The following is a 121,656-nucleotide window of genomic DNA, read 5'->3' on the forward strand; positions in this document are numbered from 1 at the left end:
GCAGACAGGATCTTGGTATGGCTGTCCTCTAAGAGGCTCTACCAGCACCTGACTGAAACAGATGCAGCTACTTAGAGCCACCCATTGGACAAGCATGGGGACACCTATGGAAGAGTTAGGGTAAGACTGAAGGAGCTGAAGGCGATTCCAACCCTATAGGAAGAACAACAGTTTCAATGAATTGGACCCCTCAGAGCTCCCAGGGACAGAACTACCAATAAAGGAGCATACATGGGCTAGACCATGGCTGCCACTATATGTGTAGCAGAGGACTTTCATGTCTGGCCTCAGTAGGAGGGGATGTGCTTGATCTTGTTGAAGCTTGATGCCCCAGAGAGGGGACACTATAGAGAAGTGAGATGAGAATCGGTAGATGGGTGGGTGAGTACCCTCTTAGAGGCAGGTGAATGAAAGCAGGGAGGGTGCCAGGTTAGTGGAGGGAGATCTGGAAGGTAAACAACAATTGAAATGTAAATAATTAAAATAATTAATAAAAGGAAAAAATTTTAAAGAGAAAAGAAAAAAACAGAACTTAAAATGTTGGGTGGGATCTCTGCTCCTCACTGATCTTCTTGTACAGTGCCAGCTTTGTCCCTTAGACAAGATGGTGAAGGTCGGTGTGAACAGATTTGGCTATATTGCGTGCCTGGATACCATGGCTGTCTCCTGCTCTGCATCTGGCAAAGTAGAAATTGTTGCCATCAATGACCCCTTCATTGACCTCAACTACAAGGTCTACAGGTTCCAGTATGACTCTACTCATGGCAAATTCAATGGCATAGTCAAGTCTGAGAATGGGAAGCTTGTCATCAATGGGAAGCCCATCATCATCATCTAGGAGCAAGATTCCACTAACATCAGATGGGGTGATGCTGGTGCTAAGTAGATCATGGAATTTACTGCTGTCTTCACCACCATGAAGAAGGCCGGGGCCCACTTGAAGGGTGGGGCCAAGAGGGTCATCATTTTCACCTCTTCAGCTGATGTTCCCATGTTTGTGATGGGTGTGAACCACAAGAAATATGACAACTCAAGATTGTCATCAATGCATCCTGCACCACCAATTGCTTAGTCTTCTTAACCAAGGTCATCCATGACAACTTTGGCATCATGGAAGAGCTGATGACCACAGTCCATGCTATCATTGCCACTCTGAAAACTGTGGATGGCCCCTCTGCAAAGATGTGGTGTGATAGTCCTGGGGCAGCCTAGAACAACATGCTTGTATCCACCAGTGCTTACAAGGCTGTGTGTAAGGTCCTTTTAGAGCTGAATTGGAAGCTCACTAGTATGGCCTTCTGTATTCCTAGCCCTAATGTATCCATTGTGGAACTTACATGCTACCTGGAGAAGCCTGCCAAGTATGATAACATCAAGAAGTTGATGAAGCAGGCATCGCATCCTGAGTTACAGTGAGTACCTCCTGTGACTTCAAAAGCAACTCCCATTCTTCCATCTTTGATTCTGGGACTGAAATTGCTCTCAGTGACAACTTTGTAAAGCTCATTTTCTAGTATGACAATGAATATGGCTACAGCAACAGGGTGGTGGACCTCATGGCCTACATAGCAGAAAAGGAGTATGAAACCCTGGACCAGCCACCCCAACAAGGACACTGAGCGCAAGAGAGGCTCTCAGTAGCTGAGTATTCCCTGTCCCAACCCAGACCCCAACAATAAACATTTGTATCGATCGCCTATCTCGCCGGCAAGAAAGACTCACCACAACAGGATCCTTCTACAGGTGTTTATTGCGGGTTTGATTGCAGTGGCGAAAGACCCCGAGCCCAGAAACCAGCCCTCCTTATATATGCTTAGGAGGACTGTGCCACCACCTGATTGGTGCATTCTGTGCACCCTAATTAGCATACTCAGAGTCACCATGATTCAGCAAAAACAGGAAGGCGTGCATGCACGCTTGAGATAAACTTAGGTTGTTTATCTCAAAAACTGGCCACCCTCCCTTCAAGCTGGGCACCATCTTGTAATGGCGAATGCAGTGGCTTCCCACAAACATTTCCCTCACAATTTCAATTCCAGACCCCCATAATAACAGAAGGGGTCTGGGGAGCCCTCCCTACTCTCTTGAATACTATCAGTAAAGTTCAGTGCACCTAAAAATAAAATAAAATGTTGGGTGGTGAGGGAGTTGGAGAGGAACAGAGAAAATATTGGGAGATAGGGGAAAACTTCAAAATATATTGTATGAAATTTTTTAATTAAAATATCTTATTAGAAGATTTAGATAATAAATTATTCATTTAATTATTAAATTGTAAAAATATGCTTTTAAAATTATTTTAATAAATTATTATAAACTTTTTTAGACAAATACAAAAATAAGGTTACCCAACTGCTAGGCTCTGGACCACATGAAGTATGAATATTTTTTATTCGTGTTGAGGTAAAATATCTTATTTATTGGAATAATTGGCAAGAGATAGCACATTTTGTTGTAGATAATGTTATAACATGTGATTGTAGAAATATATATATATATAGTAAAATTATTAAATTTCATTCTTTTCACAGAAAGGACATGTTAGATTCAGAGTTCGAGATTCATGTTAGAGTTTTAACTCTGCCCTGACAAATGATAAGATATAGTCCAACAGGGAAAAAAAAAAACAGAATGGGTTCCAGGCCACCATCTCAAGCCTACATAGTTACCTTGTCTTCCCCCTGCCTAAAAACTCTTTGCTGCTCTTCATCTCATACTGAGATGCTTATCTATCCGCTAATATTTTTATTTTCAATTTTTGAGAGAGGTATGTAGCACAGGCTGGCCTGAAAACTACCATCTTTATGCCTCAACCAACAGGGTGCTGGGATTGTAGGCATGTGCCGTCATATCTAGCTCATGGTTTCTTTAACTCTATGCTTATAAGTTATACTTTTTTGATACCATAAAAGTCATCAATTTTAAGTGGAAGACCTATTTTATTGACAAGACACAACTACACTAAGTACCCATTTGTTGGACTTTGAACTCATTTTTCCCACAAGTATATAGAGACAAAATAAATTTTCCAGGATGTCCCAATACGTATTCTACAGAACAGGTGTCCTAGTTATGGCATGAAGTGGAAATTACTGATTTCTTTAGTGACTCCGTTGTGTCATGTGATGTCTGGAGACTGTCTCACAAGAGGATGTTTTGCTGAGAACAGACACATGGTGTTTTCCTAGAATCTGCCTGGAAAGGGTGCATGTGGTGTTTTGCTGAATAAATACCAGGTAAAATCTAAAAGCCTGAGATATTGGTGTTCTGTTCAGGAAATTTTCCCCTATGTTTATATGTTCGAGGGTTTTATGCATTTTCACTTCTATTAGATCCAGGGTATCTGGTTTTATGTGGAGGTTAATGAGCCACTTAAACTTGAGCTTTGTACAGGAAGATAAAAATGGACCATATGCATTCTTTACATGCAGACCTTCAGTTAGACCAGCATCATTTGGAGAAATGGCTTTCCTTTTTCCACTGTATGATTTTGACTTCCTTGTCAAAAATCAACTGACCATAGATGTGGGAGTTTATTTCTGGGTCTTCAATTTGATTCCATTGATATACCTGGCTATTTCTGTACCAATACCATATGGTTTTATCACTATTGCTCTGTAGTAGAGCTTGGAGTCAGAAATGATGATTCCCCAGAAGTTCTCTTATTGTAGAGAATTTTTTTCACTACCCTGCTTTTTTGTTATTCCACATGAAGTTCAGAGTTACTCTTTCTTCCCCCTGCAAAAAAAATTATTGGAAATTTTCTGCATTTACATTTCAGATGTTATCCCTTTTCCACAATCCCATCCACTCCTCCTCCCATTGCCTCCATGTGCTCCCTCTCCCAACCACCCTCTCCCACCTAAGCACCTTGGTGTTCCCCTACTCTGAAAAAATGAGCCTTTGCTGGACCAAAGACCTCTCCTCCCACTGATGTCAGAAAATGCTATTCCTCTTCTGCATATGTACCTTGGGCCATGGGCCTTTACTTGCAAACTCATTGGTTGGTGTTTTAGTCCCTGGGAGTTGTGGTGGTTTTGGATAGTAATTACTCTTTCTATATCTCTGAAGAATTGAGCCATCTCTCCAGCCCCACAGTCTTCTTTTAAACATAGAAAAACTTTATTAATTTTGAGAGTCTTATATGATATGCTTTGCTGATTGATATTCATCCAACTCTTTCTTGATTTACTCTACCTTCTTTCTCCATACAACTCAGTGTCCTTATTTTTTTTATTTATAAATACTGCAAGGGAAACTGATGACACATAAACATTCCTTTTGGATTAATCAGTTTAGAAAGAAATATATATATATATATATATATATATATATATATATATAATATATATATATTTTATATATTTATATATATTATATATATAGATATATATAATAAATATATTATTATAATAATATATAAAATATATATATATAATATTACATGATATGATAAATACTGTTGACATTGAGGGCATTTCAGGGTAATAGAAAATAAGTGAACAGTGATGATGGTTAGCAGAGGAATAAATATAGTCATATCTACTAATGTCCCATATATAAATATATGAGTTATAAAACATACAATGTATACATGAATTACACATATACATGTATTACCTCAGGTTCCCACCTCCATGTGTAGTGTGACCTGCACTTCTAGATTCAGGAAAATTTATCAGAAACAAACAGCAGATTCCTGCTTTGATTGTTCCCAGTGCCCAGAAAATGAGGTTTCCAATGAGACAGGTGCATTATTGCATGTAGGAAAAAATTGCTGAATTAAAATATCTTCCCTTTCCAAACTAAAAATGTAAAATGGACTAGACAGAAACTGAAGACCTAAATTCTGTGTGTTTCAAAATGTAATCACTTGAATATCAACTTCTTTTTTTTTCTTACAACTTTATTTTAAAAAGAGAGATACATGTACAGATTTTTTAAAGCATTTTGGCATAAAACTATATGAATATATTTTGTCAGCACTTAATTCTTTTAGAGGTTTGATAGCATGCATTGAAATCTTACTAATTACCAAAGTATAAAGTACATGTAGAATGTAACATGGAAACAGTAAAAGCTGAATATCAACTTCTTTGGCATCCTGTAAATAACTCATACTATCTTCTACAAATGACTCATTCTCTCACAATATAGTGGTTACTGATTTTACATTATGCAAAACATTTTAGGGAGACATACATCTGTAACCATTTAAAACAAACTTTAGGCATAATCTACATAAGTTTAATCTTCCTTGATTCTTTGTACAAAGTAACTTGACTACATGATCATTCACACTTTTACCCTCCTATCATCCAGCTTGGTTTCTGACAAAGACGATATTCTCAGCGTACCAGCCGTTGTTAAATAAAATACACTTTCAGAGTGTATGGGAGTTAAAGGATTAAGTATTTCCTGTCAAAGAATTAGAACAAGAGTGAAAATTTCAACAGTGCACACACCCAGAGATGTAATACTGTATATCAATGTTTTGCAAGAGGAATTTTATGTTTTTGTTCCTATGTGAAAATACAAAGAGAACAATGTTCAAGCCCAACCAAGTTCATAATTCAGTTCATCAGCTGGCACTGAGAACTATGTCTGTGCACTGCACATGTCTATGAGCAGTGAGCTTATGCTTTGAAGAATTAAATAAACTGAAAAAAATGCTTGTTACTATTCATAACACACTAAACATATATTTTTCTTCCTTTTTGTTTAATAAATATTTTCCTACTCCATTTTCCATGACAGTGTTCTGTTCCATCACAAAGCATAGATTAATACAGAGCAACCTTAGGTCAATGCTTCTTATGGTAAAAAGGAACAAAATACATGCTCAACACCAAAATATATTTGATGTATCCTCTGAGTGATATAAATAATCAATTTTGAAGAATATAACTATGGCATCTTATTAGGGTTTATCTTTTATTGCTAGCAGATATGGAGCAGTTTGTAAGGTGTCCAGATGATAAATATGCCAACTTGGAGGGAACCCACTGCCTCCAAGTGCTGTGTCATTTCTGGCTTTAAAAGATCTAGTGGGGATGACTCTAGGCTGCTTAGCCTGTGCTCTCTGCCCTCACAGTTCTAGTACTCTTCACCTTTGTCAAGAACAAGCATACGTCCACTGTGGGGTCCAATAACTGCATCCTTAGCTACATCCTCCTCATTTTTCTCATCTTGTGCTTTCTCTGCTCCTTGTTCTTTATTCTTTATTTCTTCTTTGACCAAGTTGTCATTGAGTAGGGCATTGTTCAGCTTTCATGTGTATGTAGGATTTCCATTGTTTTTGTTGTTACTAAAGACCAGCTTTAGTCTATGATGATCCAATAGGATGCATGTGATTATTTCAATCTTCTTATATCTGTTGAAGCCTGTTTTGCGGCTGATTATATGGTCAATTTTAGATAAGGTACCATGAGGTGCTGAGAAGAAGGTATATTTTTTTGGTTTAGGATGGAATGCTCTACAGATATTTGCTAAATACGTTTGGTTCATAACTTTTGTTAGTTTCACTGTGTCTCTGTTTAGGTTCTGTTTCCATTATATGTCCCTTGATGAGAGTGGGATGTTGAAGTCTCCCACTATTGTTGTGAGTGGTTCAATGTATGCTTTGAGCTTTAATAAAGTTTCTTTTATGAATGTGTGTGCCCTTGTATTTGGAGCATGGATGTTCAGCATTGAGAGTTCATCTTGACAGATTTTTCCTTTGATGAATATGAAGTCTCCTTCCCTTTTTTTTTTTTTTTTTTTTTTTGATAACTTTTGGTTGAAAGTCAATTTTACTCGATATTACAATGGCTACTCCACCTTGTTTCTTGGGACCATTTGCTTGAAAAACTTTTCCCATCCTTTTACTCTCAGGTAGTGTCTGTCTTGGTTACTGAGATTCGTTTCCCATATGCAGCAGAAATACTGGTTTCTGTTTATATATCCAGTTAGTCTATATCTTTTTATTGGGAAATTGACTCCACTGATGCTAAGAGATATTAAGGAATAGTGACTGTTGTTTCCTGTTATTTTTTTTTCTTTGTCATTGTTTCTTTATTTAGCCATATACAATCTTACCAAAAAAGTTTGTAATAATATGAATACCCACATCTACTGCAAGGACAGAAGACAAACCTAACAGTAGAACAAGCAAAGATCTGTTAGGCTTAAGACCAAATCACAGTGGCATTTACTTAGAAGACAGCTGTTCAGCAAGTGTTTTGAGGGTGTTCTCCATAGGTAGAGTATCTCTTCAGTGCATGCACATCAGCAAGAGCAGCCCACAGAAACCAATATTCTAGATAGAGCTCTTTGGGTACAAGGCCCACAGAAGCAAATGTCAAACCCACCCTCCATCACCACTGCACATCCTTCACGTGAAGCCCTCACAGTGTTAGGTGAATTCTAGAAACTAAGATCAGGTTGATGAATCCTGCTTAGCTTAGGCAGGACAAACAAGTTCTCTCAAAGGTTACATTAATGGCTGCCTTTACCTTGTCTACACAGTACCACTGACATAACCCGTGAAGAGAAAAACTCCATTACTTCTTTTCCTTCTTGTGTGCTGTTCCTTTCCCTCCTTTGGAAGGTTTGCAGTATTTTGCTTCCATTTGAGCCAGAAAACTGTCCATTTCTTTTTGCCGATCCTTTTGTCTGCTCTGGATGAGTGCTTTCAGGCTATCCGCTCCTTCTTCCAGTCCCAGCTCCTTTCTGCTCAACTCTGCTTCTTTAGCCTCTTCCTGAGCCCTTGTTTTCCTTGCATTCATCTTTTGCTTAGACTCTTTGACGAAGGCATTGTAGGATGGAACCTCTTTGGCATCAATAGCTTTTTGAATGATGTTTCTTATCCTGGGTTCATCTGTGTAGTGTACACAAAGCACAGACTCCATGATCTGATCCATGTCGCCCTTGAAGTCCAGATAGGCCTGCTTAATATCTTTTAGCTCTTCTTCGGAGCCTTTGTATGTCTTTTCAAAAGCTTGAATATCTTCTAGCGATATCTTTTTAAAGAGTAATCTCCAATACGCATCCCAGTCCCGGTCTTCGCTGAGGCCATCAGAGTCTTTGGCCACTGTCCCCTGTTCATCGTACACAGCTTTCTGCTCCTTGTCACTCAGAACCGCGTATTCTCTCCCCAAGATCTGGAAGTGACGGGTGGCGTCCTCTTTCTGGTCCTCCTCTGTCCCGCGCAACCGTCTCGCCTGCAAGAACGACGCGGCACACAAAATAGAATCCTTCTGCGGTAAACTTTATTAATCTGGAAAAACCGGTACTTGCTTCACGTAACGAAAAAGACGGAGAAAACCAAGAGATCCAAGGAGACGAACAGGACGAACAAGCTCCACGAGACGGCCGAAAAACCAACGGGAGAAAGAGAGGAAGAAGAGAGGAAGAGAGGAAAAGAGGAAGAGAGAAGAGGCAGAAGAGAAAGGAAGAGAGAGAGGAGCTATCCAGCCCGTCCCCTATAAAAGGATCAGTCCTTGCCTTGGACGCGGAGCCCCCTGATTGGTTGAGACTCAGCAGGCCCTATGACGCCACGGAAGAGGCGGAACTCATGAGGCGGAAAAGTTACCCAGCCTGTGCGCACATGGCTTGTTTACTGCTAACTCCAGCCAGATATCAGCGCCATCTTGTAATGGCGAATGCGTGGGAATGTGTGGGCGGCGCCCCACATCTCCCCCTATCTTTTATACTTTGAGCAAAGTAGGACACCCATATTAGGAGGGCGGAGATAGAGGTCAAATCCTCATTAAGGTGTATAAAGACCATGTACAGGAGTAACCGCTAGGCCTTTTGTAGCCCGCAGTACACCTGACCTGTCACTCTGCCGTTTTTCTGAGGGAGGGACACTGGGGCAGGAAACCCTCATACAAATGGCTTATCTCCCGGAGAATACCCCGCGACCAGGGGTTTCTCAGTGCGATGCTAAGCTCGGCATCCCTCATGGGCTGCTCAAACCAGACACTCTAATCCTGTGCAATGAACCGAAGTTCTAGGAGTGCAAGAGCTGTCTGGCCGGCGACCTACTGCTTAAGCAAAGACAAACAGATATCGGCTGATGCTGCATGTTCTAGAGCGACAGGCGCTTGGGCAGTAACCACCTTGTCTCTTTTTTGTTTGGGCCTCGAGCTTACAAACCAGCCAGAGAAGCAACGCAAGTCTGCAGCAAAGGATTGCTCCCAAGAGTCCCACCCCCACCCAAGTTAGTATCGGGGGTGAAAAGGTTAGGGGAGACTGTAGCATCAAGTTCCACTGGAATTGGTTTCAGGAATGCCGACAGAATCGCCCATCTCGTCTCTTCTCTGGCTCTCTGGTTCCACCGCGTCAGGAGCAGGGCTGTCATCAGGAGTCTCTGCCGTTTTTCGCGTGAGCCTCTCGGGAACCCAGAAAGGATTATTTTCATCCTGAGGAAAAACACAAACAGCTCCCCTGGATCTTATCAACACAAGATCCGGTCCTTTCCATTCATTAGTTATGACATCTTTCCATTTTACCATCTCTTTTGGTTTATCCATGGGTAGGCAATGCCTTTCAGCTGCCGTATGGCCATGGTCATCAAGATTTAAAAAGTTTAAGGTGAACAGTGCCATGGATACTGCGGTCCTAGGCACGGGGGGCAAGGCCTGCATAATCCCCCCTTTCTGTTTTATTAGATATGATTTAAGAGTGCGGTGAGCACGTTCCACAATACCTTGTCCTTGTGGATTATACGGCAAACCTGTAAGATGAGTCACAGCCATCTGGCTACAAAATTGTTGAAATTTTTGTGAGGTAAAAGCCGGTCCGTTGTCTGTCTTTAAGAACTTTGGCTTACCCCAGGCACTCCAAGCCTCCAAGCAATGTTGGATGGCATGTGAGGCCTTTTCTCCAGATAAGGGAGTGGCTACAATTATTCCTGAACAGGTATCAATGGATACATGTACATATTGCAGCTTACCAAAGGCGGGGACATGGGTAACGTCCATTTGCCATATTTGAAGAGGCTGGATGCCCCGAGGATTAACCCCCGAGTGGGGCGCAGGCAGAAACTGACTGCAATTTTGGCAATTGACAACAATATCGCGAGCCTGTTTTCTGGAAATGGAAAAGCGGTGCCGCAAAGTTTCGGAAGTTACATGAAAGTTTTTGTGAAAACTTTTAGCAGCCTCTAGCGGCGAAGACATGGCTATAGCAATTATTTTTGTAGCCCTGTCTGCCAAATCATTGCCTTTAGCCATAGGTCCTGGCAATCCAGAATGAGCTCTAATGTGAGTAATATAAAAGGGCGATCTTCTGGCTAGAAGGCAATTTTGAATTTGCGCAAAAATTGAGGCAACTCTGCTAGACGGTTTAATAATGCCAGCCGCCTCAAGCAAATTGACAGCATTAACAACATAAGATGAATCAGACACTATATTTATAGGCTCTGAAAAACGTTGTAAAACCTCAAGAACCACTAAACATTCTACCACCTGTGGGGAGGTTTCTGTGTACTGCCTCGAGTAGACCTGACCGTTAACCACAAAAGCCCCCAGCCCCGTTTTGGAACCGTCAGTATAAATAACTAACCCTTCTTTTAGGGGACTACAGGACGTTACTTTGGGAAAAACTACAAGTTGAGTTAAAGCAAACTGTAAAATTGGATGTTTTGGGTAATGATTGTCTATTTTTCCTGAAAAGGAAGTGACTAAGATAGCCCAATCATTTGAAGTGGCAGCAAGAGTGGAAACCTGCATGGCATTATAGGGAACAATTAACAGCTGTGGCTCACTGCCAAAATGCGTGATGGCAGATTTTAGCCCCCTCAGCGCTAATTGCGCCACAGCATCTGGATACCAGTCAATTATTTTAGCTGGCGAGGCATTAGGATGCACCCACAGCAAGGGTCCTTGCTGCCAGAGCACCGCAGTAGGGAGCCGGTTTGTTTTAAAAACACATAATGAGAAAGGTTTATCATAATCCATGCGAACCAATTGTGCATCCTGTATAGCTTTTTTTACCAACTGTAACGCTCTTTCTGCTTGCGGGGTCAAACTTCTAGGTGAGGAAACATGCGGATCTCCTTCTAAAACATCGAATAAGGGTTTAAGTTCAGCAGAAGGAATCTTAAGAAAAGGTCTAAGCCAATTAATGTCTCCCAGTAATTTTTGAAAATCATTAAGAGTGTGGAGGTGATCTCTTCTTATCTCGAGCTTTTGAGGGACAATCTTATCAGTGAATAAATACCACAGACCCTAGGAATTGACCAGTATCAAAAATCTGGAGCTTTTCTGTGGCAATATATAGGCCCTTACTTTTTAGGGCCTGTAACAATATAGGAAATGCCTCTTTTAAAATCATCAAATTTTTGTGGCATAATGTAAGACGCACCTGTTTCTTTACTCTCTCTGGGAGGAATGAGAAGGCCTTTAAAGGTGCACGTGTCTCATAAGGAGGGGCTACTGGTAAAGGAGGCGCTGTCGGGACAACTGGGGACAAGCGCGTGGGCCTATACTGCTCGTCAGGATAATATCCTTTTTCCTCATAACTAGCTGCTCCTTCATCTACCCCTGCCTCCTCTTCTGGGTCTAAGCCTTCTCGCTCATAATCATCATCTGAAGTCTCGGGGCTATCAATGTCTAGAGCCTCGAAGTCTTCTACAGGGTACAAACTGACTCCCCTTCTCCTAACATTAGAGGGCATAAGGGAATAATAATCTGAAGGTTCGTGGGTAGCTACTCTCCCGCTATACCGCGTTTCTGGAGGTCCTTTTTCCTTAGGGGGATAATACCTTTTCCTGCGCGCGCCCATTCTCTCACTCTGTTCGGCTTCTGATAGCCTATCCTGCGCTTCACTCAATACCTCTTGCCCCGCAGCGACGGCGGGCCTACAACTCTCATCTCTTAAACAATTTTGTACCATCGTCCAAATGGCCATGGTTCCGGGCCCGAGGTTTCCAGCATTCTGTGCACAGTTTAATTCTCTACCCAATCTGTTCCATGAGGCTGGTGAGAGAGACCCAGAAACTGCAAACCAAGGGGCAGTACGCTCAACCTCTCTTACAAAACGCTGCAAGATGTGGGTGGGCAATTCTAAATCTCTCTGCTTAAGAATTGACTGCAGGGCTGTAATGGTCGAGTGTGAAGAGCCCATCACAGCAATGTAATGCCCGCGGCTTATTCGCGTGGCGGCCCAAGGCGAAACTGAAAGGCAAGTCTCAGCGCGTTCCGCTTTTTTTTTATCTACAAAGACTTATGGAACGCAGGGGTGCCTCTGCTTATCTACGTCCGACTTAAGCACAAAATTAACACCAGCCCCGTTGGACACAGAGGAAATTAAGAGGAAGAGAATAAAAACTGCACTGACGAAGACCGGAGCCTCTACAGACCCTTCACACGGCCGTGGAAGATTTAAACCAACTTAAAGAAAGATCCAGGATCAGACATACCTTGCCGAACTAATCTCCCCGCAGTTCTGAATTCTGTGGTGCAGACGATGGAGTGGTCGAATTTCCCGGGTTTGAGGCACCAGATGTCCCGCGCAACCGTCTCGCCTGCAAGAACGACGCGGCACACAAAATAGAATCCTTCTGCGGTAAACTTTATTAATCTGGAAAAACCGGTACTTGCTTCACGTAACGAAAAAGACGGAGAAAACCAAGAGATCCAAGGAGACGAACAGGACGAACAAGCTCCACGAGACGGCCGAAAAACCAACGGGAGAAAGAGAGGAAGAAGAGAGGAAGAGAGGAAAAGAGGAAGAGAGAAGAGGCAGAAGAGAAAGGAAGAGAGAGAGGAGCTATCCAGCCTGTCCCCTATAAAAGGATCAGTCCTTGCCTTGGACGCGGAGCCCCCTGATTGGTTGAGACTCAGCAGGCCCTATGACGCCACGGAAGAGGCGGAACTCATGAGGCGGAAAAGTTACCCAGCCTGTGCGCACATGGCTTGTTTACTGCTAACTCCAGCCAGATATCAGCGCCATCTTGTAATGGCGAATGCGTGGGAATGTGTGGGCGGCGCCCCACAGCCGGATATCCGCGCCATCTTGTAATGACGGAAGCGTGGGAATGTGTGGGCGGCGCCCCACACTCCTCTACTCTGTCGGGGTCCACTTGCAGGGACACCTTGTGGTAGCCGCGTCGGACCTCGCTGTCGGAAGCCTCGCGCCCTACGCCCAGCACCTGGTAGGGGTCGGCGGTGCCAAAAACCTGCTCGCACAGCTCCAGCAGCCCCATGCCAGGGAAGAGTCTGCTCCTCGAACTCTGCGAAGCTGTGAACACAGCCGCTCCCCCCCCCCCCCCGCCCGCCGCCTTTTCCCACCCCTCCTGTTATTTTTATTGTTAGAGGTAGAATTATGTTTGTGTTGCTATCTTCTTTTGGGTTTGTTGCAAGAAGATTATTACTTTCTTGCTTTTCCTACAGTGTAGTTTTCCTCCTTGTTTTGGAGTTTTCCATCTATTGTCCTTTGTAGGGCTGAATTTGTGGACAGATATTGTGTAAATTTGCTTTTGTCCTAGAATATCTTGGTTTCTCCATCTATGGTAATTGAGAGTTTTGCTAGATATGGTAGCCTGGGCTGGCATTTGTGTTCTCTTAGGGTCTGTATGACATCTGTCCAGGATCTTCTAGCTTTCATAATCTCTGTTGAAAAGTCTAGTATAATTCTGATTTGTCTGCCTTTATATGTTACTTGATCTTTTTCCCTTACTGCTTTTAATATTCTTTCTTTGTTGTGTGCATTTGGTGTTTTTACTATTATGTGATGGGGGGAATTTCTTTTCTTATCTAATCTATTTGAAGTTCTGTAGGCTTCTTACTTGTTCATGGGTATCTCTTTCTTTAGGTTAGGTAAGTTTTCTTCTGTAATGTTGGTTAAGATATTTACTGGTTCTTTAAGTTGAGAATCCTTAAATCCTTGTTGTCTTCTATACCTGTTATCCTTGGGTTTAGTCTTCTCATTGTGTCCTGGATTTTCTTGATGTTTTGGGTTAGGACTTTTTGCTTTATACTTTTTGCCTTTTCTTTGACTATTGTGTCAATGTTTTCTATGGTATCTTCTGCCCCTGAGATTCTCTCTTTAATCTCTTGTATTCTGTTATCTATAACTCCTGATCTCATTCCTAGGTTTTCTATCTCCAGGGTTGTCTCTCTTTGTGATTTTTTGTTTGTTTGTTTCTATTATCAGAACATTTATTTTTAAATCCTGGAAGGTTTTGTTCAATTCCTTCACCTCTTTGGTTGTGTCCTGTAACTCTTTAAGGGATTTTTGTGTTTCTTCCTTAAGGGCTTCTACTTCTTTACCTGTGTTCTCCTGCATTTCATTAAGAGAGTTATTCATATCCTTTTTAAAATCCTCTATCATTATCATGAGTTATGATTTTAAATCTAAATCTTGCTTTTCCAGTGTGTTTGGATATCCAGTACTTGCTGTGGTGGGAGAACTGGGTTCTGGTGATGTCAAGTAGTCTTGGTTTCTGTTGCTTAGGTTCTTGTGCTTCCCTCTTGACATCTTGTTATGTCTGATGTTAGCTGGTCTTGTCTCTGACTGGAGCTTGTCCCTCCTGTGGGCCTGTGAACCTTAAGAGTGAGAGCAATCCTGTGAGGCCAGCTCTCTCCTGGCAGATTGTGGGCCTGGAAGGCTATGGGACAGTCTTAGCTTTGGGCACAGATTGAGACTAGAAGGGTCCTGTCCCAGGCCACTCTGCGGCTTCCATGGCCCATACGCTCTCGGCAGGTCTCTTTTTGGACTGTCAGTGGAGTAAAATTGGGGTCTCAACTGTGCTTAGGAGTGAGAATGCTCCTGGGAGACCAGCTCTCTTCAGGCTGGTTTTGTGTCCAGGGGGCTGTGGGACTGCCCCAGCTCTGGGTGCAGATGGAGACCTTGGTAGTTTGTTTATTTTTGAAGGTATAATTTAATTTTTTTCTTTATATTCTGTGTTTCCAAAACACCATTTGTGCCCCTCTCTCCACTCCTAAGATGTGCACGGCCTCTTATTTTATTAATGCTAACTGAATGCGCATATGTATGTGTATATACATATGCATTTTGAAATATAAATTATAATGGTAGTGTAAAATTGCATGTATTTATGTTCTGATGGGTCATTATTTGGTAGTACATAGCCAATATTTGTTCCCTTTTTGGACTATGACAACGTCCTCCATTCCCAGAGTTAGAGTTTCCTGTAAATGGTTAATGGTTGTGTAGGCTAGAAGCTTTGCAAGCCTTCTTCAGTCTTCCATGCTGGCACGCACAGTCCAATGATTCTTCCTCAGATCAGTTGTGGGGGTTACACTGGTAAGATTTCATGGTCTACCTAGGCTCCTTCATGGAGATTTATGTTCACAGCCAACTTCCTCATTTTTTGACTCTCAAGATCTTTCCCGCCATCTTCTTTACCTTTCCCTGAGCCTTGGATGAGGAAAAGCTTTGTAAGAGGACACATTGCATTGTTTCTTTTTTCCAAATGCCTGCCCTGGCAATAACTATCACTCCATCACAACATTTTTAAAAGCCAGAAGATTGAAAGGAACTCTGACATCATTACCTCAGGAAATACCCCAAGATCTAAATGTTTTTTTTTTTTTTTTTTTAATCTGGTTCATTGGAGTTCACAGCACTTATCTGCCTGGGTGTAGACACCAAATGTCACTTCTCACAAAAATCAATTTTATAACATTACAGTGAAGTGCAAACACCTAACAAATGGTCACTTGTCACTGCTCCACGTCAAAGGACGGACCTCGGAGTAGCTAATGCTGTAGAGATGCAAATTCAGACAATTCTTTTATGTTTTAGCTTTTCTTATTCAGCTGCTTTTTATTTCCATGCTGGGGAGCGAGAGAAGAAATGTATAATTGAAGACATTCCAAGTGACACATTGATAACAGGTGGGTAAGACATATTTTCCTAATGACATTATTGAGAGACAATGTCGCTTTATGCTTTAATGCTAATCTCCAGAGATCTATATTATTCAGCAGTGATTATAATGCTAAATAGTTTTTGCTTTGATATTTTTTTAAGTTAAGTAAAACTGACATGAAAGTTTCCTTGAGGGTGAAATTTTTAATTCATAGAACAGGAAGCCTAGTTCTGAGACCTCAGAATCTAACCTTGATTTGTTTCATGGCTATAATATTTCCTCAAGTAGAAAATCTCTGAGGTCACTTAGCAAATTAATTATGATTAAATATTCATAACATATGTGAAGATTTCTGATCATTTTAGTAATCAGGACACACAGCCTGAATCTAAGTGCATCAAAATTCCTAAACTCGATGAAACTATGGGGAGTACCATGAGAGAATCCTACCTTACAGAGCTTGACTATATTAATTAGACACACTGTCACCACAGCGATTTCCTTATGCTCCCAGATACAAACACATTGCTACATAGGTAAGCGGCACCCATCTTCTGAGAAAGATATAAGCACTCAGGAGTTTCACCATTCAAAGTCCTACAATTTTTCTAACACATAAGTCAAAATCAATATCAAATTTTCTAATTTGTAATGCAAGGACAAAGTAGAAGCTAAATGTGACATGATTCTTCACTAATACTGATTATGTCTTTCATTGATTAATATTGAATCATTTCACTTCATCTTGACCAGGATTCAGTGTTCTAATTTCAAGAATAATAATCTGTCTTGAAATTTTTAAATAAATTCAACAAGTATATGATATGAGGCAGAGCTTGCAGCAAGAAAAATATAAAGGTACACTATAGAATCGATATGGAATCTATATAGAACCTATATTGGGAATCTGCATAGGACTGCAGCCCTCCACACTGTCAGGCACTGAGGGAAAACTTTGGTTTTAAGGCTGTTACCTTCCACTGAGCTTTCTAGCTTTACCTCCATTTCTGTGCTAGTGAAAATAATGGCAGTGATATGACAGAAATACTTCTTTGGGATATGAAGACATGGGCCTGGCACACAGGAGACCCCAGTGTCTGCTCAGTGTGACCTCAGTGAGCACCTAGATACCTGGGTAAATCCTAGTGCAGATGATGGTTTACCTGGTAACTCTTGAATTTTCAAACTTACAATGTCAAGGAACAATGAGAAATAAGAAAGACAGATGATCTGTATACTGGTGGCATAGAACTGAAAAGCCCCTGGAGTTGTTGAAGAAGGAAGACCGGTGTGACAGCACAGTGCTCTGGCAGCAACATGAGGAAAGGTCCCAAGCCCCTCTTGCCACAGTGGCTGGCTCTTCTCAAGCTCTAACTGAACTTAACCTCCATTGCCTTCAGACCTCCCATTTCCCAACTATGGTCCCTGCAGGCACGACTCCATGAAGCATGCAGACTAACTTCAGTTTCTACATTTTAACAGTATTTACATTAAGGTTTATTTACTTTATATAGGTGAGCACACTGTTGCTATCTTCAGATACACCAGAAAAGAGCATCCAATCCCATCGGTTGTGAGCCACCGTGTGGTTGCTGGGAACTGAACTCAGGACCTCTGGAAGAGCAGTCAGTGCTTTTAACCACCGAGCCATCTCTCCAGCCCCATAAGTTCAGTTTCTTAAACTCAACTTTAACCATAGGAAATTTTGAAGTGTGTCAGGTGGTATGTTTTGAAAAACACCAAATTACTAAAACCCCAAAGACAAACAGGCAGTGGAAAGACATCCACAGACAATTTTAAAAAGGGGTTTAAATAATTTTCATATTTGAAGTAAAATAGGGAAACACATGAAAATAATGGGGATTTTTAACTACTGGAATCTTTAATACAACACACACACACACACAAATGTATACACAAGAATCGGAAACTACAAGATCTGAAACTAGGGACTCGTGATATAGATTCAATAGATTCAATAGAACGTGAAGAAATAAATAAGTGAAGGAAACTAGGTTACCAAAGAGAAAGTAATGAGAGACCAGAAAAGACTGTGAGAGACATGGAGGAGCCGTGCAGGTGAACATTCTCATACCTAAAGCCCACACGTAAAGACAAAAGTGATCGATGTACTATGAAAAAGAGTTGTGGGGACTGATGACAGAAAGATCTCAATGTGCCCACAGAGGGGTGATGTGGGAAGCCACACCCAGGGCACCACAATCCAAGTACTAAAGGCCCAGCATCAGAGCTGCCTCATTAGTCATTACTGCATTTCTGGATAATCCAGATATATATACTAATATAATTCTTAACATATATATTTTTTAAATCCTATAAATGAAAATATTTTATTATATACTTATTTTTCGTAATAAAATGTTATGAGCTCCTTTATATTCTGTAAATTCTGTTCAAAGCCAATCTGGCTTTAGTTCCATTTGCTGTGTGAACACACCAAGGACAGTTCACTGGTCTAAGTCAAGCATGCCTATGTTGGTTGCCTGTTGTCAAGAAAGACTCTGTGTTCTCACATCCTTGTTCCACTGAATCGAAAATCCTACAGAGCCAGTGAGAATTCTCATCTTTCCATAGTGTATGCATGATTACAAAGGCATCAGACACACCATGGAAAGAAGTGATAATCAAAAAGATACTCCCATCTTAATGTTGAAGTTAATAGTAAAATGCAGATACATGTCTAAAATGACCTGGAATCTATGAAACCTTGGACTATGTCCCAAAGCCCCACAGGTACAGCAAGAGCACATATGAGCAGTGTGCTGTCACCATCCACATCTTAACACTAGTAGTCTCATGGAAACACTCCCATCCAGAAAGTTCAGGAAATGACCTCAGAGTCATTTATAAAAGGATATTTTCTAATTAAAGCTAAACACAGACCACAAAGGAACTGCAAAATCTACCACTTTTACAGACACAGAAAATACTCTGAAGTCACTTTGACTGTCTAGTAACTGGTGACTCTGAGTCATTTCAGTTATCAGGGGACAAAGTGTCCCTGGGCAGAAAAGCACCTGGAATGTCCCTGACTTGCTGCAGGTGTTTTGTCAAGGTTGGCTCCCACTTCCTGAACTTTGTCTCTAATGGTACAAATGTGGCCTCTGAGTGCCTTCTCCAAGCATGGTGGAAAAGTAGGCATGCCTTCAGCTCTAATTCCTTAAGGAATGGAAAGATGCTATCTGATGAGCACAAGCCTATCCTGGAAGTGGAGAGAGGGACAATACAGGACTTGACAACTAAAGGAACTACAGCAAGCCCATAAGAAAGCCTTGTCTGGAAACTCCTGTGATACATTGTGTATTCAGTCGTTTCCCTTAGTTTTACTTACCGGTCTCCATTAACAACAAATTACAGTTAGTTCTGTGTGGAAAGAAAGGGAAGACATCTTTAATGTCACATACGGAGGCCAGGGTATTCCTCTGGCATTGTGAGCTACTTGGAGATCTTTTCTTATTTCTTTTTCCTTTTTAAAATAAAAAGGGTTTGTTGTTGTTATTGTTGTTGTTGTTGTTGTTGATGATGATGATCTTCTATGTATATTGGAGGGAACAGTATATGCACATGAGTGTGGCTTCCATCTGTGGCCAGAACATATCAGAACATGAGGAACTGCAACTACAGGCAGTTTGTTAGCCACCTGATGTAGGTGCTGGGAAGTAAACTCCACTACTCTGGAAAAGCAAGCAAGAGCTCTTAACCACTGAGCCCTCTCTCTAGCCTCTCTTTTCTTCCCATCCTTTATTTTCTAAAAATGAGGCACCTAGTCTCTTGTAACAAGGGAAGACTGGGAGACAAGAAGACTTGTTGGGAAGACTAGTGATCATTCGTGAAGACCGACTACTAAAGAAAAGGTACTGCTGGGCATGGAGAACATCTGGATATTCCTATCCTTTGAAAAGGGTTCTGATAGTATCCTATCCCTCTGCATAAGTAAAACATGGCTTTTAAGTACAAGTCTTATTACAGACCATGAAACAAGAGAAGAGGAGCATATTAAACAAATATTGCTCAATCTCCAGTAGGACAGATCTCATTCCTGAAACATTTGGAGATTTCACAGTAGTGCCCTGGATCTGGAGCTCTCTGAGCAGAGCCTGATTCAAGGGTTCAAACATCAGTGGTTTGCTGGGGAAAGGCTCCCAGAGGGAATGGGAGATACTGCAAAGCAAATTCAGATCCTCTAACAACCTTCCTGAATTTCTGGGGGGAACAAAGGAACATGGGATAACTACCGATGTATGACCCAGAAATTCCACACCTAAGTTTATAGCCAAGAAAGAGGAGAGGGTCCTACACAGAACCTTAGGTGCCATTGTTCACAGCAACATTTAATAATCTCAAAGAGAAGATAGGTACATGCATGGACAAAAGTAAGAATTTTAACTATTGGAAACTTTAAAAAAAAAAGTATACATACAAGAACTGGGAAATACAATGTCTGAAACTAGTAACTCATGTTACTATGGGGTGCATCCCATAGAAACAAGCGAGAAGAAATTAGTAAAGAAAGAAACTGTATTGCCAAAGTAGAATAGCCCTCAAACACAAAAGGAATGTGAGATCAGAAAAAAAGTGTAAGCGCTATGGGAAAATGTTTCTTTTACTCCATGTGCTTTGAAGCTCTAGCCATGCTGGGAGCATAATGACAAAACACTTGTCCCACAGGTGAAAGTGTGTGGCAACTTCTGTCCCAGATGTTATTCGCTCAGTCTTCACTGACCCCTCTCCCAAGCTTACCCCTCCCATAACCAATGCTTCCCTTCTGACATCTGCTGGCCACACAGGGCATGACACCCCCTTCGTTTTCTCCGATTGCCTCAGGCATGTACTTAGGGCTAGAGAAATGTAGATAAAGGCAAGAAATTACCCTCCACTTCTGCTAATGTAATGTTGCTAGGATGCTGGGATTTTAAAATGAGAATCACCCTGGTGTTCGTCAACTCAAGATTTAGCCTGCACTTTACTGAACCTCAACCACATAGATAAGCACTATTCTAGGCTTATTACATTATCTCTAGGCCTAGAAATTAATTTTCAAAAGAGGAATAAAATGTATTTTGCTCTCTAGCACCTCCAAGGACGTAAATGAATGCAAATTTTGTTACCAAAAGGCATTCACAAAAACAAGCATACTGACAAGAACAGCTCCATGTGAACTTTTGGGATGAAAATTTCAAAGTTATACAAAAATAAGTTGTGGCCACTGAACAGTGGCACTCTAACATCCCACCAAGCCTCAAGGGGGGGGGTCAGGATTTGGTGACAGAAAAATGGAAACGCTGATTTCTTACACAGCAAGGCACTGGGAGAACCTCAGCAGGAAAAACGCAGCAAGAACCAGATGTTTCTGAGAATAGCAAACACACAACAGATTTCTAGTTGGTCATATATTTGGAAAATTATTGTCCTCATTCAATAAGTGAGGTTTTTTTTCCCTAGGAGCCTTCAACTACCTCAGCAGAAGTGCACTGTCCCCTTTTGGGCTCTACTGCCTAAATTGTCTAATGTTCCAATGTACTTGAAAAATAGTGTGTTCTGCTGTTGTATCACACAGTGGTCCACATGTCAGGGTCTGTTGGTGCTGCAGTTCTGTGTCCTTGTTCGTTTTATGTCGTGTTATATGAGATACTAAGAGATCTGTGGAAGCATCAGTAACACAGATTTGCTTAGTTCATATTTGGGTTCTATTTTCTTCATCCCGTGTGTCTGGAAGCACTCTCATTTGGGGAACTCATGAAGGTGATGTCCCTAATGGCTCTTATCCCTAGTAAGATTTTTGCTCTAACATCCACTTTATCTGAACTATTCAAGCCTTTATTAGGTCCTTCCAGAATGGTCTGTCTTTTACTTCTTAACATACCAAGAACACTATGCTCAAAATTATTTTCTCAAGGACTGCATTATAATTGGGCTTTTAAATTCTATTCCTACAATCTTTGTCTAATCCTTGCTTAGACTATACCACGTAATTATTAATAGCAGAAGTTATACCCAACACTTCATTACTTTCACATTCTTTTTTTGTCTTTTGGTTTCCATTTCCTATCCACTTGTGGGTTGCTTGAATGTTTTATATTTTATTCCACTTTATAGTGTTTTCACTATATCTTTCTATAGTTTTACTTATTAGTATCTCCTAGTAGTATCTTCAACATTTTAAGAGAAACATAAACCTTAGCTCTACCATTTGTAATTGTCTCAAATATTATCTCCACATACACTGAAAGGCACAGATTTGTTAAATTTTTTTCATTCAAATGTGGGCCACTTTAAACTGTCACTTTAAAAGTGGAGAACTGCAGGTGTGGTGGTGTGGGCCCAGCACTCAAGAGGCAAAGGCAGACACATCTCTGTGAGGCTGGCCTAGTCTACGTAATGGATTCAATTTTGCCAGGGAGCCTGCCCCAACAAGGTCAGGTACTGAGGTGGGACACAGTATCCGACCAAGACTGAAGACTGATGACCCCCTGGCCTTTAACTCTTTCTTACTGTTCTGGAGGTGAGAAGCTGGTGGCTTCTGGAATTTAACTATCACTCTTCTGGGGGCTTCTGGCAATTTAATTCTCTCTTGCTATTCTGGGGCCAAACATTGATGACTCTTGGCAATTTCACAGAGAAAGGAAAAGAAAGAAAAAAAGAAGAAAGACACACATTGCCCAGGCCAAACCACCTGCACGCATATATACACACATATAGCTACATACATATGTATGCATATATATATATATATATAAATACATGCATGCATAAATTTAGTGGATGGAGCAGAGCCCCAACAACCACACTTCATTTTTTTCTCTTAGAATTTTTATGCATTCTTAGACAAAAGTTCTTTATAAAATTGCCTCATAGATAAAATATTACACAAACGAGGAGTTACACAAGAATATTGATAGTAAGTTCAGTGTTTCATTCTATAGGTTCATTATAAGTTCAAAGCAACTGTTTCATGTGCCCTTGCTTTATTACAGTGCACACCTGTGAGCTCATCCTCAGACATGACCTAGAATGAATATTTTTCCTTGATCACTAATTTGCTCCAAGCCTATTTCTCTTCGTGGTTCAATTTATGAAAGTTCATTGTATTCCTTATTATGCAGTCTTTACTTACTATTCTATGAGAAGGGGGTACATTCTATTCTTGATTCTAATTTTATTACATCTTTCTGGCAAAACAACTAAAACCACCTCCTTAAACTTTCCTCCTAAAATTATTTGAATCAAATTAGGAATTCTGTAAAGTCATCAACTCATCTAAACAGCATTAACTCATGAAAGTTTATCTTCATGTTGATCTGTAGGAAATTTGCCCAATATCAGGGAGCTAATTAATGCCCAGGAATCATTTAGCTATGTGATAGTAGCAGGGAAGGTATCATCAGTGAGAAGCAATTCTGGGACAAAGTCTCTGGGGCTGTGCCTCTCCAAAGTGTACCCATTACAGTAATGCAAACTGGTGGGTCATCTCTAGGAAACTCACTTGCTTGCCATAGCCTTTCCTAGATGGCTTCTGTTATTCTTTGAACTCTATTCTTGAGCTTCCTAATCTCGAATTTCCATGGATCTAAGAATATCCTCAAGGTCGTTTGGTTGTACAAAGGATTATGCTTGTGTTTCTGCTCCCGATGTCATTCTTCATTACAAATTGTAAGTCATGAACTACTTCTCTCCTAATATTTCTCAGAATTTTTTTCCAGACTTTAATTTTGGAAGCCAATTGTGATATAAATATAGATAAACTCTTTTACATCTTTATCCTATTGGTGTGCTGAGCTTGAATGTGTTAAGTTTATGTCCTTTACAAAATTTAAGAAGTTTTTAGTCATTTTTTTCTAGCTTTACATTATTTTTCCTTTCTCCTGGAACTCCACAAATGTTAGACTTTTAATGTTCTGTAGTCCTTGATGTCTGTTAAAGCACCAATCTCCCCAGTTGTCTAGGCTTAATCATTTTCACTGATTAAATTGCTTCACACCCTTTCCAATCATCTTTGCTCTTTTGTTGAGTCTATTCAGCAAGGTGGGATTTTTTTCTAGATTTAAGACTGTTTTCCTGTTCTAATGGTTCATTTTGTTCTCATAACTTCTATTTTATTTCATGAGTGTTTATACTGCTGTTTGAAAACTTATGGCACATGCTTTAAAATTTTTGTCATATTATTGAAACAACTGTGTCATCTTGGTACTGGTGTTAGGAAATTATGTTCTCAATAAAGTTGACATTTTCCTTGTTCTTCAGAGAGTTGAAGAACCCTGAGTTATATTTTGAACAGTTTAAGTATTATACTATGACTCTGATTCCTACTTAACAACCTAGAATAGAAATGTGAATCTTAGCTTGATGTGTGGACTATTCTAATGCATAGACTGGTCTAACACCCAGGTTGGATCTTTTCCTTCAACTCTCTCCTCTTCCAAATCTTCTTAGTTCTTTATATAGAGAAAAGTTTCTCTGTGTAGTTCATTCAGTGTGGAGTAGGTATCTTTTTAGGGATCCACCCCAACATCTTCACAGCTGAAGCATCCAGTGTACAGAATGCAATTTCTTTCAGATAATTCTTCCGAACCAGATCATGTAGCATCAAAGGAATTTTATTATCCAGAGATACACCTCCTTCCCTCCTTCCTTCCCTGAACATTTTTATGTAAAGACTAGAGTATGTAAAAGTGAGAAAATAAAACAGCTAATCACCGCCTTTCTTTAGTTTTCAGTCTTTGGTTGTTTTGTGCCTTTTCCTGGGGTTTTAGTTGGAACTAACAAGAAGAGAAGAGTAGGAGCTATTTATTCTGCTTTATCCAGATTCATCAATACTTTTTAAATAACACATTGAACTAAACCATTCGAACGAGTATGAGCATATATTACACATACAGTAAACAAACTTAAGGAAAGGAGGAAAAGAGAATGGTACTATGAAAAACCTTCCTAAGCCTGAAGACCATGAAGTACAAGCAGGAACCAAGAAGTGTGGGCTGCATGTTTCTCATCTTGGGAAACTTTCCCTCTGCTGTCCCCCAGGGGGATTTATCTTAGTTAAGGTTTTCCTCACTGTGATAAAACACCATAACCAAAAAGTAAGTTGGGGAGAAAAGGGTTTATTTACCTTGAGCTGCCATAGTGATACTTGTTGATTATTGAAGGAAGACAGGACAAGAATACAAACAGGACAGGATCCTTGAGCCAGGGCTGATGTAGAGCCATGGTGAGGTGCTGCTTGCTGGCTTGCTTCATCTGGCTTGCTCAGCTTGCCTTCTGATAGAACCCAGGTCTACCAGCCCAGAGATAGAACCACCCATAATGGTGAGCCCTCCCACCCTGATCACTAATTGAGCAAAAGCCTTACAGCTGGATCTCATGGAGGCAGTTCCTCAACTGAGGCTCCATCTCTGTGATAACTACAGCTGTGTCCTGTTAATGCAAAAATCCAGCAAGTACAGGCTTTCCATCACTTTCCAGAAGGGAGAGATCTAGGGACAATTTTCTTTCTTCAGCCCTGGCCCCATTTGCCTCCCTTATTACTGCCAGGCAGGCACTATAGTTCTATTATCAGACTGTCTCCATTCTAATTTCACTTGAAACTGTAAGACTTAGGGCTGAAACTTTACCCTAGAACCAAATGCTGACTAGTAGAATAGAATAAGAAAGACAAAATCTAGTATTTCTACAACCGTTACCAGAATATAAACCACTTGGATTACAATACCCTTGGTACTAGGTGATGATGCTGGTGAAGTCAAGGATGGAGGGAATAGTCAGGGTTTCTGCAAGTAAGGTTCAAAGAGTTTCAGATACCCTCCCTAGGAAGTGGCCAGGACAACAGGTCATGAGGCAGATGACATTCCTTAAGAGACCCTGGGCACCAAGTTCACAGCCAGCTGAAGATACTGGGGATTGGCTACAGCACACTGATACTGTACACAACCCTGTGCCATCCAACTCTCCTCTCTGCTGTGCTGGGCTAGAGTCACTGCTGTGATACAGCAGCTAGTGCAGAAGTTTGTGCCTTTTTGAACCGATAATTGCAAACATTCCCCAATGCCCAATTATTGCAAGATTCTTTATATTCTTTTTTAAGTTATTTATTTTATAAAATATTAAAGCTCACAAAATTAGTTACATAATAATATATGAAGAATACATGGTTTTTTTTCTTTTTTTCTTTAACTTTTTTTAATAAGGACTGAGGTTTCCACATTTTAGCCTTCCTTCTCTTTGAGCTTCATAAGGTTTGTGAGTTGTTTTTTGGGTATTCAGAGCTTTCTGGGGTTAATACACAATTATCAGTGAGTGCATACCACGTGTGTTCTTTTGTGACAGGGTTACCTCACTCAGGATGATATTCTCTAGTTCCATCGATTTGCCTAGGAATTTTGTGAAGTCATTGTTTCTAGTAGCTGAGCAGTATTCCATTGTGTAAATGTACCACACTTTCTGTATCCATTTCTCTACTAAAGGACATCTGGGTTCTTTCCAGCTTCTGGCTATTATAAATAAGGCTGCTATAAACATGGTGGAGCATGTGTCCTTATAGTATGTTGGAGCATCTTTGGGGTATATGCCCAGGAGTGGAATAACTGGGTCTTCAGGTATTACTATGTCCGATTTTCTGAGGAACCGCCAGACTGATTTCCAGAATGTTGTACCAGCTTACAACTCCACCAACTGTGAAGGAGTGTTTCTCTTTCTCTGTATCCTCACCAGCATCTGCTGTCATCTGAGTTTTTGATCTTAGACATTCTGACTGGTGTGAGGTGGAATCTCAGGGTTGTTTCGATTTGCATTTCCCTGATGACTAGGGATGTTGAGCATTTTCTTAGTTGCTTCTCAGTCATTTGATATTCCTCAATTGAGAATACTTTGTTTAGCTCTGTACCCCATTTTTAATAGGATTGTTTGACTCTCTGAAGTCTAACTTCTTGAGTTCTTTGTTTGTATTGGATATTAGACCTCTATCAGATGTGGGATTGGTAAAGATCCTTTTCCAGACTGTTGGCTGCTCTTTTGTTTTCTTGACAGTGTTCTTAGCCTTACAGAAACTTTGCGATCTCATGAGGTCCCATTTATTGATTCTTGATCTTAGAGCATAGGCCATTGGTGTTCTGTTCAGGAAATTTCCCCCTGTGCCTATGTGTTCTAAAGTTTTCCCCACTTTCTCTTCTAATAGTTTCAGTGTGCCTGGTTTTATGTGGAGATCTTTGATCCACTTGCACTTGAGCTTTGTACAAGGAGATAAGAAAGGATTGATTTGCATTCTTCTGCATATTGACTGCCAGTTGAAAAAACACCATTTGTTGAAGAGGCTGTCCTTTTTCAATTGAATGCTTTTAGCTCCTTTGTTAAAGATCACGTGGCCATATGTGTGAGGATTCACTTCTGGGCTCTTTGTGGGCAGGCAGTGAGTTCTGATGGCAGTGACTCAGCTCTGTCTTCCTGGGCTCAGGTGTGAGAGCTCTTGTGAGGCTGCTCTGGGAGCTCAGCTCTCTGCCCACAGGTCCTGAGTTCTAATGGCAGAGACCCAACTCTTTTTCTAGGCCAAATAGGACTCTTTTCCAGAGAGCACAGCTCCCTGCGCTCCAAGAACTCCTGGCATTCCCTCGAAGGACAGCCAGCGGACATGTGCCCCAGGCTCATCCCTGGTCCAAGTGGAAAAGCGCCTGTGCAGCAAATCTGGGAGCTCAGTCTCCTGAGGGCAGATCCTGAGTCCCAGTGGTGGGGACCTGGCCCTCACTGTGAGCTGGAAGGGACTCTTTTCCAGAGAGCACCTCACTCCCTGTGCTCTGAGAACTCCCAGTGTGACCTCCCCCGGTCTGTGCCTGGGGCTTACCCTTGGTCCAAAAAGTGCTTGTGCAGCTGGGAGCTCAGCCTTCCGAGCGCAGAGTCCCGATGATACTTTATTTTCAAATGGGTCACAACATAAGCTTTTGGCCCATTCTGCCAATGTACAAGCTGCAAATGCTTGCTCAGCAGCTGAGGGACACTTGTTAGAATCATGTCTGAAAAGTGAATAAAAGTTTATATAAAATATTCAAAGTTTTCATAGGAAACACAATAAGTGTGACCCCCCCCCCCCATCTGCTAGCCTTCCATTACTGCATTGGTGCTAAACCTACTCTTACAAAGACATTCCAGACTAGCAGTAATTAAGTTAAATGCTCCCCCCCAAATGCCCTAATTCAAGCTAAACTTGCAGGTAAGAACTACAAGGATGGCATCTACATATTGATACTAGCAGGCTGAAGCGTGACGGTCCATCCCACTCTCCTGGACACAAGACATGGACAGAGTGCCAGCATCCTGCTCCTCCACGTCCAGTGGGATTCCTTGGCTCTGGATCTGCTCCATGAGTTGCCACATTGGCCATGACGTTACCTAGTAGATGTTTGGCCTCTGCAACCCATTGAAAGTAGAAGCAGCAGCAACAGCGGTGTACACACCGTGTTCTCAAACAGCATCCAATCGCCCACATGCATCACAGGCAAGTTACCGCACTCAACGATCTGATCAAGGCCAACGCATGTTGGTCCTCAGATACTGAATGAGTAATGCTTCTCCTCTGGCTTGGGTCTCTTCTGCAGCAGGCCTTCACATGTGCATGATCATAAAGAATGCAGTTAAATGATCCATACACTCCATCATTCCCATAATACAGGAAGGTTTGCTTGTTTGACTCATCTGCATTGTCAGAGACAGGCTGCTCCTTCCACACATTTGGTTTTTTGGTTTGTTTGTTTGGTTGGTTGGTTGGTTGGTTGGTTGGTTGGTTGGTAGGTTGGTTTGGTTTGGTTTGGGTTGGGTTTTTTGGCAATAATATTGACTGCAAGTGTGAAAGCTGACAAGACACAGTATTCACCTGGCTCAGCTATGATTCTCACTCCAGAGTCTGATGGGAAATATTTGTCCAGAGCTGGGTTGATCACACTGGTGATCTCTTCAAATTTAAGCTTTGTATCTTCAGATCCAGGAAAGCCACCACCAATATCAAGCAGATACCTGCTGAAACCAACTGCTGTTCCCATGTCAAAGACACAGCGGGCATCTGACACTGCCTGCACGAAGGTCTCAGGGTCAGTACATCCACTGACCACATGGAAGCTGACATCAATATTTAGCTCTATTGCCGGTTCCAAGAGAAGCCTGCTGGTTTCGAGTGTGGCACCAAACTTATCACGGAGGTGACAGTCTGCTTTGGAATCATCAGTGGCAATCCGCAAAACCAACTTTGGATGTGCTCTGGCGACTTTCATCAATTCAATGTCACTGTCAAAAGTTGTCATCTGGACTCCATTGCTGGCAGTATAGTTGATCTGAGACACTTGTTTACAAGGATTTGCAAAGATAACCCTCTCTGAAGGCACACTGAGCCCCTGCACCAGCTGTATTTCAGTCTTGCTTGCACAGGCAAGTCCTGTCGCAAGGGCACCATGGCTCTGCTGTCATTACACTTGACTGTGTAAAAGGGAGTAACTCGAGGAAGAGCTTGTAGCCACATCAGATGCTTCTTTAGAATGTCTCTGAGGTCGGCAACATAGAGAGCATCCTTATCATCAGAGGAAGAAACTTCATTGATTTTTTTTTTTTTTGTCCAGAATGTCCTTAGCAGTAAAGCCTTCATCAAGGATATGGCAGTCAAACTCTTAGTAAAGCTGCTCATGGTTCTCGATGTGCCTACAGAAAACCTAGAGATGGAATTAAATTACCTCCAGCTCTCACAAGGCCAACTTATCCAAGAGCTCTGAAAGTTGCCTCCTCGGAGTGATGGAAACACAGCACAGGGAACGTGGCCCGCCGGATCCATGGAGAAGCCGCAGGCGAACCCCGAGGAGCGCCTGGCCATCTGCCTGCAGCGGCCTCCCCATCAGCCACCCCGGCCGCCTCATGGAGCCCGCTGCAGATGCCAACCCGAGGTGGCGCCTAGCTGCTGGCTGAGGGTGGCCGGGGGCAGTGACTGCAGGGACTGACCCAGAATTATTTTTTAAAAATTAAAAGTTACCCCAACTCAGCTATATCATTTGCAATGGACTTGCAACCCTTCTATGACGGACCCCAACCCCTGCTGCCCTCAAACTCCTCCCTTGCCATTTCCCATGATGATCTTACTGGTCTCTACAGTATTCCAGCTTCTTCACCTCCCCTCGGGAGATAGAGGTGCATTAGAAATATATTTAAATTTTACACACATTAAAAAATTTAAACATGACAGACATTCAGTCCTTCTATGTGCCAACCAAATCTAAGGGAGTCTTTTGCACATTATTGAATCCTCAATCTTGATCAATCCTGATCATCTTGATATCAAGCCTATGTGTGTAGGAACAATTTTTATTACGTTATGTTTGATGAAACTCTGTGTGTGTGTGTATATGTGTTTTGAGACATTGTGTGTGTGTGTGTGTGTTGAGACATTGTGTGTGTGTGTGTGTGTGTGTGTTGAGACATTGTGTGTGTGTGTTGAGACATTGTGTGTGTATGTGTGTGTGTGTTTTGAGACATTGTGTGTGTGTGTTGAGACATTGTGTGTGTATGTGTGTGTGTGTTAAGACATTGTGTGTGTATGTTGAGACATTGTGTGTGTGTGAGTTTTGAGACATTGTGTGTGTGTGTTGAGACATTGTGTGTGTGTTTTGAGACATTGTGTGTGTATGTGTGTGTGTGTGTGTGTTTTGAGACATTGTGTGTGTGTGTGTTTTGAGACATTGTGTGTGTGTGTTTTGAGATTTTGTGTGTGTGTGTGTGTGTGTGTGTGTGTGTGTGTGTGTGTGTGTGTTGAGACATTGTCTGGTCAGTGAGCTTCCTGTCTTTGCTACCCAAGCACTGGGATTATAAGTAGACACTGCCACACCTGCTCTGTTAACAGGAGTACTGGTGAGCAGCTCAGGTCTTCATGATCATGGCAGCAAGGCCTTTCCTGAATGAGCTGCCTCCATAGCCCTGTTTCTTGCTTGTTTGTTGTTTTAGCAGAAGGTTTCACTTTGATATAGAAAAATTCAGAAATAAATTAATTTAAATTAGTGGTAATAGTGTGCTTTCTGTACCTTCTAATAAGTGTTTTGTATTTTGTTACAGGGACATTCAAGATGCAGCAGTGGGACATAGGTGAACATGACTTCCTTGAATCTGCTCCTGGCTTAGGGATGTTTGTGACTGTCACAACTTACAATGATGAGGTAAAACGCCCCTCTACATTGTCCCTATTTCTTGTTGTAAAGGCTCTGCATGAGCATCAATCAGGACTTACAGCCTTTTCTATAGAATTGAACAAAATGCAGGAAATGGGCCTATGAGATAGCTCAGTGGGTGAGGGGCACTTGCTGCTGCCAAGCCAATTGTCCTCTGACATTCACACGTATGCCACAAAATAGGTAGATGTTATAGATAGAATGACACATAGATAGATAGTTAGATAGATAGATAGATAGATAGATAGATAGATAGATAGATAGATAGATAGACAGACAGATAGGTAGATGGATGGATGGCTATCATCTTTGCTAACTTTACTTGATAAACATTCCCTTTTAGTGGTATATTAATAGAAATATAGCACATGGCAAGATTCCTTAATTTTTCAACCAAATCAAAATTTGAAGACATTTAAAGAGAGAATTATATACATGTGTGTGTGGTAATGGGTGTGTATAGTAAGCTGAGCACTCCTACATTAACTAGCGTTCAAGAAAACCCTCATAAACATATCCACAGACCAACCCAAAAAAGACAACTGCTCAATTCTTTTTAAGGTGATTCTGGGCTGTGTCAAATTGACAATGCTAACTAGAACACAAGGTTAACTCCATTTTAGCTTGTCTCTTATTAGTTTTAAAGTTTCACGTTTTACATTTAGATCTAGGATCCATTAAGTTAATTCTTGTAAAATGGATAAAGCTCATGTCTAGAAAACTTTCAGTCCTTCTTCTCAGTTTAGTTCAGACCTCATTCGTCCTACCCCTGTGTCTCCTTCTACCATAACCTCTCCAGTTCCCAGCCCCTCCCCCACTCTAGGAAGTTGTTCTTGGATTCACAAGGTGAGGTGGCTCCTCAGGCTGCCACTATGTATCTAGCCAGCATGTGTCAGGCCAGCATAAACCTCCCTCAGTTTGGGCCTCCCTGGCCTGACTAAGGAAACTTTGGGAAATGTTTGTCTATAGGGTTCTGCTGGTTAGAGAACCAGTTTTTATACTCAGTAGGGACTTCTTCAAGGTATTTGTCTCCTCACAGTTTCTGGGGTGAATCTCCCCCCCCCCCCCCCCCCCCCCCGTGCTATCCTGAGTTCAGCTACATGCTAGTTTGCATATGTTTCCTAATCTCCCCTTTATTCTAGCCTCCTCTCCTTCACTCTCTGGTGCTTCTTCCTAGGCGTTTTCCTCCATGTCTTCCTCAGCATCTCCCTTGAATCTCTCTCAAGCCTCTATTTCCCAGAAATCTCTCCAACCCTGCTGAATTTCCTAACTCCTATTTCCTGCCTCAACTCATTGGCCATAAGCTTGGTATAGACAAGTGAAAAGAAGTTCTCTCTCTCTCCCTCTTCTCCTCTCTCCTGCTCTCTCTCTTCCCTTCCCCTTCCTCTCTCCCTCTCCTTTTTCTTTCTTTTATCACCCAATGAATGCACTTTCTGCTACCTACATACTCATGGGTTTAGGATTATCTACTGGAGCATGGCCACATCAATAAAGAAAACTGACTCTCCCCAAAAAACCATTAATAGCACCACTCCATACTAGAATGTCAATTGGCTTGATATTGTGCTGATCTTTTATGTTTGCATTCATAGCTGCTGTGAATTCATGAATAAACAAGACAACGCTGATATGTTGCCATATCAATACAACACTGTTTTCTTATTTTCATCTCTGACTTCTGCCTCCTCTTCCATGATGGTCCCTGAAATGGCGGGTAGGAGGAGTGATGGTGTTTGCTTTTGTTTGGAAAATTTTGAGGGTGGTAGGGTTTTTTTTTTTTATTATTTATTCTTCTCTAATACAATACATCTCAACTTCAGCCTTCCCTCCCTCCACCTCCCCTAGTCCTCACCACTACCTTCCCTCTCCCCAAGATACACTGCAACTCCATTTCCCTTCAGAAAAAAAACGCATGCCTGTCAGGATATCAACCAAGCATGGCATAACAAGATGGAATAAGACTAAGCCCTAACCCCCTTATCAAGCTGGAGAGATGACAATTCAGTTAAGAGGAAAGGGTCCTGAGAACAGGCAAAAGAGTCAGTGATACCCCTATTACCATGTTAGGAGTCCCACAAAATCCCAAGCTGAACAACCACAGCATATGTACAGAGGACCTAATGTAGATCCATGCAGGTTCTGTGATTGCCAGTACAGTCTCTGAAAGACCCTATGAACTCTGCTTACCTGATTCTGTGGGCCATGTTCTCCTGATGCCCTCAACCCCTCTGGCTCCTAATTCTTCCTCACCTTTTTCTGCGGGGTTTCCCAAGCTCCACCTAATGTTTGAGTATGGGTCTCTGCATCTGTTCCGATCAAGATCTAAGCTACCATTGCCCAAGCACATTTTGCAGGCAGGATATGTGTGGGTCAGAGGTTTTGTGGCTGTGTTGGTATTGTAAGGAAAAGATGACAGGGCACCAATGAAAGGAAAAGTCACAGGGCACTAATGTTGTGAAAGGTTAATGATCCGAGTCACGGCACCAATGTTAGGGGAAGGATGAAGAGAGTGGGGGGCATATGGCCCATGGAGGTGCGGCGAGGCCTGAGGGCAAGGGAGATGCCTCTGAGGGGTCCATGTTGGGAATCCCTTCCCTGAGGGACCAGCCACACAACAGTATAGTACGGAATAGAGTTTATTCAGGTCATGGGAGAGTTAAGAGGGTGGTAGAGGCAGAGAGAGAGAAGTAGAGAAGTAGAGGCCGGCCATGAGCACGTGGGAGAGAGGGGGGAAGGGAAATGGGAGAGCAAGGCTGCAAGAGCACAAGGGCAGGAGAGGCCAAGAGAGAGAGAGGAGGGGTCAAGCAGCTCCTTTTATAGTGTCAGGTCACTGGGGCTGAGCATACCTGGCCACTGCTGGGTAATTGAGGGGTGGGGTATACCTGGCTGTTGCTAGGTAACTGAGAGGTGGGGTTTACAGAATCCCAACAGGTATCCCAGTCCCACCACTGGGAGCTTTACATGGTTACAGAAGATGGCCAGTTCAGGTTCCATTACTATGAGTTCTTGCCAGGGTCACCCTCATAGGTTCCAGGAAACTCTCACTGCTCTAGGTTTCCATATTGCCCACTAAATGCCCACCTATTACAGCCAGCCTCCCCCCCCCACACCTGATCTCTCCTATCCCACCAGCCCTAAGCCCACCTGCAAAATCTATTCTATTTTCCCTTCTCAAGGGGATCCATGTGTCTCCTGCTTGAGCCCTCCTTGTATGATTATTCTCTACTTACAGCTAATCTCCACTTATAAGTGAGCACATATCATGTTTGTCTTTTGGGGTCTGAGTCAGGATGATTTTCTCACTCAGGATGATTTTCTAGCACCACCATTTGCCTGCAAATTCCATAATGTCATTTTTTTTCCTAACAGCTGACTAATAGTCCACTGTGTAACTGTACCATGTTTTCTTTATCCATTCTTTGGTTGAGGGTCGCTGTGTCTTGAGGGGGAGGGATGTCCTATTTGTGGCTGAGCATTCCACACACATTTATTCTCTGCTCTTTAACCAGTTGTCAGCCCCTCTCTTTTTTTAATTTTAGCTTATTAATGTGCATGGGTATTTTATCTGCTTGTATGCCTCATGCCTTTGCAGGCAAGAAGAAGGTATAGAATCCCTTGAAAGTAGAGTTATAGATGGTTGTGAGCTGCTATGTGGGAATGGAATCTGCACCCTCTGAAACAGCCATTAGTGCTTTTAACAACTAAGTCATCTCTTTAGTCCTTCCTGTCGTTTTTGAAGACTATCAATAACAAAACATTTTTTACTTCTCCAAAGTTGTGCTAGAATTGGCAGTAAGAAAAACATAAGTCTACTTCAAATATTGATTTGTTACTTTACAGATCACATGGAAATGCTTATAAGCTAAGAATTTCTAATTACTCTGGTTTTATATAATCTCACTTATATATAAAGTATCATCGGGTAAATTGTTGCTAATATTTCGACAAACTATTATGTTAAATAAACTAAGAAAAATAAATTTTAATTTTGCTTCCACTGGTCCATTTTCTAATCACCTTTTCTTTATGCAGATTTTATCTTCTGGTCTGTGTCATCATCATTCTCATTTGTGGGACTTTGGGTCAGGCAAGGTGCCTGAGGTGCCACACAGAGATTTAGGGACCGGAGTGGCTTCTGCCACCTCCACTGCTGGGTCCAGCTAGGTGAATGGGTTCAGGCAAAGGGGAGAAGCAGCAGCAGAGAAGGAGAAACCAGTTTTTATGCTCCCACTGCTGGTTCTGCCCCATTCCACCAGACACCGGGCCTGGCAGGAGACTCCTGCAGTGGTGTGCAGGAGAACTTTGGGAGAGGAAATCTCTTCCCAAACGTTGGTGTTAACAGCTCTTATAACAGAAGCTCTCAGACAACGGAATGATTCTTGCACACCTTTACTTTTGGACAGTCCCCACATATAGTTTTTGTGATGGTTCAGAGTCTGACAACAGGTGCTTCCTATTGGCCTGGCCTGAGGACTTGGGAATACCTCATCAACATATTTGGAGGTGAACCTGCTTCTGTCCTGAGTGTGGTCAGATCCTCACCTGCAGAGGAGGTTCTTAGGCTGTGACACGCCACTTACTTGGGGGTGGGGGACACCATGTGGTGCTTATGGCTTCATCATCTTAAGTTTCTGGGGCTTCACTTATCTCGACCAAGAACCAGAGTACTCTTCACCATCCGCCAATTGCCCCACACTTATTGGAGAACTTCCTTTAACATTTCAGAGAAAGCAGTTCTGCTTAGTCATTTTCCCAGTTCTCCATTTTCTGATACAGTGTCTCTGATCTACTCTCAAGGACAATTTTGCAAAGACCTAAGTTGGTGCAAAGACTGCCTTCTTGTATGGTTTCCAAAACATCAGGCATCTTTATTCTTCTATAGGTAAATGTCCCCTTTTATGTAATATGATATACATAGGCGTAGTTTTGTTATGGCTGTTTGTTTTGCATTGGCATTAACCCTGCATGGTGTTTCCTGAATTCTTTATAACCACGTCTAGTATCTCTCTGACATTAATTTGAAGTTTCTATTTTTATTTCAAATACTCTCCAAAGCTTGCTTCCAGTTTGTCCATGCTACTTTAAATATTTCTTTTGATTTCTCTCTCTTTCCAGTATAACCAGTATGAATGTGAATTTTCTGTAGTTTCCCCCACAGTTCTTGGATATTCTGATTCTGTCCCACTTATTTTTCTTTTCTTTTTTTTTTTTTTTTTTTTTTTTTTTTGAAGTCAAGCTACTCTAAGATTCAAACACTCATTTTTCAGCAATAGCCAACCACTAATAAATACCCTAAAAATAGTCTTTATTTCTCTTTACAGTGTATTCTGTCTCATTATTTATTTTCTCAAAGTTTTTCTATTCATATGACCCACATTTTCTTTCATGTTGTGTACTTTTCCCATTAGATTTTTTGGCACAGATTTTACAAAAATTCCTGGCCTGGTATCCTTTAGCATAAAAATTCTTGACCTGGTAATTCTGATATCTTTAATTCTAATGTCCTTGCATATATGCTGTACTCTCTTCATGAATGATTTTCATCTTTCATTATGGCATATGTAGATATAGAATTATAGATATAGATATAGATGTAAATATAGATATAGATGATAGAGATTGAGATAGATATGATGTACATGGTACAATGAATCTAATACAAGCTTCCATAGATTTTTTTTATTTGTGCATTTTTGCTCTAGTAAGTTGTGATTCTTTGTATCCATCTGTCTATCTCTCTAATTTTATGGAAAAGTTTATCATGTGAATTAAATTCTCTAATCCATCTAAGAACTGGGGTTTTCAGTTTGTTAAGATTTTGCTTGTTACAATAGATATCAAAAACGCACCTACGGGGGGGAGGGAGAGAGAGAGATTTTTACAGACAATGCTTTTTATAAAAATAGTATACAATAAAGATTTCTACCATAAATTGGCATAAAGAGTCAGATGTGGTGGTGTATCTATAATCCCAACACTCCAGAGATAAAGGAAGGTATATTAAGAGTTTGAAGATATCCTAGGATAGTAAGGTATACACATATATACCCTGTATCAGTGCGTGGACCTCTTTAGTATCCCTGTTTTTTAGTCTCCTTTACTGTTACATACTTTTCTTTAGTTGACTTTTCCTTATTTCAAAGTGACAATCTTGCTAGCACAAGTAGCACAGTAAATATTATCTTCTGTGTAGCTTTGTAACATCTACATGTTGATAAAATACTCTTCTATAGGTAGGGTTGCTGAGTCAATGATTATATATTTTGTAAGTTTTAACACATATTGCTTAACTGTTCCCAAAACAGTTTAGTTGCTCAATTCTTCCAACAATGTTTGGAGACTATTTATATCTTCATATCACCCAAGAATTTTTAAATCCTCAGGATAAGCAAGGAATGTCTTGCTATAATTTGAATTTTTGTTATTTGTAAGTCTGAGTGTTTTTCATGTTTATTAACCATTTGTTTTTCCTTAGGATGGTATAATTTTAATGCACCTATTAAAAATAAAGATGAAAATAGAAAATAATAAACTATTGACATTCTCAACCCTAGATATTATTATCCAAGTTGTATGGTGCACAAGGGACATTCTACTTTACTTCACACTCATCTGGTGAACACATCATTTGCTTAGCATCTAATTCTACACAGTTTTTCTTATTTGGAGGGAATAAGCTGGTAAGTATATGCCTGTGTATCCTGTTGTTGAACACAACACTATTCAAGCATGGCATTGAATTACAGGATCAATCACACTCAGACTGACTGGGAAGTTATTGAAATTATGTGTACAGACCTTGGTACAACAACCAAAGAGGGAGCTGGAGAGATTGGAAGGTGTTCAAAGGGAACCATGAAGTTGATTAAAGGGTTTGAAAAATAATTGTTGTGAGGGAATGTTAAAAGAGCTGTGATTACTCAGGCTTGAAAACAAGTGAGGGCTGAAGGGTGAATTAATAATGGAATTCTAGTAACAAAAACTCTTACACAGTGGTGACTCACTATTTTCTAAATGTGTTAAGGACAGCTGAAAAGCATTTGTACTTCATTATATAAGATTCAGATATGTAAAGAGAAACTTTCCTGGAGCAATAATAAATTTCTCAACACCAGAGGCATTACATGACAATAAAGTTTATGTTCATGAAGGAATAAATATATGATAAGGTCAATGAGTTATAACAAAATTAATTGTTATTATAAGAAAGACTATTGAGTAAAGGAGAGGATAGTGAGAAATAGGGTGATAGTGTGGGCAAAACAAAAGCAAATCAAGATGGTGCAGCACCTCACTCATGAAAGGGGGTGAGAGAGACCAAGAAAACACTATCATAAGGAGAAAGCAAAGGAAAAGACTACAGCTAATTTATTTCAAACATGCAAGGAGTTGTTTCCCTCTTTTTACTGTTTGTACAGCGCATCCACTTAGATATTCGGGTTGGAGAACATGACCTTAATGCGGCTATTGTTCAAGCAAAGGACAAAGTTAATGAATTAACCTTCAAGCTTCAACATCTAATTGAACAAGTTGAGCAAATACTCAAAGAACAAGACTATCAAAGGGTCAGTCTGTCTTTTCAGCTTAGTTTATCTATTCTTGTCAAAAATCCATTTCTCAACACCAAACCTTTGAACCAAAGAAAGAACACACTGCCTGTCCCCTCGGTCTTTTCTAAACTAGAACTGTGTGGGTGTGAAGGGAGTGAGGAGAGAGTAACCTTTCTTCACTCTGCTGGCCCATGCGTTTCTTGAGAAAAGGGGTCTGAGGCTCATTTACCTCTTCATCCTCCAAAGCTACCAGCCAAGTATTCACCCAATAACAAAGGATGTGAACTTATAAAACAAAGGAACACTTCCAGACATGTTCCATATACTTGCAGAGACCCAATTATGTGCACATTCAGGATTAGAGTTTTAGTCTCATGACATCAAGAGTTTTCTGAATCACTGTGCTCACTGGATGCTGGCTAGACACGGACACAAATCTACTCACTTACTTTGCCAAAACCAAGTCTCGATTTCTTTATCCAAAAAATAAGAATGATGTGTGGTAATTCAATAAAGCAAGTATGTGGGATAGAGCCCAACATAAAAATTTAATGATGAAAATCTATCACTATTAAGTAATGTTCATTTTCCTTGATGGTAAGAACTGTATAAAGTAGTAGATTTAATTCCTGCAATAGACAACAAAGTAAAAGAATATATTTTGTTAAATTGCTGTCTTACAGTTGGCTAAATAATAAATTACATCTTAGAAAATGATATTCTACTTTTTATATCAAATAGATAAAATTAAATACCAAGAACTCATTCAGAAACCTTTACCTCAAAAATCACACACGAAGTGCTTTAACAAACTAAAATGTTTTATTTCTTTTCTGAATAGGACCGTGAGGAAAATTTCCGTATAACCAGTGAAGATACCAATAGAAATGTTTTATGGTGGGCTTTTGCACAAATATTAATCTTTATCTCAGTTGGAATTTTTCAAATGAAGCACCTTAAAGATTTCTTCATAGCTAAGAAGCTTGTTTAAAATACTATAAGTGAAAGCAAATAATTTGTACAATGTTTGCGTTAATAAACCAAAATACATGCATAAATGTGCTATTTTCTGATTTCAAAGATATTAGATATTGAAGTTAATACTATAGAAGTTAATATTATAGAATGGCATTTCTGGTTTTTAAAAAATATTACTTTAATCATGTAGCTTCTGAATATGGTAAAAAATAAACACGTTATTTTCATTTAAACTTGATATAAATCAGCAATAACAAAGGGGATAAGGATGCAATTTTAAGTTATTTGGACACACATTAAAAAAGGATTTTATGTTCTATCTCTATCTCCCTGTCTCTCCCCTTCTCTCTCTGCAAGTGGACCTTTCTCTTTTGTTCTTCCCCCTGACCCCCTTATCACCATGACAACTTCCTCAGTCCTTGGGGTCAGTGAACAGCTTCCAAAGGGGAAAAAAACTGCCTTTAATTTTTTTTAAAGGCATTTACAAAAAGGGTACAATTTTAATCATTGTGGAACCAGGTGGTGGAAATGCTAGCAACACCCTTAATACCATCACTTGGGAGGCAGAGACAGGTGGATCTCCGAATTCATGGCCAGCTGAGACTACAGAGTTAAGTTTCAGACTACACCAAGAAGCCCTTTCTCAGAAGGGGGAAGGGGGAAGGGAACCTTGTGGCGTATATTTATCATAACATACCAAAATACCACCAGGCAGAGCATGTGGCTTGGGCCTCTCCTGCTACTCTTAAGGAGGCTAAAGCAGGAGGATCCCTAGAGCCCCCAAGTAGAGACCAGACTGACAGCAGCCTGTCTTACTGTTCTACTGATGTGAAGAGACACCATGACTAAGGCAACTCTTGTAAAAGAACTCATTTCGTTGGGAGCCTGTGCACAGTTGCACAGGTTTAATCTATTACCATCATGTTGGGAAGCATGGTTTATGCAGGCAGGCCCTGGAGCAGTAGCTGAGAGCTATATCCTGATCTACAGGTCGGGGAGGGGGGACTGGGTCTGATGTGGGCTTTTGAAACCTCAAAGCCCATCCCTAGTGTCATGCTTCCTCCAACAAGACCACACCTCCTAGTCCTGATAATCCTAATAGTGCCACTTCCCACTGACTAAGCACTCAAATATATGAGCCTATGGAAGCCACTCTTAATCAAACCACTTCAGAGACCTTTTCTCATAAACATGACAGTACAACACAAGAAACAAAGCTACTTTATTTTTAATGCACACTCAATACAAAGTAGGTAAGATGTTTTATATCTTTTTATTCATACTAAGTTTGTAAACCTGGGTTATGTAAACCAATTATTATCACAGCATAATTTGGACCAGAAATTTTTTAAAGACCTGATGAAACTCACAACTTCAGTACTTCACAGATCAAATACATCCTTTCCCCAAATTTATTTCACTAAGAAGCAGTCTCCTGAATCTTTACTTTTGCCCTAATTCCTTGGAAAACACTAAACTTTTCTCCATACTAGTAAATAGCTCAGGCATTTTCTCTACCAATTCATGCACACTTATGAAGTGGGGAGGAAAGATATACAGAATTATGTAAAAGGTTCAATTATTAAAATTAATTTGAAATTTTACTTTTGAAAGAAGTTTAATATCACCAGAAATTAGCCCCTTCCACTATCTGTTGTTTCAAATGGGGAATGATCTTCCCTAAATTAAACCCTTTCTTGTGAACATAGGGGCCAGAAGGGATCTCTATCCTGCTGCCCTGATACACTTCCGTCCGCTGTCCTAATGTCATCCCTCCCAACCATTCATTTTTCACCGGGTACTGCCAGTCCCTCTAGCCTGGTCCATAACCCCAGCCCACAACCATCCTTCCCGTAGTCCTTTCCTCCAACCCTGCTAGGAGGAACCTATGGTTCTTCCTGGTTTCGGTGGTTCCCCGTTTTTCTCTCTACATTATGGTGTGTACAATTGTCCCCCGGCCTATCTCTACCCCGAGGCCTGATCCACTCACACTCCTTCAATGTCTACTACCCCTGCCCAGCTTCACCCAGCTTCCTTTAGCAACAAACTTCCTCATGGTGAGAAAGAAGCCACTGTCCCTGCCCCACATCGACTAGCTCTTCTCCGCCACCAAGAAGGCGGCCTTTCTTCTCCCCAGTACTCTAGGCCCTGGCACCCCCTAGGTGTTGGTTCCTTGTCCGTTTGGGCGGGAAGCCACGGCCTTGTACGCATGCGCCCCACTGAGCGCATGCGCAGAGCTGCCTTTCTAGGCTGCGCCGGGTACTGAGTGCGTCCATTCCTCAGAGTCCTCGCTGGCCTCGCGCGGGTCGCAAGTGGGCCCTCGGTCATGGCCAGCTGGGTGTTCTGTAATCGCTGTTTCCAGCCGCCGCACAGGAAGTCGTCCTTCAGCCTGACCAGCTGCGGGCACGTGTACTGCGATTCCTGCCTCCTCAAAGGTCCGCGCGAGCCAGGCGGGTGAAATGGGCCAAGGAGGCTCGCCCAGGGCTCACAGTGTGGGTTTCCTCTTGTGGGTAGGACAGGGGCGAGGAACCCCGATGGGTCTGTGCATCTCCCAAGGACTCCAGAAAGCCTGCCTGCGTCCCTTGGCATCTGGTGGGAAGCTAGTTTGTAGTAGCAAGTTGATAGGATGTGAATATTTTTGTTGAAGTAAAGCTTCCAGGGACCGAGGGTGTGGGGGTTGGGGGGTGTACAGAAGCAGTGAGAAGTGACCTACATGTTTAACTTGGCGACTGAAGGGACAGGCACACCTCCAGGGCTCGGAAAATTCTTCTACACTTCGGTTTTGGTTTGTTGCCCGGCCTTATCATAATTCTCTAGGACTTTACACACTGTAGTATGAGCATTGTACACGTAGGTGCCATATTTATATGGAGCTCTGCTGTGTGATCACACTCCAACTTATTCGTCCATTAGTTAAACTATCATAAGTGGTTTCAAGATTTGTAAGTGACAAATGCTACTTCTGTGAAAACTCGGCTATGTATTTGTTGAGCATAGGTACACGTGTGCAACCAGGGGTAGAATGTCTGGGTTTCTAGTGGATACTCTAAGAGGAAGCCTGGTTTAAAAAGTAATCTGGAGTGAGAGAAACTCAGAAGCTGTGTAGTGGGGCTTGTGAGAAGCAGTGGGAACAAGATGTAGCCATGGGATCAGAAATGATGGGTTTGGGGAAAACCATCATTAAAAGGGCAGAAAGCAAGAAGCTGAACCCTTGCTGGTGGGTGCAGGACAGAATAAGCTGGTAAGCTCATTTTAGGTCAGTGGTTCTCAATCTTCTCAGCGCTGCAGCCCTTTAATACAGTTCCTCAGATTGTGATCCCCATCCATAAAATTATTTTTGTTGCTACTTCAGGGTTAGGATCCTGTTATGAATTATAATGTAAATATCTGTGTTTTCATATGGTCTTAAGTAACACTCAGGGGGTCACTACCCACAGGTTGAAAATTGATACCTTAGACCCTATCTTGTGGGAGCTGTCAAGGGAGGAAAGAGGAGGTAGCTCTGAGTGGAGATCTGGAATTTAAAGGAGTCAGGAATGTAAATGGTGAGTCAGTAATATGAAAGTAAATGCCAAACGATTAGGCAATTGGAAAATACCACCACCTTGGGAAATGTATTTTATAGGTGATAAGTAGACAGAAGAAAGATGTTGAATAAAGAAGGAAGTAGAAGTCTTGATGACCTAGATTTTCCCCAAGGCCAAAGAATCAGTGTTTAAAAATATCTACTGGGTCAGTGGTAGAAGTCACCAATGACTTAAAATAACCTTAAGTTAAGAAGAGTGAAGATATGTACCTTCATGATGTTGTGTGTGTGACTAGTTTAAGGCCTAAGGTTTCTTTGTCATAGCCCTGGCTGTCCTGGAACTTGTTTTGGAAACCAGGCTGGCCTCAAACTCACTGGAGATCCATCTGCCTCTGCCTCAGGAGTGCTGGGATTTACGGGTATGCCCCTCCACACTCCACACCCCCCCACGCTCCAGCTAATACTTGTGTTTTAATGAAACTGTTCTGTAATCTTTTACTGTGCACCTCCTATTTAAGATAGTGCAATAGAACAACATGGAGTTAGAAAGGTAGCATAGGAACATGCAGTGTGGGGTGGATGCTGCAGGAGTGGATGGGTACTTAAATGCCTTTATAAGAAGAAATGAGAGGCTGTCAAAGATGTATCAGCCGTTCACAGTACTTGTTGCTGAGCCCAGTGATCTGAGTTCAGTCCCCAGAACCTACTATAGGGGCTAACTCTTGGAGGTTACCCTCTGACCTTCACATGCTTGCATTTGCTCTTCCTCAACACCCCCTGCTCTGTGTGTCCATGCATGCCTGTTAGGAAGTTTAACTGTAAGAAATCCTGTGACAATTGTGCATTTTGACATAGAGTACTAAGGAGTTCGGGGGCTTGGTAGCAACAGAAATGCTGATAAGGAACCCAAGTTGTGCTCCACACAAGTGATGGGATAACAAGGCTGGTGCTGAGAGCCAGCCAAAAAGTTCAAAGATTCAAGCCAGGATGGTGGTCAGTTTTCATGGGGGGAAAGATAGTGAAATATAGACAGATTCCTTCTAGATCTTAAAAAGAAAAAAAGAAAAAAAAACTAAAGTGTGAGCAGGTAAAGTAGTTCTATGCTAGCAGGTAGACAGGTTTATAAAACTTTCATGCTTAAGTTGAGGCTGGCTCTAGGTAACAGGAAACCAGTGGTGCTGTAAACGTGACTGTGAGTGGTATTGTAGAGGCTTGAAAGAGTTATTTCTATTTTAAATTGTTAAAATTTTTATATTAAAATGTCACAAAACCAGATGATGGTGTGTACTTTGTACTAGCTGAGAGTCAGAAACAAGAGGAGTACAAGTTCAAAGCCTCCCTGGGCAACTAAGCAAGCCTCTGTCTCAGGAAGGGTTTTTGCTCCTGTTGGGTTTGTTTGTTTGTCTGTTTGTTTGTTTTGAGACAAAGTATCTGTGTAGTCTTAGCTGTTCTGGAGCTCTCTCCTTAGACCAGATCTCAAAGAGCTCCTTCTGCCTCTGCCTCTGCCTCTGCCTCTGCCTCTGCCTCTGCCTCTGCCTCTGCCTCTGCCTCTGCCTCTGCCTCTGCCTCCGCCTCTGCCTCCGCCTCTGCCTCCGCCTCTGCCTCCGCCTCTGCCTCTGCCTCTGCCTCTCCGCCTCTGCCTCTGCCTCTGCCTCTGCCTCTCCGCCTCTGCCTCTCCGCCTCTGCCTCTGCCTCTGCCTCTCCGCCTCTGCCTCTGCCTCTCCGCCTCTGCCTCTCCGCCTCTGCCTCTCCGCCTCTGCCTCTGCCTCTGCCTCTCCGCCTCTGCCTCTCCGCCTCTGCCTCTCCGCCTCTGCCTCTCCGCCTCTGCCTCTGCCTCTGCCTCTCCGCCTCTGCCTCTCCGCCTCTGCCTCTCCGCCTCTGCCTCTCCGCCTCTGCCTCTCCGCCTCTGCCTCTGCCTCTGCCTCTCAAATGCTGAGATTAAAGGTATATCTACCACCATGCTCAGACTCAAAAAAGAAAAAAAATTAAGGGTTGGTGCTAACATTTAATAGTAGAACACAGTATATGTGAGTCCCTGCATGAAGAAAGCACATGCATGCTCATATGTGAATGCACTGGGCGTGGTGAAGAGAAGAAAGGATTCCATTGTAAAATCTAAGTATTAGTGACACTTGTGGACCGATGTTTGGGTTGCACATTTACAAAGCAAGAAAATAAATTACTGTATAAATTGTTTCATGAATCCACAGCTTCATCACTTAAGAACACTCAGACACTGTGTAAACCTGCATTATAACACAAGGTCTATGGTCATACATAATTCACAACACTGGTCAGTATACCGTAATTAAACATTTGCTTCTCTCTGATAGGTAAAAAGAATGAATGTGTGATCTGTGAAGTTCCTTGTCATACAGTTTTACTCTCAAAACATGTAAGTTGAAATCTCTAGAATTTGAATGTTCATCATAATAGTATTCCCTTTTAATTTGGGTTTGAATTCTTAATAACTAATATCTAAATTTTTCATTCTTTTTTTCCTAGATTAACACTTGTAAGTAATAAAGCATAGTAGGATTTGGTTTTCCTGTTCTGTGGTTTGATTTGGTTTTATTGTTGATTGGTTTTGATTGATTACTGTTGGGTCATAATTTTTTGTCTTCAGTTTTGCTAAGAAAAATTTGTTTGTCATTGTGTTATCCAGGGTGTGTTTAAATACAGTATCCTCTGCCTTAGCCTACTGAGTGCTGACATTACAGGCCTGAGCCTCCACACCAGCTGGATTTGCTTTTAACCCCTCATTATACTTTCTTTCTTAGCCATAGGTTAGCCTTGTGCAGTTTATTGGATTGCACTATGTTTTTAGAAGTGAAAATAGAGTAAATTTACTTAGTACAACACTGACTTCCTAGTCAGGCAAATTTGGTTTTTATAAAACCAAATTTTCATATAGTGAATAATTAAGAGGGTTGTTCATAGTATGATTCAAAGTCAGTTCTTTGTTCTGTGAGCTTAAATCTATAGTTCTATCTATAAAATATGCCAGATTAGTTTATTCCTTGCTATAAACTTCTTACCAAGTGATTTGTCTCTTCTATGCCTGTTTTCCAGGTGTATATTTGAACTGCTGTTTTTAAACATCACAATTTTTTATAAAAAAATACAACAGAGTTACCCAACAAGTCAGACAATATAGAAAGTCATAACAGACAATATGGCAATTCCAAGATCCTGTTCCAAAGATGACAACATCTAGGGGTTGGCACCTAGTTTATGTTTATGTATTTATTTTCTTTTTACATAATTTTTCCAAATAATATCATGTTTGTGGTACATAGTTTTACATAACTACATAATATCTGTTTTTTGTTTTGTTTTTTATACACTTTATATACTGTTCACTGCTCCTCTTCCAGTCACCTCCTCCCAAAATCCTTCCCCCCATCCCCTTATCTCCTTCTCTGAAAGAGTGGAGGCTCTCCCCCTGGGTATCTCCCCCCACACACCCTGGCACATCAAGTCTCTTTGGGGCTAGGCACCTCTCCCCACTGAGGCCAGACGCGGCAGCCCCGCTAGAAGAGCATATCTCACAGACAGGCAATAGCTTTTGGGATAGCCTCTCTCTCTCCAGTTGTTTGGGACCCACATGACAACCAAGCTGCACATTTGCTACATATGTGTATTGTGGAGGAGGCCTAGGTCCACCCTGTATATGCTCTTTGGTTGGTAGTTCAGTCTCTGAGAGCCCCAAAGATCCAGGTTAGTTGACTGTCTTCCTGTGGATTTCCTATCTCCTTCAGGGCCTTCAACCCTTTCCCCAACTGAGACCCATCCCATGGATAAGCACCGAATCTCTTACACTATTAAAAATACTCTGTTATGCTTGCAGACAGGAGTCTAGCATGACTGTCCTCTGAGATCCACCCAGCAGCTGACTCAGTTGGATGCAGAGACCCACAGCCAAATAGTGGATACAGCTTGAGGACTCTTATTGTTTTCTTTTAAAGAGCCTGTGGAATTTTTTTTCTGGTGTGTGTGTGTGTGTGTGTGTGTGTGTGTGTGTGTGTGTGTCTGTGTGTTCATTTGTTTGTTTGGGGTTTTTTTGCCTTACACTCATTATTTTTACAAATTTCTGTCCACAATTGCAAGAGTTTTTATAGACTTTCCTAAAGGTAGAAAAGTAAGAGGAAATATTTAACTATTTAAAATTTTAATACTGAGTACTTATTTTTCTCCAAACACATCAGTTTCATATTTCACTATTTACATCCTGTTGACTAAATGTCATACCCACCGTTTACATACCTCTGCAGCATCCCTTCCCTGTCAGGTCAGGCTGGAAAGAGAACGTTTGACCCTTCTCCAGCTTTCTGGGTTGAAGGTTTAGGCCATTTGTATTTGTTTCTTAGCTGTGTCAGCTAGTTGTCTGTCAACTTGACACAAGTTAGAGTCTTCAGAGAGGAGGGAACCGAAGTCGAGAAAATGCCTTCATAAGATCAGGCTGTGGAAAGACCTGCCGTGTGTTTTCTTAATTAGCAATTGATGGTGAGGGCACAGCCCCTGGGTTTCTATAAGAAAGCAGGCTGAAAGGAATACTTCTCCAAACACAACTGAGATGGGTACACATTGGTGAGCCTGAATCTTGGATCTTACCTGTGCCCCTACCTGGATGTCCTGTGCTGGCCCAGAAAAGGTTAGATCTTCCTCCATACTCTGAGGGGTCTGGAGGCTAGGCCGAGGCTTTCTCATTACCCACCCGGAATCTGGTGAATAGTGACCCTGCCCTGACACACCCAGCTGGGCCCAGGTCTATAGCAGGCTGAGCAAGCCATAATGAGCTTTTCCAGTAAGCACCATCCCTCCCAGATTCCTGCCTGTTTAAGTTCCTGCCCTAACTTCCCTCCATGGTGGACTGTCACCTGGAAATGTAAGCAAAACAACTCCTTTCCCCCATAATTAAACTGCTTTGTGGCAGTAGTAATCCTGACTAGGACATTAGTAAATGTATTTAAGCTGTTTGTTCCTTCTGTGCACTATACTCTTTAATGTCTCGAGGACTGCTTTCTAGAATCATTGGAAAGTTTATAGCAAAGAATAAGTTAACCTGAGATATTTTACAAATAGAATTAAAGTGGATCCATTTGGATGTCACTCAGATCAAATATTCATGGTTCTTGAATGTGATGCGCCCTTTGTTACATTTGTATGTTTGAGGCAGAATTTTCCGTGTAGCTGGCCTTGAGTTCACAGATATCTGCCTGCTTCTGCCTCCAGAGCATTTAATCTTAAAAAAACAAACAAAAAAAAACTTTAAAAAGCAGTTAGTCCCACCTTTCCTGGCCTTTCTTTATTTCTGTTCTAACTCAAAATAATAGTTTTAGAGTTCAGTGTGGTATCAGTACTTAGGAAGCTGAGGTAGGAAGATAGCTGTGGGTTCAAAATCAGCTTGAGCTACACTGAAATAAAGGAAGAAACAAGGAGATGAAGTGAAGGAAGTAAGATAGGTATATATTTAATTTCTAAATGATTAGATTTTAGCTCCATCTTTATGTTTAAATTTTATGTTATAACACTGTGACCAGAGACTTTGGTGTTAGAATTTTTTTTAGTTAATTAGGGTTTTCATTGTGGTTCATTTTTCAGTGATTTTTTTAAAATTTTATGTGTATGGCTGTTAGGCTCACATATATGTCTGTACACCATGTATGTGCCTAGTTCCCACAGAAGCCAGAGATGGTGTTAGATCTTCAGGTATCTGTCTCTCTGTCTCTCTCTGTCTCTCTGTCTCTCTCTCTCTCTCTCAAACACACACACACACACACACACACACACACACACACACACAAGCCACAATGGAGGTACCAGGAATTGAACCTGGTCCTCTGGAAGATCACACAAGTACTCTTAACCACCAGGCCATCTCTTCAGCCCCTTTAATTATATTTTTACTACATGGTAATTATGAGTATTTTGTGGCTGTTTGTAAAAAGTGTATCTTCTTTGTTCTGTGGATGAGAGAACAATCAGATGAACCAGTGAAGCTGCTAAAAACCATTGAGGGATTCCTTCCGCTCTTTCTTCCACATCACATGCTAAGCCATAAATGTGAACTCCTCCTTCAGCAATCTTTTGTGGACCCATGATTTTGCCCATGGCTATATGCCACCAGGGTGCTAATCCTTCCCGCTTTCCATTCTGTAGCCAGTGGATCTACTTGTGTCTAGGAGATATCTCACCTTTATAAATCTTACTGTTCAGGGAAAAGTGCTTTTGTGGCAAAGGGCTCTTGTAGCTCTCAACAAATGCTCTGGGACCTCCTGGTCGCTGGGTCAGCTACTCTGCTTCTGTAGCAAGATAACTCCATCTCATGCCTGCTCTTCCTGCTACCTTTGACTAGAATATCTTTTCAGATGGCTGTAGTTTCTCACCCACAGCATTCAGGTTAGCTCTCTGTAACTGTCACCACTATTGTTCTCACTTCGGACTGCTTTTCACTCAACCACTAGAATTCCTCTTTGAGCATACACCAGAGATTCAGCAGTTCTACCCCTGATTGAACATGTGTACCTGTGCTCAACAAATACAAGAAGTGCAGTAGGAAGGCCTCTGTTATGCACTCAGTGTGTGTCATTTGTACCTATGCTTAAGTCTAGGAAGTAAGCTTCAGGGAAGTACCCTCCGATGGTCTCTAGCTTAGTCTGTTTCTTCAAGTCTGTTATATAAGCAGATTTTTTCAGACCAGGAATATTCCAGAGTATTCAAGAGGTGCCCCTGGATACTCTTACAGCAGATATATATTCACGTGTTGATTTGTTTGTCATTAAACACTAGTTCACACATGAAATACAGTACCAATATAGTATTAGATGCTTGCAAGATGCAGGGGGTGGAGGAGCAACTGGGCCTCTAGGAGGAAACCCTCTGGTGACCTCAGATCAAAGCAGAGGATGTGTTGCTTGAAAGTTGCTTCCCTGCAGGACCACAATAATAATGAGTTCAAGTGAAGTGTAACTGGCTTCCAAGCAGAGGTAGAAAGGAAAGACTAACTGTAAGGAGACAGATGCTTAATGATACTAGAAAAATGCTGGCTTTTAGACTCCAGGTAATATAGTCATGTCTGTAATGATAAAGACCAGAGTAAGGCAGACTCCTTGTGCTCCTTCACCTTGCAGAACAGACAAAACCATGGCTGAAAATAAAGAGGCAAAAGTACCTCAGATAGCAATGAGGATCTAGCAAAGATCTTCTGAGGAAGATGAGCCCCCAGGCTTGTGTTCTTCTGTGTCTGAGCTATTGAACATTTCTTCAGTGTCTTACCTAGGTTCCATTGTATATTAGGTCATGATGAGGACCCAAAAATGTTCCTTACACTCCTAGTTCATAGGTTCCAGATCATATCAAAGCCTCAAAGAAAGGGCCAAATGTTTCCTGGAACCTATGCAGTGACACAGGCAGTAACAGTGGCATTCAGGGTGTTCCACTGGGGGAATGCTTTGCTGTGAAAGCTGTGGTCCAAGGTAGTCTCCAACAATGGCTGTCTCACAATGGAAAGGCTTAGAATCTGACAGTTGTTCAGTGCACAAGGCTGAATTACTCAGCAGTCCAAATCTGGTTCTGGAGAATTCCTGAGGATGAACTTTCCAGGAAGCAAAAAGCAGTTTCCTCCTCCTTTGTTCTTTTATGTGGACTGCCATTAGAAGATATGGCCAAGATTTAGGGTACGTTTTCCTACTTCAAATAATCTGATTATGAAAATGCCTTTCCCTTCGCCTCCCTCATTAGAAGTTCTATTTGTACATATTACCAAAAACTAAAAATAAATAAAAACGAAGGGACAATTGACATCTACTCAGTATTGGCTCTTTTAACCCATGAACATAGGGTGTGTTTTGTTCGAGTGCTCTCTCACCTCTCAGTAAATTGCAAGTGCTTCTCCATGGAGGTCTGCAAACTGTGGTAGCCCAGTCTTTAGGTGCTGGCTGCTTTAGAGAAGTACTACATCAGCTTTGAAGCATCATCTAAACATTCATTGCTAAAGGTCCTATTCTTCTAGAATATTTTCTTATGCAGAAATATCTTATAAGTTTGGGTTTGATTGCTGTGAAGAGACACCATGACCAAGGCAACTCTTATAAAGACAAACATTTACTTGTGCTGGCTTACAGTCTTAGAGGTCTAATCTATTATCATCATGGCAGAAAGCATGGCAGCATTCAGGCAAACATGGTATTGAAGAAGGAGCTGACAATTCTACATCTTGATCTGAAGGTAGCCAGGAAGAGACTGGATTCCACACTGAGTAGAGCTTTAGTATAGAAGATATCAAAGCCTACCCAACAATGACATACTTCCTCCAACAAGGCCTCACCTATTCCAATAAGGCCACACTTCCTAATAGTGTCCCTCCCTATGGATTAAGCATTCAAACACATGAATCTATGGAGACCAAACCTATTCAAACCACCACAAGTAGTGCGACTTTCTGGGCTTTGATCTTCCACGGATAGAACTCCAGCTCCTTGCCTTCTAGCACATAGACATCTGCTCTGCCACACTGGCCTGGTCTTGAGACAATGCAGGCAAGAAGCTTGCCCTGCTGGAACTGCTCCACTAAATTTTCTTTGATCATTTTTTGTTTAAAATCTCTTCCTTCTCAGGGTTCAACTTGGCCCCCTTCTTGCAGCCCAGGGCAGTACATAGTGGGACTCGGGCCACTGTTGGTACAGTGTGCTATCAATAAGCACAATGCAGTTAGTTCTTCACCAGGGTCTTGGTGTGGACAAGCTTATTATTAGATGCATTGTAGACAACATCACTGATCCTTGTTTTGCAAGAACAACACTCAGAGCCCCAGGAAAAGTTAGAATATCCAATCTCAGGGTATGGTACTTCTTATTGCCTCCTCTAACTCGGACTGTGTGTATTTGATGAGGACCAATCTTAGTGTTGCTCACGCTTCCAGTTCTGTGGTGGGGCTTTCTCTTACCAGATTTTGCAGTGCTGGTGCCGGTTGTCCCAAGAGATGCCCATCACTCAGAACTTGCTGAAAATATAATTGATTATATTTTAATTGATTACTTTTTTAACTCTTGATAATACTCAGTTTTACCATACATTTGCTTTTTTAAAAATTATGTTTCTGTTCAGAGGTCAGAGATAATTGGATTCCCTGGAGTAGGAGTTATAGGTAGTTGTGAACTGCCCAACATGGGTTCCCAACTAACTGACCCCTTCATTTACTTTTAAAACTAAAAAACCCACATGAAATTCGAGGAACAGGGTCAAGTTGTGATGACAAACTACAGCTTTTTCAGATAGACTCAATTTTCTATTGTTTCTTTTGGGACTTTTTTACACCCATGATCATATACAAGCTAAAGTTGGAAGTTTCTATTCATAGTTAATTTATAATAATAAATGATAGTAAATAGCTTCATAAAAGGTCTTAGAGTAGAGAGTGGTAGCCCATGCCTTTAATCTCAGCACTTGGGAGGTAGAGACTGGAATTCTAGACCAGTCTGGTCTATATAGCAAGGTCCAGACCAGCCTCCCTCCCCCCACATTGCTCTCTCTCTCTCTCTCTCTCTCCCTTTGTGTGTATGTTTGTGTGTGTATGTGTGTGTGTGGGTGTGTGTGTAAGTTTGTTGTAAGGAACTTACAAATATAAGCACCCTACATAGATTAACATAGTCATTCAAACATTTGCCCAGTTCCAAACTCTGGGACTTTTGAGGCAGTCCTCTACTACCAGTTCAGGTCACCTTCTCCATTGTCTTCCATGTTTCTACGAGTATGACCCATGAACAACCATCTCAATGACTTTTAGATACAGTTAAAATTCTGAAACTTGGAGTTTCACTTAGCGTTTTACATTTTCAGTATCAGTTACATTGATTTTGGTTTGTTTGTTTGGGGATTTTGAGATAGTGTTTCTATGCAGTCCTGACTGTTCTGGAACTCAATATTTATACCCATCTGGTTTCAGAGTCACAGAGATCTGCCTGCCTATGTCTACTGAGTGCTGGGATTAAAGTCATGTGCCACCACACCCACTGCTTTTTCTCTCTCTCTAATTTTAAGAGTGGCTATTGTGAGTTCTTTTTTATTGAACAACCTTGGCAAATGTGTATTGAGTGATATGAACTAGCATTTTTAGAAAGCTAATTTTTTGCTCTGTTGATCTTCTCACATGAGCATACCTACTCACAAACATTATACGCATGATTAAAATAAAAATGAAATCTTTTTTTTTTTAAAGGTTCATCTAAGTTAGATTTTTCTGGCAATGGAAAGACGTCAGGTGGTTTCAGTTTGTTGACCTGTTCAGCATCCTTTCCCTTCTCAGATGGAATAGTGGCTCTTACTTTGTGCTAAATTGACAACACAATACTACAACACATGGCTAGTGCTTGGTTGTATTTCCCCACACTCCCCCTTCTCTTGCCCTTTGCTGCCTCACAAACTCTGTTGTCTGTCAATGATTGTCTCCTACCCAAGGAATTACTTTACTTTTGCTTTTAATATTGATCTGTTGGTGACAAATTCTCTTGGGTTTTGTTGTTTGTTTAAGTTACCCTTTTACCTTCATTTTGAAGCATATTTTCACAAGATATAGAGTGGCATTTGGTCCAGAGTTGCTCAGTAGCTGCCAATATGTGCCATTACCCTGCATGCTACTTAGAGGTATGGTAATCTTTACAGGGGTGAATTGCTATTTGCTTGTGTTATATACAGTTAATTGTAGATCTTGAAAGAAGTTTCTACATAGTCACTTGCTTCCTCTTCAGACTAACTCCAATATCCAGACATTCTTTTTGGGCATAGATGGTCTGTGTAAGAAGTATTCCCAGGAGACCTCTCAGGTGAGTTAGACGCTTGAGGCTTGACTTGGTGATGCTCAGAATACATTACTTCAGAGACCCTGTGATGTAATGTTCTGGGGGCCAGTCTCTTACAGAGGTGAGTATGAAAATGTCTTTGCCTCTCCAAGTTTTTTTTTTTTTACTATCTCGTAAAATATTTGAGCATAAAGGTTTCAGTGCTGAACTTAATCTGTCCTGTCTGTGTTGTATTTGCTCTTGTGACACTTGCCTTTCTGTTTCTTCCCAATCTTCTCCCTATTGACACCCTTGCTATATGCCACTGCCTGCAGTCAGTGAGTGACACTCTCACTTGACTTCTGTCCCTAGTGTCTCCTATGCTGAGCCCAAATGTCCATGTCATTTGACTTGATTCCCTGGATTCCCTGCAATACACTCAACTTCAAAGGAAGCTGCCCTTCCCTGCCCCTCGTCCCATTCTCCCGTCCTCTCTTAGCTGTGCTACTCTCGGCTCTGAACAGGACTGGTCTAGCATAGGGCTTTCTCGGCCTTGGAGTTGGCCCTTTCTGCTGTCTCAGTGCAATAATAAAGATTTATTATTCCTTTGTGTTCTCTCCATGTCTCTCCCTCCCTACCTCCCTTCCCCCCTCTGTGTGTGTATGTTTGCGTGCGCGTGTGTGTGTGTGTGTGTGTGTGTGTGTGTCATTTATTGTAAGTTAGCATAGAAATTGTTATACAATCCAGGCTTGTTTTAAACTCATAACTCTGCTACCTTGTCCTTCCAGGTGCTGGGGTACAGTTATGTGCCACCATTCCCAGGTTTCACAGTCTTTTTTACTTTGTTTTACTAATGCATCTCCCTTGTGAGGCCACTTCTAGCACTCTAGTCTCTAGAATATAGCCCCTAGAGCATAAGCCAGAAAAACTCCTAGACAGGGACAATCCAGACAGACAGAAGAGCCAGTGACACAGATACTTGAAGTCCAGCTTGTTCCCGTTCTCACAAGAGGCTCTCTGGACAGCACTAGTCTCATCTACAGTGCAAGCCTGTCTCTCTAAGGAGACTTAGCCCATTGCTATGAAAAAATCTGGGTTACAGTGCTACTTTCCATTTGGCTCTATCCTTGGGACAATTGTGTCCACCAAATCAGCAACTATGGAGACTGGACAGTCATTCATGGGCCTGCAGGGTACTCAAACCAAAGTCCTTACATAAAAATCACCATGTCATGGCAGCATTCCCCATCAACAGGCCTTGCTAAGCTCCAGTGTCCCCTCCACTGGAATCCCACATCATGATTGGTGTTGACACATGCTACAGAAATCCTAGCCTCTGAGGGTGTGGCTTACTACGTGAAACTTCCTATCACAGGCGCAGGGTGTACTGAGGAAGAAGGCAGGAGACAGGCAGCTAGTAGGTTTCTAGTTGCCAACAGCAATGGGAACATCAGTCTACTGCCAGAACAATTCCCAGCTCTGCCCAGCCCCTAGGACAAATATGGAACATGGATAATTCAGTGTACCTTTTATACAAGTATGGAAGTCGTTCTTAGAAAAAAAGAAAAAAACTGTGTATTCATCATATATTATTATGTAACAAATTTTGTGAGCTGTAATATTTTATAAAATAAATTAGTTAATTTAAAAAAAGAGAAATTGAAGGAAAGCAAATGTCCCAGACATAGCCTTGTCCTGTTCAAATGACCTGCAGGTTTCCAGAGTCAGGGAAGGAGGGTTTATCACTGAGTCTCTCCCAGGAATGTTAGGAACTAGAAGATCAGGGCTATCACTGCAGGCAAGGAGAGGATTCATGACAAAGCCCCGGGAGATGGGCTTTGGGGGGCAAAACTGCTAGCACAGTTTAGGGAGGATTTTAACTGTTTCTTCAGTGAAAATTCTTACAAGGATGGCCTCGAGAGTCTACATTTGTCTATATGAGCAGTGGTCATTCTGTGGTCCCTATCTTGTCTCAGAAGGCTGAAGTTCCTTTTGGAGACTCAAAGACTTGAACCACATGAAAAATGTAGAGCCAGAGCTCAGTTCTAGGGAGGATATTATCTCTGCTAACCTGAATATTCATGCCTTACATAGTCCCATCTCTAGAAGTAGCCTCTCATCGTGAATTTAGTGCATACTCTGTGGTGAGTTATTGCTTTCCACAACAGAGAGGTAGGGGAAGGTACAGAGGCTGATGCAGCTATGGCCCAAGGAGAGCAGTTTGGTGAGTGAAGACCACCCTTTTTCTGTGCTATCACCTAGAGGGATATATAGAGCCTTAAAATACCACCTACCTACAATCACCCTGTACCTGTGGAACCAGCATCTAGTGGTGGAAGATTTAAATGAGGGAGTGACAGTTTGGTGTCTCAGCCAAATAGACACCATTTTTTTTCAAACCATCTACTGGCTCTTTTTGAGTGAGCCTCAGATCACTGCTCACTTGTTCACATTGCCATTCTCAAAAGCCCAGTTCAAATTACATAAGGCACATGAGGTTTCCTGTGAAGTATGAAGGCAGGGATGGTACTGGCTTCAGAAATAGCTGGCTCTAGCAATCTGTACAAGACAACGTTAGTATCTCCCAGTGTAACTACAATGCCAGGTTTCCTTGTTTTAACTCTTTCCACCCCTTTAACCCTGCCCTAGTCTGAGTATTAGGGTCACTCATTGCAGGAGGCCTACCTCAGGTAATCACTACCATCAAAATGAGACCACATGTTCTCAAAAGTAAGCACACCACTGGAGCATCTTTAACAGAAAGGCTGCTGGGAAGGCAGAGCCTTAATGTTCATACCAGATAAGCCTACCTGCCCTTGCATTTGACAGCCTTCTGACATTCCATCCTTCCCAGAACATCTAGGCTATGTTTCACTCTGGTCAGACATTAATCACAAGCAAACCCATGAAATCTGTGACTGTTCCTGTGGGAGGAGGTGCAGGTCTACTGGGGGAGTACATGTAAATAGAACATGCTGCAACCCACACTTAAAGTTCCTTACAGCCTTTTACTTCCACAAGAGATGTGCTATGACCTGTGTCCTCAACAGCTGAAATGAGTTGTCTTCTCAGATTTCAGAATTTCAAGAAAAACACAGAAGGAGGTTAATGACTTTCTATCAAGAAAAGGTAAATGAAATCAAACTCTCAGTTTTTTAATTGTTTGATCTTATAATTTCAGTATCATATTATACTTTAGTTCCCTACCCTCCTCTCTCTCAGCAAGATCTCACTGTGTAGACCAGGTTGGCCTCAAAATCATAGTGATTTATCTGCCTATGCCTCCTGAGTACTGAGATTAAAGGCATATGCCACTGTGACCAACTTTAAGTCCAGGCTGACTAGGGTTTACTAGCACCTGGGAGGTTTGTTTTTCTTTACATTTCCAGTTGAGGGGATGGTTTCTTCTTCTAGTTGAGGAGTCTGTTGGCCTGACCTACCAAGGGGCTTCTCTGCTCTGGGCTACCTACATAGAACAATCAGTCTGGCCACTTGGGCTCCCTCAGCTAGACTTGCCCACACTAGGGCTGCAGGAGAATGAGAGCAGTGCAGAGGCTTCTCTGCTCATCCCTCTTTTTTATATAAAAGTCCTTTTTAAAAACTCCAAAGGTTATCTAATAAATTAGGTGAGGAGCCTAGTTATAAAGCCATAGCATTCTGTGAACCTGTCAGCAAGTTTAGGAAGAATGTCCCAGTCCCCTGCCTGGGTACATAGATGGCACAGGCAGGGCCACAGGTTCTGTGCACTCTCTGCTCACTGACCTCACTCTGTTATACAGCACTGTATCCGTAGCACTCCTACATTATCCCAGCAGCTACCCAGAATCCATCCTAGAGGCTTCTTACCTCCAGTCAGGTCTTGGCTACATATTTGGTGTGTCTGAAACCTCTCAGCAAACAAGAGGTTTTAAATACAACACTCTAAAATTAGAGACTTTAAACCTGTCCCTGGAGGTTTCCTCGTTCCTTGTGGCAAGACCAGATCTAAACCCGATATGTTATAGACTGCATTCTGAAATCTGTGTAGATACTTTATGTCATGTAGGAGGACATGTCTCAGACTTGATATCAGAATTTCTAAAGAGCACATGGCAGAGCTTACATGCTCTAGGTTCCTACTTCCTTGTGGAGACAAAGCTTGGTGTCTCTAGAGATCTAATGTGACTCAACTCTATACAAAGGTCCTGATGAGCCAGGATTACTGCAATGTCACATTTTAGAAATGTAAACAAACTGAGTATGTTGTCTGAACTTGCTCTTGGAATCATTGTCTAATAATGCAGTCATATTTATATTCAGATTTCTCACTTGGAAGAGTCCCTCAGAAAGTCAGTACTACAAATCAAACAACTACAAAGGTAAGAGTGCCTCATGGGAATAGTCATCAGAGATGAAGGGTTCCTATGGAGGCTTCCACATGATTCCTGAAGAATTGGTAAGGGGCCAGTCGTAACAGGGCCAGAATGCAGATGGTGGCTGCCCACATTCTCTGTGCCTGACAAGGCAGCCGGTTGTGGAGCATGAGCTTGGCATGACGTGTGTTCTTCAAGCTATTTCTACTGGATGAGTCTATTGTATTAGGGTTTTTTGTGACAAAGCAGCTTGAAGAAGGACGGTTTTATTTTTTGTCTCACAATTTGAGGGTACGCAGTGCATCGTGGTGGGAGAAGCATAGCACAGTAGCTTGAGGCAGCTGATCATGTCATATCTTCACTCAGGGAGCAGAGAAAGATGAGTGCTAGTGCTCAGCTCACTTTATTCTTTTTACTAAATCTAAAGCCTCAGTCCATGGAATAGTGCTGCCCAAATTTACAGTGAGTCTTCCCACCTCATCTAATTGAACTTATAATTTCTCTGAGACATGTCAGAGGCTTTGTTTCCTATGAGATTATTGATTCTGTAAAGTTGGTAATATTAGACATCACTAGTCTACCTTTTTTCAACTTCATAACTAAACATATCATTTTAAAGCCATAACTTCCTACCACAACCATCTGATAATGCAAAATGATGTCAAATTTTAAAGATCTGCATAATTTTTCATGGTTCCAACAGTATTCAAAAGTATCAGTGTAGAGTCTCTTATGAGACACAGTTTATGTCTTAACTGTGAGACTCTACAAAATAAACCAAGTTATGTACTTTTACATACAGTGGCACAAATTAAACATTCCTATTCCTTAAGAAAATAATGAGTGCAAAGCAAAGGAAGATAAAACCAGTGCCCAGAAAGGAAAACATCAAATCATATTGATCCATGTCCACTATCCAGGGTTAGAATCATCCTGGTGGAATTGTCTGAGCTCCAAAGGACTTCGGTAGTACATGCCAATGCACAAAGCTCTTCTTTTAGGATGACTCCACTCCATGCCTGCAGCTTTCCTTGCTGACTTACCTTGATCCTGACATCTCCAACATTCTGGGGTCTCCATTGTGTTTCAGCTTCACATCTTCATACAGTAGCCTCTCATGGTCTCCTTGCATGGAATCCAACTGTACCACACATGGCTTGGTCTCATTGGCTTTCTGCAATCTTAATATAAGCCTCGATGGTTTCCTTATTGATGCATCTTTCATCCCTACTACCATACCACATGGACAAAGCTGCCAAATTATGCCGCCAGCTTGAGCCTGGCCCCTTGAGTCATAGTTGCATCAGCCTCTGTGTACCTTACAGGAGGATCCTAAGGACACTCTTCCCTAGGTTGTAGTTGGCTTTTCAGAAGATGGAGCCTTTGATGGTAGGAGCCTCACTTCTTGTCCTATTTTCTCAGTGCAAAGCTTAAGTTTTCTCTTTAATGATGTTAACCTCTTTAATAATTATAGCTACTTTCTCATCATTCACACCTTATCTATCTATAACTTTAACTACTAATTTTTCCTGTTAAGAGGCACTTTATATATTGTTTCCCTCTTACTCTTTTTTTTTTTCCTGAAGACCTGGGTAAAATATAAGAGCAGTGAGAGTCTGGGTACTATTCTATCTTGGAATCTTCTCCACAAACAAATTAGACTATTTCTTTTTCATTCAGCCTCACTGAAGTTGTAGAACATGACTATAATATAACCATTTTTGCCAGAAAATAACACAAAAGGCCTCTAGCCCTTCTCCTCTGAACCCTCATGAGCCAAGCCTCCACCAATACCCCCATTTCTGTCAATATTTTTTCTTCTAGTTCCCCACCATTGGGGTCCATTAAGACCGGCCCATTAGACTCTGCTTATGATAGTCTAAGATGTTTCTAAGTTCCACACTCTTCCACATTCTCCCTGCAAACTGGTTTCAAAGGCCTAAGACCCACAAGATCGGCTTTACCACAGCAACAGTTCCACTTCTCAGTACCAACTCTTAATAGTAATTATTTTCTCATGGATGTGACAAAAGCATAAACTACTTGAGGATTTTTGCCCACGTTTGTACCACTTTTAAAGTGTAGGAAAGCCTGGAGGCTTTCCTGGTCATATTGCTTCTGCAGTCAGGAAACAGATAAATCCTGGTGACCAACTTACTTTCTCCTTTTCATTCAGTCTAAGACCCTCTTAGCTCACTGGATGGTACCACACCCACATTCTGAATGAGTTGTCCCAACTCAGGTAACCAGTCTAGAAACTTGCTCACTAGCGTGCCAAAGGTTTAGGTGATTCTGAATCCTATCAAGTTAGCAATTGTGATGAACTGCACAGCCATGCATCGCAGTGAAGCATGTCCCCATGTGCCACAACTAACCAAAAGCATATAACACTAGAAATATATAACCGTCTGGAAAATAATAAACATTAAAATTCTCATTTCTTGTCTCTTTTAGTCAACACCTTAATAATACTCCAGTTATGAAACTCTCTGTTTGCACTTAATGTCCATGAAATATGGAATCCATAACACACCATAGTTTAGTCAACACAATGATACAGGAGTTGGTGCATGTTTTGATACGTGGTGGCAATGTTTCTGAGATAATGGTATAATTTCCTGTGAAGCTTTTATATGTAGAAGAGTCACTTTGGTGTTTCTCACTGGTTACCTGCATGTGTTGACATCAACTGGCCTAACCAACCAAGCACCTGAAAGTGGCCTGAAGGCATAGCCATGTTGGGCCTGAGAATGTGACTAGAAATGCAGGTGTTAGTACTTATCTCCTGACTAAGATCTTCTTTGTCTCCATCTTGAGGACAATATCTTTTTTCTATCCTTTTTTTCAAAAAAAAAAAAATGGGGACCTGGAAAAATGGCTCAGCAGTTAAGAACATTTGCTAATGTTTCAGTGGGCCATAGTTTGGTTCCCAAATCCACATCAAGTAGCTTACAACTGCCTACAGGGAAATCCTCTTCAGACCACCATGGGCATCTAAAAGGCACCATTCTTGACATCAGAAGTTCATGTGAGCCAAACATGTTAACTGCTTGTGCTCAGAAGCTTCTGTTTGATGGCATGCAGTAAATGAAGTTATATATTAGACAGGGACGTGTGCTGTTATGATAAATGGTACTAGAAATGAACACTATTGAGAGCTCTAGGAAATGACTTTAGAACAGAAGTCCAAGTCACAGTTGTTGATTAATGTTTATTCTTAGCTTATTTGGTCTGACTGGATGGTTTCAAGCGCAGGCTGTCTTAACATTCAGACCAGTGCATAGGCTGCAGTATCTCATCTGCATTGTTCATACATGCTTTGCAAGACTGGGGAAATGGGCGTGCTTTGTTCTACATTCACATAAGCATTCCATATTGACCAGATTGGGTCTAGCAGGCAGGGGCAGCCAGGGTGCATCCTACTGTGAAAAGGCACCTTAACATGCAGCAGACACTGGAACAGGGTTATTAGACATAAGACCTCAAGGTTGTCTCTGATGCCTTCTGTCATAGATATCCAGGGCTTGCTTTGCTGGGGAAAAATACAACCCTCGTTTACTTGTCTCCATTTCTTCTCTTAGCTGTTAAAACTGAATGGGTTAATATCCCTCATTGTCATATTTGAATTTTATACAATTAAAACATAACTTGTTCATGGACTATTATTGTAATAGTTGCAACCAGAAGTGTCACTTAGACCAGTGTTTGTATTACTCTGCCTTCCAGTTGGGAATGAGTAGGCCAAGAGAACATGTGGAAATGCAGTTAACTATTTGCAAGTATTTATATACTTTGGGATGAGTGACGGAGAAATCCAATTTCATTAATTAACCTATTGCCTTTACTCCATCAATTTAGTATGAGGTCATCACAACAACCAGCTTTCAACACAATAAAAAATTCAGTTTCAAGTAAGTGAAGTAATATCATAAAGGAGAATACAAAGATACCTGGTGGTAAGCCACAAAAAGTAGGCACTAATATGAAGACTATTTTTTAATCATTTTCCTTTAGCAAAGCCAAATGGATATCGCTTTCTACCACCCAATCCTTCACTCCCTGACAGGTATGTGGCATGGTGGGATGGTGTAAGAATTTGTGAAAATTGAGTAACCCATATGGACATTTCTACATTCCTCCTCCTGTCTGGTTCTCTTTCCAAATTGCCAAATTACGCCTACTAAGTACATGGGTAGTTTACTGCAGGTCCAGCTACCTTAGGTACTTAGCTTACATTAGTGTGAAGCTAAGAGTCAGACTTAGATCCTCTCTAGACAATCATAGTACTCCATGCCTACAGCCATAACAATTAGTTGAGTATGATCATGTGTCTGTCAGCCACCCAGAAAGCCCTGCTCTACCCAAAAGTAAAGGCTGGTGTCTGTGTGTATAATGGTATGGTTCTTCCACCTCATACACCATTCTACCCTGAGAGTGCTAACTTGTGTCACTGGGTACCTTTGGGACAACTCAGCCTTGGGAAGCTCTAGCTATCCCTTAGAAAGTACACATTCATCATACCATTATAGTCTTAAAGCCTGATTTGGAAAGGCAGTCTCCATTCTTGGTCCTCATGAGTCAGAAATAAGGAGGAAATCATCATGGGCCTGTGCCTTTAATGGGCTCAGGGTGTTCTCTGAACAGACTTTTTCTGTGAATTTAATTTATATGTCTGCAGCAAGCTGCTGTGGGTTCCAGGATTTCATTTATGATAGGGAAATGTTCACTATAGCACATACATGCTTTCTTGTTGGGTGTAGAGTCATCAAGCCAGTCAAGCAGACTGTCTCTAACTGCCCCATAGGGAGTTATCACCACGAGAATATTATGTAGAGTAGATATTTAGATTGAAGACACTGGAGACCAAGAAGAAGGTAAGAATCTGGAAACTGTTGAGGTAACATCCCTGTCCAGGAAAAACAAATTTAAATGGGAACAACTCAGAAAGGGTGTTTCTTCCCTCTGAATTTACTACCATCAGGTAGCGTAGGGAAGGGCCATATTGAAAATAAATCCAGCTGATGTTTCCCTGTCTGCTATTTGACTAATGAATGCTGTATTGTGTTGGCTAGTGACATATGTTAATGGCAGTAAGTGAGTATTCCTGTTCATTGGTGTCTAGTCAGTGGGACTAGGCAGGAGTTGAAGAACAAAGAGACAGACTGAGGGTAGGGCTGTAGCTCCGCTCTGGAGAAGTTACGCCTAATTTCCGGTTAGTGAGCAGCCAGTAGAGCCCACAGGAAGTAGCAGACCTATAACTGGCCATGCCCTAACAACCCCATGAAAGGGCTGGGAGTCCACTCTCTGACTTATTACATGCAAGGATGTTTAAACGGGTGTGTTTAAATATAGTCAATTTTTCAGTCTCATCAGTGTGTCTCACTGTTCACAGAGTAGAATCAATGGATATTGACCTGACTCCTCCAGCAAGAAAGGTACGTGTGCCTGGGCCATCACCTTGCTCAAGGCACATGGTGGTCTCTAGCAAAACTCTTCACTGAGTTGACCCCAGAGTGAATGTGTGGGTCGTGGTTAGAAATAAGAACATTCCTTTCCATCCTCATGGCCAGGTTTATGGGAAGGGCAACAGAGTCCATGCGTTGTTAAGCAGAAGTGGCAGGGCTCATAGCCCTATGCTTCACCTTCCCTTGACCATGATCTAAAGGGAAATAACTGCTTACTATAAACTGAATCCTGTCAGCCCATAAGAATAAGTGGGCCAGAAATGGGAGGCCCAAAACATAAAACCACAATTATAAATCAGAGAGAAACAATAACAGAAGAAATAAAACCAAACCTAGGAATGCACCTTAAGGGTCACCTTCCCATTTAAGGCCGAACTTGATTCTGTGCATGCCATATTGATCAAACGTGAGGCCCTCGGAGATGTTTTACAAGGCTGGGTCATTACCAGGTGGGCTGTAAACAGGATAGAGCAAAGGAGGGAGACCACATGCACTATGATGACACTTTTCCTTTGGTATGAGTTTATTATTGTATGTTGTTTCAGGGAACTTTAATAGATCTGCCTGCAAACTAGCACTCTTCTAAGAGCTTTTTAATGAGGACCATTATCCTAATAGCCATCCAAGGTAGCTACCAGTGTGTGCACTTGTTAATCAGGAGTTTCGTCCACTTCTCAGAGAGTCTCCTGAACCTGTTTGTGATGGAATATAGATTCTAGAGTAAATAGGAGTTTACCAGGGAATGAGGAATTGTCCATGCCTTGAGGAGGAGATGCTTCAGGTCCCTGGACATTGGCATAAAGATAAACTGCATCTCTGTCCAGCTGACCTCTTGTATATGCTCCCTTCTCCAGTGTCTATCCACTCTACACTGTGCACTACCCCAATACCCTACTTCTTACCTCAGGCCTCCCGGAAGTTCACAGATCCCTGCCACATGTCTCAGTTCCTTGGAGACTAGACTCTTGCTTCTCCCTCTCTACCTAAGGTCTTGTTTCATGGGTTTACATGTACTGGTGGTTCTCCAGATTCCCATATTAATGGTGAATAAGAACTCTTTGTCAGGTCATTCAGTTTCAGGTTTCCTTGGCACCTGAGCTGTTGGGGTAAGCTAGAGATATCAACGATAATAGTTGATACCTTACAGCTGAAAAAATCATAATTCAGTCAGTGAAATTTCAAACCTATTTGTCAGGCTACATATTGACAGGCATCTGGAAAGGGAGAAGATAAACATTTTAAACTTTGCAAGGCAAAAGGTCTTCTCTGGGTCAAGCAAAGATAGTGACATTACCTGTGCTCCTAGTGTCTCTGGGAAAAGGGAGCCTAAGCAGGATTCAGCCAGGCAGCTCCAAACAAGATCATTCAGGAGACTATTTGTCCTTTCCTCTGCTAATAATCCTAACAGAACTTAATGGGGTCCCCAATCATTTACTACTGCAGGGCCTGGGAGAGCAGATGTGATCCTCTGCCATACCCTGTTCTGTGTCAGCCTATAGGACAGTCATCCAGTGAGCAGGCGGTTTGATTAGAGGTGGCAGGACTGCAGAGATAGAGCTCCAGGACATGGGTCCTTATGAATAGAATTGGACTCTCACAAGTGACAGTTTGGAAAATTTTAATGGTTGTTTTTTCTTTGCATATATAGCCTGAGATGGCAGCAGGCCCTTCAAGAATCTCTCTCATTAGTCCACCTCAGGATGGGCGCATGGGTAAGTAAAAGTTCCTGTGCCTACTTCAAGTTTATGCACAAACTCGGATATGTTCCCTGAAACCCATATTTCACCAAAGTATTTACCTACTTCAGGGCTGCACTCCACTAGTTGGCTGAGAGTTTGGTTCACCTCAGCAGAGAAACTGTGAACCATTTTAGGAGAAACTCTTAAGATCATGCACCATGGGGAAAAAAGAAAGTGACTTTGTTTTCCTGTCTCTTTATGGTTTAGTCAAAAGTTATTTTTGCCTCTTTATTTGTTAGTATTTGACTTAGATTGCTGGTCCATTGCCTTGATGGGTCTTGTCCAGTGATCTTTCTAGACCCTGGTTCTTCTCATATAGGTTTTCTATTATACCCAGCCCTCCTGTCTGAGTGTGGGAGCTGTCACTACCTAATGGGTCAAATTTCAAAGCATACTGTCTTTCCTCACAGTTCTCCCCTGCTCTCCTTGTGTGGGTGGAACAATATGAAAATAACTTAGATGGGTTAAGAGAAATCCCAGTAAGTAAAGTGCTTGCTGTAGAAGCATGAAGACCTGAGTTCCATACCCAAAAAACCCCAGCACAACAGTGCACATCCTAGTACTGAGTTCCATACCCAGGTACCACATAAAACCCAGCACAACAGTGCACATCCTAGTACTGAGTTCCATACCCGGGTACCACATAAAACCAGTACAACAGTACACATCCTAGTACTGAGTTCCATACCCAGGTACCATATAAAACCCAGCACAACAGTGCACATCCTAGTACTGAGTTCCATACCCAAGTACCATATAAAACCCAGCACAACAGTGCACATCCTAGTACTGAGTTCCATACCCAGGTACCATATAAAACCCAGCACAACAGTGCACATCCTAGTACTGAGGGAGCAGAGAGAAGGATCCCTAGAGCTTACTACCTAGCCAGTCCAGCTTAGTTGGAATTTTCAGATTTGGCAAATTGGGAAGTTTCGTGTCTCCGAGAGTGAAATAGAGAATGATAGATAGAGGAAGGTACCAAGCATTAACCCCTGGTCTCTAGCTGCACACACACAAAGAAAAGCAATTAACATGGCTCATAAAAATGTTACCAGACAGTTGTTCCATGTCCTTTGCTCTACCTGGTCAAGGAGTGGTGGGTGAGTGAGAAACTCTACCAGTTCTGATCTTTGACAGCTTTTATAACCCTTGACTTTTTCAACAAAGCTGTAGGCAGAAGCAGGTGCCATTCTGTAGTATTATGATTTAAGTGAAGGACTCAGGCAGGCATTGGTACCCTCAGTGTTAGGTGACAGATGGCATAGTGGTTATGAAGGCCTAGAAAGTTAGTATCCCCCAGCCTTTAACAGTGGCTGCCATTACAGCTTCAATATCTAAGATGCCAGGATTCCCCCAGATTTCAGGCATAGGATGTCTGAGAGCCTTGGGTCTTGGCCAACATCCACAAAACTTCAATTACCTCTCATTGCTATTGCCACTGTCACTGATACCACTAGACACTAGAGGGCGCAAAGCTGAGTTCTCAGAGCAGAGTGACAGAGTCACATAACAAAAGTAATACATGTCAGACATGAACCACAGATATAGTCAGTGTCAATGTTTCCCATGTAAGGGATCTGTGTTTCCAGATCCGACAATCATCCATCAGTGGTACACCATCCATTGGTGCCCATGACCACCAGCCCCTTTATTTTGGGGCAAGACAGAGCAGGGCTTCCTGGAAAGGCTGTAGACAATAGTTGATGGCACGTCTGCTGCCTCTGCTGTTGCTACTGTTTACATTAAACTACTGCTATTGTTTTTGCCACTGTCATCACTGTAGTTGTCACTGTTGCCATAACTCTGGTCAATACTATTAGCTGCTCCTATGACTCCGCTGAAATTGCTTCCACAATTACTGTTCCTGCCACTGCTGCCTCTTCCACATCCTGCTGTATTAATTATGAAGATCTAAAGTAGGCAAGAAGAGTACTTGAGGAAAGACTGATTGGGTCTAATGTTTCAACACCCAGACACAGCATAAGAACATATCTCCAGGCTGACTCTAAAGTGAGTTGAAAAACCTGCTTGTACACTCACAAAGGGGTTTGCAACAATAACAGCCATTGTCATGTAAATGGCTTGCTTCATTGACCAGTTAAGGCATTGTCCATTTTATATAGTCACAGTCCCTCTGTTAGAGCACCAGGGAATATGCTTCCCTCTGGCTTGGGTGAAAACTTCACTGAAATTTGTAATAGCAGAGTATAGTACAGCTGTTGAAATCACTGTGGCAATGATTTGCTTTCAAGAGCTGGATCTGCATGTACTTCAGCAGCAAGCAGCTGTAGTCCATATAGTTTCCACAAGGCATCCATGGAGTGTTTAGAACAGTCAGTGCTGACATAAGGGTAGTCCTACTGGCTGCTTGATTGGCAGTTCTTTATTCAAGGCAGCTGTGGTAGCAGGGAGAAGGTTTTTTCCTTTTTTTTTTTTATTTTTCTCTCATACATTACATCCTGACCACAGTTTCCACTCTGCTCCCCCCCCCCCCAATCTCCCTCTTACCCAGTTCTACTCCTCTTCCATTTTCCTTTAAAGACAAGAACAGGCATCCCAGGGACTCAGCCCAACACAACATACCAAGTTACAGTGAGACTGGGCACAAACCTTCATATCAAACCTGGACAAGGCAACCCAAGTAGGAAGAAAAAGCTCCCAAGAGCAGGCAAAGGCGTCAGACACCTTCCACTGCTGGTGGGTTTTGTTGTTGATCTCTTTTGTCTGTTTCCTGCTGATTAGGGACATTGTGTTTCTTGGGGTTGGGGCTGGTTCAATCTTTGTCATCAAGATATCTTCAACTTCTCATCAAACTGTAACAACAGCAACCAGGAGCAGCAGGGACCAGCAGCAGCTTCCTTGTTCTTCAGTGTGCCTCTCACACCTCTGTAGGCCCTGCCATTCATGTCCTCTCCAGAGTCCCCAGAACGTATATGCAGCTGGCAAAAAACATGCTCCTCCTAGAGCATGAGACAGTCAGTTAGCGGCTGTGGACAAACTGAAGCAGCCCCGTATCCCACACCTGGGATTAAAACAAAAACATATTAATATGGGATAACTGAGTTTTAAAGAAACCAAAACTCTTATTCCTACTATTAGGAGTACCACAAGAATCTACAGAGTCCGTGATTGTTGCCTCTGTCTCAGTGATCGTCTGTGAGCCCTGCTTAGTTGATCCTCTGGACAGTGTTTTCATGGTGTCCTTGTCCTCTCTGGCTCCTGCAGTCCTTCCCTCACCTCTTCTGCAGGGGGTTCCTCTAGCTCCACTAGTGTTTGGATGTGAGTCTTTGCATCTGCTCCCATCAGGTGCTGGATGATGCCTCTCTGATGATAACTGGGCTAGGCACTCATCTATACATATAGCAGAATATCATTAGGAATTATCTCATTCATTCATTAATTTTAGCCAGTTGTATTTGGTTCTGTCCTAGGCATCTGGGCTATCCAGCCTCTGATTCCTGAGCATCTAGGCAGTGTCAGGTGTGAGCTTCCTCTCATTACACAGGCCTCAAGTTGGATCAGTCACAGGTTGGCTACTCCCACAAGTTCTGAGTCACCATTACCCCAGAATATCTTGCAAGCAGGACAGATTGTAGATCAAAGGTTTTGTGGCTGGATTGGCATCTCAGTTCCACTATTGGAAGACTTACCTGGTTTTAGAGGATGGCCAGTTCAGGATCTCTATCCCTATTACTAGGAGTCTTTGCTAGGATTACTCTCATAAATCTCAGGAAGTTTCCATTCTACTAAGTTTCCACATTACCCTCCAGATGCCCCCCGATTTCAGTTGTCTCTTCCAGTACTCTCTCCCTTCATCCCTTCCAATCACCTGATTCCTCTTGTTCCTATCCAGACCATCCACAAACTCTCTTCTCTTTTTCCTTCCCAGGGAGATCCATGCATCCCTCATTGAACCCTCCTTGTTACTCACCCTCTCTGGGTCTGTTAACTATAGCATAATTAACCTCATTTAATAGCTAATGTCCATCTACAAGTGAGTACATATTATGTTTATCCTTCTAGGTCTGAGTTACTTTACTCAGAAGGATTTTTTTTCCTAATTCTATCCATTTGCCTACAAATTTCATGATGTCACTGTTTTAAACACTTGAGTAATACTCCATTGTATAAATGTACCACATTTTCTTTATCCATTCTTCCATGGGGCAAGGTTGTTTCCTGTTTCTGGCTATCATGAGTAAAGCTGTTATGAACATAGCAAGTAAGTGTCTATATGATAGGATGGACTATCATTTGGGTATGTGATTGTCTGAGGAACTACAGTATTGATTTTCATAGTGGCTGTACAAGTTTGTCCTCCCAACAGCAATGGAGGAGTGTTCCTCTTGCTTCGCCTCCTCACCAGCATGAGCTGTCACTTGTGTTTTTCCTCTTTCTGACAGGTTTAAGATGGAATCTCAAAGTAGTTTTGATTTTCATTTCCCTGATGGCTAAGGATGCTGAAAACCTCTTTGAGTATCTCTTGGCCATTTGAAATTCCTCTGTTGAGAATTCTCTATTTAGATATATACCCCATTTCTTAATATGGTTGTTTGGTTTGTTGATGTCTAGTTCTTGGGTTCTTTATTTCTTTTGGATATTAGCCCTCTGTCAGATGTGGAGTTGGTAGAAACCTTTCCCATTCTGTAGGCTGCTGTTTTGTCCTGTTGACTGTGTCCTTTTCCTTACAGAAGCTTTTTGGTTTTATGAGGTCCCATTTATTAATTGTTGATCTTAGAGCCTGCACTACCGGGGCTCTGTTCAGGAAGTTATCAACTTCCTGTGTCAGCGCATTCAAGGTTCTTCCCCACCTTCCTTCTGTTAGGGTTAGTGTACTTGGTTTTATGTTCAGCTCTTTGATCCACTTGGACTTGAGTTTTGTGCAGGGTGATAGATATGGATCTATTCACATTCTTATACATGCTGATATCCAGTTAGACCAGCACCATTTGTGGAAGATGCTTTCCTTTTGCCATTGTGTATTTCTGGCTTCTTTATCAAATATCAGGTACTCATAGGTGTGTGGATTTGAATCTGGATCTCTTATTTGACTCCATTGATCAACCTGTCTGTTCCTATGCCAATACCATGCAGTTTTTATTACTATAGCTCTGTAGTACAGCTTGAGATCACAGATGGTGGAACCTCTAGTTCTCTTATTGTATAGGATTTTTTTTAGCTATACTGGACATTTTTTGTTTTTCCATGTGAAGTTGACTATTATCCTTTTAAGATCTATAAAGAATTGTGTTGGAATTGTGATGGGGATTCCATTGAATCTGTAGATTGTAAGAGGTTTTCTACCTATGTAGTATAGACCAGATTTGACTAGATTAAAAGTAGATAAAGGCAGGTTTACTAGATGCAGCTCCCAGGTCAGTTCACCAGTCCCAAGATGGGGCCAGGAAAACTGAACACCTGGGCTAAGGCAAGGAGATTTTATAGGTCTTGGGCAAGGGGCAATGGTGTGTCAGCAAGAATTGTGCCCATATACAGTCAAAAGCTAAACCTCTGAGTAGGCACTCTTGGGTGGGTTGCTGGAAATGCAGAGGCATGGTGTGAAGATGTGTTAGCCCAGAGTTTTCTCCCTGCAGGCAGGGTTGAGGGAAAGAGAGAAGATGGGGCTTCCCAGCTTATAAGAAGGAGGAGGGTGATCAGGGGTTCTGACCAAACAGATTGTTCTTGTTAAGATGGCCATTTTTACTATATAAATCCTATTGATCCATGAGCATGGGAGATCATTTCATCTTCTGATATCTTCAATTTCTTTCTTCAGAGAAGTTTTTATCATATAAGTCTTTTACCTGCTTGGTTACTTAGCCCAAGATACTTTCTATTATTTATGGCCATTGTCGAATGGATACTTGTCAGTTCATGGGTGGCAAGCATGGCTCTGGCAGGCCTTGCCCTTCTCTCCCATTCCCTCTGCCTTGCTAAAAACAATTAGATTGCATTCCTAAAGCTAGCCTCCAAGTTCTATTCCCTTATTTAACTACTTCTTTTGCCTGATACCTGTTGTGAAAAGATGACATCCCAGGTTTCAGCACCAATGTTAGGGGAAGGATGAAGAGAGTGGGGGGGCATATGGCCCATGGAGGTGCAGTGAGGCCTGGGGATAAGAGGGATGCCTTTGGGGGGTCCATGTTGGTAATCCCTTCCCCCTGAGGGACCAGCCACACAACAGTATAGTACAGAATAGAGTTTATTCAGGTCATGGGAGAGTTAAGAAGGTGGTAGAGGCAGAGAGAGAGGAGGAGAAGAATAGAGGAGTAGAGGCCGGCCATGAGCACGTGCAGAGAGAGGGGGAAAGGGAAGGGAAGAGGAGGGATAGGGGTGGGAGAGCAAGAGAGCCAGGAGTCAAGAGAGGCCAAGAGAAAGAGGAGGGGGCAAGCAGCCCCTTTTATAGTGTCAGGTCACTGGGGCTGAGCATACCTGGCTACTGCCAGGTAATTGAGGGGTGGGGTTTACAGAATCCCAACAATACTGACTACTGGCTATCAAAGGATTGAAGTCCAGCAATAAAAATCCCCTTTGGCTGCCCTAATAAACATGGCCAATTAAAATTCAACACCTCATACTACCCTTGGGTTTCCCTTTGTACCTTTATAAACTTCCACTTTCCTATGTGCCTTGTCTATCTCTTCTCTATCCCAGACAGTTCCCCTCTAAAACAAATACCCCTCTTCCTTCTCCCTTGTTCCCTTCCTCCTCCTCTCATTCTTTCTCTCTCTCTCTCCTGTCTTTGTCTCTTACTCCTGCCTTCTGTCCCTCTGGGGCAAATAAATCTCCTTTGTGTTAAGGACTTGATCTTTTGGTTCCTGTGCCAACACTTTTCCTTTCAGTTGTAAAGGGTTTTGTTTCTCAATTTCTTTCTTAGCCTATTTGTCATTTGTGTGTAGAAGACCTACTGGTTTTTATAGTTTTCTTGTGTCCAGCCACTTTATTAAAGGTGTTTATCAGCTGTAGGAGTTCCCTGGTAGAATTTTTGGGATTGCTTATGCATATTATCCTATCTGCAAATGATACTTTAGCTTCTTTCAGTGTGTATCCCCTTGATCTCCTTCAGTTATATTATTGCTCTGGCTAGGACTTCAAGCACTGTATTGAATAGATATGGAGAGAGTAGGCAGCCTTGTCTTGTTCCTAATTTTGGTAAAAAAAAAAAAAAAAATTGAGTTTCCTTTTAATTTGAGGTTGGCTAGTGGCTTGCTGTAAATTGTCTTAATTATGTATTTGGGTATGTCTTTTTTATCCCTAATCTCTCTAAGACTTTTTTTTATCATGAAGGGGTGTTAGAGTTTTTCAAGGGCTTTTTTAGCATCTTAATGAAATGATCATGAAGGTTTTTTTTTTTCCATTCAGTTTGCTTATATGGTGGATTACACTGACTGATTTTCTTTCTTTCTTTCTTTTTTCTTTATTTGGGGAGGAGTGGAGAGGGAATCTTGCCTTTGTGGGTTTTTTATTGGTAATTTTATTTATTTACATTTTAAATGTTATCCCCCTTCCCAGTTTCCCCTTCACAAACCCCCTATCTCATTCCTCCTCCTGCTGTGCTTCTGTGAGGGTGCTCTGCCACCCACGCCTGCCTCACAGTCCTTGAATTCCTTCACACTGAGGTGTCAAGCTTCCACAGGACCAAGGGCCTTTCCTCCCATTGATACCAGATAAGGCAATACTCTGCTACATATGCAGCTGGAACCATGGGTCCCTCCATGTGTACTCTTTGCTTGGTGGTTTACTCCATGGGAGCTCTGGGGGAGGGGGTCTGGTTGGTTGATATTGTTGTTCTTCCTATGGGGTTGTGAATCCCTTCAGCTTCTTCAGTCCTTTCCCTATCTCCTCCATTGGGGTCCCCATGTTCAGTCTGATGGTTATCTGTAAGCATCCACATCTGTATTGGTTAGGTTCTGGCAGGAGACAGCTATACCAGGCTCAGCAAGTGCTTCTTGGCATCAGCAACAGTGTCTGGGTTTGGTGTCTGCAGATGAGATAGATCCCTAAGGTGGGGCAATCTCTGGATGGCCTTTTCTTCAGTCTCTACTCCATTCTTTGTCCCTGCATGTCCTTTAGACAGGAGCAATTCTGGGTTAATGTTTTTGAGATGGGTAGCCCCATCCCTCAACCGGGAGCGATGCCCTAACCTCTGGATATGGTCTCTACAGGTTGTTTATATGGTGGATTACACTGAACCTTCCAGCTATCTCTGGGATGAAGCCTACTTCATCATGGTGGATAATATTTTTTATGTATTCTTGGACTGAGTTTGAGAGTGTTTTATTGAGTATTTTTACATTCATGTTTATGAGGGAAATTGGTCTGTAATGAGCTGTTTTCTTCCTAGCCCCAAGTTCCCAGAATGACTCAGACTCAAAATATATTTACAAATTCATAGGCCATCCATATAGCTAGGTTTATTCCATGACTAGCTAACATCTTGACATAATCCACTTATTTATACTAATCTATATTCTGCCACATGCCTAGTTACCTCTGCTCCAGTACCATGTGTCCATCTTCCTCACATCTTCCCCAGAAACCTTCCTGTGCCTTGCTCTATCCCAAAACTCTCTCTGCCTATGAGATGTTCCACCTTCTATTTACCCTTTCCTATAGGCCATAGGTTTTTTTTTAATTAACATGTGATGCATCTGTACAATATACAAGATATTCTCTCTACAGTTCCCCCATCTAGTCCAGTAAAAGGCTCTTTTTCTTAGAATAATAAACTATATAATAATAATAATAATTATGAAAATTGTTGAGTAAGATTTACATTCACAATATCCAGTCCACATATATTTGACAACTTAGGAAAAGTTATTGTATTATCTGTCCTATCTTGATTAGTTCAGACTTCTGTACCTAAATTATTTTCTATTATAACTTGTATTACCAACCTAAAAACATCTTTTTAGACCTAAAAACATCTCCTTAAATCTTAAACAACTTAAGTTTAACTGTGAAACTATAAATATTTAGTCTTCAACCACATCAGAGATTTGAAAATGAATAAATATTACCAGAGTATGCAAGAAGTACAGAGCAAGCAGCTTCCAAAACTATAGAAATGACAGAGACAGCCAGGTGCCTAGACAACTACCCAAATTTTCTCTATAGTCTTGGAGCACCCATCTTCAGCCTTCTAGCCCAGTATATGATAGACATATTTGTGAAGCAGGACTCATAAAGGGCTCCTTACCCTGTATTGGCAGAGCTTGGCAGTAGGTTTGCCTGCATTCAAGTTTGCCCATTTTGGATAGCATTCTGTTGGCAGTCAGAGCAAAGGCAGTTTTTGCCTGGTGGCAGCTTGCCTCATTTGAAGAAAACTCATCATCATCTTCTCTGAAGTAGAAATGAGGTCATGCCAGGAGCTGATATTTCTTATTGTCAAAAGGGTCTGAAAGCAACTTTAAACGTTATATTTTGAAGGTCTCAAAGGTGTTTAAAGACCAGCTATCTATAACACATCAAAATAGGTAAATGTTGCTTGTTTCTAGCTATTTACTGTCTGTTCAGCCTGGGAAGTATATTTCTGTGATAAACTAAAATAGTATCTAACATGATCATGAGTGTAATTGACTATTAACTTGGATTACTTGACCTAAGTAGTTTGTAATAGCAGCTTTCAAAAAGACTAGAACTTCACACTGCATTTTTAAATAAGTAACTTATGTCCAATACCTGATACAGGAGTAGAGACATAATATACAGTATGTTGTAACAAAAATAACCTTAATTTCCCTATCAGTATATACCAATGTATATAAAATAACCTTAATTTATGTATCAATATAAAAATCTATATCAGTGTAAGATTATTGGGATAGAATGCTCTTAAGAGTAGATTCAATAATCTACCCTTTTATCTCTATTATTCCTATAGCTCCCTTTATCCCCCCCTTTTTTCTTTTCAACCCTCTCCCCCTACACAAGAAAGAAGATACACAAAATCATAATTGTTAATGAAGAAATTATTTGTATGCTGATAAAACACATTCATATTGAATCTAGGTGTGTTATGTCATTGTGTTTCTCTCCATCCATTTTTTAAAGATTTATTTATTTATTTATTTATTACATATAAGTACACTATAGCTGTCTTCAGATACACCAGAAGAGGGCGTCAGATCTTATTACAGATGGCTTTGAGTCACCATGTGGTTGCTGAGATTTGAACTCATTACCTCTGGAAGAGCAGTCAGTACTCCTAACCACTGAGTCATCTCTCCAGCCCCCACCCCTTGCCATCCATTTTTAAACATAAAAGAAACAATTTTTATCTTCAACTTTCTCTCTAAGGCTTCCTAAACTTGCCTAGTTTTTTTTCATTTGGTTGGTTTTTGGTTTTTTATTTATTTATTTATTCATTCATTCATTCATCCACTCATTTATTTATTTACATCCCAAATGATGCCCCCTTTCCCAGTCCCCTCTGAGAGGGCAGCATCCCCAGGGGGAAGTATCCCCTCACCTTGGTGCATCAAGTCTCTGTAGGATTGCTTGCATCCTTTCCCACTGAGGCCAGGCAAGACAGCCCTCTGCTACATATGTGCCAGGGTCCTTGGGCCAGCGTCTCTATATTCTTTGGTTGGTGGCTCAGTCTCTAGGAGTTTCCAAGGGTCCAGGTTAGTTGACACTGTTGGTCTTTCTGTAGGGTTGCCATCTCCTTGAGGGCCTTCAATCCCACCCCTAACTCTTCCATAGATGTACCTGATCTCTGTCCAATGTTTGTCTGTGGATATCTATCTACATTTGTCTCAGTCAGCTGCTAGATGGAGCCTCTCAGAGAGCTGCTATACTAGGATTCTGTTTGTAAGTACAATATAGCATCATCATTAATAATGTCAGAGATTGGTGCCTGCCCATGGGATAGGTCTCAAAATGAGCAGGTCACTAGTCGCCCATTCCTTCTGTCTCTGCTTCATCTTTGTCCCTGCATTTTTTTTAGACAGGACCAATTTTGGGTCAAAAGTTTTATAGGTGGGTTGTTGTCCCCATCCCTTCCCTGGGAGTCCTATCTGACTACTGAAGGTGGTCTCTTCAGGTTCCATATCCCCACTGTCAGACATTTTGGTCAAGGTCACCTGCATTGACTCCTGGGAGCCTCCCTCATCCTGGGTCTCTGGGACTTCCTAGAGAATCTTGACACACACCCCCACCCCCAGCAACTGCATATTTCCATTCTTTCTCCCGGCCCTCTGAACCTCTCTCATGTTTCTCCCAATACCTGATCCTTCCCTCTGTTCCCCTAGCCCTCCTCTCTCCCATCAAAACCCTCCCTCCCTCTGCCTCCCATGACTATTTTGTTCTCCCTTCTATGTGGGATTCAAGCATCCTCTCTTGCACCTTCTTTCTGGTTTAACTTCTTTGGGTCTGTGGGGTGTATCATGGGTATGCTGAAATTTTTGGCTAATATCAGTGAGTACATACTATGCATGTCCTTTTGGATTCGGGTTACCTCACTCGGGATGATATTTTCTAGTTCCATCCATTTGCCTGTGAAATTCATGATATCCTTGTTTTTAATAGCTGAATAATATCCCATTGTGTAAATGTACCACATTTTTGTATCCGTTCTGGATTGCTTCCAGTTTCTGGATATTATGAATGAATAAAGCTGCTATGAACATAGTGGAACATGTATCCTTGGGGTATGGTAGAAAAATCTTTTCAGTATATGCCCTGGAGCAGTATAGCTGGATCTTCAGGTAGAACTATTTTATAGGTAATTTATTTTTATTTTTAATTAAACATTTTCAAATTATATATTTTGTTCATATTTCCTATTCTACAAATTTTTCCCAATCATCCCAGATAACTGCAACAAATTCCATGTTTTTCCCTTTCTTTTTTTATTGGCTATTCTCTGTATTTACATTTAAGATGTTATCTCTTCTCCCCCCACACACACTTCCATCCCCCTTCCCTATCCCATGCTTCCATGAAGGTGCTCCCTCTCCCACCTCAGTGCCTTGGTATTCCCCTCAGGTAGAACTGTATCTAATTTTCTGAGAAACCTCCAGATTGATTTTCAGAGTGGTTTTACAAGTTTGCAATCCCACCAGCAGTAGAGGAATATTCCCCTTTTCCATATCCTCACCAGCATGTGCTGTCATTTGAGTTTTTGTTTGTTTGTTTGTTTTTATCTAAACCATTCTGATTGGTGTAAGATGGAATCTCGGGGTCGTTTTGATTTGCATTTCCTTGATGGGACTTCCTGAGACTGAAAAGCTTCTGTAAGGCAGAACCAGTAGTTCTTTCTATGACTTTTTTAAACTAAGTTTCCCTTCTTATCATTTTTCAAACCCAATACCTTACTAGTTCAGGTACCTTGGACTTCTAAGTTTGTACCCCACCCCAGCCATTCAGCTAGCTCAGGACTCCTGGCTAGACTTAACCAGCCTGTGCAGCTTCAGGCCTTCACGCCCGTGGACCCAAACTGAGTTTCTGTTTTTCCATGAGCTGCCTCGCTCTCCATTAATTGTGTGCTTGGGAGAAGTCGCAGCTACTGTGCCCTCATACTACGGTCTGAGACCACGCACAGCCTCATTCACTACCCTCTGCCATTTTGCAGCAAGGTGATGTCCAACTTCTTGTTGACTGTGTTCTTACACTGACCTCTAAGCATGGTGTCTGATAAGATACAGGGGGTTATTTCAGTTTTCTTGTATCTGTTGAAACTTGCTTTATGACTGAGTATATGTTCAATCTTGGAAAATGTTTTTGGAGAATGTTCCATGAGGTGCTGGGAAGCTGTATTCTTTTGTGTTTAGATAAAAATCTTTGGTAGATATGTTAGGTCCATTTGGTTCATAACACCTGTTAACTCCAGTATTTCTCTGTTTAGTTTTTGTCTGAATGAGTTGTCCACTGGGGACAGTGGGGTGTTGAAGTCTCCCACTATCAATGTGTGAGGGTTGGTGTGTGATTTAAGCTTTAGTGGTGTTTCTTTACAAGGGGCATAGATATTAAAAATTAAAAATCATCTTGGTGAATTTTTCCTGTGACAAGTACGAAGTGTCCTCAGTTTCCTTTAATTAATTTTGATTTGAAGTCTATTTTGTTAGACATTAGAATGGCCACACCAGCTTGTTTCTTAGGTTCATTTACTTGTTTAAAAAAAGAATCTTTTTCCAACCCTTGGCTCTGAGGTAATGTCTATCTTTAATATTGACATGTGTTTCTTGGAATATTCAGGACTTGCTGTAATAGGATAGCTGAGCTCTGGTGATGACTTATCACTTTGGCTATTGTTGACTGTGTTCTTACACTGACCTCTAAGCATCTGGGTTTGGGATAAGTATGGGTGTAGTTGCTGAGTTTTGAATTTGTCTTTGTTGGATGAGTGTTTTGTTCCTTGGTTTCTGTTTCCTCACTGGTCTTCTGGCTGGAGTGGCCTGGGATTGAGTAGAGAGAAGATCTATACCTGAGTTGGGGCTGGGGTTCTAGAGATTGACAGACATGGCCTCTGGGCCCACTGGGGGTCCTCTACCTGAGTTGGGGCTGGGATATGGTGATGAGGAGGGATAGGATGATTTGGGGTAGGCTGGGCAGGCACTGAGTTAGGACAGTCTACAGGCTGGAGGCTTACCTGGAGTTCTGGTAACCAGCATGGCCTCCAGTCAAGCAGGGATCCTCTGCCAAATTGGTAAACAGAATACTCTGACAAGGAGTAGAAGGGGCACTGTGTGGTAGGCATTGGAGTCTGGTGGCTGGCATAGCCTCTGGTGGAGCAGGAGGTTTCTACTAGAGTTGTGAGTGGTATATGGTGATGAGGAAAAAAGAGGTGGTTGGGGGTAGGCTGGGAAGACACTGAGGGAGTGGGAGTAGCCCATGGGTGGCAGGGACAGGGCTTACCTGGGGTTCTGGCAGCTTATGTGGCCTCTGGTGGAACAGGGAGAGTTGTGGGCCAGGATATCCAGGAAGGAGTCTTAATCAAATAATTTTCCCATCACTCATTAACTTAACTTATTTCTAAGAAAAATAAGCATCAGTGGCTAGAGAGATAGTTTAGTGAGTAAGAATGTTTGCTATAAAAGCATGAGAATCTCAGTTTGGATCCCCACCACACATTTAAAACCCAAGTGTTGCACCAGCACATCTGTAAGCATCTATATTCCCAGTACATTTTGCTGTGGGTATAAGTTGCTTTTTCCACAATCCATTCAGTTAGAATTGCCCAGAATGTAATCTTTTCAGACAGAATTCTTTGACTTCCTACTGTACACTGTGGTTCTCCTGTATCTTTTTAAGACCTGAAAACCCACGTGTAGTGTTTAATAATATTTCATTATATGGATATATCATAGTTTCTCCATTTCCTTACTCAGTGACATCCTGAATGCTTTCAAGTTTGCCAACTATTAAAAGGCTGATATTGTCTACTGTAGACGTTGTGTGAACATGGATTTCATAACTCTTTGAAGTAAACACAAAGGATCCTGATTACCATGGTCATATACAAAGAGCATGTTTCGCTTTCTCAGAAATTGTCAAGATGTCCTTCCAAGTGACTTGTCTTTTCGAACAACAGCCAGCAATATCAAGGGAATGATATAAGAACAAAACAACATAACACATAGTAGGACCCAAATCTAACTACAGCATGTTATCCCTTAAGTGGGACAGACTCAATGCTCCAGGGAAAAAGTCAGAAATTGTCAAACTAGCATAAAAATCCTGCTTGCATTCTATCTATAAGAAATATATTTAATTGAAAGGCAAAGTAGGTGAAGGAAAACTCATAGAGCAGACATCATACAAACAGCTTCCAAAAGGGAACTAGAGTGGTGTTTATTCATAGTTAGACAATCTAAGCTTTAAGACAATATTACTAGTAGCAAAGGGACATTTATGATGCCAAATGCTTAATATAATAAGAGGATAAAGCAATTACTGTGTGTAAACAACAAACCCAAATATATAATGAATTAAAGAGAAATCCATAATTTGGGGGTATTTCAATATTCTATTCCCTATAATTGATAAATCACTAAATATGTAATTGCTAAGAAGTTAGGAAACTCGAAGAAATTTAACCAAAATAACTTATAAAAATCTTATACCTACATCACCTGGCAGCAGAAGAGTATACATTCTTTTTAAGTGCACATGGGGCATTCTCCTGGAGGTGCTTTCCAAGCCTTCATATGTGGCTGTCCAGTACTTACTGATCACCTGTTACCACAGGCACTCATGCTGGCCCTCCCTGGCTAACCACTGGCCAACAGAACAGACACCATGGCTCAGGGGCAACTTTGTGAGACTAAAACTCAGCAGGCCTGATTGGTTCTGGTCCCAACTACTGACATCAAGCTGCTAATTTATTTGAATTATTCACATTATGCCCAAGTTGAAAAGGGCATCAGTACAAAGATAGAACAAAAGACACATGTCTCGCTGTGGCACTCAGAAGGACTTGGAGTACTTAATGGACCATAGTCACACTCAGAGAACTGCCTAGAGTCAGAAGGTTGTGGTTGCATATGCCGCTTGTTAGTAGTCTCACAATGGAGACATGGCCATACCTTCAGAGAAGCATCAGCACGTATAATCTACTGTCACACACTAATACTATGCAGTGTGCTTTACTCCCTCTTCAGGCAGTGTCTCCTGCCGGGGACCCCAGCATCTCAACTTGACACCCAGCCATGCAAGCATGACAAAGGCTATCAGGTAGGTCCCCATTGGGGCAAAACTTAGACCAAACAAAACCTATAGCCAGCATTGAAACTGACAAGTTGTCTCTTAATACTGTATATTGACCATGTTTGGAGAAGGCTGTATTATATGTTGAACTTTATAGTTTGCATTTTTAATCCAAGGTCTGTCTTAGAGACCTTGAAAAGAAGTCATGAATACATGGATGCACGGTAGCTCCTTAAATGAGGAGGCTAGGGTCACAAATACTTCCTGTAAAAAAAATGTAAATAATCTTAATTTTCATGCAACTTCTCAGCTTTGCCTTTGTATGAGAAAGGTGGCCGGAGGATCAGAAGCTTGCAGGCTGACTGTGTCCCCATAAAACACTACAGATTCGGAGACAGACTGTCTTGGCCCATAGCTGTAGTGTACCATTCTAAAGACATATCTTTCACTCAGCCACACCTTTTTCCATGAACAGGTAGGAAACTCCCAGTGCCTCTCACATTCGGAGCATCAAAGGGAAGTCTCCATAAGGCAATCCTTCCTCTTTCAAGTGCTTCTTAGACCTTTGTACATCCTAATTAATATGCCATAATCAAGTCTGCATTTTACTGCCCACCTCCAGCTACCCCAGTTTCAGTAAGCACATTGCTTAGTCCAAGTAGCCATGTGTGCCCCTTGGGTCCTGGGGTCATTTGCATTTGTCTGTTGCTTGATATACCCTATAAGAAGTCTTTGCCTATCCTGAGAACTCCCTCCCTCCTTGATGCTGGCTCACCTTGAATCACCAACCTTACCTCACTCTCTACTGGCTTTGTATCCCCTGGTTGGTAGTATCTTGTGTTGCTACTGCAATCCCAGCACCCAGTTTCTGGCTCCTCTGGACTGTGTGGTTATACACACAGAGCAAGTATGTTGGTGAGTATCTAGGCTCTGCTTGAATCACCTATGGTAAGATAGCAACAGAGGGGGCTATCTAGAGACTGTTACAAAAAGGCCAGAGCAGGCCTCATATATCCTGAGTACTCAGAACATGTTCTTTATCAACAGATGACCTTTAAGGCCACGAAGTAGTAATTGCTTGGATAACCATGTCACCAGAGTTGTAGAGAACATTTGTGACTTTGTTTTTGTTTAATTTGTTAGAGTCCCACCATTGCAGGTGCCCTACAAGGAACTGTCACCACTTCCAGCATCACAGCTGTCCAGCCGGGCAGCACAAGGGCCTTCCCCCATCGTAAGCAATGCGTGGACAGGACCTCCACGGCAACCCATCAGCATCTCAGGCCTGCTGCAGAGACAGTGTGCAGGCAAGTGCTCAGCCAGCTTTCTGATCTCAAGACTTCTCTCAGAAGAGTGCATACATGAGGTGTTTGCAAACATGAAACCTCACACTCCTGCCAGTGCTGGCTCTGTCTTCATGACAAGTTTTTACGTTAGTCAGCAGTACTCTAAAAAGACTAACCTGACACAACATTTTTAAAAACACATACTTAAGACAGTGAACTCTTTTTTTCAACTTATTTTTTACTTGATATTTGCATTCCTGTTTTCTTCAGCAATGTAGAATTAAGAAGTCATGGTAAAGCTCACATCTCTTTGCATCTCTTAATGCTTCCTACAGGGTCAGCATCCCCTGGGGGATGGACACTGAGAAGATGAGCCCATTCTTGCCTTCTACACCTGCAAATCTACGCTCTGGAGCCAACCCCTGGCACGTGTACGTTCATCAGTAGATATCACTGTACGGTTCATTCCAGAGAGATGATGTAACTAAATAAAGCACCTTTCTGATAAAGCACCTGTCTGGATAGCCTTGTGGAATCTTTCATCTTTTGTATTCTTCCTGATCCTGTAGAACTCTCCTAAATTGAGTGTGGAGCCAAAGTGAGCAGCCTCCTGGGGCTCTCTGTCAGGGATCCCAAGATGCATCTCTCCGAGATGCAGGTCTGCCGGGTTTGTGCCCACAGAAATAACATACACATAATATCCCCCAAAGAGAGCCAATAGTTCAGGGTGACTCCATTTCTTCCTTGTGCTGGCAGTCTCCAATGGCATAGTTTTGTTACTCAGGGCTTGTGCCAGCCACCGTGTGGTGTTATATATCATGGACAGATCTCTTCAGAACTGTGTTCTGCCCTGAACTAAAGTTGCAGGTGAGGCCTAAGGGCATAGAACTTATTGCTCTGTTGGAGAATGGACCCTTCCTGCGGGAGGCATTTGGCACTCATAGGTAAGTGGCGTGTGCCTCCCTGCATGCCTCATAACTCAACCCACAGGAACTAGGAGGGGTGTTGTGGTGCTCTCTCTACTCCTTTACTTTCTCTTCGCCTATAACTTGTCAGAGAACTTGTCTGGTTCTGTAGAAGACATTCACAGCAGATAGGCTGAGGTGCAGGCCGGCTGGACTATTCCAGTGGTGTGTGACCTCTGTGGACACTGTTGCCAGGCCTCAGGAAATGAGCAGGAATAAGCCTCATCTCCGCTGTCCCAGGTGTGTATGACCCAGGCATGGTTGTCCCCAAGGAGTGTACTTGATCCCAGAAGTATGTGATGAGTGTTTAGAAATCTTGTAGTAGCATACCTGCTCTAAGTTGCCGTTCACAGAATTTGATTGTAAAAAATACTTTTATAAATTCTCTGTGAGGTTCATGTGATATATATTGATCCTAGCACATACTCTTCTCCTTTAAAATATCTACATAACTGTACTTCGTTTATATGTATGTCTGTATGAGTATCTGTACATGTGTGGAACGGGGCTCTGCCGAGTCTAGAAGTGGACATTGGATCCCTTGGAGCTCAAGTTATACACATTTATGACCACCTGACATGGATGCTGGCATCCAAACTCTGTCCCTCATTATTGAGTAAAATGCATTCTTTTTCTAGTTATTTGGTATAGTTGGGGGCAGGATTTAGGGGTTTTGTTTGTTTGGGATTTTTTTGTTTGTGGGGGGTTGGGAGGTTGTTTTGTTTTATTGAGACAGGGTCTCTCCCATAGCCCTTGCTATCCTGGAACTCACTATGCAGAGGAAGCTGGCCTGTAACTCCCAGAGGTTTACCTGCCTCTTCCTTCCTAGTGCTAGTAAAGGCATGGGCCATCGCTGGGCCGTCTCTATACCTCCCAGAAATTTATAAAATGTTATAAAACCAATGTTTATGATATACATGTTTTCTGTCATGTAATAAACACCTGATTACTAAATGCTAAGATATTGGATAAAAGTGAAATATAAATGACCTGTGTCTATGATGCCTCAATGTGAACCTTGAGCCTAACTAGCCCATGGGGCAGATGGACATGGCTGACTGGCTGCAAAGGGGCACAGGCGATGGAGCTCCACAGACGTGGCTATAGTGCTGCTCAGTGTTGAAAGCAGTGCTGAGGAATCCAGTGGGTGCAGCCAGACCCCCGTCTCACCCCACTACACTCTTCCCTCAGAGGAGCTCTTGGTCACAAGGTCTGATTATTCAGATGCAATTTTAAATTTTTACAATTGTTTCCATTGCTTTACATATACATAAATTTTGATACCATGGTTTCTAGCATTTGACACTTTTTATTTTTGTTACAATTGAGTTTTGGGAGCCATTCCTTTCCAGGGCACATTTGGTGGAGTTGAGCCATTTACCCTTGTCAGACCTTCATCAGCACTGTGAACACCAGTTGTTCTTTTCCTGTAATCTTCACTTAAGTAAACGTGGAGTAGGTGCCCAAACCCTACCACTTACACAGGTTGTCATACTCCAGGATGAGGGCTCCTGAGTGTCGCTGGTCAATACTAAAAGCCCACTTTCATCCCACAATAGCAGCATAGAGGTGTGGGTTATTGAGGCAAGGTGTGTGGAAGTCAAAGGCCAGTGAGCACTAGAGGGCGCTGGACCACACAAGTTGGAGCTGCCCTGAGTCCCAGCTAAATTCATTTCACAGTAAAACAAGTGGTCTATTCAGTGGAGAACTGGGAAAGGTTCAGGTAACTGAAGAAACTCACAAAGGGGGAAATGATGAGGTCAGATTCAGAGGCTCCCCAGTTCCTCACCAGTGTTTGTGCCCCACAAGCCCAACTGTCCCCCCTGGTGTCATTAATAACTGCAGCAACTGTGTTTTCCTAAAAGCTACAGTAGCTTAGGAATGTTATATGTGCAACAGCAGGACAGTGAGCCTTAAAGACTGTAACTCAACATTCAAAGATGGAAAGAATCCCAACAGCCTTAGATTACTCTACACTGGATTCTTATTTAACAGGTAATCAGCCTTATAATGACACTGTTTCTCATATCTAATCTCCTTAACTATAGCACACTCAGTAGATACCCGGTAAATATTTTGCCCTTACCTGCTATAACTGTCTGTCTTCTATTCTTCATTGTCCTCCTTCTTGAGTTTACACTCCACATCACCCCCTCGCTGTTATTTGAGACAGGATCTTGCTGTGTAGCCCAGGCTGTGTGTACTACCATGGCCCCTTGTATAACTTTTATTGCAAGATAGCACCTTAATAGCCTACCATCCATAACCACATGAAGTAGTGTTACATGTATGAGAACAAGTTACCAAGAGTGCAGGAGGCACAGCTGAATCCCACAGGTCACAAGCCGTAGTCCTATTAAGAATCTGCCCCGGGGGCTGGAGAGATGGAGCCTCAGTTAAAAGCAATTGCTGCTCTTGCAGAGGGCCCAGGTTTGGTTCCCAGCACCAAAATGGTAGATCACAGCAGTTAGTAACTACAGTACCAAGAGATCCTACCTCTTCTTCTGGCCTCTGCTGAAACTACATGTGTGTGTGATACAGACATAACATAAAGGTAAAAAAAACATATACATAAAATAAAAATAAGCGAGGCAGGGAGATTTGGAGGTATGAGGAGAACACACACGGGGGGGGGGAGGGAGGGAGGGAGGGAGCAGGCCCAGAAGATAGGAAGCATTTCATAGGTATATAGGAGACACATGAGTGATCAGGGCTCACACAATGTTCTTTTAACATGGGACAGGTTATGATGTCCCAGCTAGGGGCTCAGCAGAGATAATGGTCTCTGTCACCTCTCTGCACAATGGGAACAAAGCCAACAATAAGTGGCCAAAGAAGTTCTGAGCATGGAGGAGGAGCAGCAACCCATATAAGTGCCACTGGCTAGGCTGGCTGCTGTGGTGGGTAACATCCCTACATGTGGGCAGGAACTCCAAGGGGAACATGAGCACCCAGCTGAGGATGGCTCAGGACAGCAAGGATGGCTGCAGAGCTGTGGGGTGAGCATGTGATTGGAAGGAGGACTCAGAGGGAAGAGTGGCAGGCAGTGACACCATGGCAGTCTGCTGGCCTCTCTAATGGCAGGGGAGACCATCTTGTTGAGAGCTGTAGCCAGACTTGGTGAAGAAAAATGCTACTACAAAACAGTCCACACCTACACTAAGGAGTCAGCTTCCGGAGAGACCAGAGTGTTTATCCTCAGCTAAACTTGTGCCTTTCCAGGCAGTTCCTGGTTGTGGGCCTGTCTCTGAAAACCTAGAAATCATAAGACCAGACTAGGAAGAATAACAGTGTGGGGACCCATATATCTTCCCACCCACAAGCAGAGAACGTTATTAAAAGAATAATCCAGAAGCCCAAAAACAGACAGCAAGGGCCCAGGCTCAGGAAGTGGGACCAACATATAGGAGACAGATCTAGCCAAAGAACCCAAAGCCCTCTGCTCCAGCCACCTCTGTGACCTGTCACCACAAGGCACTCTCCCTTGAGCCTGAGTCACTCTTAGTTGGCTCCCCAAGCAGTAGTGTTCTTCCTGGCCAGGCGCAGAGGAGCCCTGGGCCTCTAGCCAACCTCCTAAGACAGCACCACGATAACTGATGTAGCCTGAAGCCCAAATGGTGTGGAGTGCAGCTAGACAGCCTAAAGTGTCAGACCTGTTGCTCACAAACACCTAAAAAGCCATGGCCTCGCTCTCTAGACAGGACTAAAGTTCTTTTAACACAAGAAATTGTAAATACAAAAGGATGTTTTGAACAAGTTTTCTTTTCAGACTAAGGAAATTCCTAAAATTCTTATGTGGCAAATGCGAACCTTCACACTGGCGTCACTGGTACTGAACATTTTGTTGGGCAGAGATGGCACCAAAGGAGGGAGAGCCTGGGAGTAAGTGTGGCCAGCAACCTGATATTCTACTGTGCATTAGCACCATTATTACCCCACCAAGTCCCACTTCAGGTCTCCCTCTATCAATGGAAATTAGTCTACAAAGCCCAAAAGAGACCTTACATTCCCACAGAGGGATGTCCACCGGGAACTGAATGAAGAATGTCCTGGACGGACACACACATGCGTGCGCGCGCGCACACACACACACACACACACACACACACACACACACCACAAGCCATTCATCACTGCTGTCCTGGTTCTCCTTAAGCCACCATATCCCACTTGCCCTTACTCTTTCATCAGAAGTGCCTATGGTTGTCTTTTAGTTTGAGATCAATTTCACAGTGGTGGAAATTTTACAACTTCTGACACCCCCAAGAGTATACATTTACATGTGCACACATGATGTTCAATACATACACTCCTGCCTGTCTTTACACATACTCCTCCTACATGTACTCAAATACGGTTGCTCTCATCTGCCCACAGTTACATGTGCACACAATTTCATTGTGAACTATTTTATAGTTCATGTGGTACTCTGTGTTTTCTATGGGCAACCTTGGGTTCAAACAGACTGGCTTCTTGCTTGCTCAGTCTTGTATGTCTGGATCAAGTCTAGTCTGGACCTTGTGCAGCATGAAGTGCCTCTTTGGTGAGTTTGAATCTGGAACATTTCCACAATTCGCCTTTGTGTTATGACTTTGCCTATTTTAGACAAAGACTTGGTTTTTTGGATCGGTGGATTCTTTGGTTTTCCCAGGAATGTCTTTCTTCGGTGAACACAGAGCTCCAGCCCCTTCTACTGCTGATGTTTGAAGGGTTTTTGTTTGTTCGTTTGTTTTTGCTTAGCAGAACATTTAGAAATACATGAATGAGGGTGTACTTCTTAAGAGACTAGTGGAATCCGATTCTGATTCTTTAATCTGGTTATCTGATTACTGGGCTTCAACTTGAATGTGTTGGATTCTCACGGGTGTTAACCAGTTAGCCTAGATCACTGTGGGATTCACAGCAACCACAGAAAGAATACCAGGGCTCTGACGCCCATTAGTTTCAAGGCAATATCCACCTACCAACCCAGGGTGTGCCAGTTTACACTCCAACAAACAACCTGTCACAAGGTGATACTTGGGTAAAATATAGTTGAAAACTTCACTAAACAAAGAAATCTTTGTTTCACCTTTTAATTAGATATTTTATTTAGCTACATTTCAACTGTCATCCTCTTTCCCAGTTTCCCCCTGCAAACCCCCTTTTCCCCCTTACCCTGCTTCTATGAGGGTGCTCCCACCCCACCCACACACTCCTACCTCATCACCCCAGCATTCCTCTACACTGGGGCCAAAGAAATCTTGTAAGATTCAAAGTACAGGCCTGTTTCTTTCTACTAATTGCTTATCTCATAGTTTCTTTACTAGATTCAATTAGTGTAAAATTGTGGACAAGTTTGAGCCATAGAGGTTTCTAAAGTACACGCCCATACTGTGCTTGTTTCCTCTGGGACAAGCCACCTGCTGTGCAACAGCTGGGCTACATGCCAAATGACAGTCTTGGAGAACCCTAGTATGGCTCCAGGGCCTGATGGGACTCTCTCTCCACGTCAAGTACCTGCTTCAGCATTACTACTTCTACCGTCCCCGTCAATGAACCAACTAGAGCTATAATAAAGCCTCCTTGTGGGGACTGAGGCAAGAACCTGGAAAGCATTAGCCAGTATCCACTGCAAGTTGGCTCTCTTCAGTTATGTGCTACAGGATAGCCCTTCACCGGAAGGCATCAGCAATGTCCCCACCATGCTAGTTGGTGAGTCTGGAAACACAAGTGTCTTGGGGACACTGGCAGCATAAGATCTGGAAAAGTAGAAGGTGGCACCTGCACATGGACAATCCAGAGTGTCTAATGGCAGGCTCACCAAGAACTGGCTCTACAAATGCTAAGGTTATAAGCATCCTTAAGTTAGATGTAAAGGCACCAACAAGACTAAGACTCAGCGGTAGTGCGGAGGAAAAAGACAAATCTGCAGTGGTTCTATGAAATCCCATGAGCATCTTGCCTGGCCCAGCCACCTGCTGTCAGGATTTACTGTCTCGGTTGGCAAACAAGTACTCCCTTATTAGCTGGCACTCACATAGTCCCTTTCGGTGAACACATGTAGCTCCCTGTCAGTGGACACCTATGTGGTTCCTTTATCCGGCACACTGTAATTCCCTTCAGTGTGAGCTCATGTAGTTCTCCTTCAGGTACAACTGGTTCCCATCACAGCATAAAGATGGCTCCCCATCAGTGGACATGTACACAGGAGTCCTCTGGAAAGGCCTTGCTGCACCCAAAACACTTAAGTCTTCAGGAAAAATGGCTACTTTTCTATCAGGTGAGCCCGGAAAACCCAGGGTATGCAGGGCTTCAGTTTGGCTGCCCCACCAGTCACTCAGCTACAAGGCCAAAGAAGGGACAGTGGTACCACAGTCGTAGTGCAGGTAGGGTGCAGCTGTGGATAGCCATCGTCATGTGGGCTTCAGGAGGTGTTGTTGAGCCTAAACAAAAGACAGTGAAACACGTGTTTTAGAGCCTCTCTGGAATACGGCATGATTAAACTCAAGGCACTAATGCCAGGACTCATGATTTAAATCATGACAGTACAGTCACTGATGAGGGTGTGCCCCAATGCTGTCACTTAGGGGCAGCATGGAGTGAATTCTCTTGGTGTGTCAGGGGATATTACATTGATGCCTGCTTGGGGGCATTTTCCCATAATTCCTGTTTCTCTTTTCAAAAATTATACTATTTAGGGAGAGCTAGGGAGATGACTCAGAAGAGTTCGTGATCCCAGCACCTTATAGGACAGGAATGGTGGTGCACACCTGTAACTCTGGATATAGAGGGGTGGGATAACGCCTAAGCCAGCAAAGCTGAATTGGTGAGTTTCAGGTTCACTGAAAAGCCCTGTCTTTTTTTGTTGGTGATGGTTTTTGGGACACGATCTCTCTGTATGACCCTGACTGTTCTAGACCTTGCTCTATAGACCAGGCTAGCCTAGAACTCAGAGATCTGCCTGTCTCTTCCTTCCAAGTGCTGGGATTAAAGTTGTATTCGATCACTTCCCAGCCTGAAAAACTGTGACTTAGAAAATAAAGATGGATGAGGTCATGTTGATGTCTGTGATCTGTGTTGCTGCTGAGCATTATCGCTGAAGGCTGTCAGGTACACACGGTCTGTGCAGCTGCCTGAGGCCAGGTCGATGTCCTTGACCTATATGCTGTCAAGGGCTATTGTGGTGTCTATGGTCAGTGCTGCTGCAGGGGGCCGTGTTGACATCTGTGGTATGTGCTGCCATGGGACCATGCTGGGGTCCCTGGCACATGCTGGTGTTGGAGGCAACTGGGCATCAGTGGTCTGTGCTTTTGGCAGAGGCCATGTAGGGATCCAGGATCTGTGTTCCCACTGACTCTAAAAGGCAAGGAAGCTAATCCCAAGCACTCAGGAGGCAGAGGCAGGTGAATCTCTGAGTTTGAGGCCAGCCTGGTTTACAAAGCAAATTCTAGGACAGTCAGAGATACACAAGAGAAACTCTGTCTGAAAAAGATAAAAAGCAAGAAAGCTGCTTTTGCAGTGGTGTCGATTACTATGGACTCACAGTCGAGAAGTAGAGATGTGTAAGGCTTCTGTGACGACCTCTACCTCCCCACTCCCCCAAAAAGTAACAGGCTAAACAGAAATCCATTGAATAGAACTCTTAAAAGATGTGATAATGGTGCTGACATGTAGCTCTCTACGATTGATGGTTTCTGGTGCGGAGTGGGCAGGGAAGGACTCAATTGTTTCTAAGGGACTGGCCACTGGGACTTTGACCATGATCCAGTGAGTATATGGGCAACACAAATTGGACCTGGTTTTTTCTCCTCTTCCTACTCTTCCTCTTCTTCTTCTCTTCCTCCTCCTCCTTTTTCTTAGGTGGGAATGAGAGAACTAGGAGGTGGGGTGGGGGGACTTGGAAGGACTAGGAGGTGAGTGTGATCAAGCTGCATGATGTGAAATTCCCACGTAATCAATAAAAATATTATGTAATAAAAAAGTATGTCAGGCCAGGCATGGTTGTACACTCCTGTAATCCCAAAACTCAGGAGGCAGAAGCAGATGAATCTCTGTGAGTTCTAGACCAGCCAAGACTATAAATGGTGAGTGTGTGTGTGTGTGTGTGTGTGTGTGTGTGTGTCCATTCATCTCATTTTCTTAAAGAAGTAAAAAAATAAAATAAAATAAAGGTGGAAAAAGTAAGTCACCTAATATTGACCTCTGACCTCCATGTGCAATATGTGCACATACACCACACACATTCACACACACAAAGATAAGATATCAGGGCTGGAGTGTGGCTCGGTGATAAAGTATGCAAAGACCTGGGTTAAATGCTCAGCACCACATTCAATTTTCTTTTTAATTTTATATTACATATTTCTTATCCGTTATATATGTTTGTGAATGCATTGCCACAGTGTGTGTGTGGAATGGGGGAGGGGGGAGAGAGAGAGAAGGACAACTTGCAGAAGTGAGGTCTTTCTTTCCATAACGTGAGTCTCAGGGGTACAATTCAGGTCATCAGTGTTGGCAGTAAGCACTTTTACTTACTGAACCAATTTACAGATCCTCAAATTTTTCTAATCTAAAAAATTAAAGTATTTTACTAGGCACAACAGTAAGAAGCTTAGGGTAGTGTTGCAGGGTCCTGAGCTCTAAGACCTGCCTGTCTATGGGCAGCCTCTATTTGCTACTGTCAGGACAAAGTCAGAGTGTAAGGCCTAATTAGACCAACAGAAAGGAGGTACAACTTTTTGGAGAGGAAGCAGAAGCTACATGTGCAGGTTTGGGGGGATGGCTGGCTAAGTGCGCTCCAACCCCAGATCAACACTGTGTACTGGACATAAGGCTTTGGATAGCTGCTCACACAACCACCGCCAAGGACAGTAGCTACAGGGTTCAGCATAATCCGGATGGGCATGGACTGGTGAACACCTGTGAATCGGATTTGGTGAGTCCAAAGAGATCCTGAAAATGCGGTAATGTCACCTCCTTTTCCAAAGGTCATTAATGTTATTACACTTACTCAGAAAGCTCCCTCCAGAAGAGCTCCTGTGGGTGACCACACAACATAGAACATAGTATAGCAGGATTCTCCATCAAAGGGTGCCATCTGAGCAGAGCAGTTGTGTCAGCCTGCAGAGGACACTGGGGCCTCAGAGTCACAATTTGCTGGCTCCCTTGTGTGTCCAGGCAGGAACCTAAACTTTCCTCCTAATGAGAACTTCAAAATACCTACCTGGAAGGGACCCCAGAAACTCAGGTATGGGCAGGAGAGTCGGGACCCAGTGCTGCCCCCATATCTGCTGCTTGAGACATTATGCAGCTCATAGAGAAGTAAGGAATTTGGCCCTTTAGAAACCTCAGGAATCCGTTTTCAGGAAATATCTTTTCTTCAGCCGTAGAAACACTGAGAAATATGACCTTGAACTCCTCTGAGCCTTATACAGCTCTTTCTGAGCTGAGCATAGGGGAAACCTAGACTTGTTGAGGTGACGTATTGGAAGGGCATCCAAGATGTGAGGGTTACTAAGGCGCCCAAGCCCAAGGGGGTTGCCAGACACCAAGAAGGGAAGGTCTAGGTTTAACCAAACCTGACAGCCACTGAGAACAGCAGGAGGTAACATAGGGTGCGAGCTAGGAAAACTCAGAGGGCAAAGTGGCAACACTCCGGTACCCAGGTAGCCTGCTCTCCATATCTACCTCTATTCCTCTTGGATTCCCTCCTCATGGGCTCTGCTGTCTTGCCTAACTATAGTTCAGGCTCTGGGGCCAAGGCCTGGATGAGGTGGAGTGAGACAGTACACTGCCTACAGTTTGCATCATCCCATAACCCTCACTCCTTTGTGAGGGACTAGGATGGCCAGAAGATTCCCCTCCCAAGCTGATGTAGGGGCAAGTAAAACCTTAGGAACCCAAATCCGAGCATGGGGGTGTCAGAAGGTGAGGAAACAAATGTATCTGGGCTCCGGAGTCAGGGAAACAGAAGCTTTGCCGTATGCACAGCCTGCAGGCCATACTTCTTGGCCTGAATCTCCCAAGGAGGGTCCCTTTGGCTCCCTTTACTGTTCATAGGCTGACCCCTAGAGTACCTACAGTGGGACCCGAGGACCTGTGAGAGCAGCCGGAACACTGTGACTCTACCCTGGCATCCAGTGTCTAGTGGTATGCAACAAGAGATGGGCTCTGTTTTAGGGGTCACTCTCGAACCTAAAAACCAGGAGGATGTGGGAAATGCAACTGGCCAGGGACCAGTAGGCCATGGTTTTTGCTGCTTGGCTCCTCTTGACCCTGGGAAACTTGGTCCTGACACCAGGCCCTCAGCTACAGGAAGTGAAGATGCTGCAGTTACCCTAGGGATTGGCTAAATGCTTCAGTGAGGTACATGTGGGAAGGTAGCTGAAGCCTGGCTACAGACACATCTCAGACCTGTTTCCTGCTGAGACAGCCCTCCCATACTGCTTAGTTTTAATGCTTCTGGTTTCTGTTTTTACATCTCAGACTGACACTTGGCAGAAAACTGATTCGCCACAGGACTTTTCTGAGCCAAGACCTCTGTGAGGACAGACTGGCTAATGATTTGAGTACACGGTCCTGGAACACTGAAGAAGGCCCTTCTGTCAGAGTTTGTTTTCTCTACAAAGCTGAGCTGTAGAACCCACCCAGGCCCTTCTTGTTGTCTGTGGTTGGGACAGCAGGAGTGAAGGTAGCCCTGGCACGTATCTGCACACACTCACTGCAAGAAACATGAGAAGAGGCATCAAGTTCTCCTGTTGTAAAGAAGCACAAAGGCTTTGCCCACAGGAGGCTCTGTTCACACGACCCCTGGGGCAGGCCATCCAAGAGGCCCCTTCTTTTCCCCTTGCCCACTCTGGTACAGCAGAAGTCCCATACCGTAAGAATAAAGCAGGATACACAATGACTTCTAGAATTCTCTGCATCTCCATCCTTACCCATCACAAGCTCCTGCCCCCCAGAGGATTGGTTTGACCTGAGCTGTCAGACATGAACTGAAAAGCCTGCTGGCAATCAATCCGTCTGAACACTGGGTAGTAGTAGTAAGCAGGCACTTCTATGCCTGGTTCTGAGGTATTCAAAAAGTCTTATTTATGTCTATGTGCATGTGTGTGTGCATGAGCCTGTGTTCATTCACACTCATTCGTATGCAGGTACGTGTGTGTGTGTGTGTGTGTGTGTGTGTGTGTGTGTGTGCACTTGTAAAGATGATCATATGGAGGCTAAAAACAACCTCAGGCATCCTTCTTCAGGTGCTATTGATTTGGGGGAGGAGGGAACAGAGTCCCTCACTGGCCTCAAATTTACCAAGTAGGCTAGGCTGCCTGCCAGTGAGCCCCAGAGACCCCCCCATGCCTCCCCAGCACTGGAATTACAAGCTCATGCCATCATGCCCAGCTTTTTTTTTTTTTAATGCAGGTTTTAAGGTCAAACTTGCCTTTTCATTCTTATTGACCTCATTGACCAAGTATTATACCAGTTACTGCTCAAACTTTTGTTCTCTCAGCTCTCTAGTGCTTTTAGTCCGCAGCCTTCCCACAGGTGGCAATACTTTTGAGTAGGGAGTACAGGACCCTGGTCCCTGAAACATCTAGGTGTTTCGGGTGTGAGCAGAATGATCCTCCTGTATACCTGAGGATTCAGCCTACTCAGAGGGCTGGGGGCTCCAGTTTACCCAAGTAGGTCCTTTTGTAACTTGATATACTACCCCAAAGAACAACCTTTGCCTTCTAAGAAGAAAGGTCAGAGGCAGAGGTTTGTGCCAGGTAGGTGGGCACAGACCCTGAATCCTGGCATAAGAGGTTTGGCTTAGCATTTAAGTGCCTGGAGGCTCTAGAAGCCTCGGCCCAGCAGGAAGCTGAATGGCTCTCTTGGGATTCTCCTTGCCGAGATACTAGGACAAACAAGGAGCCTGCCCTTTGCTACCCAGTATAGTCCACCTAGGGGTCCTCACGGTACATTATCTCCAGAAGCCAGGTATCCACATGGTTGTAGAAGTATTGGGAGATCCTGAACTCGGCTCTGACCCTGCACTGTAGAGCTGATTCACATTGAGCACACTAAACTATGTGGGTGCACATTTATGCACACACCTACAGACTCAAGTGCACAGACACATTGGCTACCAGAGCACAGAGAATGATACTCGGGAGATTTGGGCCTAGATGGTAAGGTTTATTTGAGGGGTTGCTGCTTCTGTTGCCTAACTCATGGGTGATTTTCTAAAACTCTTGCCCCTCACAAGCCAAAAGGGGCAGGGGGACATACCCGTAGGCAGGTCCAGCAGGGGAGGCCATGTCTGCCTAGTGAGTACTCACTGAGAAGCCAGATCAGTGGCAACTATTGCCTAACTTGGAGCCAGCACCCCAGGGAGATGTTTTCCAGTGGAAACTGAAGCAACAGCCCAGAGTGAGTTTTTGCTGATTCACCCAGAGATGCCTCCAACACCTGAGGCTGGTGACCCTCACAGGGGCCAGGAGAAGCTTCTTTCGCCCAGACAGGAACACAGAGTTCATCTTCAGAGGGGGAGGTCAGTGCCTGCCAAGGAAAGGACACTGTAGGCTCCTGTTGAGACTGACACCAGAAGCAGGATAGTCCCAAATGGCCAAGCTTCTGGGTAGACCAGTGGAAACAGGTATACAACAGTAAACTCTGCTGGTCCCAGCAGTGCTGGACTTGGCAGGGACATGCTTTTGTCCTGCACACACTCTCTTCTGAGGTCTCCTCTGGGGACAGAAGTGTGCACCTACCAGGCTGAGGAACCTGTGGCTACTTGTCCGCCTGAAAGGAACCACCTGCCTTGCCACCACTGGAGACAGAAAGCTCGAGAAAAAAGGCTGCGGATTCTACAGCACCCTCCCCCACCCCACCCCCAGCCAAACTTCAAGAAGACAGAAGAAGGCTTACAGAAAACAGAAGGTGTTTGCCATGTTTGTGGAGGGGACTGGGTGGTAGCGCTTTGAAGATTCGGCTGCTGGCATTGAGCAGAAAGTCGAGATCTCTGGGTGGTGCAGGATGGGTTCAGCTTTCCTGGCTCCCAGATTTCCCATCTAAACCCTGTCCTGACTTAGAGCCCCTCATCCGAGCAATATTCACCTTAGAAACTTACTCTTCAAAGGAAATAGAGTCGATCCCCTTCGAAGTCAAAGGCTCCCAGAAACCAAGGGCAAAGGACTGCTTTTACATCCAGACGTGGGCCCTGCCCAGCTTGTGATGTTGCTTCTGTATATAAACTCTATCCTTCAGGGCTGACATACCCATTGGTTCCCGGGAACGTGAGGTCTCTGAATCCCTGCAGTCATGGTCCTGAGGCTGTGGATTCAGCATCCACAGATAACTCTAGAACCACCCAGCCAATATGCACACCATGTCTACTATGGAACCACTTATGTGTATAGAATCTCCTATAGGGGCTGGAGGTGAGCTTGTATGGCGAACTACCCAAGACACCCAGTCTGGTGGCAGGACAGGTCACAGAGCACATATACCTGACCCAGCCGTAGCACACATGGAAAACGGGAAGCTAGAGTACAAATCAAACTCGCTGAAGGTTCAGAAGACCAAGCCTCCATAAATTCTCCCTCTGTGGCACTCAGGCTGGGCCTTGGGCTGGGAGGGTGAACCTTCCCAAGCTGGTAAGGAGCTAGAGCCGTGGAGCTGGGCCCCTCCTCCAGGGTTTCCAATAAAGGGCTCCTTGGGATCAAAGAAAGAGACTTCGGTGACACACCCACCTCGGGCCACTGGTTTGCCCTTCCAGGTTCTCTACCCATTGAAAGTACATCTCAACAGCCTTGAGGCTCCCTCAGGTTCTGCTGCCCCCCAGATATGCTAACCTGAACAAAGCAGTACAGACAAGGGTGATGACTTGCCCCTCCCCACAGCAGAACTGCAGCTCCTGGGCTGGGCCAGGCTCTGGCAGGCTGGCAAGGACTTCTGGCTGCTGCTCCTCTCATTTCCTCTTGGCCTGAAGGCTCGGCTGCCTTGGAAACAAAGGGTGAATTGTGCCTCCTTCAGGCCTGTATACCGGCCCTGAGCCTTAAAGGCTCCTCAGTAAAGCCACTGCCTCTGCAGGGGCTTGGAGGTAACAGCTGTCCTTCCAGCCAACTAGGATTCCCCTGGTCAACTCTTGTGGGTTCCAAAAACAGGGACTTTGGGAGACACTAGTCACAAGCACCTCCAGAAGTCCAAAATAGTGGCTGTGCCTGTCTAATCCTATCCCTGTGCAGTAACTTCCTGCCCCCACCTAGGTCCAAAGACAATTAGCCCAACCCCCACCCCACTGGGACCCCCTATGTCTTACAACCTGCCCCCAATCCTTCTGCCCTACTAAATTAGAAGCAAGAATCTCTGCTTGACCAATTCAGTCAGACATCCCTGGCATGAGGATTTGGGAGTGCCCTGTGCTCCGTGTTGGCCTTAAAACTCTGGAGGAATTAAACAGGGCCAAGTCTCTCCTCCCAGTGGGGCAGAGTACCCGTAGCTACACAAATGTTCTCATTGCCACACTCCCAGGCAGTATGAGTCTGGAGTCATGCTGCAGAGGCCTCTTCTCACCCCAACAGGGCTCCAATCTAGTCGCTGGCTAGCCAGAGAACAACTTGGGGTATTTCTAAATTGGGGGTAGCACAGGGCTCAGGGAAGGAAGCAGCAAAAAGCTCCTGTGTACTCCTGGGTCGGTGTCCTAGGGCAGGTTATGAACATCTGTCTCCAGATACAGGGCTGGGCTCAAGATGCCCAGCCACATGTCGGGAAGCAGGAGCACCAATGTCACAGCCAGAGTAGGCACACTCATCATGGTGGTTAGGTCCTAGTTTGAAACTTACTACTGACCTTTGGAAAGTCTAGACCTCATCTGAGAGTCAGTCTTGGGTTCATGTTCCCACTACCTCACCTGGAGCTCTGGCCCTGCCATGGCTGTTCTTATTCTGCCCATTGTTGCTTTGGTCCCAGCTATCCCTGTAAAAGAGGTTTTGTAGTCCTTGGGTGAGGCAATGCCGACTGTCTCAGAGAAGCTCCAAGAGAGATGGAGAATAGCTCTTGGAAGTAAGAGGAAAAATAGAAAAGGCTGTCAATGGACAAGGAATTCATCTTAAGCTGGTCCCTCCAGATCTATTCCCCCTCCATCACTGGCTCCTGCTATCTTCTTTCCTATAAGAATGTATTAAGACTTAGAATCTGGGTCTAATCTCACAATAGAGGGTCTTCCAAGCCCCAGAGCACCTAGCCTGTGCACCTAGCCAAGAATGCTTTCCCTAGGCATTGGCAAATCCAGACCAAGAACAATGGGGTTCTAGAGGCCATGCTCCCTGAAGTCAGCTGTTGGTCAGAGCTGAGACCTTGCCCAGGCTTCAGAAGAGGAGACGACCCCCAGGGTCATGATTAGACCTAGCCTCACTGAAGGGTTGGGTACTAGGCCCTATGTGGTGTGGGTCCTCACGAAGGCTGACAGCAATCATCTGTCCTTAAGAAAGCCTACCCAGCAGAATCACTGGATACTCACAAGGTCATCCCTTGGACATACAGTCTTCCACCCTGTGTCAGGAAGGTCGGAGGGCCTTGGGAAGGAGGGAGCTGAGGACTCCTTGAACTGGCTACTAAAACAGCCAAGTGAGAGGTAGGTGGGAACAGGGATAGGAACCTTTGTTCCTGGGATGAGTTCCTTGGCCAACCAGCCAGGTCTTCTGCCTCTGCCTCCCTAGTCTGTCTGCGATGTGGAAAAACTTAGGCAAAGAGGCTTGCCTGGGAATCCTGCCATGTTCCAAGTAGGCTGGGATAGGTCTAGCAAAAAGCTACCTGCTTCTCTGGAGACCAGGACCCCAGCTCTCTGTCCATGACCCTGAACTGGCTCTCGGATAACACCGCACTAAGATCCTCAGGAAGTCTACAGCCCTAGTATAACTGCTATGATATTCCTTCAGGGCCCTGTTAGCAGACATTCATGCTGACTTTCTATGGGGAGGGAGAACTGCTTTTTCAATACAAGGCCATTTGTGTGCCTGCATGGGACTCATCAGCTGCCATGCGGCTAAAGGGAGCTCCAGCCCCGTCAGAACCAGCCCTGGAATTCAGATGTTCTACTGCCCCTCTTGCCAGCTGTTAGCAGCTGTCTCCACCTGATGGCCCGGGTCCAGATGCCTGGTGGCTGTTGCAACAAAGGGGGACCGGCAGGTTGCAGCTGCCTTGGGGCACAAGAGTCTCAGACTGACTTACCCCCTACTGTTTATGTCCTACTGCACAAAGGGGAAAGCCACCACCTTACTTGGAGGCAAGCAGTGGCCAGCAGAACCCTTTTGGGAAGAATATAACAATTAATTGGCTATCCCTGTGATGAGGATGGAGGGAGTAAATGTAGTCTAGTGAGGACCTTCCTCTGGGCCTTCCATTTACATCAGAGACGCCACTGTCTCAGCCCTGCTATCAGTAAGGTACCAGGAGGAGCCAGGGTCCCACAGTTCAGTCTTCAGAAGCCCTTTAGAATCCCAACTCCTAGTGGGCAGAGGATGCTCTCCTCACCTTGCCTTACACCTCTGGGCCTGATTCTAACCAGATTCAAGATTATCAGACCAGGAAAGGGACCCTACACCAAGCACAGGCAGCCTCCCACTCAGGTACGGAGAGGTTCATGACAAGCCTACCACCCAGTACCGCCTTGGAGGTAAGCAATATTCTATTGATGGGTGTCAAGAGTTCAGCCTCTCCTCATTGGCTGGCCTTAGAGGCTCCGAACCCACGTGAGGACAAAAAAGGCAAATGGAGACTTTTGATGCCTCAAGAGGAGCATGATCAAAGGACAGCATGGACAGCCATCTGACCCCTGGTGGGTGGGACCATGTGAGGAGGGTCAGACCCCTATGAAAAGCCAGTGATCTACAGCAACCAGGAAGGCTAAGAAACAGAACTGAGGATCTGAGCCTGACCAGGCAATCTCGATTGGGTAAATGCTGGCTAAGAAAGATTGTGAAACGGGTTTTCAGATACTGACGGCACCAGTCTTTGATCTCAGCACTTGGGAAGCAGAGGTAGGCAGATCTCTGAATTCAAGGGCAGCCTGGTCTACAGAGTGAGTTTCAGGACAGCTGGGGCAACAGAGAAACCGTATCTCAAAAAAGGGAGGGGGGGCTGGCTCAAATCTGAAAGAAGGGCCCACCGTGGGGTAAGGTGAGATCATACCAGGTTTCACATAGGTTTTAGTCACTCCAAATTACAGTGGTTCTTGAGAAACCTCAGGTTGATCTCCCCAAGTGTGAGTCGAACAGTGTCAGGCCTAGGTCCTAGGCTAGTCAGATCCCAGAACTGGGACCAGATTAGCATCCATTTCTGTTTCAAATAGACCCTGTCTCCAGCTATATTGGAGCCTCCACCTCTCCAGTTTAAGGTGGCTCCTATGCAGGCTAGAGTTGCTGTCACAGAGGTTCTTCTTAAGAACCTCCACTCTTTCTCCGAGGAACCCCGACCACCAAAGATGGCTATCCTGTTCAAGCATACCATAGGGTCCCTGGGTGCTGACTCAGGTAACAGAGGAATCAACAGGAACTCCATCAGCCTCAGCCACAGCCTGAGGCAAGAGCGCTCTTCACAAATCTCTCTCCTCAGAAAGAGACTTTTGAGTCCAAAATATTGACGTTGTCAGTTCTGGAGCTCTAGACGCCATGCTATAAAGCATCAGTCCATAGGACACTTCTGTGTGAAGAACACCTCCGGGTCTTCACATAGTGGAGAGATGTCCCAGCTGCCACCTGCATCCCCAGGTACAAAACTTCAGAAGGGTTCTGCCAAACCTTCCTTGACCGAATAACCACAGCTCCTGCACCACGAAGCTAGGCTAAAGTCCTTATTCTACCAGGACACAAGCTCTTTGCATGAGGTATACTACCACCAGCTGTGGGTGCAGCTGCCACCCCACCCCACATACTGCAGTGCAGGTGACCGCATTCTGCCCCTGATGCCTTAAGGCTAGCCTGGCTACATATGTCCCAGCCCTGTGATGTCTGGAAGATCAGGGCAGCTCTTCTGGGCCTGCCTGGTGTCCTGGCCAAGTCTGTGTTGTTGAGGTGTCTCCACCCCCTGCCCCTCTTCTGTGTCACAGGTCCTCTGTGGCCATGTCCTGGTCCTGGAACAAGGCTCTGATCTCTAGCCAGGTCCTCTGACTGCTGGGTGGGGCCGCCCATGTCCCTCTCATCTCTGCTTTGTACTATCACCCTTCTCTGGGCATTAGCCCTAGCTCCTCCCTGCCCCCAGGGACAGCTGCAGGACAGCTTATGGACATCCTTTGAAGCTGGAGTAGGGAGGGGTGTCACACCCAAGGGTGTCAGAGTCTGGGCCAACCTTTCAAGTCTGCCAGCTTTCGAAGTGAATCAGCTTATCACTGCCTAGATGGGTCAGGAGGCTCAGGCATGGCTCCCTTCTACATCCCTCATGCACCCACCACTCACTGAGCCTCAACCAGGATGCTCAATCTCCTCCTCCATGACTTCCAATCAGAGCCCACCATACCTGGCCTGGCCTGTGGGTCAGCCCAAGGACAGCAGTATCCCCTCTTGACCTCTAAGTTTGGAAAGCTAGAGACATGCGCACTTGTCCATGTGAGGGGTTGCAGCACACAGGGTAGAGCTATTTCAGGCTCCTTTCTTCCTGGGCCCACAGGCCTTCATCCCTGAAAGGATTTTGCTCTCAGCTTTCAGAAGAACACCACACTCAGCACATGTCCCTTCCCTCTAGGCCTGGGCAGCAGGAAGAATCTGGAGGACACAGGCCTAGGAAGGAGGCAAATAGGCGGATAGACAGGTGTCTCCTGGCAGTAAGGCCAAGGTCCAAAGCTCCATCTTCTGGACACTGCCAGGCTGCCCTCAGAGGCACTGTCCTCTTCTACCCAAGATCAAAGTACACAGGCCATTTATTCCTACCCATGTGACAAAGCAACCCCCTAGACAAGTGGAGAAGGCAATGATTTCAGCCTTGAAACTGTGTTTAAGCAACTGGGGCTTGGGGTGTGGTAAGCAGCACACACCTCTACAGGGATGAGCCAATGCATCCACACGAGGTCTCGCCAGAGCTGAACTGGAGACAAAGGCCTCAGGGCTGGGGGCATGGGTTCATGGCTGCTGCGTGTGAGCTAGGACAGCCACAGAGGTCTGAGGTAAACAGGGAGCTCTGAGGTCCAGGATCATCATTCAAGGGTATACAGAGACCCTGTTGAGGGCAGGGTGGGGTTGTCTTACCTACCTTGGAGCCCTTTTCTTGGCCTGTCACTCACTGCTTCTTCTCCCTAGGCAAATCTTGCTTATGAGGCAGCAGATGAAAGGCCAGGGGTGATGGGCTGCTCTCACTCCTCACTGGCTGTTTCCTGACCTTAGGCCAAGGGTCTCCTTTCCCTTAGGGCGCCTCCTCTCTGCCTGCTTCTTGGAGCAGTGCATCTGTATGACGCAGATAACTCGCCACCCAAGATCTCCCCTCTTCCCAACTCCCCACACTTCAGACAAACCTGACCTTGCTGAACCATTCTGTATGAGGAATATCTATCACCAGCTGTGGACCTGAAGTCCCACTGTGCCTTGAACATTTGTCTGGGCATCCCCAGCATCTGGTAGCCAGAGACAGCCCTGTCACTAACAGCCAGAACCACCCAAATATGACTAACCCAGGAAGTCAAAGGCTAGGAGCTGTTCTATATGAGTCCTATAAGAATTGTCCAGAATAACTAACCCTACTCCTGTGGGGCTTACACAGAGACACACCTGGTGAAACTCAGTGGCCATTTGTTATCTATAGATGCTAAGAAAGGAGACTACTCTCAGCAAAAAGCTCTTAGAACCACAGCAGGACCTTTGCACCAATACCTTGCTGGATTGTGCATCTGGGATTTTTATACATGCATGCATGATTCTGACTTCCCACATATTAGACTGTCACGCCACTACTGAGATATATACCCAGTCCTGTGTGCCTTGGGGCGCTCTGAACCTGGAATATACATCCCAGTCTCCAAAAATGCTGGGCGAATCTGAGTCTCAGTTTCCCCAATTGAAAAGAACAACTTCCTATTATTGTCATAGGAGTACCTGGGAGACACTCAGCTGGAACCCTGAGGAAAGAGGTTACTGTGACCTGGGGCTGACCCTGCAAAAGCCACATAAAATGGAACAAACAGTAGGTTCCAGGCTAAAGATCATGCACAGAATAGAGGGATAATACTCAGCTGGGTGTGTACAACAGCACTCCCAACAGGCCCCCGAGTGGTGCACAAACACCTCATACCACCAGCCAGCTGCAGCCACTCCTGGTACACCATGAAGCTCAGAAGCCCAAGGTCCCACAGGAGACAAAGCTCGGGAAAACCCGGCTCTGAGGCCTAAAGGTAGGCACTTCCCTGGAGGAAAGACACACAGGCACAGTATCAGTACATGTGGATACATGTAAGCTAGCACATGTATGCACACATGCATAGTAGTGCATGTATGTGAGTAAACACAAAAGTGAGCACATGTGTGTGCCTGCTGGCAAATATACACAGAGACCAACCCCAGGTAAAAACACCAGAATGAGAAAAAGGAGGCACTTTCTTGTTTAACAAAATAAATTAAATATACGAGGCTTCAGCTCAAACTCTATATAAAATTACAGAGACCAGGCAGCCATGGACAGTGAGGATACCCAATGTAACCACAAGGCCAGGCAGGTCCCAGGCCCCAGGGAAAACCAGAGTTCCTGTGTCCCAGCCCTCCTTACATTATTATTAATATTATTTCACTTCTTAAATATAAATATTGAGGCCCTTTTCTCTACCAAGGGGAGGGAGGCTCAAACCTCCAAGCATGGCTGCCCTGCTCATCCCAGTCAGGTTGCTGGTAGGCTCCTGGACACCCAGGGCACATGGAGGTACACCAAGGCCGGACAGGAACACAGATGGGCAGGGTGGGGAAGTGGCCATAGCCACTAAAGACTTGAGGGAGATTCCTTCAACTAGCCATTGCTAATGTCACTGCAAAGTCACACCACAAACCTTCCTGAAATTTTCTCAGGTTGTGTGTGCACTTGTGCACACATTTACATTTTTAAATATGTGCGTTGTGGGTCTTGCTGTCTGTTCATCTGGTAGTACATATACCTTTATGGCCAAGTTTGTGAGTGCCTACCACAGGGTACCCTAAGACACTCTTCCTCCGCTGTTCTCAATCCTCCCAACCTGTTGCCTTGGCCCCCATATGCCTACCTCAGGACACAGTGCTTGGAGATTGGCTGTATTTAGCACTGAGAGCGGACATGCTGGTGCTGATGAACCTTGCCCTCCACATGAGAGTGTGTGTGTGCATGTATGTGTATGTGTGTGTGTGTGCACATCTGTGTACAGCTTGGGGTACAGCTTGGGGCCCGCAGTTGGGCCTGAGGCCAGGATGTGCTGGGGGACCATGGTGGACCCATGCTCCTCACATATGCCCACAGCCAATGAGGGCAAGTCCTTGTCACCACTACGTTCTCGGGAAGTCCCTGGGGGACGATGCCCGGGTACAGGAAGTGTAGATGCAGGAGCACAGGGCTTCTTCTTGGTCTGGCAAAGCCAGAGCAGCACAGTGCCTACGATGAAGACAGCACCAGCTGGGATACCGATCACCACAGGCCACGGCAGGCTTGTGGTTGAGGACGAAGGAGCCACAAGAGGCCCTGGAGGTTTGGGGTCTGCAAGAGAGATTAAGGAGAAGAGTAGGGAGTGAACTGTCTCTGTACTGATGGGACAACCGGCTCAAATGTGAACTACACAGTGCCCTGGACTCCCCATGAAGCAAGGATAACCCACAAGGAAAAGAAAAGGACAGGGGGCCCCCACCTGCCAGGTGGACATTGGGGAACCCTGGACAACCCAGCCAATGGTAGAAACTCAGAGTGAACATGGGGTGGGCAAGCTACACACACCTGGTAATACGGTGAGGAAGGCGCTGCGGAAACTGTAGCCCATGGTATTCGCCCCCAGGCAGATGTACATGCCAGCATCGTCCTGGCGGGCCCGAGAGATGAGCAGCTTGTTGAGGTAGGAGCCATCAGGCCGTGACCACACATCACCCGTGGGCAACACCACAAACTTCTGGCCACCCACGTCAATGGTGGAAATGTGGCGGCCCTCGGAGCCGTACTCCACCCGCTTTAGCCACTGGATCACAGGCTTCACATCACTGCGCACCTTGCACTGGAACGACGTCGTCCCACCGAAGTCCACCGTTGTGTTCACAGGGTGTGTCCCTGTGAGCACAGGCTTGGAACGAGTTCGCTCTACACCGAGGACAAACAAACACGTCATCACAGTTTTAGGCACCACAGGCCCCCCGTCCTACCACAGACCCGCCACTCACGGATTACATCCACTTTGTAGGTGGCGTTGATGGCGCCTGCCCGGTTGGACACACGGCATGTGTACTTGCCACTGTCTTCAGGCTTCAGGTTCTTCAAGCTCAGTGTCCACTTCTTCTTCCTGTGTTCACTGGCCTCTAGACGTGTCAAGGTCTGGTCATCCTTCATCCACATGATGTCTGGCCGTGGGTGCCCACTGGCCACACACTTGAGCCGCACAGAGCTACCCACAGGCCGTGCGATCACCCGGCGCCTCATCTTGGAGGGCTGTGTGAAGCGAGGCCGTGCTGTGTGGCAGGACAGCATCAAGGTCAGTAGGGAAGGCTACGTGAAGATGCCAGGAGCACAGCATTGCCCTATTCCAAGTACACAGAGTCTCTCTACCCCATACTTACCCCACTGCTGGCTGGCTGGGTCCTCCTGGCCCCCAGAAGAGCCACCTGGCCCAGGGTTCTCCTTCCCTGGACTAACATCATCTGTAGAGAAATAGGTAATAAGGAGGCCAGGTGAGGGATACAGGAGAGCTTCTCATCAGAGCACCTAGCATGCCCTGACTGAGACAGTCCTAGAACCCAAGAAAAGACCATGGACACACCCACATGTCAGGATTCAGGGACAGCTGGGCAAGGGCTGCCTGCCAGCCCCCTCCCGGGGTGCAGGTGACCCTGATAGGCATGGTGGGACTGGAGAACTGCCCCCCACCCTGGCTCCAGGGGGTCTGCAGGGCTCACGAGGAGGGGGCCAGGCCCAGCCAGCAGCTGCAGTAACCCTAGCCCACATCAAGGGGCCGAGTGCTTGGTGCAGAGGCATGGCTTACATACCGCCTGGTCATCATCCTCTTTGAAAGGATGGGGGTGGGGAGGGTGGACAGCCGTAATATTCCCATTCCAAACCAAGAGAAGGCCTGAGGCCTGTACTGGGCAGTGATGGGGGAGGGGCAGGGTGTGATAAGGAATGTCCCCTTTGCTGCCCTATAACAGCCGCCTCTTCCACCCAGCCTGGGACCAAGGACAAGGCTGTCCCAGGCCACTACATTAGACCTCCACTGCAAAGAGAATCAGCCAGGGCCCCACACTAGGGAGCCCAAGAAAGAAGATGGGCCATGCCTGCTACCAATGTGTGGAGGGTGTGTCACCAAAGACACCTGCCCATTCCCTATTGACTGGGCCCCAGGAACAGAAAAGAACAGAGGCCATTCACTTCTTGCGGCCCCTCTGAACTCTGAAACCTGAGCCTCAAAGTCATAGCTGCCAAGGCTTGCACTGCCAAGTCCTCAGCCCACTCCACCCTACCCCACCCAGCGGCTCTTCAGTGGAACCACTGCCTGAGCTACCCATCCCCCACTCGATCCATTTCTGCCACCTGGAAGCAAAGGCTCAAGGCTGGCCTGGTGGCAGGGGAGGCCTTGGTTGCCATAGGACCCAGGCCGGGAATAGGGATAGGAGACCCTCCTGATCTCGTCTATGTCCAGATTGGTTCGGTGCAAGCTAAACAAGCGAGGTGGGAAAATCCAGGGGTGGACACTTTGTGCCCGGCCAGTTTTGGCCCCACCGTAATCTCTGACTCCCACACCAACTGACCCATGATGATGAGAGTGTAGTTGACGCTGAGGCTGCCAAAGCCATTGGTGGCCTTGCACACATAAACACCAGCATCCTCGGCCTCCACCTCCTTCACCTTCAGCCCCTGGGGCAGCACGCGAAAGCGGCTCCAGCCACTGTGGATTGTGCGGCCATCTTTGGTCCACATGGTCAACGGTGGTGGGTCCCCCTCCACTGGGCACTGTAGCCGCACAGTGCGGCCCAGGCGGGCCACCTGCCGTGGGACCACTTTGTCTGCCATTCTTGGGGGTCCTGCAAGAGTTAGAGGGCTTGGATGGAGGAACACATCTGCTTGGTATGGCAGAAGCCCCAAAACATGAACCTTATTTGCCAACCATAACAGCCTATGTCCAACACACCCCACTGTGTCAACCCCAAGCAGCTTGCTTAGCCCCACCATAGCAGGCAACCTTCCCGAGGAGAATGAAGAGGCCAGAGGGGTCAGGACACAGGACTCAATAATAATTTGAAATTTTAAAAACCAAGAAATCAGGGACATCCCTTTGTCTCACCAGAGAGAACTGTAAGTTCCCTGGTCAGAAAGAAGGGACCCAGGAACAGGACAGAAGGATGGGTTTGGGGCTGGCTTCCTTTTCTACACACATAGCCTCATAGGATTCTTGTTCCCACTGAACATCGTACCACACTTGACCCTTCATCATCCCAGATCTGTCAGGCCCAAGGAAGGGACAGCCACCTTACACCTGCTTCAGAGGGAAATGGGTCAGCAGGATAAACAGCTAGGTGTAAGCCTGTCAGCATTCAATGCCATATACGTATGCCCATCATCGAGATGTGCCCTATAGGCACAGATGTATATGCACCCATGGATGAATGGTTGTTCTGTCTGTGTGCTCTGTGTCTGACTTCATGGGCAGAATTTACTCGGGGCTGTCGGAAGTCCTAGGGGCCATAGCCTGTCAGTGGCTAAACCTCACAGGGACACAATACCAAGACTATGGGGTCAGAGAACGAGTATACTGAGGGTCTGAATCTTAGAGGGCTGCTGGGATACACAGGATAAGCAAGGGCTGGGCAGAGGCACTTGGTACCTTACCTGAATTTCATTTAGGAAATCTACTTCATAAGGAAGAACCCACTGGGTCCTGTCTATATGGGTGACAGACCCTAGGTCATACCTGAGAGGTGGCCCAGCCTTAGGAGACATCCCTCCAACAGAATGCTCCTAGGAGGGGCTCATAACAGAGGATAAAGACCACCATCCTGGAAAAGGCCAGTTCTAACTCTAGTCATCAGGAACACACTCCCAACATCACCAGCCCACATCAAGCATCCTTCTCAGTCCCAACCATCAAGGTAACTCTGGACAGGAGTGTGAGCAAGTGACCACCGGGCTGGGAGGGAGAGTACAGTGTGCGCAGAGCCTGTGGGTACCAGAAAGGTGAGGGCTTCGGGAAAAGTGCTTTCATGAGGCTGTGTGAGAGGGTGGGAACTGCAGCCACTGCACGAGACCATCACAGGGTCACCTCCGTCACCCTACAGCCCATCCGCTTGTCCACAAGGAGCACCTACCTAGCACATCAAACAATTCTAGCCAGGATGGTCCTGGGCAGAGCATGCAAGGTTGAATAAGCACAATGGTGCAACAGGCCATCTGTGCAAGCTCAGTGATGCACCGTGGGGCCTGGGGGCATGTGCGTTTTTTATAAGGAGCTGGTGCTTCCTCAGCATGCAACTGCCCTCGTTACGTGGCCACCTTCAGCCCAAGCAGGCTTCTGTGGATGCCTCCAGACTCCCAGAGGCTGCTTTCCAGAGCCCACTCTGAAGTATTAACACAGGATTGAAGGACAAAAAAAAAAAAAAAAAAAGTCAGCCCAAGGGGAGGGGCCGCGTCTCCCAGTGAAAACCCAAGGACAGCGTTCCTGTTCAATTCGGCAGGGAGCCACAGAGGAAGGGGTCCTCCCACACCTCTTCTTTCACCTGTATCCACATGGCCCAGATCCTTTCCCATCTTTCTGAGACCCTCTTCTCCAAGCCACGTCTCTGCTTCCCCTCAGTTCCCCTGGGCCCGCAGCTGCTACCAACTGAGATGGTAACATCAGATCAGCCTTCTTTCTTACTTCCCTTAACGGCTCCCTCTAGAAAGGGAAAGAGCAGAGGTAGAAGAGGGATGTCAGCCCACCTGCCCCCAATCTGTTCTGTTCAGAGACCACCTAAGGCAGAAGGCCAATCCAAACATAGTAGTCCCAAGGTCCTCCTGCATCCAGCTTACAGTGTGGAAGGCTGCTGGGCACTGGTCACATGGGCCTCCTGACATCTCTCCCCTGTACCTTCCTAAGTCTCAGCCCCATTCCCATGCGGACTCTGCCTACCAGCTGTCACTGTCTGAAACCCCGCTGCTCACAGTGCCTCCCAAGCTTCAGGTCAATGAGGAACTGGCCAAAGCCCCGCCTGGCTCCACGGTTCCCAACCAACCTGGTATCCTGGAGCCTTACAGACAGACCCACACATGCAAGCATACACACATATATTCAGATGCCTGGAGGTGTCCTGGAGGCATACCAGGGAATGCCCAAAGGCCAAATTAATCTATCTCCCTACATTACATAGGGAGATCCTCAGAGAATCTTAGCCTCACTGTGCCTCTAGGAAGTACGACTCCTCCTGGCCTCAGACAGAGGAAGAGAAGCGTAGAGAAGGGGGCACCAAGGAGCAGGAGCCATACATGCCATGACCACTGCTGAGGGACAGGGCTAAGTAATTGCCAGATGGCCGGAAGCTTGGCCCTTGGGGCCTGCATGCACATACTGCTGGGGGACAGGCTGGCGACAGGCCGGCCAGAGGAGCCAGCCTTATCCTAAAGCAAACAGTATCCTGCCAGCCCTGCCCCCAACTAAGTCCTACTGTACCCCACAGTGGGGCTGGGCTCCCAGGCTTGTTACAGAGACCTACATAAGGACCACCCCTACCCCCGGCCCCTGCAGAAAGCCCAGCCCCTAGAATTCTGGGAATTTGGGCCATAATATGGCCACCTTGGATCTATATTTAACTCGGGAAACACAGCCCCCTTTGTTCTACCTGGACAGCCATCTACCCTACTCAGCCAGTGAGAAAACTAAGGACTTGAAGCTCAAGGGGCAATGGAGGAACTGCCCCCCACTCTGCTTTCGGATTGCTGCAGGGGGGACGATTCCGGGCAGAGGCTGGGGCCTGAACTTCTAACAGGGCTCATCTGACCAGCCGACCCAGCCTGGCTCCTTCAAGAATGCTAGGGGTCTAAGAAAGCACAACATGAACTGAAGGTCCCAGGCCAAGGAGGGAGCTACACCAGCTTCTGGTCTCTCTGTAACTTCTACAGCCAGGTCAGTCATGTCCATACCTCTGAAAAACCCATACAGTCCCAGCCAGAGACTAAACATTAATCCAGGAGGAGACCGTCTGCAGGAGACACGGTCTGTGTATAAGTTCATAACCTGTAGATATGGTCAGGATCAGGTCTAGATACCAGGCTGGGGATGATAGGAGGAAATGCCCAAAGGAAAAGGCCAGGAGCCTGAGAAGTCAGACAGGCACAGCTGAAAGCTGGGGTTCCAGGCCTGTTGACCTGAACTCCCCTCCTCAAAGGGCTGGTCTAGGCACTAGCTAGCAACTGACCCTGCACACAGTGTGAGAACACCTGGCCAGCTCAGGCCTAGCTTGGCCCTGGTGAGGCCTGCATGGCCCTAGGAATTTCCGGCCTGAAAGGAATTCTCTGGCCAGGCAGTGAGGTTGGCTATGGGGTTGGTCAGCTAGCTCAGAGTGAACCTCCTCTTCCTGCAGACTAGGGGACTCCGAGAATGGTGTGGAAAGCCTCAGCCACAAAGGAGCAGAATAGGCTTGCCTGGCCCTCTGGACACCTTGCTCCAAGACCCCAGAGGGACCACAATAGAGCCAAGCCAAGGAGAATCGCAAGGCACCTGTCCAATAGCGATGGGCCTGGTATCACCCCTACCAAGGCACTGCTATGGCCCCTGGCTGTGAGGACATATATCCCACAACACTCACAGCTGGAGCCCGAGAACGGGGAAGGGGAGAAATCCAGACAGTCCTCTAGGGCCAACACCTGCCAGGAGGCCAAAGCCCGGGGAAATGGCAGAGATGCCTCTCAAAAGAAGAGAACATAGGTGACAGTCACAAGGCCCAGCTGCCCATTAGGTGTTCTGGGCCAGGCTTCCTCCTGTCTTGAGGTTAAGATCCTTGAGGGCATATAACTGTGCACACACACACAATTGTTGCTGATGACACACAGACACAGTGCTCTGAGAGGACCAGGGCTTGACGACTAACTAAAGGTGCCCCAGGGCCAGACCCATAGGCTCTGCAGCCGGATTGATAGGACCCAGGCAAGTGGCTACAGCATAAACCAGGCCATCTAGGCACCTCAAAGAGACACCACGCTTCAATAAGCCAGTCAGTAGAACTAGCCTTAGGCAAGCAGAAGGATATAGGGAAGAGGGTTCTTTGGAAGCACTGCCTGGTCCCCTAGATCTGTTCGCCTCTCTGGAATAACTCAGCTGCCACATCTGTACCTTGCTAGCTCCTAGACACTCCCTGATTCACCAAAACCATATGGCATGGGTATCATCAGATAAAAGGCCACAGTTCTACAGGAGCCACATGCATACCATCCGTAGAAAGAGACTACCTCAGGACCCACTGAGGGGGATTCTCCTGGACATCCAACCCCTGACCCTCTTCTCACAAACACCAGCTTGTTGGGCCATGGGCTCGCTTCAAATCAGGCCACCCAGCAGGCCCCTGTCCCTAAGCAAGGCGTAACTCTGTTCCTGGAAGTACCTGATACCTCAGAAACTATCAAAATAAGGCTATCTCCTGAACCCAAAGCTCCTGAGGTAATATGCTACCCACCTAGCCCCAACAAAGACTGATGGGACGTTCGGACTGCCTAAAACAAATAGTCTGGCAAACCCATCCAATAGGCCACTCCACTGCCGTCACAGATTTCTTAGGGACAGAGTTGATGTGAGGGCTCTGAGCCAGGGGTCCCAGTTGCCCTCAGTAATGTGTGACTCTAAGCCTCAGCCCATACCACACCACTAGCCCCAGAAACTGGAACACAGGCTGCAAGGAGAATGGGGCAGTTCATAGAAGGCTCTAGCCTGGTATCCGAGGGGCACCTGGACAGTCAAGGGCTGGAACCTCCCCTACTGTCCAGAGCCATACCTGAGCCAGAACAACAGACGGCCCCTTTCCCACGTACTGCTAGAGGCCCGTCACTAGCTCTACAGGCCCTTGGCAGCTCATGCATCTCTCAGGAAATAAACTGGTGGGAAGAGGAGTTAGGCTTCCTGCTCAGTGGGGATGTCTTGCTTTTTGTAGCTGTCCAGTGGCATGCACCTTCTGCCTACCGTCCACCTCTCCTGGGCCAACCCAGACTATACCCACCATGAGCCTACTCTGTCTGCACCCCAGCCTGGGGCTCTTAGCTTCCCCCTACCCCATTCTCAGGAACTCCTTGCTCTCCTCCACCTTGAGGCGTAGGCAAGAGTACTGGTTAGCAGAGCAGGTAGCAGGCGGAAGAAGGTACCTATGAAGTATGGGAACAGGGGCTTAGACACACCTTACCCCGCTATGCATTCCGGAGTCATTAAGGCAAAATGAGGGAGAAAAGGCCACCACAGGCCAAGTATCAGGCTCTAGCTATACAGAGGGCAGGTGGCCAGTAGGGGGAATGAGGCTGTTGGGCCACAGCCAGCTACCCCCAGCATTACCAGCAAAGACTGAGCCAAGGCCAGGAAAACCAGAGACTAGAGGCCTCAGCTGGGGAAAAACCAACATTTCCCTAGTAAGGGCCACAGCACAGGGCAGGCTGACTGAAAGGCAACTCTGAGAGCCCAGAGGCCCATTGATCCTGCACAAAGGATAAAGGAGCCTGTGGTCGGCATTTCCAGGCCTAGCCAAAGGCGACTTTGTTCACAGCTCCCTCCCCACCCCCAGGGGGACAGTGATTTATTTTCCCTTCCAGGAATAGGGCCCCAGATGTGAATGGGAGGCTGGCCCATATCCCTACCTCACAGGGGCTAGGCCTGGCTCCGGAACATCTACCTCACTCCAGCCACACTCTGATCAGCCACAGCCTGTGAAGAAAAGAGGCCTCCTACAGACGGTTTAAAAGCCAGGGTCAGCTCCACACAAATGGCCAATCATCTTCTCCACAGCACCACATACACATCCTGCTCTACAACACAGTACTCTGGACAGCCATGGCAGGCTCCCCAACTGTCCATCAGGGCCAGCTCATTCCAAACCCAAAGGCGGTACAAAAGACAGGAAAGAAACCTATGCTGGCTGCTCAGAGGCTGGTCCCGGAGTCATCCTTATAAAAGTCCAGAGGTGGCACTTCACTTTTAGACTTATCTTTGAGAATGGTATTTTGTTCAGAAACTTACATTCTGTGAGAAGCAGAATGGACTAAACCAAAACTTGTCTTTTTTTCAAAGTGGGGGGGCTGGTATCTTAAGGCAAATTCACTACATTGTGAAACTTTGGGCAAAGGGGAACTTTTAAAATATGATCCCAATCTAGAGATGTACAGATTCCAAAAACTGTGACACCCCAGGGAAATAGCTTTCAAAACAGCCCAAACTCTACATGCAGTTCTTTGGCCCAACTTAAGGTCAAAATTGGGCCTACTCACGGAAGAACCACTGGAGAAGGAATGCATTTGGAATAGCTTTGCCCCTCCAGTCCAGATTGTGCCTGAAGGGAGAAGTCAGCATAATTCAGGAAACGCCATTCTTCCATCCCAACCACAGGGCCCTTGCCCTTGGAAGGCGGCTCTTTCCAGCTCCCTAGTGCTGGCCAGAGGCCTTCACTAGCACAGCCAGGGCCAGATACAAGACACAGTCCCAAGACTGTGGCCAAGGAAGACAAAGGCAGAAACAGTGGCCCCTCTAGGGCCATCAACCAAAAGGTAGTGCTCCTGCCCACTCCCTCCCATCAATCAGCCTGAAGGTCCAGCCAGTGGTCATGGCAGGGCAGAGAGGCCTTCGGAGCCTCCTTTGCTGAGCAGCCAACGCAGAGGCAGGTGCAAGGATGGGGTGTATCCAAACAGATAAAAGAGCAATCAAAGACTGGGCCACCAGTGGGGGGGGGGGGGTGGTAAAAAGACAACTCACCCAGTATGGCCCAAGTGCCTACATGCCCAGGACACTGTCCAGCCCAGCTGTGCCTGGACAGCCCCCACCCTCCAGCCAGCCAGTCCCCAAGCAGAAGAGGGGGGGTTATAGTGGCATAAGGCCCACCTGGGCCGCCGCCCGCCGCCCAACACCAAACGTGGCCATATAAGGCCAGGTTGGGCTCAGTGCGCCCGCGCTGGTGGCGGGGGGAGGAGATGCGAAGCCTCACAGGACTGGTGGACAGAACAAGGATAGTCCTGAGTGGCCAACACACCCAAAGGGCCCGCCTGGCCACTAGTCCTGCCTAACCATAGGGGAGCCCAACTCTGTGCCCCGTGACACTGGAGCACGGTGGCCAAAAATCCACCGGCATGTATCACCCATCAGTTCTGAATGCCCTTTGCCAGAGCTACATCTAGGGCAGAACTCCCCCACGGAACAGAAGATGGGTGAGGCTGTACCCAAGCCATAGTGTGGTGTGTCCTGAAGCAATAACACAGTGTGCGAGTGACCCTGTGGTCTAAGATCGTCAAGCATTGTCCAACCTTCTCTGTATAGTGATGTCCTGTACTCTGGGGACTCCCAGATGACAAGACTGTGTATGCTATCTGTAATAGATAAGGAAGCCAAGGGTCCAGAGCTGGGTCAGCTGAAGGCTGGATCAGAGTGAGCTCCAATCACCAAGATGTCACCAAACGTTCTCTATATTCAATCAGCCACTGTGTTGAGTCTCTACAAGTTCCCAGGGACCCAATTAGGTTTTCTTCGGCCACAAAGAGTCCACTGCCCAAGAATGGGGTGGGGGGTGGGGGAGGACCACCTGCTCTCCACCTAGAGATGCACCTGAAAGTATATGTATGCAAGATTATGAGCCTACCCTGGAAAGGACCTAGGCAAGGCCAACAAGTCAAATGATTCTGGGGTCCTTTAGGGTGAGGTGTCAGCCAAAGAAGGTGAACTGGGGGTATTTTGAGTGTGAATGGATAACCCGGTGAATGAGGTAGAGGCATGTAAAGCCCGCAGTACTTCGGTTAAGGAACAGGGGTGGGGAACCGCTGTGAAGGGGCAGACAGGGAGGGGAGGAGTGTGCCAGGCGGGCACTGTGGCAGAGTTCAGGGCTGGCGGGAAAGGGGCGGCGCTGCAGAGGCCAGAGCGCCAGAGTGGGCGCCAGGACTCACCTCGCGCCGCCTCAGCCGACGGGAGGGCCCCCAATAGCAGCAGCAGCAGCGCGGGGCTTCGCGTCATCTCGCCGGTCAGACCTGAAGTAGGGGCGCGGTCACTGTGAGCTGGACTGGACGCCACTCAGGGCTCAGGCCCGCAAGACCCAGGTCGCGGCCGCAGAGCCAGGGTCCGGCCCCCCTCGGCGCCGAGCTCCAGGCAAAGGAAGCGAGGCGCGTAGACGCTGAGCGTATCAAAGGCAGACAAAGGGTTTACACTAATTACCAGCCGCCCCCGCCGCCCCCTCTCCAAACACCGTCTGGATTCCTGGCGCTTGTAACTCCGGCCCTGCCCGCGGGACACACAACACCGAGCGGCCCCGCAGATAATCGCCTGCGCCATTAGCGGACAAATTTGCGCTGGGGGGCCCACGTGGGGCTCAAGCGGGGGCGGGGCGCGGGACAGGGCCGCGGGCCCCACAGGAGCAACTACGGCGCGAGCTCGGCTCCCGCCCCGCACAGCGATCGCGGCCCTGCCCTTCGCGCCCCGCACTCAAACCCATTCCAGCCCTCCCTCCGGGGGTCGCGGACGTACAGCCCGGCTCACCTCGACAGAGATCAGCGCGGGGACGCGCAGCAGGCAACAGGGTCAGAGCCGGGCCCCTGAGCTGCGCGACACGGTCATCGCTGCCCCGGGCGCCGCATCCCGCCCCCCGCGCCCCCGGGCCCGGCCTGGGCGGGGCGGCGCTACCTGGGCGCTGGCGGCTGGGGCCAGGCTGGGGCGCGGGGCGCGCTGTCCGCGCGGATAAACGGCGGGGCTTGGCGCGGGCCGGGAAGAGGGGCGGCAGGGCGAGGGGCCCGGGGCGCCGCGCCGCGAGGCGTCCTTCCCTGCGGGGCTTTGTCAACTCTCCCGGAGCGAGCGCTGAGCAGCCCTGAGCTCCGCCCCACACAACTTCCGGCCAATCTGCGAGCCCCAGTCCGCCCCGTTCCCCGCCCCTCCCCGAAACTTTGCTCCAATCCGCACGCGTGCCCGCCAGGCTCGCAGCTTAACCCTCGCCGTGCTTCTGCCCTTCTGGCCGGCGGCTCCCCGGAGCGCGCCCAGTCGGCCCTGCCTCGCCGCGCCCCCGCCCCTGTACCCTGGAAACGCGCGGTCCCGCTAGCCTGAAGACCAGCTGATGGCCGCGGAGCCCACTCCGCGTCTGCACCAGCCAGGCCCCTGGCCCCCAGAGCTGGCCGTTACTGCACTGTCTCCAGTCCGGGCTTTATACAGGAGGAAGGGAGCTGGGCGGCCCAGAACACTACTGGGCTTTAAAGTCCACGAATCTTGGAGCTTTTGTGAGTAGAGAGGCCGCTGTGCTGCTCTGGGAGAGTGATGCGAGGGGAGGGGGGGAGAAGGTCTTTAGTACTGGAGTCCAACGAAGCCTTGACTTGAGCATCTAGTTGTACCTAGTGACCTTAGGAAGGCTGGTGGGGTCCTACGGCCCACCTGGAGGTTTCTCTGCACTTCACCTGCTCTGTGATAGTCACCACTGGCCATGGGTAATAAGTCAACACACCCTTTCGTCTTTGCTACTTAGCAGCGCGATGTGACCCCGCACCCATCAAACAGAAAGACCGATGAGTTTCCCAAACCTCACCAGTTTCTTTCACCCCACATCTTCCTGCCTACCCTCACTCACCAGAGCCAACATTCATCAAAACATGGGTCTTCCCAGTTTCCTCAACATAAATCCCCTAACTTTTGAGACCACCGTAGCCTCAACAGGTCCCAGGAGCACTCCTAATCTCTGCTTTCAAGGATCCTGGTACAAACAGCTTTTCTTCTCTAAGCTAAGAAGCTCCCCTTCCTCCGGGAAGCCTTCCAGAGAAAAATGAAACTGAGGAATATAGTGTTCCTAGCCCCAAATCCTGTTTCTGGGCCAGTGTGGGCTCCTGGTGGGCAAATGGAGGTGAACCTCGCCTGCTCTATGTGATGGTCCGAGTACTCCACTGCAACGCTCTGTCTCAGAAGCAGCCCACAGAAACTTTCCCCGGGCTGCCAGAGGACTTGGGCTAGTACCGGGTCACAGATAGAGTGAGTGGTCCTGGCTAGTCTGAGTTGGTCCTGGCTCTACGGAAAGTTTTGTGAGGAGATGCCATTGAAGCATGTAGAGCATTGTGTTGCTGCCGAGGGCAGTCGTGTGTCGAGATGGCTCTGTAGTGTGGGGAGGTTAAAAGCAGATGAGCCCAGTGGGCAGGAAAAAAATAGGCAATGAGAAGAAGTTAGACGGGAAGGTGCAGAGACTACAGGTGAGGCTTGTTCAAAGACATAGGTGTGTCTGTACAGGTGTACCAGGAAAGGGAAGCACTACCCTTTGCCTCCCTCCTGCCTGGCCACTAGACCCTAATCCCCTGGTCACCACCTCCAGCCTCCTTCACCTTGTCTGTTGCCTGCTGGGAGACCAGCCCCTCTGCACCTGTTCCCTGTGGCCCCCCGCCCAGGCTCTCCACTCCTTACCGCTTACCGGCGAAAGAACACGCTGCCCCCTGGCGGAGGTGATAGGTCCAGCAGTTCTGGAGGGAATTTACCAGCCCCGCCCCGCATCGCCACGTCCTGCTGGAGCTCACGGGGTATCCACTCCTGCTGTCCGGAAACCGCTGCGCCGCTTTGGAACCTGGCTGGGCTCGCCTCGCTGCGCTTTGGAACCCGAAACCGGAGAGTCTTGAGTGCAAGCCCTGCCCCTTTAAAAGTGAAACCTAGGCAGTTGGCTATTCCGCGTCCAGTCGGCAATTCCGCTCCAGAGCATCACGGGTTTGTTTACCGCATCTGCCAGCATAGGTAAGCCCCGAAGTTCCTAACTCTGTTATCCTCATTCTCTGAGACCTGGTATACCAGGCTCTGTGGTGGCCTGGAAGTGTGGCTGAAAAAGGTAGACAACCAATCTTACTGTGAAAATAGATAGCTCAGGATCAGCTGCAGAGGCTGAAAAGAGATGTGCAGAGAACTGAGATATAGTATGGATTAGACTTGCACTCTCACCTGAAACAACAGTGACAAATATATGTAGAAGCCACTGAAGACATGACACAGGCAGCAAAGGACAGACAGCACCTCTCGGGAGATGGCTGCCAACAACTGTCCTCAACACCCCCAGGCAGAGCCCAGGTGAGACACGGGTAGAGGGCAAGAGGACAAAATCCAGAGACTTCAGAGAACCCACCGAGCACTGAGGGCCTCCAGACAGGACAGAGAAAACAAGGGTGGGCAATTCTAGGAGACAAGGAAACACTGAGCTCACTCAGACACAGTGTCCGGACGCAGCCCCCGAAGTTCAAGGGACAGTAGCTAGAATATAAAAAGGTGTCCTCACTTAAAGTGGGGGACAATCACCCAGACCAAGTAGTTTTGCCCCTTCCTGATGATGTGTGAAAATGAAACCCAGAGGATCTCCCAGCTTCCAAGTGACCCAGCCACATCCCAGAAGCATGTGCAGAAATAAAAATATTCAGCATAATTCCAGATGTCCTATGTAAACAAGAAAAGAAATGTGAAGTTGTAACTCAGATGGGGAAGATGGGCAGTCACTCAAAACCAACCTGAAACAACAGGTAGCAGAGTTAGGAAGTAGAAACAGCACATGCTTTCTGGGAGTATTTTTGTTTTTCAGATGTTGCAGAAAGCCAGGAGTGGTCAGCCATCCCAATGCTCAGGAGACGGAGGCTGGAGGGTCATGTGTTACAGCAGGACAACCTGGACTAGGGAGTGAAACTGTGGGTATGGAAGATGGGCCCTACAGAGAAAATGGAGATACTGCATACAATCGTGGCGGGGGAGGGGAATCCTGCAACCACAAATCTAATTTCTGTGCACGGAATTAAGATGGTGGGTAATTGCCAAAGCAAGGGCTGCTGGACTTGGGTACAACAGAACTGTGCGAAGGAAAAGCTCGGGAAGATGGCTGGGTGGAGCGGCCATACCCCACATATATGAAAATGTAAAATAGGTAATCGCAGTAGCACGAATCTGCAGACATATATAATATAATTAATTATTTTCTGCTCATAAGGTACTATGAATCGAAGCTAGACTGTAGCAGGCTAAAAGGCTCAGCAGAAAGCCTAGTTTAATGACGCTCTATTTCTAACAACTCCAGTGTATATACCAGGAGAATGGCTTTGGCATCAGAGTTCAGACTTGGGGCCTGGGCAATATAGAAAGACCCCATCTTAAAAAGCAAGTTTAGTCTAAATTCTCCAAACCATCAGTTTCACATAATGGAGTAACAGAGGCAAAGGTGGGGAAATCATCCCAAAGGAGAAAGAACAAATGAGAAAATAAAAGACAACAAGATGACAGATATACACCCAATTTTACCTATACTGATAGTAAATATAAATATTCTAAACATCTGCAATAAAATGCAGAAAATGTCCAGATTTGGGTGGGGGTGCAGGGAAGACCTCTCTACAGCTGCAAAACTGGCTTTGCCTCCACAAAGCAACCAGTTCAGGAAAGCCAAGGTAATGGCCACAGGGACACAGAAAAGCACAAGACAGGCTCAGCACCCTTCCTGACTCCCAGAATGGACTGTCCTCTGACTAGGGACAGAAAAGAATCTCCTTGGCTTGGCAAAGGGTAGCTACCAAAGTAAGTAAAAAAAATAAAAAACAAATAGAGAAATAAATAAACACAGAGAAACACCCAAAACCCTAAAACCCCATAATCATCTTCATAACTGAGAGACCACTTTTGCCTAAAATGGGGAACTAGATGCTCATGGTTCATCTTTACTTCTTCTTAGTCCTTCACCTGTGGTCTTAGTGCAGAACCACAGGAAATATCCAGGGCAGGTAGGGTGGGACACACCTGTAATGTCTTGCTGGGGCAAGAGGGTTATGAGTTTGAGGCCAACTTAGGCTATACAGTGAGACCCTGTGTCGAGAACAGAAAACCGTGAGAGATCAGACTGGAGGGAGGAAGTAGAAGGCCAACTGTGTGGATGCTTCTTTGTCCACTATGTCTTGTACACGATTGGCGAGATAGAAGGTCACAACATAAAGATCCATCACAGCAGGGAAAACAACGTGACTGACACACGGGCTAGCCCAGTATGTAATGCGGCACCATTTGGGAAATGTTTTACGGGTTCTTGAAGAACTGAGCCTGTATCTAATATATGCTGTGGCCATCGTACTCATAGGCCCACATCCACCAGAAGTGAAGGCCCCTAGAAGATACATGCACAGGTGTCCACAGGAGCTGTATTCCCAGCTGAGGCAGGCCAGGCAGTGTTTGGAAGGGAAGTCCTGTGAAAGCCCTGAGAAGCCACCACTGTGATGGTGACACTGGGTTGCAATGAAAACCCCAGAGTGTCAGAGATGCTAAGCCATGAGGCATCTGTGGAGAAGAGTTACAGGCAGGGGTTGGAACCATCCCCAAACGACGTATGTTGCAGGCATCAAAGCTGGAGAATCTAAGCCATCTAAGCCCGCTAACATCTTTAGCACTAGACACGACCTACAAGATTTAGTTTTCCTTACTAGGTGTCAGCCTTACCTTGGTCCAGCATTTTCCCACTATACCCACATTCTTCCCCTTTGGAATGGTAATGTTTGGAATTATATGTCCCTGTAGTTGGCACATATGTACACATGTGTAAAGAATGTAACATTACTTTTTGGTTTTGAGATTGTTTTGCGTTTCAGAAGAGACTCTGGGTTAACAGTGTTAAGTATCAAAAACTTTGGGAAGTTGGGTTAAATGTGTTTTGCATCGTGGTATGGCCATGGGTTTATGGAGGCCAGGGAATGGAATGTGGTGGCTTGAATTAGAAATGTTCTCCATAAGCTGACATGTGAGGACTTGGTACCATTTGAGGAGGACCATAAAGAGCTGCAGCCTTGCTAGAGTAAGTACTCCACTGGAGGCTGGCTTTTGAGAGTTTATGCCCTCACCCTACATTCCAGCTCAATCTCTCTGATTTGTGTGTTTGCTGTTTCCTGCTCCCGGGACTATGCCTACTTCTCGCTGCTATGCCTTCCTGCCATATTGAACTTTTATCTGAAACTATGAGCCATGATAAACCCTTCCATGGATGCCTTGGTCGTGGTGTTTTATCAGTAATAGAAAATTAACTAATCTAG

General features: G+C 44.8%; 3 protein-coding genes, 1 long non-coding RNA gene and 3 pseudogenes across 7 annotated transcripts in view; 3 read left to right on the plus strand and 4 right to left on the minus strand.

Annotated features, from left to right (window-relative positions):
* Positions 1 to 7,454: 7,454 nt before the first annotated feature.
* Positions 7,455 to 13,192, minus strand: LOC308427604 (dnaJ homolog subfamily C member 9-like; annotated as a pseudogene). Its single transcript has 2 exons — positions 13,045 to 13,192; positions 7,455 to 8,179 (listed from the first exon to the last, which is right to left on the minus strand). The product of its transcript is annotated as a dnaJ homolog subfamily C member 9-like (transcript).
* Positions 13,193 to 15,724: 2,532 nt separating this feature from the next.
* Positions 15,725 to 39,564, plus strand: LOC308426837 (transmembrane emp24 domain-containing protein 11; the record flags this gene model as incomplete). The annotated part of the gene is made up of 5 exons (XM_080924788.1): positions 15,725 to 15,848; positions 30,911 to 31,011; positions 37,578 to 37,703; positions 38,442 to 38,588; positions 39,415 to 39,564. 5 exons carry the CDS (start codon positions 15,725 to 15,727, stop codon positions 39,562 to 39,564), a joined length of 648 nt encoding a protein of 215 aa, XP_080780914.1.
* Positions 28,073 to 29,642, minus strand: LOC308427056 (ornithine decarboxylase-like; annotated as a pseudogene). The gene is made up of 3 exons: positions 29,567 to 29,642; positions 28,633 to 29,480; positions 28,073 to 28,551 (listed from the first exon to the last, which is right to left on the minus strand). The product of its transcript is annotated as an ornithine decarboxylase-like (transcript).
* Positions 39,565 to 41,877: 2,313 nt separating the features above from the next.
* RNF212 (ring finger protein 212) lies at positions 41,878 to 82,798 on the plus strand (the record flags this gene model as incomplete). Its single annotated transcript, XM_080925511.1, has 12 exons — positions 41,878 to 41,986; positions 45,411 to 45,472; positions 53,826 to 53,900; positions 56,928 to 56,984; positions 58,155 to 58,213; positions 62,066 to 62,118; positions 62,222 to 62,273; positions 63,600 to 63,642; positions 65,321 to 65,388; positions 81,024 to 81,092; positions 82,209 to 82,376; positions 82,687 to 82,798. 12 exons carry the CDS (start codon positions 41,878 to 41,880, stop codon positions 82,796 to 82,798), a joined length of 927 nt encoding a protein of 308 aa, XP_080781637.1.
* Positions 51,494 to 52,818, minus strand: LOC308427057 (small ribosomal subunit protein eS8-like; annotated as a pseudogene). Its single transcript has 2 exons — positions 52,787 to 52,818; positions 51,494 to 52,038 (listed from the first exon to the last, which is right to left on the minus strand). The product of its transcript is annotated as a small ribosomal subunit protein eS8-like (transcript).
* A 21,054-nt stretch (positions 82,799 to 103,852) lies between the features above and the next one.
* Positions 103,853 to 116,431, minus strand: FGFRL1 (fibroblast growth factor receptor like 1). Its single transcript, XM_080925738.1, is given in 8 exon segments — positions 103,853 to 104,607; positions 104,609 to 104,970; positions 105,205 to 105,558; positions 105,639 to 105,923; positions 106,032 to 106,112; positions 107,217 to 107,489; positions 115,555 to 115,635; positions 116,141 to 116,431. Coding segments are annotated over 7 exon segments (1,491 nt in total). The 5' UTR covers positions 115,622 to 115,635; positions 116,141 to 116,431; the 3' UTR covers positions 103,853 to 104,538.
* A 193-nt stretch (positions 116,432 to 116,624) lies between these two features.
* The window catches only part of LOC308427572, a 5,074-nt gene continuing 42 nt past the window's right edge, over positions 116,625 to 121,656 (plus strand). Inside the window, exons 1-3 of the long non-coding RNA XR_013975259.1 lie at positions 116,625 to 116,868; positions 117,942 to 118,351; positions 119,181 to 121,656. The exon at positions 119,181 to 121,656 is cut by the window's right edge and continues 42 nt beyond it. This is a non-coding gene — a long non-coding RNA (uncharacterized lncRNA). The remainder of the gene's footprint in view (positions 116,869 to 117,941; positions 118,352 to 119,180) is intronic.

This window comes from Micromys minutus (assembly GCF_963924665.1).
Source record: "Micromys minutus genome assembly, chromosome: 11".
In the NCBI taxonomy this organism is placed as follows: domain Eukaryota; kingdom Metazoa; phylum Chordata; class Mammalia; order Rodentia; family Muridae; genus Micromys; species Micromys minutus.